This window comes from Chroicocephalus ridibundus, unplaced genomic scaffold (assembly GCF_963924245.1).
Source record: "Chroicocephalus ridibundus unplaced genomic scaffold, bChrRid1.1 SCAFFOLD_92, whole genome shotgun sequence".
Lineage (NCBI taxonomy): Eukaryota > Metazoa > Chordata > Aves > Charadriiformes > Laridae > Chroicocephalus > Chroicocephalus ridibundus.
In genome coordinates this window covers 483,842-623,464 of record NW_026961708.1, presented here as the reverse complement: position 1 = coordinate 623,464, position 139,623 = coordinate 483,842, and the positions used below count along the sequence as shown (strand labels likewise).

Here is a 139,623-nt window from a genome sequence, read left to right as displayed (position 1 = left end):
TATTTTGAGCTGATTCTGTGAGCGACATTTTATCTAAACTACCTCAAGCAAGAAGCTACAGCGGGGCGTACTGAAGATGTCGAAACCGACCTCCGTGAAGATAAAAAGAGCTGCTCAGCTTGCTTGAATTTGCGAGCCTTTGGTGGAGCTGCGACTCCCCGGCGGCCCAGCACTGCTTTTGCCTTCCTACCTCAATAAATATTTATTGAATCTATTTCGGACTCGATTTATTTTAAATTCAACTTTAATACCTCTTTTAGACAGAGTAATTGTTGATAATGATTGATTATTATTAGTCCTTTTTCTCTTCTATGTGTGTGTTTCCTTCTGAATTGTTTCTGAGGATCGATGATCTTCAGTTCCCCTTTCCCATGCAGCTGTTTCCTTCTGGTAGGATCAGCTCCCTTTTCCCGTGCATGTGTTTCCTTCTGGTAGGATCGATTATCATCAGCTCCCTTCTCCTGTGCATCTGTTTCCTTCTGTTAATCACTTGTGGAGTCTTTTGGGGAAGTTCTCTTTTGTTTCTCTCGGACGTTTTTCTTCATGATGTTTTTCTCCACAGTTGCTGTTAGTTGTTATCTTTGAGGTTTCTCATGTTTCCTAATTTACTAAAGGTTAGTTATCCTTATAAGTCAAAGATTTATAGCCGTGTTATTATGGCGAAAGCCAACAACACCTTCACCATTTTTCACACCGGCTTAACATGATTCGGTCACCGCCAGTTAAGCATACTCGCCACAAGGATTCAGTTTCAGTGTCACCGGGGTTTCTGCTATATCTGTTTTGCAAATTTGTCCCTTGCAGCGGACCCCAGGGACTGGTTCGCGTGGTATGCCGTGGATTAGCACCCCGAGATCCCGCAGTTCCTTCTGTTTTAACAATGGGTCTGGCTTCATATTCAGGAGGATTTGTGGGGAAAAAAGGAACATCGTCTTCTGACTCGCTATCATCGGGATCACCCCAAATGTTTGCGTCCCAATCTTCAGGGGATACTATCAGTTTCCTAATCTGTACGATGTCAGGGGGGTGGGGAGCCTGCATAAGCATCATTTCGACCTTTTCTCCCAATTTCCGCCTTTTCTCCTTCTCTTCCTGCAATCGTTTTTGCAGCTGTTCATTTTTAAAAGATATCAGTAACTCAGCTGCCTTCCTGCTCTCTATTTCCTTCTCTAATTCCTGCTCTCTCCTATTCCTATTCTCCCTGTCTTGGTACTCGGCTTCTAAACAAGTGCCTAACATTTTACAGACGACTCCCTTATCTTTTCCATCCTTTGTAGGGCCCCTAATGGCTTTCAAGTACTCTTCAACGACTTCCCAATTGGACCAATTATCACCAGCCCATTCCTCTGAGAATTTGGGGCTCGGGTTCACTCCATGCCTCCCTAAATAATCAGTGATAACTCCTGACATCCTGCCGACTAGGCCAGGTGTCACGGGCGGAGCCCAGTGAATAACTTCACTTGTAAGAGAGTAGTGAAATGTTTATTAACATAAAACAGTGATTTAACAAAGTTAGCAGTGAATGCGACAGTGTTTTACGAGGTTCGATGCCAGGGCACACTTGATTATTTACTGCATAGAGGCCGGGGTCAGACAAGCTCTCAGGGAGACCCTCCCGTTGAGTCCCGAGGTTCAGAAAGGAGCCCCTGGCTTTCTAAACTCCTTCTCAGAGAGGAGTCTGGCTGCGGCTGGATCCAATCCTAGTCCCAGACTTGGTCAACGGTTTATGTCTAAAGGATTCTATATGCGCAATCAATCCTTAGATCCCTTAGCTAAGATTTCAAAGTTTAGCATGCTATTAGTCACTTACCGAGAATCTGTTGCGGCAAGGAATCTCTCAGCCTCGAGGAGAAGAACCTTAAGTGAGCGTCCCCACCCCAGAGGAGATCCTGTCGTGCAGGCGCTGCCGTGCAGGAGAGCTCAAAGGGCTCTTGGGCTGTCCACTGTTTATGGAGTAGGAGAATTGACCTACAGTCATATTCTCATGGGAACAAGATACCCAGGTTCCCACTCCAGACAGGGTTTTGGTTATGTTGCCAGCCATCTCCCACAGTTCAAGTGCGACTCATCACAACTCCCGCTGATGGCCATGGCTTGAGCAGGAGCCGGGGGGGGGGGGGGTGTAAGAAAGGCAGGTATTGCTTTTGCAGAGGAGAAAAGCCGTTTCCATCGGAGGTGACATGATAAGGGAATGACTAACACCAAGAGGCTCCAGCAAAGGCTTGTAGAACATCTCTTATCACACAGACAGAAGGACAAACTGATTCCTACTGGATTAGTGTCTAGAAGGGGAGTCAAACATTTAACCAGGGCTAATGACATTGAGCAATCTTTTACCAAAAAGGAAAGAAATAAACTAGTCAGATAATCCCTTTGGGTGTAGCATAAAGAGAAGTAAACAGAGGCAGGACATGCGGGAAGAATTTTAGGTGCCTCAGACAGACTGTGAACCCTGGAGTACCCAACCAATGGGAAACATTTGGCCGGGATTAGGGAATAAAAAGGTGTGTTTCAAGAACTGGAAGTGTGCCTACTTGATAGGTCACCCGCTCTTGCAAGAACGTGAATAAAAATGTGCTTCACAGAGGATTCTGCCTGAGCCTATTTCATTCAGACCGGAACTTGTTTCTCACAATTTGGGGGCTCGTCCGGGAGCAGAAGTCATCTTCTTGGGAGTCCCTGTCGCCGAAGGACGGGAAGACGCCTCCTGTTGATTTCAAGGGTCTCGTGGATCGTCGGCAGGGATTCCGTGAGGAATCGACTAAGGTCTCGAGACCCAGTTGTACGGCAGACTCTGTGAAGCACAGGGGGAGAAGGGGTAGGTGCAGTAGGCACAGAGAGTACGACCAGGCAACTCCGTGCACGGACCAAGGTAAGGAAAATTGGACTGTTAAAGTATTGCCTTGGTGGTCGGGACGTTCTAAGAGACTTGTGTGTGAGTGACTGAGACGTACTGTGGTACGAAGCGAGTGTGGAGTCCAGATCCGCGGTTCTGTAGTCCCGCGAGGGGTGCAGCTGGAGAAGGACGAAGCGAAAGGAAGGGGTGTAAGGAAAGTCTCTGTTCAGAATGGGAAATAAGGATTCTAGGCCTAGGGATGAAAAAGGGGATAATAAGAAAGACCCTGGGAACATTCCCCCAGACAGTCCTTTAGGGGAGAATGTTGAGGTTTTGGAATGATTCTTCTTGTACAAGGGATAAAGATAAAAAGAAAATGATTTGTTTTGTTTGGACCGCATCCCGGAGGGGCCGGGGGGGCCGTGGACATTCTGGGAAGGGTCTCAGGGGTGTCCTAGGAGTCCTGTGTCTGTCTTAGAGGATCCCAGAGGTGTCCCAGGGGGGACATGTTTGCATTTGCATTTGAATTTGTTTGGACCAAAGAACCCATAAGACCTCCTAGTGTATTTTGGCCCAAATTTGGATCTGATGAAGACTGGGTCTGTCAGACTTTAAACATGTATGCGAATAATAAGGAATAATAAGGAAGTAGAAGAAGGTGAATATGCTTCTTGCTGGGTCAAGATGAATAGATTCAGGAACGCCCAAATCCATTTTATATGTTCCCAGCCCAGACTGTCGGTGATGTTTCAATCGACAAAGAAATTGAATCCCCGAAGTGGGACCCCTTAGACTGTTACTTGGGGGCGAGGAAGAGGGCTGAATAACGGGACGAGGACTGCCCCAGCCACTCCTACCAGCAGCTCGGGGTTCACCGGTAGGGTGTTATCATTGTGGGATTTACAGAATCCCCTAATTTGTTTGGCAAGTGTTAGAACAAGTGCTTGAACAATTCAGCCCTCCATTGGGAGTAGCCCTGCTTCAGTGTGTGGATGATTACTGGTATGTGGGGAGGAAGAAGGCAGGGTAAAAGCAGCCACGAGTTACTGAACTTTTTGGGACAGCAAGGTTTGAGGGTCTCCAAAAAAATAATAAAAAAGAAAAATTGCAATATGTGGAAACAGAAGTGAAGTACTTAAGACATCTAGTCAGGGAAGGGAGTTGAAAAATAAATCCTGAGAGGATCAAAGGAATAGTAGACTTACCTCCGCCAAAGACCAAGAGGGAACTGAGAAAATTTTTGGGGCCGACTGGGTACTGTGGACTGTGGATAGAGGGGTGTGTTCAAAAGACTAAAGGACTATATTCCAAACTGTTAGCTGAAGAACCAAATGTATTGGTTTGGACAGAAGAGGAGGAAGATTTAGTGGAAGATTTAAAACAGAGACTAATTAGAGCTCCAGTTTTAGCCTTATCTTCTTTGGAGAAATCTTTTCAACTATTTGTAACTGTAGACAAAGGGGCTGCGTTAGGAACTCAAGAGTGGGGGGGGATAAGCGGCAGCCAGTGGCCTATTTATCTAAACTCTTAGATCCCATTTCCCGAGGGCGGCCAGGGGAATGCTAGAAGGTAGCACCCCTCACCAAGTAAAAACCATTTTAGCCCAAACCATGGCAAAATGGCTAACCAATTCAAGAATACTGAAGTATGAAGGAATTTTAGTTGAAAAGGATGATTTGGTTTTAACTACCAGCCCTTGCCTTAACCCAGCGAGCTTTTTGTGGAAAAGTAGAGGCAAAGGAGGAAGAACTTACACACGAATGCTTAGATGTAATTGAGTACCAGACTAAGATTTGACCTGACTTAAGGGAAGAACCCCTATCTGGGGGTCTTCATTTGTTCGTAGACGGTTCTTCAAGAGTGATAGAAGGAAAGAAGTGTAATGGATATGCGGTGGTGGACGGAGTGAGCCAACAAGTAAAAGCATCTGAAAAATTACCTAGTGCATGGTCTGCTCAAACGTGTGAGATGTATACCTTAAACCAGGCACTTAAATTAATTGGAGAAAGGGGAAGGAACAATATATACAGACTCTCATTATGCCTTTGGGGTAGTGCATACCTTTGGTAAAATTTGGGAAGAACGAGGACTAATAAATAGCAAAGGGAAAGAACTTTTACATGAAGAACTTATAAAGCTAATATATTAATACCAAGTGAAACAGCAGTTGTACATGTTCAAGGTCACCAGAGAGGCAATTCAGTTACGGCAAGGAGAAACAGATTAGCGGACAAGGTGGCAAAAGAGGTGGCCTTGGGGCAGGAGAAGCAATGACAGAAGCAGGGACAGTGGAGACGTGGTAAATGGATTCTGCCTGATGGAAGGGAAATGGTCGACCAACAATGAGAGAAATAGTGACGGTGCTACAACAGGGAAGCCATTGGGGAACGCAAGCAATGTGCGAATAGTTTTGTGGAAGTACAGATGCTTTGGCATATAGACAATGGCCAAAGAAATTTGCGAGGGATGTATTATTTGTAAGAAAGCAAACAAGAAAGCCTTGAGAAAGCAGTCTTCAGGAGGAGGAGAGCCCGGCTTGAGACCGTTCCAAAGTATACAGGTAGTCTTCACTGAACTGCCACCAACAGGCAGGCGAAAAGATCTTTTAGTCCTGGTGGAGCACCTTACTGGATGGGTGGAAGCCTACCCCTTGGTGTCAGCTACTGCAGCAGGGGTATTTAAGATAATACTAGAACAAATTCTTCCCAGATACGGGTTAGTGGAGAATATAAACTCAGATCAGGGCAGTCATTTTACTTCTAAAATCCTTCAAGGAATTATGGAAAGTCTAGGGATAGCGTGGGAATTTCATACCCCCTGGCATCCCCCATCATCAGGAAAAGTTGAGGACAAACCAGACCATTAAGAGACCATTGTCGAAACTGATTTTAGAAACCAAATTACCATGGACTAAATGTTTACCAATAGCATTGTTGAGGATCCAGACTTCTCCTAGAAAAGATACAGGTCTCTCGCCCTATGAGATGCTTTTTGGACTACCTTATATGGGTAACAGAGAAGACTTGCCTGCTTCTGAAACTAAAGATATGTTTCTTAAGAACTGTATACTGGGGTTGTCATCTTCTTTCTCTCTCCTCAGAAATAAAGGACTTCTTGCCCAAACGCCACCATTGGAATTTGCAGTCCATGCCTTTCGACCGGGAGATTGGGTCTTGATCCAATCCTGGAAGGAAACCAAGCTCCAACCAGAATGGGAAGGCCCGTTCCAAGTGTTACTGACCACTGGGACTGCAGTGAGGACGGCCGACAGGGGTTGGACTCACTACACTCGGCTAAAAGGACCAGTTGAACCCCCGCCAACAGATCTGGTAGAACAGTGGACTGTACATTCTACTGACAGCCCGCTGCGAGTAACCCTAAAGAGACAATAAGCCGTAGGTTGGGGCAGGATTATCCAGTCGGGAGATATAAAGCTGTGCATGCCATGAATTTTAAGAAGCATTTTGCGATGATGCTGGTCATAGGGGCAGCGTTGTGTTTCCCACTAGGAAGCTGGAGTGTACACCCAGATCACCTACGGAGTATACATCCAGATACCCCACAGACCATATGCTTTGATGCCTGACAAGTACTGGAGTGTGGGGATCTAGAGGCCCAAAGAGAGTGGAGTGGCGAAAACAAGTACCCGTGCCCAGAAATTTGGAGGGTCGCAGAGAGATATCCTGAGCCTGCACTTTGTGAACAATGGAGTGGAGTGTGGTGGACCACCCAAATTGGAGGGTGGACCGTGGATGACGGGTGGATCAAGTGACCTAATATATGGAATAGGAGCAGATGTGTCTGGAAGGGATCCAAGGGGAAGATTTAGAATAGACGTACTGGAAAATAGCAGTTAAGCAGAAGGGACAACTATGACTACTAAACTCCCAGTAATACAACAGTGGGAACCACCGAATGATCCAGCTTTGGTAACGGTTTCTGAGATTAAAGGTCTTAGACAAACATTTGAGATTGAAAGAGGGTACGGTGAGACGAATGCTTGGGTAAAATATACTGTTAATAGGGTGTAATATACTGTTAGTAGTTTGAACCAAAGCAATTGCTCTGCTTGTGCCACAGGAAGGCCCCCAGCACAGATCGTCCCTTTTCCCTGAGGGTGGACGAAAGATTCCATAGGGATGTGGTGTATGATAGCATTTTACCAAGAAAAGACCGCCTGGGGAAATGAGACTTGTCATTCACTTTCCTTACTGTTTCCTGCCTTGGAGTCTAGAGACGTTAAATTTTCCACAGCAGTTGGGAACCGTCCAGCGTGCCTCTCACGGCAGGGCGTGAATGCTGCCAAACCTGGGGGGGATTTACCCTGTGCACTGAAACTCTGAATGTGACCAAGGATGTAAGAGGAAACGGCTCAGCGTTACGAGTGCCTCGGGCGGATCTCTGGTGGTATTGTGGAGGGAGGACTTTGCGATCTGTGTTGCCGGCTAACTGGAAAGGTACATGTGGAATGGTACAATTGGCAATACCATTCACCCTGGCATTTGAAAAAGGAACAGGATCCCTGAGCTCAGGCAATAGAGTGAAAAGAAGTTGAGGTGTATCCCTTGATGAACGGATCTAGAGAGAGATCCCATTGGAGTCCCTAGAGGGGTCCCAGATGAACACAAAGCAAGGAATCAGATAGGAGCAGGATTCAAATCTGTCCTTTTCTGGTGGGTAACTATAAACAAAAATGTTGATTGGATAAATTATATTTCACTATAACCAACAGAAGTTTATTAATTATACCAGAGATACATTAAAAGGGAATAGCGGAACAATTGGATGCAACCAGCCGAATGGCATGGGAAAATAGGATCGCCCTGGACATGGTCTTAGCGGGGAAGGGAGGGGTGTGTCTAATGTTAGGGAATCGGCGCTGTACCTTCATCCCCAACAATCCAGCTCCAGATGGTACTATAACTAAAGCCCTTCCAGGGCTCACCAGTCTAGCTGATGAGTGAGCTGAGAACTCTGGAATAGACACCTCACGGACAGGTTGGCTGGATTCCTGGTTTGGGAAATGGAAAGGTGTGGCGGTATCAATATTGACTTCTCTTATAATGGTAGCAGGAGTTTTAGCGGCTGTAGGATGCTGTATCATTCTCTGTGTGCGAGGATTACTTCAGTGATTGATTGAAACTGTCCTAACAAAACGAATGGAAGCAGACCCTCCCCCATAGCCGGGAAAAATGCTTCATCTAGAAGAAGAAGAAAATAAAAACTGTTGAGAAGAAGAATGTAACATCATGCTGTCGGCCCTAGAGGCCTCATGCGGAACCATGCCCTAGAAACGCAAAAAGCAGTAAGATTATGAAAAAGGGAAGGGAGAAATTGTAAGAAAAGCAGGTCTTGTTTTTGCAGTGGAAAAAAGCTGTTTCCATCGGAGGTGACACGATAAGGGAACGACTAGACAAAGAGGCTCCAGCAAAGGCTTGTGGAACATCTCTTATCGCACGGACAGAAGGACAAACTGATTCCGACCAGATTAGTGACTAGAAGTGTGGTCAAACATTTACCCAGGGCTAGTGACATTGGGCAATTTTACCAAAAAGGAAAGAAATAAACTAGTCAGATAATCCCTCTAGGTGTAACATAAGGAGAAGTAAAGAGAGGGCAGGACATCCGGGAAGGATCTGAGGCGCTCCGGAGAGGCTGTGAAGCCTGGAGTACCCAACCAATGGGAAATGGGAGGGAAAATTCGGCCAGGGATTAGGAAATAAGAAGGTGTGTTTCAAGAACCAAAACTGTGCCTGCTTGTTAGGTCGCCCGTTCTTGCGGGAATGTTCAAATACAACGTGCTTCGTATCGTTCACGGCCTGAGCCGTTGGTGTTGGATAAGGAGCATTTCTCACACGGACACGTACCGGGGGGTTATGAGGGGGCCCGGGCACGTACCGGGGGGTTATGAGGGGGCCCAGGCACGTACCGGGGGGCCGGTGGGGCGGGGCCGGGGCCGTCGTGGGCCCGCACTCCCCGGGTGCCACCGCCGCCATGCTGCCGCACGCGGGGATGAAGGCAGGGGCCAGGCGGGCCACGTGACGGGGGCGCGTGTGCGGGGCTGCCTTTGAGCTTGCAAAGTCATTTCAAGCCAGTGCCTGAGGACTCGTAGGAGTGGAGAAAACCAGTTTCCTGCACTGTGTTGTGTGAACTCAGAAATCGGGTAATGAAAAATGGGGAAAACGCTCAGCTCTCCTAACCTGGGGATGGGCACCGCTTGCTGCTTGGCATCTCAAGACTTGCAGCACCTCAAGACTTGCAGAAAAGGGACTCAAAAAAAACCCCACAGCCCCTTCCCTTCCAACTTCTGCCTGCTGCCAGGGAGACACAGCTCACCATTCCCTGCTCCTTGATCAGCTTATTTGCCTTCTCGCTGAGGTCTAGTGCCCATAAATGAACCGGGAGCTCTGGATCAGACTGGCAGGAGCAGATCGGGTAACAGGAGATGAGGCAAAAGACACGCATCTATTGAAGGGGGGAAAATGCGCTGCAGAACGTCTTCTTACCTTCTTGTAGACCAGGTCAATGCGACACCCGACATTGATGTCCACAAAGTCCACTTCAGTTGTCTGGTTCGGGAGCTCTGCGCATTTGGTCATCGTGTCTGGAAACGCTCCCTCCGGCTGCCAGAGGGGGACAGGCTGCATGAATTCAAGCAGCAGCTTTTCTCCTCAGAAGCGAGTTATCATTTCTTTGGTTCTCAAGATGATAGCACCCACCCGCACCCCAAAAATTACCTTCGGCGTGATGCCGTTTGAGGAGAGCCCACTGGGAGGACTGGCCCTGAAGCAGGTTTGTGCACGCAGCCGTCTCTCCACAGGTGACGTCTGCCCCAAAGCGCTCGCATCGCCTTTGGAAAGGGAGGTTACCGCCCTGAAAGAGACAGCAGAGAGATGGTTTGTCAGGAGATTTGCTCTGTTCCAGATGTGGCAATGGCAAATTTGGACAAAAGGAGAGAATTATCCACCTACCGTGGTCAGCGGAGCCAAGTATAGCTTGCCTTGGATTTCCAGCTGGAAAACAAGAAGGATGGAGGAGCACGTTAGGAGAGCTGAAGCAGCAGTGGTTAAACAGAAGGATATTCCAGGTAGCAATTGTAGCACTTGCCTTGGCTAAATGTCAGTGGGAAACCCAGGAAATCACTGGTTTTTCTTCGAGAGCCCCAACTATTCCAAGAGAATGTATCACTTGGAGAAAAGAACCAGAAACTGGAACCGCTCCGTTTGTTTTCAGTGCTCACCTTGGAGAAAACTCAAAGCAGTTACAGATCTAGAGGGATGCAAGACTGGCTAAAGGATGAACGCGGAGAGGGGCCAGAACTGCTCCAAGCACCCGTCGCTCCCCAGGTGATGTTGGGTGCCCCACGAAACGCTCCCAGGAAGCCGACTGCTGTAACGTGCCGCAGAAGGGCGGTGACGTACCCACTTGAGGGGACATTTTAGCACTACCGCTTCGGGGAAGCTGACGCTTTACTTGTCCCACTCAGCTCATCCTGCTTCACCCTCTCCCAGGCAGCCAATGGAGCTGGTTTTGCTGGCGCAGCCCCCTGCTACACGCTCCCTGCTGGGAGCCTGCCCTGGTGCGTCTCTCCAGTGTGCTTCCCTAGACTTCCAAATCAATGCAGCCCTGGAGGGATCACCGGGGTCCCAAATCCCCCACCCCAGAGCAGCGCAGAGCAGGGCCCCCGCACCCTACCTGCGTTACCCACAGGCACAGCCTGCTCTGCTCGTAGCGCTTGGGCTTCGTACACGGCCTGCTCTTGTTCTGCCCCCAGGCCCGCTTCTGATCCATGGGCTCCTTCTCTGCTGCTCCACCATCCTCTCGGCTTTCCCCGTCCTGACCGAGGTCCTCTGACTTCACTCGTTTGACGGGGGGCTCGCTCTGGCAGCTGCCGACCTCCTCCTCCTCCTCGACCTTCTCTTCCTCCTCCTCCTCCTCCTCCTCCTCGCCCCCGCCGCTGGGCTCGCCCCGGGCCCGCAGGTAGGCATGGAACTGTTCCTTGGAGGTGAGGAACCTACAGAAACATCACACCCCTGTCACCCCAGCCATGGGGGGAGCGGTGTGACAGGGCCATGGGGGACAGGGGGCTGCTGGGGGGACAGCGGGGCCGGGCATGTACTGGGGGGGCAGTGCAGAGGCTTGGCATGTACCGGGAGGGGGTTATGGGGGGGCCGTACACGTAGTGGGGGGGTTATGGAGGGCCCTGGCCCCTACCAGGGGGGTTATGGAAGGGCCATACCTGTACCCGGGGGGTTATGGGGAGGTCTGCGCATGTACTGTGGGGGTTGGGGGGGGGCCTGGCACGTACCGAGGGGGGTTAGGAGGGGGCCCGGGCACGTACCGGGGGGCCGGGGCCGGGGCCGTCGTGGGCCCGCACTCAGCGGGGGCCGCCGCCGCCATGCTGCCGCACGCGGGGATGAGGGCAGGGGCCGGGCGGGCCACGTGACGGGGGCGCGTGCGCGGGGCGGGTATAAAAGGCCCGGCGGCGGCCAGGCTGCCTCAGAGCGGCGGCGGGGCCGGGGTTTGTGTGTGCCCGGGCCGGGGGCGGCGGCCGGGCGGGCTGTGTGAGGGGTCGCAGCGCCGCTGAGGTCAGTGTCCGTCCGGCTGTGGGAGGCTCTGAGCGCTCTGCGGGGGAGCAGGGCCTGTGGGCTGGGGGCGGCCCTCAGGAAGGGCCTGGCCGTGGGGGCAGGACCCCCGGGGGAGGGGCTGTCCGTGTGGGGAGGGGCGGCCGGTGTGTGGGCCTTGCACCGGGGAGAGGTGTCGTCCCGTGTCGTGGCTCCTGAGGGCCTGTGTTTTGGGGCACCTCCTGGGTGCTGACCTGTGAGGCGTTGGGGATGAGCAGCAGCTGCTGTGCCGGGGGAGCAGGGCTCATCCTGGCTCGAGGGACAGAACAACCCCCCTAGAGGCCCCCATCTGGTGACCTCTGAGGGGTTCTGTGCTTTGGGGCTTTGGCTCTTCTGCCTCCTGCTGGCTGTCAGCTGGAGAAGGTGGAGCTCTCTGCAGAGATGCAGGGCGCTTGGTGTGGGCTTTTTTAATGTGGGGTTTTTTGAAGCAGTAAATGCAAGGCCTGGTTGCTCAGGGCTCAGCCGTCTCCCATTGCACAGAGGTGTAAATCTGCTTGAAGCTGTCCCGTGGGCAGAATTCTGTTGGTGCTGCTCCGGCAACAGGGTTTTCCACATTACCCTTTGGAAGCGTTTTCAAGCTCAGCCCAGCAGAGGTGTGAGAGGGCTTTGTGTTTCGGCTGCGGGTGGCCCATGGGAGGAACTGGTTTTTGCTCCTCCTTTGGTGCAGGCCGTTGTGCCTTCTTCCTGCTGTGGGCAGGCTGCAGGATGGATGGAGGAGCCATGGGACAAAGTCACCTTCCCTCTGGGGGCTGGGGTCGTTCTCTGGCATGGGCTGTAGCCAACACAAAGCTCACTGCAGATGTTTGGTGCTGCCACACGTTCCTGGTGGGTGTATGAAGGAGGGTGTGCTGCTAATGCAGCGAGCAAGGGCTGGTGCTCATGAGAGTGGCCGGAGTGCAAAGTCTGTCCTTGTGTTTGGTGTGTGGGTGGGAGTTCAGACTGAAAGACAGAGTGATGTGACAAGTGTGGGGTGCTTGGTGTGAGATGGCACTCGCTGACCTCTCTTTCTTCCCCTATGGCTGCCACATCTTCCCCATGCGTTTGGGACTCTGGTTGCAGCCTCTCCAGCTCCATAGTCATGGAATCGGGTCATACGGAGGTTGGAAGCGTGTCCAGGGGAGCGAGGAGCTGTGAATCCTGTGTTGCGGCTGCCTGAGCTGGAAGGCTTTCATGGGCGAGTACAGTGCTTGGATCGCCAGAGCTGTCGCTTCAACATCCTTCAGCAGCACTAAAGCAGCTTTGAAGAAAACCACTAGCCAAGAACTCGCTGGGAAAGGCCAAGTCAGGAGAAAAGGAAAGGCTGATTGCAGGAGAGTGTGATGTGTATACAGGGAGAAGTAAGTCAGAAAAAGTTGAGCTGCTTGAACGTCCAAGTTAAACAAGGGACAGGTATGAATGAAAATCCCCTTTCAGCGGGGCTGTGGCACCTGGTGGGGGCCCATTCCCGCTGACCCCCCCCGTGCTCCCTCCCCTCCCACACAGGCACGGAGCGGGGCTGGAGAAAGAGCTTTTAATGGAAGAACACAAGAGAAAATGTCCTAACAAAGCCCCTCTAAGCCCCCCTCCCCTAAACACATCCCCCCCATCTCTCAAAATGCATTACCCCACCTCCAAATGCACCACCCTTCCCCAAACACACCACCCCCCCAGATACAATCCCCTCCCTTAAATCTGCCCCCACCCCCCTCCCCTAAATACAACCCTCACCGACCCCTCAAATGCACCCCCCTCTGCCCCCCATCATCTCTGTCTCCTCACTGGGGGGGTCTCTTTGCCCCTGCCACCCCCGGGCAGCCTGCCAGAGCCCTGCGCTTGCTGGGTGGCGGCGACGAGGGGCTCGGCCCCCGCTTTGTCCCCCGCTTCTCCGCCACGGTGGGCTGGGCCGGCGGTAGCTCCATCCCCACATCCCCGCACAGTTCCTGGGACTCTGTCCCATAGAGGGATTCTTCTAGGATGCGGATGGCCTCCAGGGTCTCCTCCACGCTGTAGTACTCGAAAGGCACCTTCTGGGGCACTGCAAGGTGGCCGTCCTTGTCCCCAAGGGCTTGGCTGTGGGGGACAGCAGAGGTGCTGCTGGGGACATCTTTCTCCCAGGAGATGTCACTCTCGCAGGGGTTGTCGCTGCTCCAGAAGGTGTCACTCTTTAGGGAGATGATGTTGTGGTCTGAGCTGTTGTCTTCTGAGGAGACGTCGCTTTTTGGGGAGAAATTGTGCTCTGGGGAGGTGTCACTCTTGGAGGAGGTGTTGCGCTCTGCGGAGATGTTGCGCCCCGAGGAGATGTCACTCTTTGGAGAGATGTTGCGCCCTGAGGAGATTTCACTCTCAAAGGAGATGTTGCTCTTAGGGGAGATGTCACGCTCTGGGGAGATGTAGAACGCTGAGAAGATGTTGCTTTTTGGGGAGATGTCATGCTCTGAGGAGGTGTCGCTTTCTGAGGAGATGTTGCTCTTTGTGTTGATGGTGGTGTTTGAGGAGATGTTGCTGCCCAGGGCTGTCTGCGTGGGGGAGGCCCTGCTGGAGCTGTTGGTCACTGAAGAGCATTCCTTGGTGTTTTCAGAGGCAGGGATGGATGTTGGCAGCTGGGTGGGTGCTGGGGCCACCGCTCTCCCCTCTCTGCCGGCGCCACCGCGTTCCCCAGGGGTGGGGACAGCAGTGTCAGGGTCCTGGCCGACCTGCACTGTGTCTAGGGAGGAACGAAAGAACCTGAGGGCATCTTGCAGGAGCATCTCCTCGGTCACTTCAATGTTGGCATCCAGGTCGATAGGAGCTTCTTTGTGTGGGGCTGCAATGGGTCAGGAGGAGACGTAGGTGCCTGTGGGGATGTGGCTGGCAGGGGGTGTCAGTGCAGGTATGGCCGTGCCGGAGCTGTTGGTGCCTGCAGGCTGTCCTTTGAGGTGCTGGCATCCGTGGATGGAGGTGAGCAGCAGCATGGGGGCTGCGAGCAGCACTGTGCCCTGGTGGCCGTAGGCTGGGAGCTGCGTCATGTGGGGCAGTGGGTGTTGTCCCTGGGGGGTGGCAGGGGCTGCCCAGGCCGGGAGGGTCCCGCAGCCCCCGGGGCCCCACAGGGCAGTGCCTGGCAGAGCAGCGGCACCATGGCCAAGGGTGGCAGTGGCCGGCGCAGGCACGTTGTTGACCATGCACTTGATGTGGAAGAAGCGTGGGTCAACGCCGTAGCCACCGCATGGGGCCCTGTACAGCCCTTTGTGGGTGGGAGGGAGCTGTGCTGGGCCGGGGGCACCCTCCAGGGCACCCTCTGAGCCACCCCCCATGGCCATCAGGGTGCTGATGGTGTCGGGGTGGCAGAGGGGACAGGGGTGCCATACCTGGTGGCGGGGCCTGTGAGGCAGCCCCCACTGGGGGTGCCCAGGCCATGGGGAAGAGCAGCTGCTGCCTGGTCGATGGGAACAGGGTGGCTGCGCCTGGAAGAGAGACAGGAGCCATGGTCACCTCCTGTGCTCTTGGCCCCGACAGTGTCCGCGGGCGGTGGGTCGGGGTCTGTCCGTGCCTTGGGTGTAGAAGGTTTGCGGAAGCACAAATGCCTGATGGCTCTGGGGCGCCGGGGGGGCGTGGGGGCCGTGCAGTGGGAGCCACGAAGGTGGCAGCGCCATGGTGGGTCCCCTCAGTCTCTCGGCTGCTAAGGACTCTTTGGCGTCTCCAGGATGGAATGTTGGGGCTCCCTGTGCTCCGCCCCCTCCCAACGGCCCCCCCAACAGCCCCCCCAGCTCCTGCTGGGGAGGGAAGGGGCTCGGGGGGGCTGAGGGCCTGCAGCCCCTATGGGCAGCTACCGGGGGCTGTGGGTGCAAGTGCCTTTGGCTGGAGCCTTGGTGCGTTCCCAGAGGTGGGGTGTCCTTGGGGTGAGTGGGGCTCGGTGGGACGGTCCCACGGCTGGGGGGCTGCACTGGAGGTGCCAGGCTGTGCTGGGGGGGTGGCAGGGCAGGGGTGGAGGGGTCGCACCGTACCCAAGGGAGAGGTTTGATGGTCCAGCCATGATGGTGCAGCGGGTGTCTGTGACCCATCGCCCAGCCAGGATGCCGGCACTGAGGCCATGAGTCTCTGAATCTCTAGGGGATGAGGAGACACCTCTGTGTCAGGAGCCCTTCTCCTTCTGGCAGATTTCATCTTCCCAGACAGCATGTGGGAAGCCCCTGGTGCTGTGAGGAGCAGGGCTGGGCAGTTCCTGCAGTTTGTGGGAGATGGGAACTTCTTTAGCCAGGCCGGCCTGGCTAAACAGGGAGCTAGTGTTGCAACTTCGGGAAAAAAAGAGGATCTATGGCCTCTGGAAGGAAGGGCAGGCCACTCAAGACGACTACAAAGAGGTAGTGAAGCTATGTAGGGAAAAAATCAGGAGGGCTAAAGCCCAGCTGGAGCTAAACCTGGCTTCTGTTGTCAAGGACAACAAAAAAAGCTTCTATAAATATATTAGCAATAGGAAGAGGACTAAGGATTATCTCTGTCCTCTAGTAGATGGGGCCGCCAACATAGTGACCAAGGATGAGGAAAAGGCTGAGGTACTTAATGAAGTCTTTGCCTCAGTCTTCAGCAGTAGGACCAGTTGTTCCCTGAGCACCCAGACCCCTGAACTAGAAGACAGGGATGGGGAGCAGACTGAAGCCCCTCTAATCCAAAGGGAAATGGTGAGGGACCTGCTTCAGCACCTGGAGGTGAACAAATCTATGGGGCCGGATGGGATCCACCCAAGGGTATTGAAAGAGCTGGCGGAGGTGCTCGCCGGGCCACTTGGTATCATTTATGAGCAGTCCTGGACAACCAGAGAGGTCCCAGCTGACTGGAGGTTAGCAAATGTGACACCCATCCACAAGAAGGGCCGGAAGGAGGATCCGGGGAACTACAGGCCAGTCAGTCTGACCTCGGTGCCTGGGAAGGTCATGGAACAGATCCTCCTCAGTGCCATTACACGGCACATGCAGGAGAACAGGGTGATCAGGCCCAGTCAGCATGGGTTTCTGAAGGGCAGGTCATGCCTATCAAACCTAATATCCTTCTATGATAAGGTGACCCACTTAGTGGATGAGGGAAAAGCTGTGGATGTTATCTACCTGGATTTTTGCAAAGCTTTTGACACCGTTTCCCACAGCATTCTCCTGGAGAAACTGGCTGCTCATGGCCTGGACAGGTGTACTCTGCGCTGGGTAAAAAACTGGCTGGATGGCCGTGCCCAGAGAGTGGTGGTAAATGGAGTTAAATCCAGTTGGTGTCCAATCACAAGTGGTGTCCCCCAGGGTTCGGTGCTGGGGCCGGTTCTCTTTAATATCTTTATCAATGATCTGGATGAAGGGATTGAATGCACCCTCAGTAAGTTCGCAGATGACACTAAACTGGGCGGGCGTGTTGATCTGCTTGAGGGTAGGTTAGCTCTGCAGAGGGATCTGGACAGGCTGGACCGATGGGCTGTGACCAATGGTATGAGGTTCAACAAGGCCAAGTGCCGGGTCCTGCACTTGGGTCACACCAACCCCATGCAGTGCTACAGGATTGGGGCAGAATGGCTTGAAAGCAGCTCGGCAGAAAAGGACTTGGGAGTGTTGGTTGACAGCCGGCTGAATATGAGCCAGCAGTGTGCCCAGGTGGCCAAGAAGGCCAACAGCATCCTAGCCTGTATCAGGAATAGTGTGGTGAGCCGGACTAGGGAAGTGATCATCCCCCTGTACTCGGCACTGGTGAGGCCCCACCTCGAGTACTGCGTTCAGTTTTGGGCCCCTCGCTACAGGAGGGACATTGAGGTGTTGGAGCGTGTCCAGAGAAGGGCTACAAAGCTGGTGAGGGGCCTGGAGGACAAACCTTATGAAGAACGACTGAGGGAGCTGGGGTTGTTTAGCCTGGAGAAGAGGAGGCTGAGGGGAGACCTTATCACCCTCTACAACTACCTGAAAGGAGGTTGTAGAGAGATGGGGGCTGACCTCTTCTCCCTGCTGACAAGTGATAGGACGAGGGGAAACGGGTTCAAGTTATGTCAGGGGAGGTTTAGATTAGATATTAGGAGACATTTTTTCACTGAAAGGGTTATTAAACATTGGAATAGGCTGCCCAGGGAGGTGGTGGATTCACCATCTCTGGAGGTGTTTAAAAAAAGGGTAGATGGGGCACTGAGGGACATGGTTTAGAAGTGGCTCTTGTCAGGGTAGGCTAAAGGTTGGACTCGATGATCTTAAAGGTCCCTTCCAACCTCAACAATTCTATGATTCTATGATTCTTGTCAGCAGCGCTCGGGGGGCCATCGAGGAAAGATGCCCTGCGAGACATGGTGGTTGTGAGCGGAGAAGGACTCGTGGGAGACGGGAAGGTCTTGGCTGCAGCCATCATAGAATCATAGGGTTGGAAGGGACCTCTGGAGATCATCTAGTCCAACCCCCCTGCCAGAGCAGGGTCACCTAGAGCAGGTTACACAGGAACACGTCCAGGTGGGTTTTGAATGTCTCCAGAGATGGAGACTCCACCACCTCTCTGGGCAGCCTGTTCCAGTGCTCTGCCACCCTCAGGGTAAAGAAGTTCCTCCTCATGTTTAGGTGGAACTTCCTATGTTCCAGTTTGTGCCCATTGATGGTTGAGTTTCAAATTGTCAGAAAAAGGGTGGGCAGAGTTGCTCCCCGGGATTTTGGGAGCTGAATGCCCCATTAGGAAGGTTGCTGGTGATCCCAAACTGGGAGGTGCTGTTGAGTGTGTTGAGGGCCAAGAGGCCTTGCAGAAGGCTCTAGATGGCTTGGAGCGTTGGGCAATCCTGAGCGGCGTGAAATTGAACCAGTCCAAGTGCCGCGTTCTGCAGGTGGGATGGAGGGAGTAACGGCGGCACCAGTGGGAATGGGGAGGGGGCGTCTGGGGAGCAGCCCTGCAGAAAGGGGTGTGGGGGTGGTGAGCAGCTCAGGAGGAGCCAGCAGTGTCCCCTGGCAGCAAGAGGGCAAGCGCATCGTGGGGGGCATCAAACACAGCAGAAGCAGGCGGCCAAGGGAGGGGATTGTCCCGCTGTGTTCAGCGCTGGCGCGGCTTCACCTGGAGCACTGTGTGCGGTGCTGGGCAGCCCTGCAGTTAACTCGAGGTCAGCTCTGCAGTTTGGGTTCTGGTCTTTCTCTTCCCTTTTCCTCCTTGTCTGGCGCAGAGCAGCTCCCCACAGCCCCCGAGAGCTGTGGGCGGTGGCGGTGCAGCTGCTGCAGGGGACGGGAGTTTTGGGTGCAGGAGGGTGCTCGGGGCGGGGGGGTTGGGAGGCCGGACACGGAGCAGCAGCGGTGCCGGGAGCTGCGCCGGGCCCTGCCGATTCCAAGGGGACTGCGCCCGCCCGGGGCCCGCAGCGGCTCCCCCCGACACCGGGGGTGCCCCGGCGGGGACCGGGGACGTCCCCCCGCACCTTCTGCGCGCCGGACCCTCAGAGGGGCGGCCGCTGCCCGAAGGCGCCCTTGGCTGCGTTGGCCCCGGGCTGTGGAGCTGGGAGGGGGAACGGGCAATAAAGAGCTGGGGTTTCCAGGCACTTTTGGCCCCTGCCGTCATTTCTTTATTTCTTTCCTTATTTTCCCCCGGGCTGGTGTCGGGGCAGCCCAAGGTGCAGGCAGAGAAGGGGAGGAGGGTCCCTGCCTGGCCGGCAGCTCCCCCCTGGCCGTTGTGGGGGTGATTTGGGGTGATTGGGCAGCGCAGGAAGGCAAAGCCGGGCTGCAGAGCCGCGGACGGGGGTGATTGTGCCGAGGCTTTGGGGGCTTTGCCCCGAGGCTTGTCCCCGCGGGAGGGGACGCTGGCCGGGGTCCAGCCGAAGGCCTGGCAGCCCTTGTGGTCGTGTGTGTCCGTCCCCTCCCACTCCCCAAGGTCTGTCTTTGTCCCGGGGACTCCGTGCTGCTTTCTGCGTGGCGCCGTGTCTGTGGGTCTGGCGGGGACCCGTCTGTCCTGGCTGCCCCTGGGAAAGGGGACAGGGGAGTCCCCCCCCCCGCCACCGCCACCCCACTGGCGGTGACTCGGTCCTGGGGGGGGGCCTCGGTGCCCTTTGGGGTCCCATGTGGGGCTGTGGCACCTGGTGGGGGCTGATTCCCGCTGTCCCCCACGCTCCATCCCCTCCCAGACAGGCACGGAGCAGGGCTGGAGAAACAACTTTTAATGGAAAAACACGAGAGAAAAGGCCCTATCGAAGCTATTCTAACCCCCCCTCCCTCAAACGCGCCCCTCTCTGCTAAACACATCCCTCCCCCCAACTACACTGCCCACCGCAACCTTTAATGGAAAAACACAGGAGAAAAGGTCCTATCGAAGCGACTCTAACCCCCCCTCCCTCAAATGCATCCCCCTCCCCTAAACTCACCCCCCCATCTCTCAAAATACACTACCCCCCCTTTAAATATACCTGCCTCCCCTAAACACACCCACCTCCCCAAACACACTGCCCGCTACAACTTTTAATGGAAAAACAGGAGAGAAAAGGCCCTATCGAAGCTACTCTAACCCCCCCTCCCCTAAACATGTCCCTTTCCCCACCCCCCCCCAAACACACCACCCCCCTAGCTACAGTCCCCTCCCTTAAATCTGCCCCCCCCCTCCTCCCCTAAATACAACCCTCCCCCCACCCCCCAAATGCACCCCCCCTGCGCCCCCTTCATCTGCGTCTCCTCGCTGTGGGGCGTCTCTTCCCCCCCGCCACCCCCGGCCTGTCCACCAGAGCCCTGTGCTTCCTGGGTGGCAGCGATGGGGAGTTCGTCCCCCGCTTCATCCCCTGCTTTGTCCCCCGCTTCGTCCCCTGCTTCTCCGCCATGGCAGGCTGGGCTGGCGGCAGCTCCCTCCCCGTGTCCCCGCACGACTCCTGGGACTTCGTCCTGGAGAAGATATCTTCCAGGACGACGACGGCCTTCTGGGTCACCTCCACGCCAAAGTAGTTGACAGGCACCTCCTGGGGCACAGCAAGGTGGCCAGCTGTGTCCCCGAGGGCTTGGCTGTTGGGGACAGCAGAGGAGCTGCTGGGGACGTCGCTCTCTGTCCCGTAGAGGAATCCTTCTAGGATGCGGGCACCCTCCAGGAGCTCCTCCATGCTGTAACTGAGCATTAGCAGCTCCTCGGGCAGCGAGAGGGAGTCGACGTCGCAGAGGGGGGCGGCTTTGCCGGTGCCACCGGGATCACAGTCCAAGAGGCTCGGGGCCTCCTTGAGGGGCACCTTGTGGGGCACAGCAAGGTGGCCGGCCGCGTCCCCGAGGGCTTGGCTGTGGGGGACGTCGCTCTCCCAGGAGTTGTCGCTTCTCGAGGAGGTGTCACTTTTTAGGGAGATGGTGTCATACTCTGAGATGTCCTGCTCTGAGTAGGTGATGTTCTTTGGGGAGAAGGTGAGCTCTGGGGAGATGTCGCTCTCGAAGGAGATGTCGCTGGGAGAGATGTTGCTCTTTGGGGAGCTGATTGTGCTCCAGGAGATGTTGCTGCCCAGGGGTGTCTGCGCGGGGGAGGCCCTGCTGGAGCTGTTGATCTCTGAGGACCATTCCTTGGTGTTCTCGAAGGCAGGGATGGATGTTGGCAGCTGGGTGGGTGCTGGGGCCACGTCTCTCCCCTCTCTGATGATGCCACCGGGGTCCCCAGGTGTGGTAATGGTGGTGTTGGGGTCCTGGGAGACCTCCACCGTGTCCAAGGAGGAAAAAAAGAGCCAGAGGGGCTCTTGGAGGAGCATGTCCTTGGTGACTTCAAAGTTGGCATCCAGGTCAGCAGGAGCTTCGTTGTGGGGGGCAGCAGCAGGGCTGGGGGGGAAGTAGGTGCCCGTGGGGACACAGCTGGCAGGGGGTGCTCCCGCGGAGGTGGCCTTGAGGTGCTGGCGTCCGGGGATGGAGTTGAACAGCAGCGGGGGGACTGTGGGCACCGCTGTGCCCTGGTTGCCATAGGCTGGGTGCTGCGTCAGTTGGGGTGGTGGGTGTTGTCCCTGGGGGGTGGCAGGGGCTGCCCAGGCCGGGAGGGTCCCGCAGCCCCCGGGGCCCCACAGGGCAGCGCCCGACGGAGGAGCAGCGTCATGGCCGAGGGTGGCGTTGGCTGGTGCAGGCCCGTTGGTGACCGTCCACTCGATGCACCCGAAGCGTGGGTTGAAGCAGCAGCAGCCGCATGGGGCCCTGTGCAGCCCTGTGTGGGTAGAATGGAGCCGTGCTGGGCCGGGGACACCGTCCAGGGCACCCTCCGAGCCACCCCCCATGGCCATCAGGGTGCTGATGGTGTCGGGGTGGCAGAGGGGACAGGGGTGCCATACCTGGTGGTGGGGCCTGTGGGGCTGCCCCCACTGGGGGTGCCCAGGCTGTGGGGAAGAGCAGCTGCTGCCCGGGCGGTGGGAACAGGGTGGCTGCGCCTGGAAGAGAGACAGGAGCCATGGTCACCTCCTGCGCTGTTGGCCCCGAGAGTGTCCGCGGGCTGTGGGTCGGGGTCGTTCCTTGCCTTGGGGGTAGAAGGTTTGTGGGAGCACAAAAGCCTGAAGGCTCTGGGGCGCCGGGGAGGCGCGGGGGCCACACAGTGGGAGCCACCGAGGTGGCAGCGCCATGGTGGGTCCCCTCAGTCTCTCGGCTGCTAAGGACTCTTTGGCGTTTCCAGGATGGAATGTTGGGGCTCCCTGTGCTCCGCCCCCTCCCAACGGCCCCCCCAATAGCCCCCCCAGCTCCTGCTGGGGAGGGAAGGGGCTCGGGGTGGCTGGGTGTCTCCGGCCCCTACCAAGGGCTCTGTGTGCAAGTGCTTTTTGCTTTCAACAGTATTTTTCAGGGGGCAAAAGGACCAAGGTGGTTCAGCCGAGCTTTGTGGGGACGAAGCTGCACCCGCAGCCTCCTTGTGCCACACGGCAAATGCCTCTGTGACTGTCGCCTGTGCTGCGCTGCCTGGAGTGACGCAGAGACAGGAACAAGGACCTGGAGAGTGCGAGGGAAGGTCACGCAGCATCCCTCGGTGGCACGCTCCCCTGCCCAGCCCTCCCTCAAATCCTGCTCTCGGGTCTTTTAGTCTCCTCATTGGGAAACAAGGAGCTTTGGGTCCCCCTCGGAGGGGGCTGCACTTCCCCTGAGTGCGTGACACCGGGAGGAGACGGCACCCACCGCTGCATGCTCCCAGAAAAGGCCGGGATTCTGCACAACATCCGATGACGAGATGCTGGGTCTCTTTGTGCTCTGCAGGACCCCAGGCACTGGGTTAGTTCATCCCCTCCTGGCACTGGGGAGGATTTGGCACTACCAAGGACACCCCGGTAGGAACAGAGGCCTCTCGCTCCCGCTACGTGAACAGCGTGTGGCGTGGGGGAGCCGGGACAACTGCCGTGAGCTGGAGGCCAGAGATCCCTCCTGGCCTGTATCCTGTTCATTAAACAGATCGCTCTCTGGTAGCGAGGCACCTCTGGCTGCAAGATCGTGTGAGACCATCTGCTGTGTAACTTGTGGCAGGGACCGATGCTGGGGGTGTGAAGGCAACTTCTAAAAAACATAAAACTTTCATTTCATTTCAGAGCGCAGCTGAACAACCCCGTTCCTCGACATGCATCGTCCTAACGCCTCCTCCTGACCCGACGCCACGGGAAAGGGCCTCCTCAGCCGTATCTGTAGGAATTTGCCATGTGTTTAGGCAGGAAGGTGAAGTTGGTAGCTACGGCTCCCAGAAGCAGCTCACTAGAAGAAAGAAAAGAACAAAAACGTCGTTTCAGTCGGGACGGACAAATGACAAGACTCTCCTTGAAGAGTTAAGTTAAGCGCACTCTTTATTACAAACTTGGCTTTCTTATATATCTAATCTTTTGTTCACGCTCCGTTCACGCGTTCTTTCTACGCATTCAATTGGTTAGGTGACATAGCACACGCGCTCGTAGCTACAATACGATTGGTTATTGAAATCCTGTTCACATTGCTCAAAATCTGGCTTTCTCACAGCCTAACTCTCGTTGTTCTCTCAAGCAATCTTCTTCTTTCTCCTTTTTGTTACGTTGTCCTTATACGACGCAACTCGCGGCCTTCTTATGGGTACACTGCAATCTCTGTCTCTTCTGTCAAGGGGTCTATGGACCCGCTGTATCCCCGAACAACTCCCCCTTTTTGTATTTGTGCTACAAATGCCGCCCCCATCACCTGCTGCAGGGCCCTTTGCAGTAGGGAGATGAGACATGGCACCATCATTAGCACAACTACAACTATCAACAATATTATTAATCCTGCTTTGACTATTGAAACCAGCCATCCCGAGAGTCCCCAGTTTTGCAAAAGGTCATCAAAAGAGAAGAACCCATCCTCTTCCTTTAACTTTTTCTTTCGTTCGTTCCATCAACTCTTGTATGCGTGCATGAATAGATCGAGAGTGGTCTGATAAATTCATGCAGCACATCCCATCAAAATCTTGGCAGCCATGACTTTGAGCCAGCAACAAAAAATCTATTGCAGCTCGATTCTGCAGTGTGGCATGTCTAACTGAGTCTACATCTAACAGTAAAGTACTCAAAACTAGAGAAGTAGCATTAGATTGCTCAGCCAGCCAACATCCAAGCTTGTTAAGCGCAGCGAGCACTTTAGCTGACACCACCGCGGGGGCTAAAAAGGATGCTGCGATTATTTCTCCAGGGTTCCAAAATTGTACATTGTCATTGCAGCTATTTCTGAATGCGTGAGCACTTTGTTTTGGTGCCTGTGGTGCTGCACAATCATAGATATATTTGGTGTTAGTAGGGTTAATCTTCCTAAACTACAGGGGCCCCCTTTAATATGAGAGGGGGTACCAGGCCATGTTCTATCTCCGCAGATGAGAAAGATTTCTGCTGGCAAGCGAAGAGGGTGATGAGTAGATTTAGAGACATTGGTTGATGTGGAGTTGCACCAAACAGATTCATTTCTATAAACGATCAGGCTAGAATTAACACATTGAATGTTAGACTGATTTTTGCCACTATAATTAAAATATAAACAGTAATCCATTTCGACAGAACCCAGTAATTCTAGTTCTTGTGGTTCGAGGTTACTGTGTTGCAGACAGGGTACCCAAGCATCCCAGTTATCAACTACCTCACCCCCTTTCATCAAGTGCTTCTGAAACTCCGTCACAGGCCAGGCGTCTAAGGGCTGTCCCACCAGACGCGTTGAGAATGGATTCTCTGGTGATGAGGTTGACAAACAAAGCGTGTCCTGGCCCGTTAAGTTAGCCAGGGTGACCCATACATTATTCTTTGGTTGAGGTGGAACCCAAACCCTTGAGGAGAGTGCAGTAAATATGTTAAGGCAGATGGTGAGCAAGATAGCCGGAGTCATCCTGCCAGTTCGCTTTGTTCCCCCGTCCCGGTTATCTTCAAATACGGGTGGACGTATCTTGCGGGCACCCACCGTGGTCCATGACCTGTGGAAACACAAGCATAACCCCTTCCCCACGTGATTAAGTCATGCGGGCCCAACCACGGTCCTGTCCTGAGGTCCCGCATCAGCGCTTTTGCTCCAGGACCCACCCGTTCCTGGGTCACCAGAGAACCAAAGTGCCGAAGGAGGGGTGGCATCGCAGCAGGAGTATCATCAGCAAGCTGCAAAAAATTCAAGACATATACAGCTTTAGCTAATCGTGCTTCAGGGGTTTCCCCTAGCATTCCCCCGTTTTGTTTGTGTAAAAGGCGTTTCAGGGTACCGTGCGCACGCTCAACAATACTCTGACCCGTGGGTGAGTGGGGGATGCCTGTGACATGTGTCACGCCCCAGAGTTGTAAAAACAAGCTACTTTTTGCAATACATAAGCAGGACCATTATCAGTTTTGATCTGTGGTGGGACACCTAAAACAGAAAATGCACGCTGCCAACGGCATAGGGCGTCCCAAGCTGATTCTCCAGCGTGAGCAGTGGCAACGAGGGCAGAAGAAAAGGTATCAATTGATACATGGATATCCCTCAAACGGCCAAATTCAGTAATATGTGTGACATCAGTTTGCCAAAGCTGTAAAGCACGTAATCCTCGTGGATTGGTGCCATAAAATATAGGTACATGTTGATCTTGACAATCGGGGCAGGCTGCAATAATATTGCGAGCTTCAGCGTTACTAAGATTGAAGTGACGTTTTAAAGCACGATATCCCTGATGATAAAAACTAGGCGATGCTATGGCTGGCTGTTTAACATTGGGCACAGGTCCCAGGGCCACTGCAGACAGTAAAGCATCAGCTTGTGCATTGCCTTCTACAATAAATCCTGGCAACTGGGTATGACTTTTAATATGCATCATGTAATATTCTTGCTGTCGCTTTTGTATTGCTATCCGTAAGAGTTTCAATACGCCAAACAGCAATTCATTGGTTACATTACCTAAAACAGCCTTATCTAAACGTTAGTACCAGTCCAGCCACATCAGCCGAATCTGTCACAATGTTGACAGGCCTGGGGAAGTTCTGAAACACCGTGGTCATCGCCCGTAATTCTACGACTTGGGGCGAACCTTCTTGATGTTCGATCTTATGTTGCCATTGTGTTCCTTGTCTCCAGACAATGGCAGCTTTTCCAGTTTTTCCTGATCCATCTGTGAACACCGTGGGGCCCTCCACTGGGTTTCTGCGAGTGAGATTTTTCTGTGCAAAGGCCATTTGGGTGCCCAATTTGATCAGCGGGTGTGAAGGTAAATGGGAGCTCACCTGCCCTGTATAATTGGTCATGGCTGCTCGTAGGGCAGTGCTGTTAGCTAAGCACCGTTCAAAATAATCCCTCTGGACAGGGACTACAAGCTGTTCGGGGTCTCTTCCCATCAGTTCTGAACATCGAGTTCTAGTTATTTCTAATAACTTGTGCTATTAGCTCAAATAGACCAGGGGCTGTTTTCTTCATCTTGTTGGGAAAAACATCTATTTTAAAACACGTAAGGGATCATCCCATTGTTCACACCATTGAGCAATCACAGCAAATGGCACTAATTGATCTACTAACACAAAGGCCTGCACCGAAACCGCTAAGTCAAGTCTCCGTACGCGTTTACTACTAAGAGCTTGTTCTATTTCAGCTACCACTTTTTTTGCTTCCTCAGTTAACATTCGTGGGGCTAAAATATTAGTGTCACCTTTTAATAGCTCAAAGAGGGGTTGTAATTTGGAAGATGGAATACCAACATAGGGCCGAATCCAATTAATCATTCCTGCTAATTTTTTGTACATCATTCAATGTTTTTACTTCTATTTGTAGTTGGATAGGTTGTGGCATGACTGTCTGAGCTCATACTGTCATTCCCAGGTATAACCACGGTTGTTGCCTTTGTACCTTTTCTGGGGCGATTATTAAGCCATATTCACACAATGATTCCTGTTTTTTCTGTTCCATTTTTTCTAACTGTTGCGGTGTTGCAGCCGCTAGCAGAATATCATCCATGTAATGGTGACAGTAATCAGATGGGAACAGGGCACGCATTGGACTCAACGCTTTTGCTACAAACCATTGACAAATTGTAGGCGAGTTTTTCATACCTTGTGGCAACACTTTCCACTGATATCTTTTGGTAGGCTCCATGTTATTCACAGATGGAATTCTTGGGAGTGGCATCACTAAGTTCAAGAACACAATGCATTTGTGGGCATTGATCAGATACCGTCTGCACCCAATAGACTTGTGGCTTTCCTGTAGAACCAAAACCACCATCACCACGTGTAACGTTGTCCCTTTGTGGAACACAACTTTGAAATGGGACTAACTGAGCAAGTCGAGTTCCTTTCTCAATAGTCACAGGTGGTGTAGCTGTCGATACCATGGCACATATTTGTCCTGTGTAATCAGCATCAATCACTCCAACATGTACCATGAGGCCTTGTAAGGTGCTACTAGATCTTCCTATTAGTAAGGCACTTAAGCCTTTGCCAATTGGCCCCCAAGCGTCCAGGGGCATCTTGTGTACGATGGGGGTGGCTCCCCAGAGTCCACCACTTCAGTCCCTTCCTCACCCGTTATAGGACTGCCCTCCTCATCGTCTGACTCAGGTGGCAAGGATGGAAAACCCAGACTCGAGATGGGGTTAGTAGAAATAGGAGGAGAAGGCCATGCCTCCGTTTCCCCCAAGGCTGGAGCAAGAGGTGCAGAGGGACGCACCAGTCCTCCAGGGTGGATAACACCCAGCCCTCTTTGAGTCTCTTTTACAGCTGCTATTTGGTCACGAGGCAACACGTACTCATATTGTTTATCTTTTGTGTTCATCAGGAGCAGTCCCTTATTTTCTTTAACAGCCATTTTCTTTCAGTCGGGACGGACAAACGACAAGACTCTCCTTGAAGAGTTAAGTTAAGCTCAGTCTTTATTACAAACTTGGCTTTCTTATATATATAATCTTTTGTTCACGCTCCGTTCACGCGTTCTTTCTACGCATTCAATTGGTTAGGTGACATAGCACACGCGCTCGTAGCTACAATACGATTGGTTATTGAAATCCTGTTCACATTGCTCAAAATCTGGCTTTCTCACAGCCTAACTCTCGTTGTTCTCTCAAGCAATCTTCTTCTTTCTCCTTTTTGTTACATTGTCCTTATATGATGCAACTGGCGGCCTTCTTATGGGTACACTGCAATCTCTATCTCTTCTGTCAAGGGGTCTACGGACCCGCCATATCCCCCAACATTGGTCAATTTTTGGTCACCTGTCCTGATGGGGAATCCAAAGGGAAACCTCTTCCTGTATCTCCCCACCCTTCCCCACTAGATAAGGCCACACTCAGCAGGAAAAAGCGGTGGGGTCGCGGAAGAAGGGGGTCGGGGGATGTCTCCCAAGGTGGGTGCAGCTCTGAAACGGCCCGGGCAGCTGGGAGGAGGTGAGGGTTTTCCGTTGCATTGTTTGTTTTTCGTTGTTGTTCCTTCACTTATTAAACCATCTCTGTCTTGCCTGCTCGGAGTGTTTGTTCTGAGCTGATGGCTTTCACTTTCGCCTCTGACTCACTTCCTTTCCCGGAAGAGGGGGGAGGTGCAGGCCCAGGGCACAGGACAAAGGCGGGCAGGAGCCAGGCTGCAGCAAAGCTCTTGCAGCCCAGGGCAGGCGACGAAGACGACGGTGAGTCCCTTCCCCTGATGCCTCCTCCCCACCCCGTGCAAGCAGCCCTGGACGCTGGGGCTGTGGAATGGCTCCTGCTGACCCCAGCAAGTGACAGGGACCCCAACAAGGGACAGGGACCCCAGCAAGTGAGGGGGACGCCAGCGGGGGGGAGGAGGACGAGGTCCAAGGATCTGCTCAGGCTCTGGGATGGAGCAAGGGGAATGGGTGTCTGGGAGCAGGCGTTTATCCCCCCATGGCTTTGCATGCAAGTTAGGACTCGCCCAGGCTCGCACCCTGTGCCCTAAGCTCTCCTCTCCTCCCCGCTGTGCCCGTGACAGGAGGGGCAGCCTCTTGTCCCCCAGTGTCAATCCCCTTGATGTTGCTGGAAGAGGGCAGGGCTTGTGAGGTCCTCAGAGAGGAGCCAAAGCCCAGGAGTGGGCAGTGTCCGTGGAGCTCGCCATTGCCGGAGCGAGTCCCAGGGCATCCGGGAGGTTGTAGTGGGGCAGGTTCTGGGCCTGTGCATGGGCTGAGCCCTTTTGCTGCCTCCATGTCCATGGGGTTGACTGGAGCCTGGGAGGGGCTGGTGATGGCGTTGGCTGGTGGTGGTTTAACCCCAGGTGGCAACTAAGCCCCACGCAGCCCCTCGCTCACTCGCAAACTCGTGGGATGGGGGAGAGAGTCAGCAGTGAGACAACTCCTAGGTTAAGATGAAAATAGGCAAAGCAAAAGCTGTGTGTGCCAGGAGAGCAGAACAGTCGGGTGGAGGTCAGGTGTCCCAGCTGTGTCCCCTCCCAACTTCTTGTTCACCCTGTGCTGGTCTTGGCTGGGATGGAGTTGATTTTCTTCCTTGTAGTCTGCATGTGGCTGTGCTTTGGACTGTGCTGAAAGCAGCGTTGATAACACGGGGGTGTTTTCTCTATTGCTGAGCGGCGCTTACACAGAGTAAGGGCCTTTTCTGCTGCTCACACCACCCCACCAGTGAGTGGTCTGGGGGTGGGCAAGAGGTTGGGTGAGGACATGGCCAGGACCTTCAAAAATCATCTAGTCCGAACCCCCCGCCGTGAGCAGGGACATCTTGCACTCGATCAGGTTGTTCAAAGCCCCTTCCAACCGGACCTTGAGCACTTCCAACGGTGGGTCATGCGCAAGTTCCATGGGGAATCCACAGCTCCTCCGGGAAACCTCTTCCCATATCTCCCCACCCTTCCCCACTAGATAAGGCCACACTCAGCAGGAAAAAGCGGTGGAGTCGAGGAAGAAGGGGGTCGGGGGATGTCTCCCAAGGTGGGTGCAGCTCTGAAATGGCCCGGGCAGGTGGGAGGAGGTGAGGGTTTGCTGTGGCGTTGTTTGTTTTTCGTTGTTGTTCCTTCACTTATTAAACCATCTCTGTCTTGCCTGCTCGGAGTGTTGGTTCTGAGCTGATGGCTTTCACTTTCGCCTCTGACTCATTTCCTTTCCAGGAATAGGAGGGGAGGTGCAGGCCCAGGGCACAGGACAAAGGCGGGCAGGAGCCAGGCTGCAGCAAAGCTCTTGCAGCCCAGGGCAGGCGACAAGACGACGGTGAGTCCCTTCCCCTGATGCCTCCTCCCCACCCCGTGCAAGCAGCCCTGGACGCTGGGGCTGTGGAATGGCTCCTGCTGACCCCAGCAAGTGACAGGGACCCCAACAAGGGACAGGGACGCCAGGGCATCAGTGATGAACGTGTGGGGGGAGGAAAGGAGAGATGGGTGCCTTGCATGGGCCAGCAGCACGCACGTCCCTGTGGGAGGCACAGTGGAGGGTGAGAGGGGCTTTGATGGGGTTCGGCATAAGAAATTAATGAAAAAATTCTTGGGGTGCTCCCCTCAGCTTCAGCCTCGCCACCTGACCTCTCCTTTCCTTGGGGCTGGTGTGACTCTCCAGTTGATCCTCTTGTCTCGAGCCCTGCCTGAGGCCATCGCTATGTCCCACCCCCATTTTTGCACATTTCTCCACTCAGCAAACTTCAAAGCGGTGCTTAGGACATAGTGCAGAGCAGTCCCACCATCCCGCCAGGCTTTCCGAAATGCAGCTGTTTCTGTTGGGAGGGAAATGGGAAGGGGCTGTGCACCTCGTCTAAGGGCCATCGTTGTCTTCACAGCAGCGCTTGCAATGGGGAAAAAGAGGAGGCAGGTGGAAGGTCCCCACCGTGTTAACCGTCCCATCTTGCAGTCTCCTCTCCAGGCTGTGTTTGCTGTCAGCGATGGCATCTGAAATCCACGTGCCGGAGCCCGTGTGCCTCATTGAGAACACGCAGACGAAGGGGCTGGTGGTCCAGCAGGAGGCCCTGCAGGTGCTGTCAGGGATCACCCAGCCCGTGGTGGTGGTGGCCATCACAGGGCTGTACCGCACTGGCAAGTCCTACCTCATGAACAGGCTGGCTTGTCAGAGGAAAGGTGAGAGAGGTCCCAGCCCCGGATGCCCAACGTACCTGTATTGAACGCTGTTGAGACCCTTGCGACCTCCCCACAGGTTTCTCCTTGGGCAGTGGTGTGCAGTCCCACACCAGGGGTATCTGGATGTGGTGTGTACCTCACCCGTGCAAGCCTGGACACACTCTGGTGCTGCTGGACACGGAAGGGCTGGGTGATGTGGAGAAGGTGTGGAAGAAGCGGCCGCTGCCTTTGCACATTCCCAGCACTTTGTCACCAGCCATGGTGACCAGAGGCCAGGGGGGTTCCCACCACCTGTGGTGGCTTCAGCCAGCGTGCTGGGAAGAGCCAGAGGCCATGGGGAAGGAGGCTGGGGCAGGCAAGGTGCCAAACTCCTCTGCTTTTCTGGGAAAGAGCAGCAGAACAGGACAGAGGAGCTCAGGGAGCACTTTGCTAGAGGTGTGTGGGACCCTGAGAGTTAAGAGCTGAGGATAAGCCCAGCTCGAGAAGGAGGTGGTGATGGCACGGGGGTGGGTCACTCCAAGACCTGGTCTTGCCGTGGCCTGTCGGTAAGGAGCATTGAGGGTCTGGGCATGTGGGGCTTTGCCCCCAAGACTTAGGGGGTCCTGTTGGTAACAGCCAAGGGTACTTCCTCCAGGGTGACATGAAGAACGACATGTGGATCTTTGTGCTGACCGTGCTGCTCTCCAGCACCCTGATCTACAACAGCAAAGGCACCATTGACCAGCAAGCCGTGGACCAGCTGCAGTATCCTTGGTGGGACAGCAGCAGGAGGGATGCCCTCCTCTCCCTGAGTGGTGGGCAAGGGCTTGACAAATCCTAGTTCCTCAAACAGCCAAAGGACCTTCTGGTGGTGCCCAGTGATATGCTTTGAGTCCTTAGGAGTGCCACGTGGTGGACCTCCAGGCTGAGGGGTTTTCTCCCTCTTCCTTCCGGCGGTTCCTGGCTGTTCTCTGTCCCCGCAGAGTCTCCTCTCTTGCCCGTGAAGTGCTGAGCGGTTGCAGGGTGGCGATGCCCCTGCATTCAGAGCTGAGGTCCCTGTTTCCTTAGCCAGCTCCCTAGCTATGTGATGAAGCTGACTGAGCAGGTCAAGTTGAAAGCAGCACCCGAGCAGAGCGAAGATGAACTGGAGGATTCAGAAAACGTTGCCCCCATCTTCCCGACTTTTGTGTGGACGGTCCGGGACTTCACACTGCAGCTGGAGGTGGATGGGAAGGAAATCTCTGAGGATGAATACTTGGAGAATGCTCTCAAGTTAAAGGCTGGTAAGGGAATGGTGCTGTGCTGCTGGAGACGTCCAACCCCAGCAGCATTTCAGTGTAAGTCAACAACAGCCCAAGCCCTGGTGAACTTGCTCCGTGTGCTCCTACCCCACAGGTAGCAGCCCAGAGACCCAACGCTACAACCAGCCCCGGGAATGCATCTGCCGGTTCTTTCGGGATCGCAAGTGCTTTGTTTTTTACCAGCCGGCCCACAGGAGGGACCTGGTTCGCTTGGAGGAGCTTCAGGACGATGAGATCGATTGTGAATTCCGGGAGCAGGTGGAGAAATTCTGCAGCCACATCTGGGAAAAGTCTCCGCCTAAGACCATCCCTTGCGGCCGCACCATAACAGGGACCCGTGAGTGCTGCTGTGCAGAGGGTTGGATGGCCAGCATCCCTTGGCTCTGCCTCTGGGGAAGGATCAAATGCCCAGCCAAATGGTGGAGGTGGGGAAAGGGAGAGGTTTTCTGCTGGCTGCTGTCCCTGCCTGTGGATCTGGAGCCGCTGGATGCTGTAGACGGGGTGGGAAAGAGGAAAGGAAGTTCAGGAAGGCTGTGGCAGGCAGGCAGCAGGGATATGGCAGGAGCCAGCGGCGAGCGGGAGCCGGTGTTTTGTTCAGGCTGCAGATCTCTCATCCTTGGTCCTCCTTGGCAGTGCTGGGGAAACTGGCAGAGAGCTACGTGGAGACCATCCGGAGCGGGGCAGTGCCGTGCCTGGAGAGCGCGGTGCTCGCCCTGGCAAAGACTGTAAATGCAGCGGCAGTGAAAGAGGCTGTGACGTTGTACCAGGACCTGATGGAGCGGCGAGTGAAGCTGCCGACGGAGACGGTTCAGGAGCTGCTGGATCTGCACACCCAGTGCGAGCGGGAGACGCTGGAGCTGTTCCAGAAACAGGCGTTCGAGGAGGAGATCTGCTCTTTCCTGGCAGATCTTACAGTAGGTGGTCCCCAGCCCAGCCAGGATTCCCCCAGGGACGCCACCATCCCCTTAGCTTTGGGGAAACAGCATGGTCCTGGGGGGAGGGGGTCTCCTGCCTCCTGCCAGAGGACACTGCTGTGCCCTGTGCAGAGCAGACTCGGTCCCAAGGCCCGCTCTCACGTTCTGCAGGCTGTCAGTTGTCCTGCTGCACCACCTCTTCTCCCTAGGTTCAAAAGCCGTGCTGCAAAGGGGACGAGGCTCAGCCCTGCCCGCTCTCTTGCCCCAGCCCAGATGTGTCTCTGCCCTGGCTGGAAGCCTGTAGCCTTCCACGCTTCCCCTCTCCTGCCGACTAATTCTTGCCCCTGTCTTTTGTGAAGCCCGTGGTCCCTGGCGTGCTCTCTGCTCCTGGGCACCTTGGTCCAGAGATGTTCCTGAGCGCAGAATGGCCTCCCCCTGTGTCTCCTCCCGGCCGATTACCCCACGGACTGGCGATCCCAGTTTCCATGTCAACAGGGCTTGATTTTTGCCCGGCGTGAGAGCGGTGGCCGCAGCTCAGCCTGGGCTGATTCCTTCCCTCTGCCCCTTTCCGGACAGTGCCAGGTGGAGGCAATCAAGGACAAGTTCTGCAGGGACAACGAGCAGGCGTCCCGTGAGAAGTGCGAGGCCGCGCTCAGGGACCTCTTCCAGGACTTGGACAGAAAAATCACCGATGGTGTCTACAATGTGCCGGGGGGTCACCAGCTGTTCGAAGGAGACCAGCAGGCGCTGTTGGAGAAATATGGGGAACTGCCTGGCAAGGGGGTGATGGTAGGAACAAGAGCAGCTCCCCTGCCGGGAAGAGGCTCCACGTCCCATCCCCTTCCCCCACGTAACCATTTCCCCCCAGCTGCTGTTTCTGCCCTTGATTCCTCTTCTACCTGTGCTCCTACAGGCTGATGCCGTCCTGCAGGAGTTCCTCCAACGCAGAGAGGCTCTGGACAAGAACATCCTCAACATAGACCTCGCCCTGGAAAAGAAGGACAAGGAGCTGAAAGGTAACTTGTGGGCAGGAGAAATGTCACTGCCTGTAGACGGCCAAGCTTGGTGGGGGGCACACAACAGTACTCCTTGGGGGTTTGGTGGGCTCAGCTCCTGCCTTTGCAACACCTCTCTTTCTCCGTCCCCAGATGTGCAACAGCAGTATGAGAAGGCTCAGCAGGAGTGGGATGCCCGGTGGAAGCAGGAGGCTGAAGACAAGCAGAAGTTGCAGGACAAGTTGCACAGCACTGAAGAAGAGGTGGCTCGTCTGAGAAAGAAGCTGGAGGATCAGCCTAAGAAGCGGCGGGAGGAGCACCCAAAGACCAGCAAACGTAAATCGAAGGTACGAAGTGGGAGGGTGCAGGTGCCACGACGTGGCTAGCAGGCAGGAATGGCGAAGGGGTCCCAGCTGGGTCCCTCCCATTGATTCTTGGCTCTGTGCCGCTCCCACAGCACGCACCGTGCCCTTGCTGACAATCTGACTCTTTTCACAGGAAGAGAGCGGCTGTTCCAATGGTGGCTTCGGTGGGAGTGGTGGCCCCTTTGGACGGGGTCCGGGACCCTTTGGTGGTAACGGAGGCCCCTTTGGATGGGGTTCGGGGCACTCTGGAGGCTCTGGACAGGAGCAGGGATATGGCAATAATAACTGCAACTGGTGGAAATTCTTCAAGCGACTATTGAGGTGTTTTTCTTATGTGTTTACGCTGATTATGGCATTCCGCTGGAGGTAACCATGAAGATTTTCTTTAAAACCCCTCTAGTAACAAGGGAAGAGAGGTGTGTAGTGTCCCCACGTAGAAATCTGTTAGAATTTTTAAAGCTTTTCCTGCAATATGCTTGCCACGGAGTGCAGAAGTGACCGCCCTGTCTGCTTGTACCGCTCTATCTGCTATGTTCATGTATGTCTCCTCCGGGAGAAGATGTTCTCCTCTTCCTTCCCAGAGCACCTGGTCTCTCACTCCATCTGAAGGCACAGGGAACATCTAAAGCCGGGGTGGCCCGGGGCACAGAAAGTCCAACAGACAGGTCTGGGAGCATTTTGCCCGTCTCAGAACACGTCACGGAGGAACGTAGCACACCTCGTGTAGAGACCTCCTCACCAGGGCTACGGGAAACATGACCAGCGAGGTTTATGCCCGCTGGCTGATATCCTAGGGTCGCACTTTCTGCAGCTGCGGGAAGTAGCACGGAGGTTGTGAGTAAACCAGGAATCCACGTGGTGAGCGCGACCTGGTTTGCTTGGCGTCAGTCCCAGGCAGAGTGACCCAGAAGGAGTGAGCCCGCGATCCAGGGAGCGGCAGGTGAAAGGCATCCTCTGCAATGGAGCTTTTCCCACCCAAGGCTCTTCTCACTTTGAAGCCGTGAGGAAGTTCTGCCTGCCGTGATGTCCTGCTCTCTACTCGCTCACCCCCTCTTCCCTCTCTTCACACCAGGAGATCCCCAAGTGCCCCTTCCCTGTTTGCACAGGCAGCTTTTGCTTCACCTATTAAACTGTCTTTATCTCGACCGATGCATTGTCTCACTTTTACCCTTCCCGTCCTCTCCTCCATCCACTATTGGCGTGGGGCTCAGCTGCCTCCCGGGGTCAGCCCATGTCACTCATGGGCAAAGGGGTTTCCCCCTTTGCTACAGGGAATTACATTTTCAGCCGCACCTGGAGAAGAAGCAGGGACACTAACATGAAGGTGTAGAGGTTTTTGAGTTCTTTATGGACAGAGGGGCTGCTCCAAAGGCAGTTACCCCAGTGACGCTCGCCCCTCAAATGCCTTCCCTGCTGTGTGGGCACTCCATCCCTGCAGGGGAGGTCCTCAGGTGAGAGAGGAAGGTCTGCAGGTGACAGAGGGAGGTCTGCGGAGCACTGACCCTGCTTGGCCAGCAAGGTCCTGGGGAACCTCCCGGGGACAAAGCCCGGGCTCTGCTCCTCCACCTGCTGTTGTGCCGGGGCTGTTTTCCCTGCCGAGCCCTCACACCGTGAGACTGTCTCCCTTCATTGCCACACTCTAGTCAAATTATTGACATCATTTGTTTCATCTTTTGCCAAATTTTGGTGCGGAACCATGGTCCCATACACCACACGCGTAAACATCAATGGTTTGCCGTTTGTTCCCATGCTCTTGGGCCCGTACTCTATGTTCTAAGGGACAGAGGACGGTTCCACGGTGGCTTAATCCCAGCGCAATGACTGGGCGTATGGTGGGTACCGAAGCATTGCGTATTGTCACAACAAAAGCTGTGGCTTTACTGCTGGTGAGGTCATAAGTGAGCGTAAGCAAACGCCACCGAGACTGGAAATCCTTTTTCAGGGATTGCATTATCCTTTTGATCTCGGTGGGCAAGGTGCCCTCATCGCCTTCCCTTATAAGTGCCTCTGTGGTAGATTGCACCCAGAACTGGGAAATGGTTTTCTTATCAGGAAACCCATACCCAGAGAAAGATTTGTGATATGATAAAAAGAAAAAAAATAAACCATAAATTGGATACTAGGTGCCCTTCCCTCAATCTCTGGGACCTGGCCAGTCATTTTGTTGCAGAAGTTTATCAGGTTGGTCTCCTTCTGGAATCCATGGTGGCTACGCCTGGTGATTTTCTTGTTGTTCACGTGCCTGGAAATGGTTTCCAGGATTAGCTGCTCCTTCTTGTTCCTAGGGATCAAGATGAGGCTGGCTGGCCTGTAGATCCAAGTCTGGCTATGTCATTGGTGCCTTCTTGGAAGAGCAGCAGGGAATAACAGTCCAAGGGCTGGAATAGCTTCAGCAGCCTCTCAGCAATGCACCTGTTGATCAAAGGCAGCAGAAGGAGTTTTTTAGAAGCTTCCAGAGGTTTCTAGCGGCTTGTTGAGGGTCAAGGAATCCTGTGTCTCTCCTTATCTGGCACCCACACCTTCCTCAGAGGGTACCCTGGAGCCCCCTGACGATCTTAGACAAAGCCCCCATTTCAAAACATTTCCAGGACACCGTTGGGCGAAGCCCTGAGGAACTTGGTAGGAATTCAGTGCTCCTCCTCATGTGAGTGGAAGGTTGGTCTAGAGACTTCCCAAGGTCCCTTCTGACCTGAATGCTTTGGTGTTTCTGCCACCACTGACAGCAGTTAGTGCGATTCTTGTAGACGTGAATTCCTCCTCTGCACGTGGCTTAGCACCAAGTGTGGCAAACGCAGCACCAGCCCCTCCCACGGTGTGATGTTGGCTCTTGGGCCTGCAGCATTTTGAGTTCCAAGTTTATTTGTGAAGGGCTACTTGTTCAGATCGCGCCCTCTTCACAGCCCGCAACACCTGTGCGTGACATCAAGGTGACAAGGGAGAGTGACACAGGCAAAAAGCCATGGCAGGAGGATGACGACATTCTCACAACCGTGACATCCTTTGCACATCCAAGAGAAGCCAACAGGATTGGAAGAGTCTTAAAGATCTCAGGGGTGCAGTTGTAAGGTCAGCTGTCTCGCTAAGGGAGGCTCAGCGAGCTGGATTTGTCCAGTCAGAAGAAAAGGTGACTTTGAGGAGACCACAGAAGAGCCTTCCCACCCCTTTCAGGAGGTAACTGGAGGAGTCGGGCTCTTCACCACGGTACGTGATGGGAGGATGACGGCCAATGACCAACAAGAATGTTTCCCAGAGAGCTGGTGCCATCTCCATCTTTGGAGGTTTTCAGGCCAAAAATGAATAAAATCCTGCGCAAGCTGGTGCAACCTGATGGCTGACCCTGCTGTGAGCAGGCGATTGGGCTAGAGACCTCCTGAGGTCCCTTCCAGTGTTGCCATCCACTACAGGCATTTTCCCTGAGGATGGTCGGGAAAGCACTCATGTTCCCGTGGCCATGGAAATAATGCAGACCTAAGTATGGTCAGATCAACAGCAGTTTTGTGTCCACGCCAGTCAGTCTTTCTCAGGTGAAGGGCTGCTTGGCAGATGCCCCCACACAGCCATGACCTTATCCTTGGCTTCATCTTTTATCTCCTTCTTCCCTCTTTTGTCCCTCCCAAGTTCTTCCCTTGGATCATCCTCATGCCCTCCCATACAAACAGCCCACCCCTCTTAAAGCTTCCCTTGTTGGCTCTGGTTTTGCTTCTTTTGTCCCTTCAGTTGGTGTTTTTGGGATGGTCACCATGGTAATGCCTTCCTTGGCTTGCAATTTCGTTTAACTAGTGTCTCCTCTTTTAATGTATGATCTGTCCTGTCCTTTAAATTCCTTATGCTTTGTCCTTGTGCCAGACACCCCAAGTCACGTGGGACATCTGCACGCTCACACTAACAGCAGGCACAATGGAGCTTCAGTCCAAGTGCACCTTGAGAATCTCAGGGATTACGCCAACAGAAACCTCAAGAAGATTTCATGGAGATGGGATCTTCTCCTTCTGATCTTCTACGTTAGGGGACAAAACAACCCTGTAGATCAAAGCAGGCTTGGACCTGAACTGAATGAGGAGCAACCTGGAGGAGAAGGGCCTGGGCATTACGAGCGATGCCATACAGGACCGTGGTGCTAACCATGAATATGGCCACGTGCACATTGGGCTGTGCCGGGAGGAGCGTGGCCACCCAGGCAAGGGGAGTTATCACCCCCAGGACTTAGCACGGGTGTGGCCACATCTGGAATAGTGTGTCCTCATGTGGGGCTCTCTCTTCTGGAGGAGCGGGGAGGAACTGGAGTGGGCCCATAGGAGGGCTACCAAGATGGGGTTAGGGACCATGTGCGGAAAGGCTGAGAGGTGGGGACCGCATTGGCCTGGTGAAGTGGCAGCTCAGAGAAGAATAATAGTAGCTTCAGAAAGCTTGACTGTTACTGTCAGAGATGATCGCGTGGTTTTTGGTAGAGGGAAAGAGCACGAGACAGGAAAGCCATGAGAAACTGCCGTTTTGGATGTGCAGATGGACGTGAGGAGACAGAAACGTCGCTCGAAGGAAGGTGGTGCTTTGGCGCAACAGGTCACTCAGAGGGAGTCTGCGTTAACCCATGATTTTGCATTTGAAGGAGCAGCCAGTGAGGATGGAGAGATGTCAGTAAAGGCAGGGACGTGCCAGGGTGAGAACAAGGTGGGGAAGTGTGTTGGGTGTCTACAGTCTGCAGGGAAAGAGGCGCAGGCACGGGACGGTGTAGGACAGCCTGTGGTGGAGATGGCCAAGGGTGCCGTCAAGGCCAAAAAGCCCTGACAGAACTGAGCTCTTTGTCCCCTTGGCTATGGCTGATGTCTCTGCCACCAGGGCCTACGAGGAGACACATTGTTCCCATGGCACAGAGGCCACGTTGCCTTCTTGCGCCCCCCGGCGAGGCTGGGAGGTGTCGTACTGTTGTCCTTCACTTGGCACCACACCCCCCCGCATCCCATGAAAGCCCTGAGCCATGTGTGATGGACGGGGTCTCTCTCCTGAGGGTGAGGGGCTGGGGTCAGGGCTTGGCATTTGGCTTCATAAAGCACACCAAGGCTTCACGCAGCGTCGGAGCCACCGGCACTTTGCCTGCCTGTCATCGCCACCTCCGAACTTCTGCTGTAACGAGTCCAAGGGGAGGCCGTCTTGGTAATGGCCCTCGGTGGGGCTTGTTAATGCTCCAAGACACTTCAGCATTTCTTTCTGACTCCTTGAGCAGTTTGTGCAACCTCCCCTCGGCGCTGCGGGTCCACGGGCTCAGCACCGAACCCACCGTGGGGCTCATTACAAGGCAGAGAGCCCTCGTGTGCCTTGTCTCTTCCCGTAACTTTCTTCAAGTCCTCAAGACTCCTGCAGCTAATTGGAGAGCTTTCAGGCTGGTAGTTACAGAGGAAGACTTCAACGAGGACATAATGAGAAGGGAGTTTTGCATTTTAAAGGCATTTGTTTTTATTTTCCAGTTTACGAAGCAGCGATAGCAGCAGTCTCAAATAGGTATTGATCCAGAGGGTCACCTAAGCAGGTATGGGCAGGTAGGAAAAGCAGTCCCTTGAGGCCACACACTCAAGGGGCATCCTTGCTCCTCACCTCCCCGACCCCACCGTTCCTCTGATCGGCCCCCTGGGCCTTGCGGCACTTGTCCTTACATCAGACTTCTCCACTGAAGTCTGCAGCTGGACGTTACAGCTCCTTGGCACCAATTCCCACCTGCTTTCCTCAGGGAACTGCCTGCACGCAGGCACAGGAGGACTTCTCCTCATTGCCTAAAGAACAAAAGCTACACATGATGCAACTCAATAAGCTTTAAAACTCTCTCCTCTACTACATGCCAAGTGCAAGCTGCATCTAACGAGGGTCACCTTCCACAAGGCATATCCATACGAGAACCGGTTTAGAGAGAGCGCTAGGAAAATACAGATAGAAACATACTTAAGGAGTTGCCTCAAGAGTTCATCAGACTTCTCAGAGAGGCAGGAAGTTCCTAACTCCCTGAAGGCCAACGCAGCAACCAGATAGTTTGGAGGAGTCTGACTGATGGAAGAGCAAGGGGAGGGGGAAATCTGGAGATCCACGGGAAGGGTAGGGACAACCTCTTCAGCCTGCTCTTGACTTCAGCTTTGGAAGAAAAGTCCAACCTCCAGACACTTGCACTGAGGAAATCTCCCTTTATTACAGAGATGTGACACAGGAGTCATAGAATCACAGAACGTGTTGGGTTGGAAGGGACCTTTAAAGGCCATCTAGTCCAACTCCCCTGCAGTGAGCAGGGGCATAGAATCATAGAATCATAGAATCATTCAGGTTGGAGAAGGCCCTTGCGATCATCGAGTCCAACCATCAACCCCACTCTACAAAGTTGTCCCCTAGACCATAACCCCTAACACCACATCTAAACGACTCTTAAACACATTCAGGGATGGTGACTCCACCACCTCCCTGGGCAGCCTATTCCAGGGTCTGAGCACTCTTTCTGTGAAAACTTTTTTCCTAATGTCCAGTCTAAACCTACCCTGCTGCAGCTTAAAGTCATTCCCCCTTGTTCTATCGCTAATTACCTGTGAGAAGAGACCAGCACCAACCTCTCTACAATGGCCTTTCAAGTAGTTGTAGAGAGCGATGAGGTCTCCCCTCAGCCTCCTCTTCCTCAAACTAAACAAACACTCCCAGCTCCTTCAATCGCTCCTCATAAGATTTATTCTCCAGGTCCTTCACCAGCTTCGTTGCCCTCCTCTGCACTCGCTCCAGCACCTCGATATGTCTCTCGTATTGAGGTGCCCAAAACCGGACACAATACTCCAGGTGTGGCCTCACCAGTACTGAGTACAGGGGGACAATCACCTCCCTCCTTCTGCTGGTCACACTAGTTCTAATACAAGCCAGGATGCCATTGTCTTTCTTGGCCACCTGGGCACACTGCTGGCTCATGTTCAGCCCCTTGTCAATGTGAACCCCCAGGTCCTTTTCTGCCAGGCAGCTCTCCAGCCACACTGCCCCAAGCCATTAGCGATGCAAGGGGTTGTTGTGGCCCAAGTGCAGGACCCGGCACTTGGCCTTGTTGAAGCACATTCCATTAGTGTTGGCCCATCAGTCCAATCTGTCCAAGCCTCTCTGTAGAGCCTCCCTATCCTCATGCAGATCAACACTCCCGCTTAGCTTCGTGTCATCTGCAAACTTCCTGATGATACACTCTATGTCCTTATCAAGATCGTCAATAAAGACGTTAAACAGAAATGGTCCCAACACCAAGCCCTGAGGGACACCACTTGTGACCGGCCGCCAGCTGGATTTAACTCCATTGACCATGTCTTTAACTAGATCAGGTTGCTCAGAGCCTCATCCAGCCTGGCCTTGAACGTCTCCAGGGATGGGGCCTCCACCCCCTCTCTGGGCAACCTGGGCCAGTGTTTCACCACCCTCATTGTAAAGAACTTCATCCTAATGTCTCATCTAAACCTGCCCTGCCCTAGTTTAAACCATTGCCCCTCGTCCTATCGCTACATGCCCTTGCCAGCAGCCCCTCCCCGGCTTTCCTGTAGGCCCCCTTCAGGTACTGGAAGGCCGCTATAAGGTCTCCCCAGAGCCTTCTCTTCTCCAGGCTGAACAACCCCAACTCTCTCAGCCTGTCCTCATAGCATAGGTGCTCCAGCCCTTTGATCATCTTCGTGGCCCTCCTCTGGACCCGCTCCAACAGCTCCGTGTCCAGCTGTACCACCACGCCAGAGACATCTACAGGACCCCTGGGTCAGACAGACTGGCTTCATGTCTCTGGAGAAGTGGGGTGGATGCAGACATTCCTGGCAAAACACGATGATCACAAACCAAATGGCCAATACAGAGGAGGTTCCTGAGATGAACTGGAAAGCGCTTGTGAAGAGACATGGGCAGCTTATTCCTGCTTCTGAATCAGGTTCTTCAGTGTGTCTTTGAGCTCTTGGTTCCTCATGCTGTAGATGAGGGGGTTCAATGCCGGGGGCAGCAGTGAGTACAGAACAGCCATCAACAGATCCAGTGACCGGGACGAGGTGGAGGGGGGCTTCAGGGAGGCAAACATACCAGTGCTGACATACAGGGAGATCACGGCCAGGTGAGGGAGGCACGTGGAAAAGGCTTTGTCCTGTCGCTGCTCAGAGGGGAACCCCAGCACGGCCCTGAAGATCTGCACGTAGGACAGCACAATGAAAATTAAACACCCAAACCCAAGAGGGACACTAACCACAAGAAGCCAGGCTTCCCTGAGAGAGGAGTTGGAGCAGGAGAGCTTGAGGATCTGGGGAATCTCACAGAAGGACCGGCCCACAGCATTGCCTTGGCAGAGCGGTAGTGAAAATGTGTTGGCAGTTTGCAGCAGAGAGTGGAGGAAACCACTGCCCCAGGCAGCTGCTGCCATGTGGACACAAGCTCTGCTGCCCAGGAGGGTCCTGTAGTGCAGGGGTTTGCAGATGGCAACGTAGCGGTCATAGGCCATGACGGTGAGAAGAAAATATTCCCCTCCAGCCAAGAAGAGAAAGCAAAAGGCCTGTGCAACACATCCATAGTAGGAAATATCCCTGACGTCCCAGAGGGATTTGGCCATGGATTTGGGGACAGCGGTGGAGATGGAGCCCAGATCAAGGAGGGCGAGGTTGAGGAGGAAGAAGTACATGGGGGTGTGGAGGTGGTGGTCACAGGCTACAGCGCCGATGATGAGGCCGTTGCCCAGGAGGGCAGCCAGGTAGATGGCCAGGAAGAGCCAGAAGTGCAAGAGCTGCAGCTCCCGTGTGTCTGCGAACGGCAGGAGGAGGAACTCAGTGATGGAGCTGTTGTTGGACATGTCTCAGGGAATGGGGCACTGTCCATGGAGGAAAAGACAGTGATAAATAAGGGGAGACTTAGACAAAGGTGCTATGGGGCAGATTTACATCCTGGAGGGCAGCTCACAGCTTGGAAGGACACCTCCAGCCCAGCGTCCTGATGATGGTATCTCGTTAAGGGATGACATGAACATTGCTGGGCAGCTGCTCTCAGCCCCCGTGCTCTTCAAGGGACAGTGGGCAAGATGCTGGCGAGCTGCACCACGGCTCTGTGGAGCTCTGGCTGCAGAGGAGGTGGTTCATGCTTTGGACCCCACAGCCCTGAGGGCAGAGGCTCTGCTGGGTGGGAGAGAGGCAAAGGCGTTTGCTCGGAGGAAGGGGTCTGCATTGGAGGGCTTTTCTGAATTCTCCCTCCCACAACATTTCTGGGTTTTGTTCCCCTGTCCCATGCCTTTGCCCTGTCGGTGCTCACAGCCCCCATCCCAACCTCTCTGCACTCCTCTTTGCTCTGCAGAAACCTGCCTGTTGGCAGGGCACGGGCTGGGACATGTTCATGCTCACAGGTGGAAAAGGGCAGGTCAGCACAACGCTGAGGGGTCCAGCAAAGGTGATGCTGGTGCTGTCCATAGGCAGAAGAGAGGATGAAGGCCCTTTAGGAGGCTCCTAGCAGATCTACTGGTCACTCAAAGTTACAGTCCAGGAATCTCAGTGACTTGTTCAAACTTGAGAGCTCCTTTTCCATAGTGTTCTCTCTCCCCACCACGCAACAGTAGGAAACAAAAACCCCAGACCCTGCAAAGCTTTACAGTAATTGGTTGGAATTTGGGGGGGTTTACAATGTGGCCAGCCCTATCGATACTGGGGGAAGATACAGCCGTCCCCAGGCTCACACATTCCCAGACCCTGGCAGATCCCGGACTTGGGCTGTCTGCAAACTCCTGCGCTCCAAGATCTGTTGTGCACATCACGTCAGGGGGACGTTTCCCCACCCCTGAATGCACCCTGCACAGTGTGGTGCCTTCACACGTTGACTGTGGGGCCACATGTGGGGCAGCGGGGCTGTGCTGGTGCAGGGATGAGGACGTGTACAGGAGCCACACTGCCAGGACATCCCAAAATCCCTAAACACCAGCCAGGCACGGCTGTTCCCCCAGTCACTGCGGTGGCTCTGGGATTCCAAGAGGCACCATGGGTTGGAAGCGTAGGGTGGGCACCACGACCCCCAGCTCTGCCAGCAGACCTTCTGAAGCCCCAGCAGCTCCCAAATGTCGGAAGGGGACTCACTGCCCCTCCCAGGGTTGGGAGTCTCTTGGGGCCAGCAGCCGCTGGCACTACCTGCCAGGAGCCACAAGACACAGTGGCCAGCGTGGATTCCTGCACCGCACCTCACAGTGCCTCCCCTCCTATGTGACCGTCGTCTCTCAGGAGCACCGCTGGGTGTGAAGGGGAGCTGCTGGAGCTCTTCTCTGCTGACCCCCATGGCCCCCAGCTCTGCCCTGGTGCCAGCTCACAACCACTCCCACAGTCCTTCTGCAAGTCTGTGTCTCTGCCTGGACCTGGCCGCCGTGGTGTGCCTGCGTGGCCCCGAGATCCCAGACGGGCTCTGCTTGGAGACCACGTTGTGACCCTGGTCCTTGGTCCGAGTGGGGCTGATGATCTGGCCAGGGATCATGACAGAATGGACAGGACAAGAGACGGCAAGGACAAGAAGCAGGAAGGGAAATTGCAAATGAGATTAAGGGAAGAAAAGAAGTATACATACATATTTTCTATATTTGTATATATAATCAGGATAGTGGGTAAGTACAAGTTGGGTTTGGAAAGCGTGTCTGGAGACCAGCTAGACCTCCTCTTAATGCTAACCCATAAGCTCTCAGTTGGCTCCTCACCCATCACGAGGCAGACGTCCAGGCCCTCCAGCTGCTCTCTCACATAAAGGGCAACTGCCCCTCCTCGACTTTCCAGCCTGTCCTGAAAGAGCCTGTGTCCTTCCGTTGCAACCCTCCAGTCCAGGGAGTAACCACACCATGTCTCCATGACACCAGGAAGGTCATAGCCCTGCAACTACCCACAGCTCTCTAACTCACCGTGTGCATTAGTGTATGGGCACTTTAGCACCTTGGGTTCCTGAACAGGGGTTGGGGAATTTCTCCATCATGGTGCCTTGAAGGCACTTCTTGCTGACAGACGAAGATTTCAAAGAGCACGTCACAAAAAATTATTTTATATTCTCACGGGTATATTTTATTCCTTTTCAGTTTCGATAAGAGATGGTAGCAGCATTCTCCGGTTGATGTTGCTCCAGTGAGCCTCCTAAGGAGTTTGAGACCGGCAGGAGAAGCAGTCCCTTGAGGTCTGAGACCATAGGGACAACCTTGTCCTTCCCTGCCCAGCCCTGCGCTTTCTCTCATGAACCTCCACCCGCCTTCCTTAGAGAACTGACTGCACGCAGGCAAAGAAGGGTTTTTCCTATTTTTCAGTAGCAAAGTCCAGGATTCCATCTTAGAAATGAGACCTGTAGTTGTGACACCGGGCCTGAGCTTCTCTCATGGGCACAGCAGCTCCTGGGGCAGAAGAGAGGGGGCGTTTTCCACCCCACCAGCCCCAAGCCTGGAGAGCACCAATGGCGTGAGGAAGTGGAGGCCAATCACTCTCTTTTTCACACCTTTGGTCCCTAGGATAACAACCTCCCCCTTGAATGCCTTATGCACCCCACTCCCCAGAGCAGCACAAACATCCTGCTCCTGGGGCACCATTTCCAGAAGGCCTCTGGGTCAGACAGACCAGGCTCTTGCCTCTGGAGAAGTGTGGTGATTCCTAAAACTTGTTTACAAAGATAGTGTTCAAGCGCAGAAGAAAAGGACCAAATCACCAAGCCTGGCCTGAGAGAAACTCAGAATTGCCTGTAAAGAGAGAAGGGCAGCTTATTCCTGCTGCAACAGCAGACAGTGGATGAGTCTCTTTAGTGCCTCCTTGAGCTCCTGGTTCCTCATGCTGTAGATGAGGGGGTTCGCTGTGGGAGGCACCACTGCATACAGAACAGCCACCACCAGATCTAGGGAAGGGGACGAGATGGAGGGAGGCTTCAGGTAGGCAAACATGGCAGAGATGGCAAACAGGGAGACCACGGCCAGGTGAGGGAGGCAGGTGGAAAAGGCTTTGTGCCGCCCCTGCTCAGAGGGGATCCTCAGCACAGCCCTGAAGATCTGCACATAGGACAGGACAAGGAACAGAAAACACCCGCAAGCTACACAAAGACTGACCACAGTAAACCCAGCTTTCCTGACATAGGAGTCCAAGCAGGAGAGCTTGAGGAGCTGGGGGATTTCACAGAAGAACTGGCCCACAGCATTGCCTTGGCAGAGGGGTAGTGAAAATGTGTTTCCAGTGTGAATCACCGCGTTGAGGAAACCACCACCCCAGGCAGCTGCTGCCATTTTGATGCAAGCTCGGCTGTCCATGAGGGTCCCGTAGTGCAGGGGTTTGCAGATGGCAACGTAGCGGTCATAGGCCATGACGGTGAGAAGATAGTATTCTGAAGAAACAAAGAAGAGAAACCAGAAGACCTGGGCAGCGCATCTACAGTAGGAAATAACCCTGGTGTCCCAGAGGGAGTTGGCCATGGATTTGGGGACAGTGGTGGAGATGGAGCCCAGATCAAGGAGGGAGAGGTTGAGGAGGAAGAAGTACATGGGGGTGTGGAGGTGGTGGTCACAGGCTACAGCGCCGATGATGAGGCCGTTGCCCAGGAGGGCAGCCAGGTAGATGGCCAGGAAGAGCCCAAAGTGCAAGAGCTGCAGCTCCCGTGTGTCTGCAAATGCCAGGAGAACGAACTCGATGGTGCAGCTGACGTTGGACATTTGGTCCTTCCAGGGATGGGTGACTGTCCGAGGAGGAAAAGACAAGCTCAGAGACTTGTTTGAACAAAGCCCGTTGCATTTGACAACAAAACTCCCCACAGTGCCTTCTGAGTTCTCTGGGGGACCTTCCATCAGGTCTCCAGCTTAAACTCCAGTTTGTGCTGAAGAGGTGCGCCGTGAGGATCAGGGTCCTCTGCCCATGGGTTCAGAGGCGTTGCTCCGGCTCTGCAGCAGGGTTAACACAGAGCTGGCAAAAGCCATTTGGTTGCTGTTCCAAGGGCAGGACGCCCTGAGCTGGGTGAGGAGTACTTAGTCTTGTTACCCAGCGGGTGTATTCCCAGTGACCATCATGAGAGGTGAAATAAGGACCATGCCCAGCTGCTTCCTGGAGGCAAGAGGACAGGATTCATATCCTCCTACTCTTCCTCCTTTCCAAGATTTCAGTCATGTCACTGTCAGCTCTCTCTCAAGGCAAGGAAAGGGAGCAGGCAGAGGTGACGTGGCCCATTGCAGAGGGCTTTATCCCTGTCCTTATGTCAATGCACCACATGCACCGTTTCTCCAAGCACTCAATGAATAACGCAGTCCAAGACATGCTTGCGTGTAAATGCAAGCTCCGACGCATGCGTTTTTTGAGCGGTGAAGGTTCAGCAGTTTCACTGCCTGTTCTGCAGGAAATGAGGGGGAGCAGGTGAGTTTAGACTCTCCAAGTACAGACTCATTTACTTTTCAGCTGCCTGCCTCTTGTCTTCATTGCAACGGCAGAAATTCTCGGCTTTCCCTCATCTCTCAGGGTAAACACTGCCAAGCCACTCGAGGCCAAAAGAGCTCCCTGTAACCTCGTGCAGACTCCCGAGAGGGAGCGTGCTCCTTGGTCTTGCCCGCAGCTGCCCTGTGCTTCCACCTCTCCCAGCTAGAGGACGACTGCACTCAGAGGTCACTCTGCAAAGGACTCAGGACTCTGCTAAGAACAGGAGAGTCCAGTTTCAGAGGGCAAATCTCCAAAGTGCTGTCTCTTTCTCAGCCGGGCTAGGGAGAGTGGCAGGGAGGATGTGAAAAGGCGCCTGACTCAGATGTGGAAACCAGGGACTGTCGCCTACCAGAAGGAGCTTCCAGGAGAGCCGTGCTCTTCTGGAGCACTGTCTGCAGCCTGCCAGGACATGCTGGGGGACAGTCAGGTGTCCTAAAGGTGGAGTCTCCTTAAAAGAGAGCGGGCTTATTCCCCAGGCACACTCACTGCACTGCCACAGCTCCAGGAATGGACATCTCATTGCCATAAAGGCAGCTCCACGGAAGGACCCTCAGAGCCTGAACTGCAGGGGAACCCCCCGCACCCTGCCCTTTATCCCCAGGGGTCTTGAAAAGAGGGACAAGAGCAACAGTGAGAGATGGAGAAACAAGGATCATCACCACGTTCCTCCTACCAAAGGCGGCTTGGAGAGACAGAGAGAGGCAGGCAGCCTGTCAGGAAGGCCTTCCCCTTACCTAGGTGTGTGCACCACCTTCCAGTGGCGACATTGCCGGCCAGTTGCTCTCAGCCCCTTTGTCATGCAGCAGGAAAAGGGCATGTTGTGGCAGAGATGCAACTCTCTTCTGCTGGAGATCTGGCTGCAGAGATGACACATGCCTTAGACCCCATGGCCTTGAGGGTAGAGGACTCTGTTGGGTGGGAGAGGAGACAACGGGGCATGCTTAGAGGCAGGCGTCTGCACTGGAGACGCTGGAAGGGAATTGTCTGGATCCCGTCTCCTACTACAGAAGAGCAGAGCTCTTTCTCTGTATCTGTGCTCACAGACCCCATCCCACCCTCTGCGTGCTCACCTCTGCCCTCCAGAAACCTCCCAGGGCTTGACGCTTTTCCAGAGAACCTCTGTGTTTGCAGCTGCTGAGGAGCACTTCAGAAGAGCCCTGAAGGGAATGATGGCAACTGCCAAGGAGATGGTGGTGCTGCCTGTAGGCTGGGGGAGCAGTGGCAGGTGAGGAGACTTCCTGAGGGCCCTCAAACCCCTCTTGATCATTCAGAGTAACATTTTAGGGGTCTCACTCCCAAATCTAAACCCCCAAAACTCTTTCCATCTCCCTGTTGACAATGGGGGAAAACTGAAAAAAAAAAAGCAAACAAAAGAAACCCAATCAAAGCAATTCAGAGGCAGGAAAGATCTTTCTGGTACCTGGTGACTAAACTTTCCCCTGGAAAATTCCCCATCTCAAAATGTCCCTGTGGTGAGCTAGAGCTGTGACCATCTCTGAGCAACCTGCTCTAGTGGGAGGTGTCCCTGCCCATGGCAGGGGGGTTGGAACTAGATCATCTTTAAGGTCCCTTCCCACCCTAACGATTCTATGAGTCTATGATTTTATGATCCTTATCCCACATAATACTCTCCAGATGGAGTAAAGACCCAGCCCCGTCAGGAGTTGCTGCTTCCACCCAGAACTTCTCCCTGCAGTGCCATGGGCAGTTCCCCCTTCTCAATCACCCCTGAGAAGCAGTGAGAGCCATCCTGACAGATCCCATGGCTGTCAGATGTGGCAGCTTTGGAAGACCTCTCTGGGAACATCAGCTGCACCGACCTGCAGCCAGAGACTTACTGTGTCCAGGACTGGGAAGATTTCCCCCTCTGTGAGCCCGCCCTCTGTCCTCCCACTCCAGGCTGCCTTTAATTTCTCTCCTGGTTGCCCATCACGTCTTGTCACTGCCCTGAGCCCTGCTGCGCTTTGCAGAGGAGCTGCTCCTGGCCTGAGCTCTCTTTCTACAGGGGCCAAGCATCCGTTGCCATGAACTTGCTCGGTCCCAGGAGCTTGTGCCAGCCCAGGAGCACAAGTGCAGCTGAAGGTGTGACTTTCTTTGCCCCACAGTCTCCCCCGAGATGCTCCCTGGTCTCCAGCGCTGACAAAGCAGCAGGGCCCCTCCTGGGGAACCTTCTTGGAAGGAGGCTGAAGTAAACACCTGCATCATCTCTGTCATCTGTGGGGAGAGCGGTGCAGTCCAGCCATGTGATGTGTCCTTTCAGAGCTTGGTTAACTAAGAGAGGTGACAAGCGCTCCCTCTGAAAACCCCTATTCCTCCCCAAATACTAGGCAGTGAGAGGAGGGCTTTGTTTCCCCACGGAGGGCCGTGATGCGAATGAGCCGATGCAGAGGTCTAACTTTGCTTACAGGTCTGCAGGCTCTCAGGTTCATCTCCCTCCAGTTCACGCCACAGACCTACAGGAGGTGGGATTCCCTGTCCCTTGGTTTGGGTGTGCAAAAGATAGGTGTCACGCCTTGTCGAAGCTCTCACCAGAGTCAATGGACATGGATGGAGATCAGTGACAAGTGGTGTCCCTCAGGGGTCCATATTGTGAGCAGTACTGTTTAATACCTTCATCAACGACATAGACAGTGGGATCGAGTGCACTCTCAGCAAGTTTGCGGATGACACCAAGTGTAGTGGTGCAGCTGACACACCTGGGGGACAGGATGCCATCCAGAGGGGCCTGGACAAGCTCAGGAAGTGGGGCCATGTGCAATTCAACAAGTGCAAGTTCAATAAGGCCAAGTGCAGGGTCCTGCACCTGGTTTGGGGCAACCCCCGGTACCAGTACAGGTTGGGGATGAGGGATTGAGAGCAGCCCTGCGGAGAAGGGCTTGAATGTACTCGTGGATGAAAAGATGGGCATGACCTGACAATGTGTGGCCAACTGCATCCAAAAAAAAGCAGATCCTCCTGGAATCTCTGCTAAGGCACATGGAAGATAAGGAGGTGATTAGTGACAGCCAACATGGCTTCACCAAAGGCAAATCGTGCCTGACAAATTTGTTTGCCTCCTACGATGTTGCCACAGCATTGGTAGATAAGGGGAGAGCAACCCATGTCATCTACCTGGACCTATGCAAAGTGTTTGACACTGTCCCGCATGACATCCTGGTCTCTAAATTGGAAAGGCATGGATTTGATGGATGGATCGCTTGGCGGATAAGGAACTAGCTAGATGGCCGCACTCAAAGGGTTGCGGTCAACGGCTCATTGTCCACGTGGAAACCAGTGAGGAGTGGTGTTCCTCAGGGGTCAGTACTGGGACCAGTGCTGTTCAACATCTTTGTCGGCAACATGGACTGTGGGATTGAGTGCACCCTCAGCAAGTTTGCTGACAACACCAAGCTGTGTGGCACGGTCGATTTGCTGGAGGGAAGGGATGCCATCCAGAGGGACCTCGACAGGCTTGAGAGTTGGGCCTGGGCGAACCTCATGAAGTTCAACCAGGCCAAGTGCAAGGTCCTGCACCTGGGTCATGGCAATCCCAGGCACAAATACAGATTGTGTGGAGAATGGCTTGAGAACAGAGACGCGTTCACAGAGACGCGGGAGCTGCAGCTCTTGCACTTCTGGCTCTTCCTGGCCATTTACCTGGCTGCCCTCCTGGGCAACATCCTCATCACCACAGCTGTAGCCTGCGACCACCGCCTCCACACCCCCATGTACTTCTTCCTCCTCAACCTCTCTGTTCATGATATCGGCTCTATCTCCACCACAGTCCCTCAATCCATGGTCAACTCCCTCTGGGACACCAAGGCAATCTCCTACTCAGGATGTGCTGCCCAGGTCTTTTTTCGATTCTTCTTTTATGGTGCAGAGTATTCCCTTCTCACCGTCATGGCCTATGACCGCTACGTTGCCATCTGCAGACCCCTGCGCTACGGGACCCTCCTGGGCAGCAGAGCTTGTGTCCACATGGCAGCAGCTGCCTGGGGCAGTGGTTTGCTCCACGCTCTGCTGCACACGGCCAGTACATTTTCCCTACCCCTCTGCCAAGGCAATGCCATAAACCAGTTCTTCTGCGAAATATCCCAGATCCTCAAGCTCTCCTGTTCAGATGACTACCTGAGGGAATCTGGGCTTCTTGTGTTTAGTCTTGCCTTTGCTTTTGGATGTTTTGTTTTCATTGTGCTGTCCTACGTGCAGATCTTCAGGGCCGTGCTGAGGATCCCCTCTGAGCAGGGACGGCACAAAGCCTTTTCCATGTGCCTCCCTCACCTGGCCGTCGTCTCCCTGTTCATTAGCAGTTGTATGATTGCCTACCTGAAGCCCCCCTCCGTCTCTTCCCCAGCTCTGGACCTGGTGGTGGCAGTTCTCTACTCGGTGGTGCCTGCAGCAGTGAACCCCCTCATCTACAGCATGAGGAACCAGGAGCTGAAGGATGCCCTGAGCAAACTGATTCAATGGGTTCACCTTCAGCAGCAGTAAGCTGCCCGTCTCTCCTCACAGGGCGTTCCGAATTTGGGCCAGGACAGGCTTGTACTTTATTTGGTTTGGCATCTATGATGATCGGACTCATACAGAATGTTTGAATTCAGTCCATATCTCCAGAGCCATGATCCCGCTTTGCCCTTTAAGCCCGAGGCTTTAGGTAAATGTGTCGTCGCAGTAGCAGACCTGTCTGCCCGTGGCGCAGCTCCGTAATAAAGGGTGTCTCCCCAGTGCAGCGCCTGGAGGTTGGCTTCTTCTTCTGGCTGAAGTCAGGAATAGGTTCCAGGAACTTCCCTCTCCATGGGCTGCTGCAGCGCTTGCTTCTCCATGGGCTCATGGGAAGGGTCAGAGGGAATGAGGGATGGACTCAGCTGCGTCACGTGGGTGCCCAGTGCCCTGGGGATGGGGAACGGGCTCTGAATTGCCTGCTCAGGGCTGTTCCACTTGCAGCAGAGCTGAACGGTAGCTGCCCGGCTTTCTGGAAGGGAACCCGGAGCCCCCAGGAGAGCAGAGGGCATGTACAGGAGCCATGTTCCTGAGGTGGGCCTGACAGAACAAGAGACTGTCCAAGTGATGTTATCCAAAGGTGAAGCACTGTATTTAAGTATCCACAAGCAGACAAGGTCTCTGCCAACACCAGGAGAGGCAGTGGGGAGCCAGAAAGACCAAGACAAGCACACTGCTGGGCGATTAACGTCTTCCTTAGTAAAAGAACATGGGTGGGTCAACATGCTCCCTGGCCAACATCCGGAGTCAGAGGGAATGCTTTGTGCTCCTTCCACAGCTGCAGACCTCTGCGAAGTGCTCCCGTCTACCCAGAGCTGCTTCCCAGCCTGACCAGCGTGGAGTTACGCCATGGCCCAGGGCACCACAACCCCCTTTTGCTGCAGAGTGGCACCACCAGCTCCAGGCCCTGCAGGGAACACGGGGAGGAGAGCAGGAGCAGCAGGAGGTGTGAGGATCAGAGGAGGGATGGGGAGAGGTCAGACAGGAGCGGATCCAGGCTGAGAATTTCCTCACAGAGAAGAATGCTGGTGCTCAGCTAATCCAAGGCAGTGCCAAGGGTTTGGTTACCCTAAAGCATGCTCGTGGTGCAGCATCAGCAGTGCACGCTGTCCTGGTACACTAGCAGGCTTGGGGAGTAGCTGAAGGATGGGTGTCCCCCGCTCACCATCATCCCTCCTGAAGGGTGGCACCAAAAGGGAGGCTGTGACCCTGTGTCAGGGCTTGCACTGAAGGAAGAATACACCCAGAAGCCACTTCATTTCACTGCTGTCCTTCAGTCCCTGCTGGACCACTCCATGACCTGGAGACAGCCTCTCTTGCCCAGTCTGCCAGTCCCTATCCCAAAAGTCACCTCCAAACAAGGCTACTCAGCCAGGGCTGAGCTGGAAGACAGGAGTCCAGCTGTGAGCACAGAGTGGACAAGGCCTCTCCCGGGTCATCTGCAGGGCTAGAAGCCTTTGTGTTCCCCACAGGAAAAGGCAGCATGTGGAGGAGAACCTGGGAAACTGCAGACCATCCCTATATGCCCATGGACTCTCAAGAAAAGTCCCTCAATGCAAAAAGACAGCCTGGCTTGATGCCCGCATGAACAGACAGGAAAACCTTCTACAGGAGCTTCATTCAAGACCCATGTCCCCATACCAGCCATTTCCAGCCCTCACCTTTCACCACGGCCGTGGGCAGCGCTGATCACATTTCAACGTGACCATCTCCATCCTCCTGCTGGGCTCAGTGGCTGTATCAGTAGGACAGGCTGTCCTGCCCTGCCCTGTCCATGCCCAGACCCCTGCAAACCACAGAGCAGGTGCGACTGGAAACCAGCAGCTGGAACACAGCTGAGACTGGGCAGTGCCAGCCCCACCACTCCCCACCAGAGCAGCTCTCCACGGTCACTAAAGGACTCAACGCTGCTTGTGGAGCCAGGTGTCCCTTGGAGGCTTCAGCCACTGGCACTACCTGCTGGGAACTGCGCACCCAGTGCCACGTGTCGGTGCCCTGCACTGCAGCTCGTGGTGCCTCCTCTCTCAGGAGAACCACTGGCTGTGTTACTCCCTGACCAGTTGTGCAGAGGAGCTGCTGGAGGTCTTCTCTCTTGAGCCCCATGGCCCCTGGGATGGGGGGTGGAAAGGATAAAAGACAATGAGGACAAGACAAAGAGAGGCAGAAAGGAGCTTTTCTAAAGAGTTTTAGGGGTGGAGGGGAAGGGGGAAATCGCCATGACAGTGGATCAGCGCTAGATCAGGAGAAAGCACTGCCCAATCTGACCTAACCGTAAAGTTCTCCCTGCTCAGGGCAGACCATGATGCTCGAGACCTCCAGAGGTCACTTCCACGCCATACCCCTGTAGGGGGAGAGAATGGACGGTGGGTGCGAGGGTAGTGAACACTGGTGCGTGTTGAGGATTTGCTGACATTTGTAATCCCTGGTCAACCCTGTCCTCAGGATTACACAGTGACTGAGTTCATCCTCAAAAGGAGGATGGGCACGAGGCACCAGGAGTCCAACTAGCACAGGGGTACCACAGAAAATTTCTCAGAAATACTGCCGGGCATTCCAGAATCACAGAGTAAGGAGTGTTGGAAGAGGCCTGCGTAGACAGCCTAGTCCAATCTCTTGTTAAGCGAGCTTGGCCACCTGGGGCAGGTTGTCCAGGACTGGGATTGAATATCTCCACGGAGGGAGACACCACAATCTCTCTGGGCAACCAGTTCCTGTGATCAGCCACCCACAGTCAAGAAGTGTTTTCTTACGTTCAGATGAAATGTCATGTCTTTCAGTTTGTGCCCATGGCCTCTTGTCTTGTTGCTGGGTATCCCTGAGAGCCTGACTCCCTCTTCTCCATGTCCTCCCATCAGATATTGATGGACTTTGACAAGAACCCTCTTGGAGCCAGCTCTTCTCTAGGCTGAACAGTCCCAGCTCGCTCAGCCTCGATTCACGTGAAGGGTGCTCCGGTCCATTAACCATCTTTGTGGCTCTTCATCGGACACACTCCTCTAAGCCCATGACCCTCCTGTTCTGGGGAGTCCAGCACTGGACACGGCACTGCAGAAGTGGTGTTACCAGCGCTGAGGAAAGAGGAAGGCTCACCATCCTCATCCTGCTGGGAATGCTATTCCTAATGCACCCCAGGAAGCTGTTGATCTTCTGTGCCACAAGGCCACACTGGGGAGAATGACCTCCCTTGACCTGCTGGCCACACTCTTCCCTGTGCAGCCCACAATTCCATTGGCCTTCTTGGCGACAAGGGCACATTGCTGGCTCATGGATAATTTACCGTCTACCAAGACCCCCAGATCCTTTTCTTCAGCTGCTTTCCAGCAGGTCCACCCCTAACCTATACTGGTGCCTGACACTCTTCCCATAGAAGCTGAAAGGAGCCTAGACAGAACGATGGAATGGCCAATGGAAAATCCCGTACCACAGATGTCATGCTCAGGGTAGAAATGGGGTTAGCCGGGGGGTGGGTACCCACTATCGCTGCTCGGAAAGGTACCGAATTGCACCAGCAGCTGCATGGCCCTGGCTGCCGGCTGGGGTTAAACCACACCACCTCTGCTGTTTTTGTGGTAATGAGCCCTCAGGTGCCAAATTCCCGAACCGCAGATCTCTAAAGACTGAGCCAGCCTTGAGAGAAGTCCAAGTCAGAAGCAAACCTCCAGCTTTCTGAGGGTGTTTAGCAGGCCCTGCTGAAGTCCCTCACTGGAGGGACCACGGAGGGAACGAGCTGTCAAGGGTCCTGTCCCCGGGGGCTGGAGAAGCAGGAACTTGGAGACACTTGGTACAGGAGGAAATGTAAATGTGGAGATCACTGATGTGATCTGATGTGCCCTGATGTGCTTCCCCAAGCAGGATGGCTTACCCACCTGCCCTAGAGATGGGGCTCTTCTGACTTTTTTCGGAAGAAATAAACCGTCTATCTTCTTCTGCAAATTACTCCTAATGTAACTCCTTATTGGCACAGCCTATTTCCTGCCATTTTTCCTGGGATATTTTTGTTGTTTGCTTTAATCCTGTCTTGTTTTTATTCCATTTTTTTTCTACTTGTGATAATGATTTCCAAACCCAAACGTCATTAGTCGTACCACTTCTACATCGGTCCCTACCAGTCTTGTATGACCCAGAAACTTTGAGAAGCCATAATCTTTGTGCATTTCAGTAAAATAAATTACCCTGCACTGACTTGTCTGTCCAAAATGCTTCCTCTGAGGCCTTCTACGGAGCTGCAGGGGCAGTGCCTGTCTCCAGAGGAGGACAGGAAAAGAGTCCCAAGCACAGCCCCGTGGCCAAGGAGGATGCCCCTTGCTCTTTCCAAATTTGCTCTTTCCTCCTCCACGCTCTCCGTCTGAGCCCTTCTGTTAGTTTAAGGCTTGAGCGCTCTTTTAGCTTGCCAACAGTCCTGCTGCACGGCAGCAACAGGCGCTGGGTCCTTCTGTGACAGAGCTGGACTCCAGAAGAGAATTTCCATCATGAAATGGGATTTCCTTTGCTCAGCGCCTGAAGGCTTCCGCCTTCTGCCAGAGTTGCTCTCCAGAACATGCTCTAGAAAGTGCCCCGGCGAGGAAAACACCAGGGAAGAGCCAAAGTGTGTGCGTGTGTGTGAAGGGTGTAGGCACAGAGCAGTGTCCTCGCACACCCACACCTCCGGGGAGAGGGGTGAAGGAGCGGCAGAGCAGGGTCTGGTCTGTGCCTTTGTTGGCTGGCCACAGCGGGGAAGGTGCCCCATGGTGGTGGTCACAGCCCAGCCCCTTGCAGCCACCGTTGGCAGCGTGGGGCTCCCCCCGGCTCAGAGAGGCAGTTTGTGCCCCCGAGAAGGGCCACCAAATGCCTGGCTCAGAAGTCCGTCTTTGCCTCGTAAAGAGGAGACTTAAGCACGGACACGGTGTGCACGGGGGGAGATGAACCCAAGTGAGCGCAAACGCAAAGGCGGGGTGGGGGTCGCCGTCCTCCCCCCTCCAGACGCCGGGGTCCTCTCCAGCTGCTGGGGAAGGGGAGGGCCCAGACACCTGGGCTCCCTCCACCAAGCTTGACCATACTCCTCTGCCCCCCCAGTTGAAAGCAGCTGTTAATTACTTGGGGGGGGATGTGTGTGTCAATAGGAGTGCCCCCCCCAATACCTCCTGGGGGTCCTGCTGTGTAGGGGAGGTGGGGGGTGTGTGTCCTGGGGGGACCCAGGTGGGGGGGGCTAATCCCCACCATGGGGCTGGAGGGACATTGGTGAGGTGTAAGGGGACATATGGGTCTCAGAGGCCCTTTGGGGGGGCTATGGGGGGACTGAGGAGGCATTGAGGGGGGTCTAAGGGAACCCAGCAGGGGCTGAGGTGACATTTGGGGGGACTGAAGGAGCATGTGGGGGCTGAAGGGGACATTGTGGGGGGCTGAGGGGACCCAGAATGAGTTTAATGGGACACGGTGGGGGCTGAGGGCACATTAGTGGGGGGCTCTGGAGGGCTGAGGGGACACTGGGGTGCTGAGGGGGACCCAGGGGGGTTGAGAGGACGTGGGGGGACACTGTGGGGGCTGTGGGTGCCCGGGGATGTGATGGTACCCAGGGGGGCATGAGGAGGAGGGGACCCAGGCGTCCAGAGGGGACCCAGGCATCCGGGGAGTGACTCCTCCCCTCCCCCCAAGGGAAACTGAGGCACACACAAGCCCTGGGGGTGGGGTGGGGGTGTGTGTCCTGGAGGGACCCAGGCGTCCGGGCACCCCCTCCATCCACACTCCCCCCTCCCTGGGTGGGGGCACCCGGACGCCTGGGTCCCCTGAAGGGGTGGGGGAGGGGTGGGAGGCAGCGCAGGGCAGCAGAGCGAGCACAGCAAGAGGGGGGGCGTCCCCACATTTGGAGGGGGGCATAGATGGGGGGGCCTATGGGGAGAGTCCCATTGATTTGGGGATTGCAATTGGGGGGTGAGGGACAAATTTGGGGGATCCCAAAATTTAGGGGGGGGGCACAATTGGGGGCAGCCGTACATGAGGGGGGTGTCCCATAGATCGAAGGGTGGCCCTACTTGGGGGGTACCCCAGCGTTTTGGGTGGGTGAAGGGTCCTGTGGGGGCTGGGGGCATGTTTTATGAACGTAACCCAGCGATTTATCAAAGTCAGCGGTGAATGTGGCAGTGCTTTACGAGATGGGCCACGGAGGTGATCCGAGGGCGGGAGCCCCTCTCCTAGGAAGACAGGCTGAGAGAGCTGGGGGTGTTCGGCCTGGAGAAGAGAAGGCCCTGGGGAGACCTTCGAGCCCCTTCCAGTCCCTAAAGGGGCTCCAGGAGAGCTGGGGGGGGCTGTTTTCGAGGGCACGGAGCCATAGGACGAGGGACGATGGCTTTAAACTAGAGCGGGGCAGGTCTGGATTAGCCGTGAGGAGGAAGTTCTTCACGCTGAGTGTCCTGTAGAGCAGGTAGTCTTTATTAGCAGCGCTGGGGTCCCACTGGGGATTCTCCACCGTAAGTGCTCCCACAACGATCTTATTCTGAGCGGTTTAGATTTACAAAACTGTTACCTAGTCATTCGTTTTCCCTAAAGCATTAACATAAGCACGCCCACTCCCAGAACCAATTGCACAAGCATGAGGCAAGTTATTCCGCGGTCTTTGCTTCCACCTAGTATCCATTTTCAGGAATTGCAGTCACTCTGGTGGCCATATACTTCATCTGGTGGTCGTATCTTCCTCTTTGTCAGTTGCCCTCCCGATGAACTTTCCTCTTTAGCAATCCTCGATGCATGCCTGCTACTGATTTGTTTACATAGGTGACTTATTACTACCCGTTTGGCAGCACTTGCCTAAACCATCACCTAAACCCATCACCTTGACAGGCTGCAGGATCGAGCCTTGGTTCCTGACTCTAGGGCACGCGTTTTTCCAATGTCCTCGCTCTTTGCAGATCGCGCCCTGATCTTCTGCTAAACGAGTTCCCTCCCAATTCCTCTGTAGCCTCCTCTACTTCCCCGGGCACCGTTCATTCTTCCCGCAGCAGCTCCGGTCTACGCGGCAATTAATCTCCCTTCTCTTTGATTCTCCCTCTCCTTTTCTCTGTTATTCTAGATGGTCCAAGCTACTTACAGCAGTGTTCCCAAGTCCCTCGAATCTGCTCCTTCTAAATTTTGGTGTTTCATTCGTATATCTGGGGCAGATTGTCCCATAAAAATAGAGGCCAATCGCACAGCCTCCTCCGACTTCTTGGGGTCCAAGTTCGTGTACTTCCTAGCAGTATTCTTTAATTGTTCCATAAATGCAGGTGGTGATTCATTTGGTTCTTGTTTAACCTCAAATAATGGCTTTTGGCATAGCATGTCTCATTTCAAATAACAAGCATCTCTGATACGTGGTTAAGAGTCCCCGGGGTCCCGGTTGATTTGGGTCCCAGCCCGGGTCCGTAGTAGGAAAATTCTGATCCACTGTTCCCTGCCAGTCTCCATTAGCGTGTGCTCCAGGAGCAGCGGGAAGTCGCAGCCTCTGCCAGTCGGCTCTGCCAGTGCCAGAGCTCAAGGGGGGGCACCAGGCTCTGATGTGCACCTTCCTCCAGAAAGAGCAGAAACTCCTACCCGGAGCTCAGAGCGGGACACTGCAGACAGAGGCAATGCAGGCTTCCCGGGATGGCGGGGAACCCCATCCAAAGCCATAGCTGCCTCAGGATTTGGGGACAGGACCAGAGGACCACAGCTATGCTGGGCTGGAGGTGTCAGGAGAAGGGAGAAAGCAGACAACAGCAGCCCAGAGCTGTGTCACAGAGGGGTAGAGAGTTGGGCCATCCGTACCTCATGCTCAGTTTTCCCTACGAGCTCTCTTGCACGGCTACAGGAGGGGAGGGGAGGGCAGCCATCCTTACTCTTGAGGTCTTGCATGAAGGCCACTGGCTTCATCATGTTGCCGCTGGTGGCAAAATCCTGGATCGTGTCGTTCTGAATAATGCACAACATGCAAAAGCCTCCTTGGTGACCGGGAGCAGGAGAGGAGAAGCTAGGATGTTGGGAACAAACCCAGTGTCGTCCTCCAACCAGGACGCCCAGGAGAGATGGAGGCAGTACAGGGGCCAGGGGATCTCTGGTCCCACACAGCTCAGCCACGCTCAGTTTTCCCTACGAGCTCTGTGCTACCGTAGAGCTCTGGGGCATCCCGGGTACCCAGGGACCAGCACACGCCACTCACCGCCGTCGCAGTCCCAGCCACTGCAACCTCCCCAGAGGAGACAGCATCCACGGGGATGGAAACCGTGTCACCAGCACTCGCTGGAGGAGCCCACAGCTTGGCCCTGAGGGGCACATCCCACCGGAGCGCTACAGACGCCGCTGCAAGTCCCGCATGCTCCCCTTGATCACAGCTTGGAGCAGTGCCCACCAGACCCCTTTCAAAGCCACCCATCAACAGCACCACCTGCCTGTACGCAGCCTTCTGCCCTGCCCTCAGGCAGTCCCCACAGACAGGGGCTCTTTGGGACCCCCAGCTCAGCCCCCAGCAAGCCAGCAAACCCCCATGGCCCCATGTTAGTCCTGCCTACACCCAGCAGAGTCAAAGCCTCCCCACACACAAGGACGCAGAGCTCAGGAACACTGCTACAGCCCGGAAAAGCGAGCCGTATGCAGGAACGACCTCTCCATGGAGAAAGGGGCAGGAGGGAACAAGGAAGGCGCATCCTGACACCCACACAGCCCTCGGCAGGGCCCCCTGCAGAGGTGCTGAGTGCGGCACTGGCAGCAGGACAGGCGGGTGCTCCTCGTCCCTCCTCACCACCGGCATGGCCCCCCGGCCCTGCCGCCCACCGAGCCAGCCCTCCCCACTCACGGCTGCCGCTGTGCTCCTTGGAGAGCAGGGAGTCGGGGAGCGGTGGCGTGGGGGTCAGGCACGGCACCGTGGAGCTGAGGGAGCTGGTGTTTCCTCTGCTCTAGGCTGCGCTGTGGTCTCAGGGCCCCATATGTTGGATCTGTGCCGCGATTGAGAGACGGGACGCTGCTTGATGCAAGCAAGATGTCGGTTTATTAGACGCGTCGGAAAGCTTTTTATACAGCTACTTAACAGTTACATAAATTACACAAATTCTATCATTTCTAATTGGCTTAGCTCTAAATGTTTCATTACAATAATCCCTCCTACTTGCGGTTTCGCTACATGCTAGAAGCTACAGTTTTGGAATGTGCTAAAAGCTACAGTGATAACTTGTTGCCTACTCCCTACTTCTTCAAGGTTATTTATCTCAGACCTGCAAGGCCAGTTGTTCCCTGGCTCCTCAGAGTTATTTGTCTCAGGTCTGCAAGGTCGGCATGCCCTCGAATTTCTTGCATACTTGTACTTTTCTGCTAGCCGCCCCCGACAGATCTGCTCTGGTGTCTCCTGTCAGTGAGGACAGAGGGATGCTCTCCGAGCACACTGTGCTCTTCACACAAGTTTTCATGGCTCGCACATGCCTACACTCCGTGAGCGATGTTTACTTGCATAGGACAATTTGTCTTGTCACTCCAAACTAAGCCCTGGAAACCCTCCCTCAGCTTTTGGCTGCAATAGAAAAGGCTGGAAACACTGGAAAAAGGTGCTCAGTCCTCAGCACTAGAAGCTGCATGGGATCAAAATCCCAAAGAAGCCAAGAGTTTGTCTCCAGCACAAAGACACTTGACAGCACTTTGTCTTCACAGGCTGAGGTGTCCTGGACAGACACAACCATCTGAAAGCCTTGGAAACAAAACTCTTCATTACAGGTTTGATACATGGTCCCCTGAAAGGCAGGACATAGGTGGAAACCAGGGAAACAGCTGCTCTCAGAGAGAAATACAGATCAATGCTGCCATGCGGCACTTTACATCCTCAGGACAATTCCTGTCGATAGCTAGGAAGTGGAGAGAATGAAGAATTAGCGTTGTTCCAGCAGGAACACCAGGACCTTGAGGAAGCTGGGGTTGCCTCTCACCCCACCCAAAATGACTGTCCAGAGCTCCTCCGCACTGCAGCTCCCCACTGCATACGGGACGTGGCTTTTGACTGCTGGTCATAGGAGTTATTTCAGTTGACAACTTCATAGCTAGGAAGGTTCACCACCTCCAGGGTAGACAACAGCAGGAACAGAATTCTCCTGTGAGCTAACGTCTGCACTTCTCAAAGCCTTCCAAATATTTCATCGAAAAGAAAAAATTACTTGCTTAGAAACAAATGGACAATTTTCCAAATGCTGGGTGATTCAAGGGTATGGCAAGGAAAGAAAAAAAGAAACAAACAAACAAAAAGGTAAAAATAAAGAAAAAGCATCAGTTTCATGATGGTGTGAAGAAACAGGAAGATGCAAGGCTCTCATAAAAGTCACTTCTACAGAGCTGTGGAAAACCTTCAAGAAAATTCTTTCAGTTAGAGGTGCAATCTCCACTATCCACTCTACATCCTCTTCTTTCCAGGTGCCAATATCCTGACAGCCCTGCGGGACATGCCCAGCTCCAGATCAGCCCGGTGACGCAACAGCACAGATTCCATCCCCCAGGCTCCCACGGCCTCTAGGATGTCATTGTGCGTTTCCACGACGACCCTGTGGTCTCTCCAAGGCCAGCTGGCAGCTGGCACCACACCCTGTCTTGCCGGGTTTCTGCCTGCCATCGAGGTACGGCAGCAGCTGCCGCTCCTCCTGGTGCTCCTACCCTGCGGGTAACCCCCCAGCCGGCTCTGCCCGCCAGTATCCCCCCCATCACCCCTCTTGGCTTCCCCCAACAGAGAGGTTGCCTCTGCGGCTGCTGATGGCATCGCAAGTGCCCAGCGTGAGCTTCACCGCCCCCGCCACGCCGTCACCGGTCACTGCCAGCGTGCTGCCGGGGCACTCCGAGCCTGCCCAGGCCCAGCCCAGCACCCACCAGCTGGCGCGGGCCAGCGTCTGGCAGGGGGTGCGCGGGCCCCTGGGTGTCCTAGGGCAGCTGGGGCACATCCCCCACGGGGTGCCACTTCCCCCTGTGGCTGCTCCCTGTCCTCGTGCCTGCAGCTGGGGACAGCAGGTGGTGACAGGGATGCTGGTGCCCCACCAGCCCATGGGGTTGGGGCCATGGGCCGTGGCCCACCAGGAGCCCCTGTCCACCATGGCTCAGCATTGGGGGCAGGGCCTTCCTGTGGCCCACACCCTGAGCAGCAGCATCGAGAAGCCGCTGGAGGCCTCTGAGAATGATGTGGTGGTCATCAAGGGCAGTGGCCCCGACACCAGAACAAAGCCCAAAGGTGAGTTTTGGGGGGTGGCAGAGCCCGTGGGCGGGCATCCCATGCCCAGGAAATCTTGCATCGCCATGGGGTCTGGCTGGTTTTGATCGCTCTGTCAGCAGGGGTGACCATCCTGGACACCCCGCAGAAGCCCCTGGTCCTGCCCGAGCTGGGGCCACACAGCTTTGCCGAGGCCTTTCCCGAGCTGGCAGGGGACAACCTGCACTTTCAGGATGAGCACAAGCACTTTCAGGAGTTCAACGTGGACATCACCGACATGCTCGCCTGGCTCGACACCCTGGAGGGCGAGGACACCGTCCCCGATGCCCTCGACATCTCCACCGGTCTCACCAGCACTGCCTTCCCCAACCAGCCCTGCCAATTCTCCGAGTACGGGGCAGAGGGTGACTGCCCTGAGGAGCAAGTGGTGGTGGCGATGCTGGGAGAGGCCTACCCCTTCTTAGGGGTGGCAACGTCCCCCTTGATGGACCCCAAGGGGACACAGGGCGGGGTGGGAGCGGTCCTCCCCGCCTGGCTGCCGCTTTGTCCTGTAGAGACTTGTGGGGACAGTCCCATGGAGAGTCCCGTGAAGGATCGTCCAGAGGGTCCTCCAGAGAGTCCTCTGCTGAACTCCGTAGCAGCCCCCCAGCACCATCCGCCCCGCAAGGCCCAGCTGGTGGAGGAGGCACTGCACAGGCAGCCCCGCGTGCTTTTGAGCCGCTTGCCGCTGCCGCCGGGCATCGTCCCCCACTGGGTAGTGCCCAGATCAGGGAAGGCGGGCAGAAAGCAGGCGAAGCGCCCCGTGCCAGAGGGCACCCCAAGAATGGAAGAGACCTCCTCACGGGACAATATCCCACCCAAGAAGAGAAAGAAGATGGTGGTGTGCCAGGTGCTCAAACACTCAAAAACCCTGGCCGAGGGAAAGCTGATGGGGGACGGTGCTGCAGCTGGTAGCAGCAGGCAGCACGTGGGCAGCAGCAAGAGGAAGGCATGCCACGGCAACAACGTGCCCACCAGGCGATCCCGAACCCTGGGGGATAAGCGAAGTGCCCCACACCCCCCCGACCACTATTGATGGGTTGATAGGGAAGGTGGGGAGCACAAATCCCTGTGGCATGCGACCCGCACCCAGCCACTCCAGCCCCAGCCCTCTACCACGTCTCGCTTTCCTTCTTAAGTCATTAAAGGTTTGGTGTTTGTTTCACATTGCTTCTACCTGCGGCCATTCGTGCAGCGGGAGGTGGGGGGGTTAACGCAGCCCCTGCCCCACACGTAGAGCTGCCCCTCCACCTCTTCACCCCAGGATATGAGGAACCCCCCCAAGATTCCAGAGGGAAAACCAGCAATGTGCTTCAGGACAGAGACAGAGGAAGAGAAAAAGAGGAGCAGGGAGCGGGACAGAGGGAGAGCAAGGGGAAACACAAAAGGGACAGGAAGAACGGCAGAGAAAGAGAGGGGCTTGGAAACTAGAGCAGGGGCAGGGAGCAGGATACAAGAACAGCCCGAAGAGAGGCACAGGCAAGCAAAAAAGCGAGACCAGTGAGGCAAAGGCTGTGGGGGCACAGGCACGGGGAGGGGCCCGCACGCAGCAGAGGGGTGACACGGCCCCCAGGCCCCAGGACTCAACGCAGTTCCCACTCTTGGTGCCGCCAGGAGAATGTTACAGTTCAGACGCTTCTGTCTCTGCCTCTCTCAGCTCTTACGATGGTCAAGCTTCCCAGACACACAGCCTCACACGCCCGCACACACACTGCACGGCCGTGCCGCACCTTTGGTTCCACATACAGACCCTGCGGTGCGTGGTGGCCAGCTGGCCTGCTGAGGACTGCTCGCAGGGACCCTTCCTCACCCGCAGGGGCCGGCGGCCTCTTGTCTCCGGCTGGGGGCAGCTTCCAGATGGATGCCCTTTCTGTCCTTCTCCAGCCGCTTTACCTTTTCCTGATCCTTCAACTGCAGCCTCAGCTGCAGGCAGCCAACGACATCCCTGGGGGACGTCATCAGTGTTTTCCCATGCGATGAAAACAAAGAGATTTCTGGACGTGCATGAATAGCAAGCGGAGAGCTATTGACCTTCCAAACCAGCAGAACTCGATTTGCATTTTTTCAGTGCTCCCTCTCAGACCGTGCATTTAATCTCCCTCATCTTTCATGAATTTCCACATCTCCTAACTAAACCGACCATGTCTGAAGTCACCATTCCAGCAGCGCTGGGGGTGTGCAAGGAGGCCAGGAGGCCCCCCCAGTGCCTCAGGACAACATGTCTCCTCACAGGCCTTGGTGGCAGAGGTGTCATTGCTGTGCCCAAGGGGACAAAGACTTGGGTTCTCTTGGTGACTTCCAGCCTTGCCAGCGCCCTTTGCCATCTCCACCACAGTGTGTCCTACGCTCTCCCACAGCTGCTTCTTTTTCCCTGCCGGCTGGAGACACCCATGTCGCTTCCCCACCTTGCTCTCACCCTGGCAGTTCCAGACACTCACCGACGTCTGTCCACCCTCACACTTTGTTCCATGACACACAAAGACATGGACTCATCTCAGACTCCTTCTGCATGACTTCTCGTACCACAGCCCTACCCTTGGAGTGATATTTCTGCTTCCTCATGGCCACTCTCCACCTTCCAAGCTGCACTGTGTGGCAGTGTTTCCCTCTCCTGCAGTTCCCAACCTCCAAGGAAAGCTCCACCAGCTTTCAAGCCTGCAAGAGACAACAACCTTCAAGCAGCCATCCCAGCCCATCAGCCTTCTGGTGGCCTTTCACCAGACCAGACAGAAGCAGGCTCACCATGATGTCCCAAGGCTGCCAGCCTTTCAGCTTCTTGTATAGACATGACCAAGCTGCGTGCCTGCTGCTGTCCCTTCACGTACTAATGTAGAAGAGACATGAGACCCAAAATATAAGTCCCCTTGCTGGAGTGAGCCTGGGTCCTTCGGCAGAGGGCATCTCCCAGTCAATGTGCCACCCAGGGGCCTTCTGCCGGCCTGTCAGAGACACTGGCAGATGTGAGCTTAAAAGCACAGAGCCCAGCCATGAGCCAAGGGCTGACTTGTCAGCTCTCTCAGAAAGAAGGGACCTCACGGTCCCTTTCCCAGCCACATTCCTGCTGTAGCCTGTCCCCTCCAGAGGCAGAAGTGACCTCACAGCCCCTTCACCGCCATTGCCTTCCTCCTGGATGAGTTCCTGAGACACAATTGACCCCATGACCCCGTACCCACCCATCACCCTCCTTGTGGCCCAGTCCCTGAGCAGATAAAAGGGAGCTTCTCTCATCAAATTTATCTCACAGATTTCCTGCCAACGGTTTGAGGGGAGAAACGTTCCTCAGAGGAGCTGCTGTATTTATACTGGTGCATTTTGTATCTCACCTTCTGCCTGTTTCTTCTTCTTCCTCCGTCTGTTCTGTCTTCAAAGAGCTCTCCAAGGAAAAGATTCCTCGAATCCTAGGACGGCGCAGGTTGGAAGAGACCCCTGAACTGCGTTGTCCTGGGTCTGGCTGGGAGGGAGTTAACTTTCCCCATAGCAGCCCCCAGACTGCTGCGCTTCCTACTCGTGCCTAGAAGGGTGTTGGTCCTGCACCAATGTTTTGGCTATTGCTGAGCAGTGCTCGCGCCACGTGAAGGCTGTCTCTCCCACCCCCTCTGAAGGTAGTACACTCGGGGTGGGCAAGTGGTTGGGCTGGGCCCTGAATTGACCAAAGGGATATTCCGTGCCATATGACATCATGCTCAGCAAGAAAAGCTGAGAGAAAGGAGGGGGAAGGAGATGATATTCGTTATTAACACAATTGTCTTCCAAAGAGATTGCTATATGTTGCCTCCCAGGAGGTAGCTGATATTGTCTCCTGACGGGAAGTAGAGGAAACAATCTCATCTGGTTTTCCTTTCCTTCTGCATGTGGCCTTTGCTTTTCACTTGCTTCTTTTTTTTTTTTTGTCCTCACACACACAGACTGCCCCCCTCTGTCAAGCTACTTTTATCTTTACCCATGAGTATTTTCACCTTCTTTTCTCCCTTTGTCATGCTGAGGAGGAGCGGGGAGAACCTCCCATGGCTTGGTGTGCACCTGATGGCCAGCCATGTGTAACCCACCACAGTCATCTTGCCCAACTCTCCTGCTACCAAGAATGCTAACTAGGTGAGATTCTGCAAGGGCTCCCCACAACTTGGCATCACCCACAAAGGAGGGGAAAGTGCATTTTCTCCCATCATCCAGAGGGATAATAAAAATGTTCCCTACTTCTTGTCAAGGGCTGGTCTTTGAAGGATGCCACTAGCAATTGGCCGCCAGGAGGACTTTGTAGCACAGATGACATCTCTCCCTCAGCAATCAGCCAGCTTCCCACCCACCACACCGTCCACTTCTTCAGCCCGGCTGGCAACAAGCTGGCTCTAAGGAGACTACAGAAGACCACGTCAAAGGCCTTGCTAAAGTCCGGGTACACAACATCCCCTTCTTTTCCCTCCCACTTGTCTTCTGCGACCCCTTTCTTGTCCTTCAAATGCCTGCAGATGGCTGCAGGAGGGCTTGTCGTATCACCTTCCCTGGTGAGGCTGACCAGTCTGTAATCGTCCCCATCCTCCTTCCTGCCTTTTTGAAAACTGTCTGCCTTCTCCAAGGCCCCAGGAACCTCTCTGACAGCTCTGGCCTTTCCAAGGTGTTGGAGAGAGGTGTCACAAGGACACTGGCCAGCCTTCTCCATCTCCCTGACACCAACAGCCTTCTCACTATGACACGCTGCCAGAGGAGTGCCCAGGACACAATTCTAACCTGTCCAGGCCCTTGGGGCCACTTCAAAAGAGAACCATAAGGGATTTCTTCCAACAAGCCCACAACTCCAACGGCATCTCTCTGCAGCTGACAGCTTTCCTAAGCTGTTTTTGTCAGTTCCTCCCGACCCCCAATCCTTTCTTCTCCTCAGGCTGGAGATGAGAGGATTGAGCAGGGGTGAGGTGCGTGTTGAAAGAGGGCTTTGTTAAACTCTCTCCGGAGGGCTGTTCTGGGCATCCCACTGACGGTGAGGAGGGTGCCGCAGAAAGGAGTGGCTCCAGGGAGATGAGAGGAGCCGGTGGAGAAGGCCTTCTGCCTGCCCCTGCTGGGCAGGAGAGCTGCCCCCAAGTGCCGCTCTGATGCACTCACAGGATACCAGCATGAACAGGAAGGGCAAGAATGGGTCTAAAAAGCAGGTTATGAAAACAAAGTCCATGAGTGTCATGGTTTCACGTCAGGAGAGTTTCAGCATTGGTGCAAACCCACCGAATCATAGAATCATAAACAGGCTTGGGTTTTAAGGGACCTTTAAAGATCATCTTGTCCAACCCCCCTTGCAGTGAGCAGGGACATCTCCAATGAGACAGGTTGCTCAGAGCCCTGTCCAAGCTGACCTTGAATGTCTCCAGAGACTGGGTACATACAACCTCTCCAGGAGACCTGTTTCAGTGTTTCAGCCGCACAAGAAGAAGTGGTCCAGTCTGTGGGGAACACAACATGTATCTGGGACAAGAAGGAAATGATTGCTGTAGATGACAGAATCCCCCTAGCCAAGGTGCAGCCTTCTTCTGGAGACAACCCTTCCAGTTCCCAAGCCTTGCAGAGAGCAGGGGGTGGCATACAGCCCAGTACTCCTCGTAGGATGTGGCCACCAGCAGGAAACACTGCGTACATGCCAAAGGTGCAGGAAAGAGCACTACCATTGCTGTGAGCAGAGATTGTGCTGTCCGCAGTCGGGGGACAGTCAGGGTGCTGGAGCTGGAGCAGGTTTCCAAGTTTTCCAGCAGCATCAACATGACGAGGAGGGTGTTCCCAACCCCAGTCACGGGGTAGGTCATGAGAAAGAGAGGAGGAAGAGACTTTTTCTGAAGGTTGAGGACACCTATTACTTAGGGTACTTGCTTCCCTGTTAGGTGCTTAAAAAAACCTGTGATCGACATTCAGAGAGGTGAAACATGGAGGGGGGTGTGTCTCCGGCTACATTCCTACTCCCTAGACGCTCTCTGTGCTTTGTGAGAGGTGAGAAATGCCATCTTCTAGAGGGCGATGCCACTCACGCCTGCAGAACCCTTTCTGACTGCACAGGTGAGATGCCCCACAGAGGCGCTTCTGTCACACCGTGTAATAAAAGGGACAGGCCATGAAGAGAGGGGAGGGTGAGGTAGCACACAGGCTGCTCCTGGAGACACAGCCAGCACTGTCAGGGCTCTGGCAGGGCTGTTCAGAGACACGAGTCCTTCCCTGGCACGGGCAGAGGCCCTGCAGCAGACTCCATGGCCTCCTCTTGCCACTCCCGGAGGCTGGCAGCACCTCAGCCCCGCGCTGTGTCTCCCTGCTCGGCACCTCTCTGAGGTGCCCCACGGCGTGAGGAATGGACACAGGGACCTGGGGTCAAGGAAGCCCACCCCAGGGCTGCATTCAGGGGGTTTCCCAGGGGACGTTACTCTCTGAGTGAAGTCACCTCCAGCCACTGTCTGTCCCACAGGCCTTCATGGAGGCCCCAGCAACAGCTGATGGTGTTTGTGCTCACTCAGGTTAATCTCACCACATGCACATCATGCTCATGCCTGTGGTTGTTATTAGCCAGCTGTGTGCCCAGGTCAAGAACAGAGAGGTTGAGGAGGAAGAAGTACATGGGGGTGTGGAGGCAGTGGTCACGGGTGATGGCGGTGATGATGAGGCCGTTGCCCAGGGGGCCGTTGCCATCTTCCTAAGTCACCGTTACGCATCATGGAGCCCTTCTTTCCTGGAAAGTGCTAAATATCTGGCTGCCAATGGGAAGCAGGGGATGAATTCCTTATTTTCCTTTGCTTGCACGCACAGCATTTGCTTTACCTGTCAAACTGTCTTTATCTCAACCCATGCGTTGTCTCACTTTTACCTTTCTGATCCTCTCCCTCATTGTACTGTGGGGGAGTGAGTGGGCGACTGTGTGGTGCTTAGCTGCTGACTGGGGTTAAACCACACCATTTACTCAACTCTGCTCCTGGCTATTTGCTGTGTGAGTGGGCTCACTGTTGTTTGTGTGGTTTTGGTATGACTGTATGTACATGCTTTGCTGGTCAATTCAAAGTGGGCTTGGAAGGAGGAGGAGGAGGACACGGGGCAATGGAGAGACGCAGGGCTGGGAATGTATGGACCACTCATGCAACCTTCCCATCAGATCAGCCACAGAGTGGGGAAAGGATGGGGCCAGTTGTGTTGCTCATGGTCGTGTAAGTGCTGCTCTTGGTGGGTTGGCTGTAAAGGTGCTGGTGCCTTTTGGAGTTGGTTTGTGTCGGGTTGGCTGTGTCCATCTTCTTTCCTTGCAGGTACCTGGATTTAGTGCTTTCCCTTTGGGTGCCTCCACTTTGGGCAATTGCTCACCTTGTGAGGCTCCAGTCACTGACCACCCAAGGCGCACACAGTCCGTGCCTATCTCACAGGCTCTCCAGGCAGCTCCAGATCCTTCTCCTGGAGTATGTCCTCTGCCCTGTCACACGCTGTGACAGTGCACTATGACAGTATCTCAGTGACCATTCACCATCTCCACCGTCAAGAGACAACAACAGATGAGTCCTAAGTCCAACCCTTATTCTCTAACAGCTTCCACTGTGACAAAGAGCTTTTTACTCGGGCCCTTTGGGGGTGAAATATTGGGGCCTGTTGTTGACATCAGCTTTGGGAGAACAGCCAAAACTTGAGGAACTGCACAGGGAAGATGTCACTGTATTAGAGAGAGGCTACAAAAGAGTCAGCTTTCAAATTGCGCTAGAAAAACATTTATACAGGTTTCAGGTGACAGAGGGAGATGGGCTCATGTCTCAGGAGAATGAGCTAAATACAAACAATTATTTAGGAATGTAATAACCATAAACAACACTACAGGAAATGCTAGCAAATAAAAAAAAAAAACACAAAAAAAAAGAAGAAAAAACAATAAACAGAGTACAGGCCTGCATTGGGATACTGTAGATGTCATTTGTGGACAGTGATGGAAAATTTATCAACATTGACAAACATCCAAGAAATGACTTTCCTAATGGACTCCTTGAGCTCCTGGTTCCTCATGCTGTAGATGAGGGGGTTCACTGCTGGAGGTACCACTGAGTACAGCACTGCCATCACCAGATCCAGCGATGGGGAGGAGATGGAGGGGGGCTTCAGGTGAGAAAATACGCCAGTACTGATAAAGAGGGAGACCACGGCCAGGTGAGGGAGGCACGTGGAAAAGGCTTTGTGCCGTCCCTGCTCAGAGGGGATCCTCAGCACGACCCTGAAGATCTGCACGTAGGACAGGACAATAAAAACAAAACATCCAAAAACTAACAAAGCACTTAATATAAGAAGCCCAAGTTCCCTGAGGTAGGCATCTGAGCAGGAGAGCTTGAGGATCTGGGGGATTTCACAGAAGAACTGGCCCACAGCATTGCCCTGGCAGAGGGGTAGGGAAAATGTATTGGCCGTGTGCAGGAGAGCATAGAGAAGCCCACTGCCCCAGGCAGCTGTTGCCATGTGGACACAAGCTCTGCTGCCCAGGAGGGTCCCGTAGTGCAGGGGTTTGCAGATGGCAACGTAGCGGTCATAGGACATGACAGTGAGAAGATAAACCTCTGTTGCAGCACAGAAAAATAAGAAAAAGACCTGTGCAGCACATTCTGCATAGGAGATGGCCCTGGTGTCCCAGAAGGAATTGGCCATGGCTTTGGGGACAGTGGTGGAGATGGAGCCCAGGTCAAGGAGGGCGAGGTTGAGGAGGAAGAAGTACATGGGGGTGTGGAGGTGGTGGTCACAGGCTATAGCGCTGATGATGAGGCCGTTGGCCAGGAGGGCAGCCACGTAGATGCCCAGGAAGAGCCCGAAGTGCAAGAGCTGCAGCTCCCGTGTGTCTGCCAATGGCAGGAGGAGGAACTGGGTGATGGAGCTGCTGTTGGACATTTGTTCACTCTGGGCATGGGGGACTGTTGAAAGAGGGAAAGACCTTGGCAAGTTAAGGCAGACTTCTTTGACCCCACCTCATTCTGTTTCCGAAAAGATCTCCCCAAAGGGACTTCTCTTCCTTTGGTATAATTTAATTCGGCTCCTTTTTGTGAGATCAGCTTTGTGCTACTGAGGGCACTTTCCTTGCAGGGGCAGAAATCCTTCTCTTTCCCATTGCCTTTCGCCTGAACACTGCTGAGCCCCGAGGGACAAAAGTGCTCTCTGTGCCCTAGTGCAGAGTCAGGAGAGCTGCTCTGCACACCAGTGACCTGCTGGGCACCACCCAGGTCTCCTGTGCTTACACCTCTCTCCATTGGACAATGGTCCCCCTGACAATGTCCTTGAAGAAGAAAATGGACTATTGTTACTGTTTGGGGAAGGGTCCAGTTTCAAAGTCGGTTTCTCCCATCTGCTTTCTCTTTCCCTGTGCAGCGGAGCAGAGAGGGATGCAGCCGGGTGGAGTGGCTCTCTGCTGCCTGGAGCTGCCCCTGCCAGGAGCTGCTTCTCTGTGCCCAGGTCTCCTCCCTGTCCCTGCTCCCAGAGCCCATCCCACGCGCTGGGGGCTCAGCTCTGCCCTGCAGACCCCTCCTGGTAGCTGGGCACTGCCCAGGGGCACCTCCCTCTTTGTGGCTCCTAAGGAGGAGAGGAGAGAAAGCCCGATGCTGGAAGCAAAGGTGCTGCTGGTGCTGTGTGTAGGGAGAGGGGTGGGCGAAGGCACTTTGTGCGGTTTCTGGCAGATCTGCTGATCCTTTAGTGTAAGAGTTTAGTGATTTATTAAAACTAGACAGCTGCTTTCCCTTTTCCCTTCAGAGAATGCTGTAGCACAGACAATGGAAAGGTCTTCATCTTTAAGGTAGACCTGCCCTGGGCTTCCTCTATAAATGCTGCCTCTGCCAGTGTTTTGGGGGTGATCTGGAGCGGTCGGCAGCCCTGACCCATGCAGCACCCTCTTGAATGCAGTAGGACCCTTCCCTGACAGCAGTTGCTCCTTCCACCCGCAGCTTTTCCCTTCAGAATCTTCATGGAGAGGTCCCTGCGCTGGACGAGAGCTGGCCCTGGCAGGAGATATGTCCCTGCCCCAGCACGCAGCCCCTGGGTGCAGGGACCCAGCTCGGAAGGACAGCCCTGGGCACCCCTGGCTGCACAGCCGGCTTTACACCCTGCAGACGTCCCTGGAAGAAAGGCAGCCGTCATGCCCTCTCCCTCTGACAGTGCAGCAGAGAATCCCTGCTCAGGAGCACGTCCTCCTCCTCTATGCTATGGAAACCGTGAGAGTTACTCTGATAGATCCTAAGAGGGAGGAACCAGCTCTAGGAGGTCCCTCCAGGAACTGCATCTTTACTTCCCTGCAGCTTGAGACTTACCGTGTCAAGGGCTGGGAAGAATCCACCGCCAGCGAACTCTCAGCACCCTCCCGCTGCTGACTGCCTTTAACCTCGCTCTGCCTCACTCCCCTTTGGTGCCCGCAGGCAGCGCCCGCAGCCCTGCTCCTGGGCAGAGCTGTCTCTCTGCAGCGCTGCCCACTTGCCGCGAGCTCCCTCCATGCCAGGAGCCCAGCCCAGCTCAGGCACAGAGGACCAGCCCAAGGCAGCCCTTTCTCTGCCCCCTCGGGGCTCCCTCCAGGTGTCCCTGGGGCTCCAGGGAACCTGCTGGGAAACAGGATGAAGCAATCACTAAGCTGGGGAGAGGCTCTTCCTTCCTGCACTGTCATTTCATGTATCAGGAAAACAGTGAGTCTCAAGAATCATATTTTCTCATCCCATCGTTTGTCAGGACACCCAGACAGGGATAGGGAGTAATTGCCTTTGTCCCTCCTGCTGAGGGAAGGAATTCAGCTGAGTCAATCAAGGCATCTCAAGGCATCTCATCCCGGCTCTGTAGCCCTGGGGCCAGAAGGGGACTCAGCTCCCTCCCATGCCTGCTACAAACCCACAGGAGGTGGGATTCTTCTTGCCTCAGTTCAGGTGTGCACAAGATGAGCACCTGCAAGTGAGCTGTTTGTGTCCACTCCCTTGCTCATTAATGGAGAGTGAGGGAGTTGTTCAGGTGGGAACACCTGGTGACATTTGAGGTGACACCAGAGTTTGCCCAGGATGTGTGCAGGTGACTGCAAGCTCTAATGCAGCAATGCTGAGACACAAGGCAGCATCTGGGGGCAACATCATGGAGCCTGGTGAGGAATTTCTTTGGTAGATGGAAATGAAAGTAGATGTTACATTTTGGACAGATAAAACCTTCAATATTCCTTACATCCACAGCACCTACAGAGGTGGTCATCTGACCAAATGCAGCTAAGTCCCTCTCTTTCTCTTCTCCACCAGCTGTATTTCCTAGATCTCTGCTGACTGTAGTGGCAGGTGTCTCATGGACATTCCCCCGTTGCTCAACCTAATTCAGGACAGCTCCTCAGTGGCCATATACGGCTTGTTGTGCCACCTGAGATGCCAGCGCCCCCCAGAACAACTGCAGGTTGCTGGCAGGGACAGCAGAGCACCTACGGGAAAGCCGTTCCTGATCAGAGCAGGTGCATGACAGAGACCCCAGAGAGCATTGCAGACAGATTTGGTTCCTTTGGGCAAGCCTATGTGGCAGCCCAGGCAGGTTTGGTTTCTGTCCATCAGCAACCGAAACCCACCACTGCAGTGAGGCCCAGTCTGACCCATCTCCACCCAGTTGATGCAGAGCAGGTCATGAACAAGAAGCCCACCACACTGAGGGCTCAACTCATTTGGCTGCTCCCGGACTCTGCTGGGTCTTCTTCCAACAATCCTTTGCTGAGCCCCTCGGTGATATAACCAAGGAAGAGGCGACTGATTGTCACAGTGCTCCTCGATCACAGCATCTCCACAACCAAGGACGGTTTAGAAGTGGCTCTTGTCAGGGTAGGCTAAAGGTTGGACTCGATGATCTTGAAGGTCCCTTCCAACCTCAACAATTCTATGATTCTATGATTTTCAGCAGCACCTTGTCCTCCTGGAGATCAACTTCCCCTCCAGCACAGCCCTTTGGGAGCAGCAAAGCCTTTTCCTGGCAGGGCTATGGAGCCCAGACCGGCTTTTCTGGCCTCTGGGTGAACAGGATTTTCACTTTTGGTGCTTTCGCATTGCTGCCCTTCGTCCACTCCAGCATGTCTCTGGTCTCAAGCAAAGTATTGCACATACTGGGGCTTGGGGACTTGGTACTTAGTGACAAGGCTGAGCGTGGCCCCAGTGCTCCAGCCGAAGTGATGCAGTGCACCAAAAGTGCACCAACACCCTCAGCCTGGGGCACAGAACGGAGGAGCTGGAGTCCCATGTACTACCACAGAGTTTTGATACTGGTGGAAGAAATGGCGAGGAGTGCTGGGAAAGCTCCGGCTGCTAGTTGTAAGAGACGGACTGTAAATTCCCTGACAAGGGGCAGAAGGCCCTCCAAGCCTTCAATGGAAGGCCTCCAACACTCGCAAGGAAATAAATAATGCAGGCCTGGCCTTCAAAGAACTGATAAGGCTCACAGTTCTGGCACCGGAAAGTGTGGGAGAACCGTCTTGCGAAGACAAGGTAGCTCTGCCACTCGTGTGGTGAGCTTGCTAGTTCTCAGTTCTCAAGGCCATTGTGTCTGAGACGTGACCTTTGCTTCATTATCCATGAAATACATATGAAAGCGCACACCCTGCATATGCTAATGAAGATTATAGAGATCATGCTAAACATGTATGACTATAGTTCTCTCCCCACCCAAATGATGCTACACATCAGCCGGGAGGGGGAGACGTCTGAGATGGAACTGCCCCATAACGAGTGGGGTGGGCCATGCTAATTCGGCAAACATAAAAGGGGAGGGAGACGAGTATGATGGGGGTGGATTTACAGGAGGTTGCTCCTACAAGACCTCCCCTGAGTTTTGGCTGGCTCAATGCTGAAACTGGGATTGGTGAACTCTTCATCTTTTCCTGCTGTCTTTTCTTATGGAGCTCCTCTATGGGATGTGCAAGAGGTTGGGTGAGTCCTTTGTGGGTGAGGATCAGAGGAGAGGCCTCTTAGTGTGGGAGACAAAGCACCCGCAATCAGGATAAGGAAGCGGAGAAAGGCTTATTCAAGAAACCCAAAGAATTGCCAGGTCTTATTGGGGATTTTAATGACCGTGGCACGCACTGGAAGGGGAGCACAGCAAGACACACACTGTCCAGCAGGTGTCTAACCCTAACGCCACCCTGCCCGAACCGTAACCTAACCCTGCTCTGAACATAACCCTGACCTTATCTTAATCCTAACCCTAATCACTGCCTGACCCTAGCTCTACCCCAACCCCAGGTCATAACCCTCAACTCTAACTGTAACCCGCACCCCAACCTTACCCTAACCCTAACCCTAACCAAACCCCAACCTCAACCTATTTGAAATCTAACCCTAAACCACATGAACTCTAGCTCTAATTTAAGCCTGAACATGAACCTTAACTAACCCTGACCTAACACTTATCTTAACCCAACAGCACGTGTGTAATGAAATCTGTATCATCCTATCAGGCAATGATTACCATAGTAAGTTTGTCACAAAAGAAACAAACTTGAGCATAGTGGGAGCACAACTGGGATGGACAGACAAGCTGGTATCACCTTGTCAGTGCTGTCTCAAGGCCTGAGCAGTCGCCTTTCGCTTCCTCATGATCTGGAGGCTGGAGGCACCACTGTGGGTCACCCAAGTCAGACCCTTGGGTCAGATGAACTGTTTTTCAGTTCTCTCATATACTGTGTTCCTTGTTTCTCCATTGACCCTGACAAGAGCTGAGTTACCTAGATATCCAGGCTGCAGATGGCATATTCCTCATGCAATGACCACTTGACCCCACCTCAAACTGAGATTCTTAAACATCTCTCAGCTGAGTCCCTTCTCCATAAGAAGCCACCTGCTGTTGTGGTGCTGCTTGATTGTAGCTGACACCCTTCAGGTGTGCCCAGCAAGAAGCCCTTCTGCTCTGGGAAGGGGGGCAATGTGAAGGGAAGGCTGAGCTCCCCAGGCAGCAAGAGCACTGCTCTGCTTCTGTGAGGGCTTGCAGGGTTGGGATCAGAGCGAATGGGCCCTCGGCTGCATTTGTAAGCTGTCAGAAATCCAAGCGACAGAGCAGCAGGTTTGGGAACGCTGAATGATTCGGGACTTATTCAAAAGTTATAGATGCCTGACCTGTGCGGGAAAACTGGGTGTCATGGGGATATCACACGCTTTTAATCACTTTCTTCTCCGTATGATTGAAACCTGCATAAAGCAGTTTTCTTGCTTGCACAGAAATGTCTTTTAGCACCCTGAAAACTGGTAATTTAAGCATAACCTGCTGCTTCTCTGTCTTGTTTAAATGTGCCATGGATGCATCAGTGTCACTGGATTCTTTGGCAGAGAGAAGCCTGTGTTACTTCTGATGGGATTCACCCTTCGCTAGGCAAAAACTGATGATTCAGATCTAAGATAGTCTCCCAGATCTTTGTGTGTGGATGCAGCGTCAGGGGATGAGCTCTCCCATGTGAGGGGAGCTGGGATTAATCTCTCTCACTAAGGTCTAAGCATCAAGTCATACCTTGCCTTGCTTTGGTTTGTTTGCCTCTCCTTGCCTAGCCTTGCCTTGCTTTGTCTTCCCCTTTTTCATCCTTCCCCCCTTTTAACCCTATTCCTTCTTAATGTTCTTACATTAAATGCACCTCTGATGAGATCTGGACAAGGAACGTAAGTAAGGCTGTCCTTAAAGGCACTAGTATTTGTCTCTTTTCTTCCTTTTCTCTCATCTTTCAATAGGTACTCTATTTAATAAAATCACCTCTAAAAGAGAAAGTCAAGTTTCTTTTACCCATATGACAATAAAACCCCCAGTTATTCAGGCTCAAGGACTCTGTTCTCTCTCTTTACAAACCTCCCCTCCGCAAGCGACCCACGTTAGATTTCCAAACATTCATGCCTATCTTGGTCGAGCTCTCCTAATCCTGCAATGGCGTGTATGCTGATGTTTGTAGTCTTTCTCTAGGCTTGAAGTGTCTGTGATGGTGGACAGGCCACCAGCATCCTCTGAGAGCCTGTTGTTTGAATTGCTCTGTGCAGGAAAAATGCCCCAAAGAAAAGGCCTGGAGAATCACACCGGTGGATCTGGATTCATTCTTCTGGGATTTTCTGACCACTCCAGCCTGCAGGGCTTGTGCTTCACAGCATTCCTGGTCATCTACCTCATGGTCCTCACAGAGAACAGCCTGATTGCACTCATCACAGTGGTGGACTCAAGCCTCCACAGCCCCATGTATTTCTTCCCGAGGAACTTGTCCTTCCTGGAGATCTGCTACACATCAGTCACTCTGCCAAAAATGCTGGTGGTTTTCCTGCTGGAGGATGGCAGGACCTCCTTCCTTGGCTGTGCTGCCCAGCTGTATTTCCTGGTGTTGCTGGGCAGCATCAAGTGCCTTCTTCTGGCTGTCATGGCCTATGACCGCTACATAGCCATCTGTGACCCTCTGCACTACCCCCTCATCATGAGGAGGGGTCTCTGCATCAGACCGGTGGTGGGGTCATGGGTGGCTGTCGTACCAGTGCAAGTAGGACAGACCTACCAGGTGTTCACTTTGCCCCCCTGTGCATCCCATGACCTTCATCGCTTTTTTTGTGATGTCCCCCCTCTGCTGGAGCTGGCCTGTGCAGACTCATTCTGGAACCAAGTGACACTGTACACCATCATCCTGGTATTTGCAATCTTTCCCTTCTCCTTAATAGTTATTTCTTACATTAAAATTATCAGGGCAATTCTGAAAATACCTTCAGTTCTGGGCAGACACAAAGCCTTTTCCACCTGTTCCTCACACCTCGTGGTGGTGACACTCTTCTATGGCTCGGCCACAGTCGTCTACTTAAAGCAACGGTCAAGGGATTCCGTAGACACCGACAAATACCTTGCCCTGTTTTACACAATTTTTACGCCAGTGTTTAACCCTGTCATCTATAGCCTGAGGAATAAGGAAGTGAGAATTGCCTTGAAGAGACTCCTACGGACAAAGTGGTACGACAGAGTACGTAAAATCCTCTCAAATAGTCCCAAAGAAGTCCCACTGGGGTACATGGTTGCCTGAAGAAAGGCATCTCATATCTGCTGAAACAAAACCATGTGTCCGGCCTGGCTTTCATCCTCCTCAAGAAGGGGAAAGGTGTCCTGAGGCATTCCTCCTATGTCGCGTCCCACCTTGATATCTTTGTACTCTAAAGCATCTTCAGCGCCTCTGAGTAATTTAATTCAAACAGCTACTTCAAGCTGTGTCTGACCAAATAATGTTAAAGGGAAATAGTCAAAGCATGGTCAGTAGCCACTGATGCCCAGAAAGTGAGACAAGTGGTGAAGAGACGACCAGCCTCACGTTTGAGAAATCGCTTGCAAGACCCCATGGGCTATCTTCTACAGCATCCCTGCATGGAATCACCTTAAAAGTGTTCAAAGATATGAAGGGCTTCAAAGCATCTCCCCCTGCTATGATGTCTTGCTCTGAGTTGTGTAATTCTTGACTAACCTGACATAAAAATAAAAGATAAAAAGGTCACCAGGAGGACAGTCCAGCACCGGAACGGGGTCCCAGAGAATGGTGGAGTTTCTGTTTGTTGTGGTTTAACACCAGCCAGCAACTAAGCACTACACAGTCACTCACTCACTTCCCGCCAGTGGGATGGGAGAGAGAATCAGAAGGGTAAAAGTGAGCAAACTCCGGGGCTGAGATCAAGCAATTTAATTGGTAAAGCAAAAGCCGCACACTTAAGCGAAGCAAAACAAGGAATTAATTCAGTACTTCCCATCGGCAGGCAGGTGTTCGGCCACTTCCAGGAAGGCAGGGCTCCATACCACGTAATGGTTACTTGGGAAGACAAAACGCCGTAACTCCAAACATCCCTCCCTTCCTTCTTCTTCCCCCAGATTTATATGGTTGAGCATGATGCTACGTGGTACGGGATATCCCTTTGATCGGGGTCCACTGTCCCAGCTGTGTCCCCTCCCAACTTCTCATGCACTCCCAGCCTACTTGCTGGTGGGGTGGTGTGAGGAGCAGAAAAGGCTATGGTGCTGTGTAAGCCCTGCTCAGCAATAATGGAAACATCCCTGTCTTATCAACGCTGTTTCCAGCACAAATCCAAAACACAGCCCCATACCAGCTACTGTGAAGAAAATCAACTCTACCCCAGCAAAAATAAGCATTTATGTGCTGAATCTGCTTTGCCACTCTGAAACTGTCTCTGAAAAACTAGCCCAGTGGGGGTTTTTAGCCCAAATGCATACGCAGCACTGAAGTGTGTTTCCGTATTGTCCTGGTTTAGGCCGAGTTGGCCAATGACGGACGACAGATGCTCTCCCCCAGCTCTCACTCTGAGGAGAGGAAGGAAAGAAAGAGATTTATGAGTTTAGAAGGAACTAATCTACTTTAATGAAATACTCGTAATAAAATAAAAAGGAAATAATGAAATAGATACAATATATAGAAAACTGTATCAAGCTCCCAGGATGATGTCACTGTCAGGCACTGGGGAGGGCCCAGACTGGACTCAATGACGGACAGGAACAGGATTCCAGGTCTGGAGCCAAGAACGCACAGATCGGGGTCAAAGGCAGATTAACACCGAGCATTCCGCCACCTGAGGAACCTGAATGTACACAAGTCCACATGGTGGACAGACAATTCCCTGTCCTCTCTCTGCCTAGCTGAACAAGGTAACTTAGAGGAGAGGGGGCTGTAGGAACATGTTTCTGCCCAGCGAAGCAGGCGTGTCTCCCCACTAACTCCCCCACCTTCCCAGGTACCCTTAAAGATAAGTATGAGGCTCTGCAAGGGGAACTCAATCATGACGAGGAAGATAATTCAGTGTCCACAGAGGTGTCACCAAAGTTAAATCAGACTACACCTCCCATCAAAACATCTTCAGTTAAGGAAAAAAGACCGGTCATTGTTGTAGGTGACTCCCTACAAGGAAGGGAACGGAAGGCCCAATATGCAGAACTGACCCACTTCTCAGGGAAGTCTGCTGCCTCCCTGGGGCCCAGGTTAAAGATATAAAAAGAAAACTTCCCTCCCTGGTAAGACCCTCAGATTATTACCTACTACTAATTTTTCAGACAGGCAGAGATGATCTGTTAACAAGAAACACAAGTGCGATCAAGAGAGACTTCTGGGCCTTGGGATGACTGGTTAAAGGGTCAGGACTGCAAGTCATGTTCTCCTCGGTCCTCCCAGTCACAGGGAAGGATGAGGAAAGCAACAGGAAGAGCTGGAAGATCAATACTTGGCTCTGAGCCTGGTGCCAGCGGCAGGACTTTGTTTTTTTTGATCACGGGATGGTTTACACGACACCAGGCCTGCTCGAGACAGATGGGGTACGCCTGTCTCAAAAGGGGAAAAGGATCCTTGCACAGGAGTTGGCAGGGCTCATCAAATGGGCTTTAAACTAGATTTGAAGGGGAAAGGGGATGAATCCAGCACCAGAGAGGCAAGGGTCTTTGATGGCTTAGAAACTATGGCTGCGCCGGGGAATGGTCAGGTAGAAGTCAAGCCTTCTTCCAGCAAAAAGGTGGCAGGACCAGTAGCCCAGCTGAAGTGCTTCTTGTCCTGGGTTGAGCAACACAGGACTAAGTTATCTTCTAATGTCTGGGAAAACGTCACTCTTAGAAGATTCTAGTGTCTGAATTCGTGAAAATATTTGCTTTATAGTCAGCTAGGCTACGTGGGATTCAAGGCCTCGGTGTTTTCAAGCCTTGGCAGGTGCAGGTACGAGGAGGAGCGAGGCCTGGGCATTTGACCCAGGCTGGCCAACAGGATTATTTCATACCATGAACGTCACATTCGATACAAATGAGAAAGTTTGCTGCGTCGTTTCTCTCTCCCTTGATGGCTGTGGTCTAGAGAAAGTCCTTGCCCTGGTGCCGGACCCCTGAGCCCTTCCCTCCCTCCTGAAGCCGTTGCTTTTGCAGTGTCCGACATTTACTCTCCCCTGCTGGGAGTGCACAGCTTCCTACTGATAGAATTGGCTGAGTATAATTCTTGTACATCTTATATTAGTATTGGGATGAATACCGGTGCTTTAACATTATTGTTAATTATTTAGTCTTATCCTATCAAATCTATTTATATTTCAACCCTCATGTTTCCTTGCTTTCCCTGATTCCCCTTTCTGTGTGGGGAGGGGTCACTGGGTGATAGAATAGTTGTCTAAATGACAAGAAATTGTTCTGGGTTTTCTGAAAACATAACACGTCTACACTAATGCACGCAGCATGGGCAACAAACAGGAGGAGCTGGAAGCCATTGTGCAGCAGGAAAACTATGATGTAGTCGCCATCACAGAAACGTGGTGGGATGAGTCGCACAACCAGAGTGCTGCATTAGATGGCTACAGACTCTTCAGAAGGGACAGGCAAGGAAGGAGAGGAGGTGGGGTGGCTTTGTATGTGAGGGAGTGTTAGGAATGTCTGGAGCTTAATGATGGTGACAATAGGGTTGAGTGTTTATGGGAGAGAATCAGGGGGAGGGCCAATAAGACAGATATCATGGTGGGAGTCTGTTATACACTGCCCAACCAGGATGCAGAGGTGGATGAAATACCGTACAAGCAGCTGGGAGAAATCTCATGATCGCTGGCCCTTGCCCTGGTGGGAGACTTCAACCTACCCGATATCAGCTGGGAGCACAATACGGCTGAGAGGGAACAGCCTAGGAAGTCCCTGGAGTGTGTTGCGGAGAGCTTCCTGACACAGCTGGTGAGGGAGCTGACAAGGGAAAGAGCCCTGCTGGACCTGTTGTTTGTAAATGGAGAAAGACTTGTGGGGGATGTGACAGCTGGAGGCCATCTTGGGCACAGTGACCATGAAATTATTTTCAATTCTCAGAGGAGCAAGGAGGGTGGTCAGCAGAACTGCCACCATGGACTTCCAGAGGGCAGACTTTGGTCTTTCCAGGAGGCTGCTTGACAGAGCCACTAGGCAGGCAGTCCTGAAGGGCAAAGGAGTCCAGGAAGGCTGGACATTTTTCAAGACAAAAGTCTTAAAAGTGCAGGAGCAGGCTGTCCCCATGTGATGTAAAATGAGACATCAGGGAAAAAAGACAGCCTGGCTGAACAGAGAGATACGGTTACAACTCAGGGAAAAAAGGAGAGTTTATGGTCTTTGGAAGAAGGCCACTCAGGAAGGCTACAAGGATGTTGTAAGGCTATGTAGGGAGAAAATTAGACAGGCTAAAGCCCAACTAGAACTTAAGCTGAATTTGGATGTTAAGAACAATAAGAAAAGTTCCTATAAACACACTAGTAACAAAAGGAGGACTCGGGAGAATCTCCATCCTTTATCCGATGAAGGCAGTAACATAGTGACAAAGGATGAGGAAAAGGCTGAGGTACTTAGTGCCTTCTTTGACTCCTTCTTTAGTAGTAGAGTGGGTTGTTCCCTGAGTACCCAGACCCCTGAGCTTGTAGATAACGGCAGGGAGCAGAATGAAGCCGCCATAATCCAAAGGGAGATGGTGAGGGACCTGCTCCAACAGCTAGACATACACAAGTCTATGGGGCTAGGTGACCTCCACGCGAGGGTACTGAAGGAGCTGGCAGAAGTACTCACCGAGCCACTTTCCATCATTTACCAGCAGTCCTGGTGAACCGGGGAGGTCCCAGTTGACTGGAGGTTAGAAAATGTGATGCCCATCCACAAGAAAGGACGGAAGGAAGATTTGGGGAAGTACAGGCCTGTCGGTCTGACCTCAGTGCCTGGGAAGGTCATGGAGCAGATCATGCTGAGTGCCATTATGTGGCACATGAAGGACAACCAGGTGATCAGGCCCAGTCAGCATGGGTTCATGAAAGGCAGGTCCTGCCTGACAAACCTGATCTCCTTCTATGTCAGGGTGACCCGCTTGGTGGATGCAGGAAAGGCTGTGGATGTTGTTTCCCTGGAGGCTAGTAAAGCCTTTGACACTGTTTCCCACAGCATTCTCCTGGAGAAACTGGCTGCCCATGGCTTGGACAGGTGTACGCTTTGCTGGGTAAAAACCAGGGCGATGGCCAGGCCCAACGAGTGGTGGTGAATGGAATTCAATCCAGTTGGCAGCTGGTCACAAGTGGTGTTCCCCAGGGCTCGGTATCGGGCCAGTTCTCCTTAATGTCTTTATCAATGATTTGGACGAGGGGATTGAGTGCACCCTCAGTAAGTGTGCAGACGACACCAAGTTGGGTGGGATTGTCGACCTGCTTGAGGGTAGGATGGCTCCAGAGGCAGATCTGGGCACGCTGTACCGATGGGCCGAGGCCAATGGTACGAGGTTCCTCAAGGCCAAGTGCCAGGTCCCGCACCTGGGTCACAACAACCCCATGCAGCGATACAGGCTGGGGGAAGAGTGTCTGGAGAGCTGCCTGGCAAAAAAGGACCTGGGGGTGTCAGTTGACAGCTGGCTGGATGTGAGCCAGCAGCATGCCCAGCGTGGCTGAGAAGGACAATAGCATCCTGGCCTGTATCAGGAATAACGTGGCCGGCAGGACTCGAGAGGCTGAGGGCCCTGGGCTCAGTGGTGCAGAGACTGAGGACAGTACAGGAGTAGCCTGAGTGTGCTTGAGGGCTGCTGGTGGAGCCGGTGGAGCTTTCCTTTGTAGTGGAAAACAGCATGAGAAAGAAATAATGCCCCAATATACAGCTGGGGAGGTGCAGACTGGACACCAGGAGAAAGAAATGTCACTCCAAGGGCAGTGCTGTGGTGCAACACGCCACCCAGAAAGAGTCTGGATCAGCCCAAGGCTTTGTGTTTCAGGGAAGAGCCAGGGAGGATGGAGAGATCTCAGCAAAGGAAGGTGGCAGCAAGGTGGGGCAGCCGGGTGGATGACTGCATCCTGCAGGGAAAGAGGCAGAGGTGATGGGACACCATAGGACAGCCTGTGGTGGAGATGACACAGGGATGCAGCAAAGCTGAAAGGCCCCTAACAGAGTCAACCTCTTCATGTCTTGGGCTATGGCTGTTGTCTCTGCCACTGATGCCCACGAGGAGTCAAGTTATCCTTCCAGCACTGGGGTCTCATTGCCTCCTCGTCCATACTTCAGAGCCTGGGAGGTGTCATACCATAGTGCTGTCCTTGGCATTGCACATCTCCACACCACACTGTGCCAGGAAGAGCCCTGAGGAAGGAGTGAGGGACAGGATCTCCCTTCCTGGGGGCTGGGGGTCAGGCCTTGGCCCTTTGGGCGATGGGGTCAGGCCTTGGCCCTTTGCACTAATGAAACACATCCAGGGTTACTCAGCATCAGAGCCACCTTCACCTTGCTTTTCTTGACCTGTCATCACTGCCTCCAGTTTCTGCTCTAACCGGACCCTGGGGACAACATCTCAGTGGTGTCCCTCAGTGGGACCCATTAACACTCCAAGAAACTTTGGAGTTTGAACCTGACTTTGACTTCTTGAGAGGTTTTTTCAGCTTCCTCTCAGTGTCTGAGGTTCATGGACTCAGCATCAATCCCACCAGAGGGGTCATTAAAACTCCTTGGGCTGGTGCTCTGCGTCTGAGCTGGGCTGGGCTCCTGGGATGGAGGGAGCTCATGGCAAGCGGGCAGCGCCTCAGAGAGACAGCTCTGCCCAGGAGCAGCTCCTCTGCCAAGCGCAGCAGGGCTGAGGGCGGTGCCTGGGTGTCTCAGGGAGATGAGCGAGGCAGAGAGAGAGCTTAAAGGTGTCAGGATTGGGAGGACGACTGAGAGCTCACTGGAGGAGAAATCCTTGCAGCCCTTGGCACGGTAAGCCTCTGGGTGCAGGGCACTGCAGGTGGAGTTCCTGGAGGCATCTCCTAAAGCTGGCACAGCCACAGCTTATGGGATCTGTAAGGAGGCGGAGGGGGAGGAAGGGTCTTGTTATGAAATGTGAATAGCCGTGAAGCCAGGGTGTGCAGGCAGGGGTGCCCAGGGCTGTCCTTGAGCAGGGTCCCTGCACCCCGTGGGTCTGTGTGCCGGGGCAGGGACTCTGCCGGCTGCCAGGGTCAGCTCTCAGCCTGCCCCGGGAGACCCCCACGGGCATGTGGGGAGAAGCTTTGGAGAAAGAGCAACCGCTGGCAGGGGAGGGTCCTGCTGTTGAGAGGGTGCTGCGTGGGTGAGGGCTGCTCACAGCTGCAGATCACTGCAGGACGTTCCCTGGAGATTTTTCAAGAAGCACAGCACGGCAGGGGCTACCTGCAAGGGAAGGATCCTGTTCTTCCAGTCTTGTACTCCGGGTTGTCTGGGTGGGCGATGGGACAGAGAAATTCATCTCTCGGTTGAGGAGGGGGCACTGAAATTCCAAATCTGTTTCTCTTAGAAGTGAATAATCCAGGGAGGATTGGAAATCAACAACTGAATCTCTGCCCCTGCAACGATACTGCCCTCGGCAGCACAAACCTGATCTCACAAAAAGATATGAATGAAATTATTCTGAGGAAAGAGAAGTCATTTGGGGGAAAACTTTGGGAAATGGAATAGGATGGGCCCAAAGAAGTCTGCCTTAACTTGCCAAGGTCTTCTCCTCTTTCAACAGTCCCTCATGCCCAGAGTGAACAAATGTCCAATGGCAGCTCCATCACCCAGTTCCTCCTCCTGCCATTGGCAGACACACGGGAGCTGCAGCTCTTGCACTTCGGGCTCTTCCTGGGCACCTACCTGGCTGCCCTCCTGGCCAACGGCCTCATCATCACCACCATCGCCTGTGACCACCATCTCCACACCCCCATGTACTTCTTCCTCCTCAACCTCACCCTCCTTGACCTGGGCTCCATCTCCACCACTGTCCCCAAAGCCATGGCCAATTCTCTCTGGGACATCAGTGATATTTCCTACTTGGGATGTGTTGCACAGGTCTTTTTCTTTGTTTTCTGTGCTGCAACAGAGGTTTATCTTCTCACTGTCATGGCCTATGACCGCTACGTTGCCATCTGCAAACCCCTGCACTACGGGACCCTCCTGGGCAGCAGAGCTTGTGTCCACATGGCAGCAGCTGCCTGGGGCACTGGGTTTCTCAATGCTCTCCTGCACACGGCCAATACATTTTCCCTACCCCTCTGCCAGGGCAATGCTGTGGGCCAGTTCTTCTGTGAAATCCCCCAGATCCTCAAGCTCTCCTGCTCAGATGCCTACCTCAGGGAAGCTGGGCTTCTCATATTAAGTTGCTTTTCAGCTTTTGTGTGTTTTGTGTTCATCGTGCTGTCCTATGTGCAGATCTTCAGGGCTGTGCTGAGGATTCCCTCTGAGCAGGGACGGCACAAAGCCTTTTCCATGTGCCTCCCTCACCTGGCCGTGGTCTCCCTGTTTGTCAGCACAGGCATTTTTGCTTACCTGAAGCCCCGCTCCGTCTCTTTCCCATCCCTGGATCTGGTGATCACAGTGCTGTACTCAGTGGTGCCTCCAGCAGTGAACCCCCTCATCTACAGCATGAGGAACCAGGAAGTCAAGGATGGAGTTTTGAAACTATTTTAATGGTGTCCACTTCAGATTAATAAGGTGGCCATTATACCACTACGGCTCCAACTGTACATCAGGAAAAAGCAGGACTAACTATTCTTCATGTTTGTCTTTCTTATTTCGTTGTGTTTTTTTAATGTTTTGTTGTTGTTGTTTTGTTTGTTTGTTTGCTTTATACCTGTGATTTTCTTCTTGGTCTCCTACATGTTTTTCTCTTGACCCAAATACCTAAGGTATGTACGGATCTGGGCTCCCTGGTTAGATAAACCCAATAAAGAAGCCAGCAGAAAATTATTAGTTTCTGCTTCCATCTCTTCACTTCTCCTCCGGAGCTGGCCGAGCAGCCCCAGCATGCAGGAGGGGTTCAGGAGGAAAATGCCCATCTGCTCCATGGAGGATCTGCCCTGGGGGCCCTTGGGGCTGCCCCGGCTGCCTCGCTGGGCACTCTGCCTCTGCTGTCTGCGAGTCGGGGCTGCTGCTTCCCTGGAGCCATGGCCAAGGACAGCAGCAGGATGTGGCCTTTCCAGTGCTGGTTTCTCCTCACACCCCCACTGTCCTGCTGTGCCCTTGCCTTTGTGTTCCCCCTAAGGTCTCATGCACCTTGTGACCGTCCTGATGTCTCTACAGCGGCATCCCTGTGGCTGCAGGCAGCAACAGGCCATGTGAACCACTGTGTCAGAGGGGGCCTTCCTACTGGCACCACTGTCACTAACGGGACTCCTCAAGGCAGCGGTAGAGGTTGGATGGCTCTTCCAAAGCTGGTATCAGGAACGCACCCAAGGAACTGTTCCATGAAAAGCCCTCTTGGTGTTCTGGGGCTCTCCACAGACTCAGGGGGACAGGGTCAGAGTTGCAGGGGAATCTGTTAGGGACCAAGGGCTGGGCCTAGAATTATAGAATCATGTAATCATAGAATCTTCATGGTTGGAAAGGACCTTTGAGATCATCCAGTCCACCATACACACACCAAAAAAAAACCAACCCGCAAACAAACAACCTACAATCTCTGCCCTTCAGAGCATGCCCTGAAGTGCCAAATGTAGACATTCCTTAAATACCTCTAGGGATGGGGACTCAACCACCTCCCTGGGCAGGCTGTTCCAGTGCCTGACCACTCTTTCAGTAAAGTCATTCTTCCTGATATCTAATCTAAACCTCCCCTGCCGCAGCTTCAGACCATTTCCTCTGGTCCTGTCATTATTCACCCGGGAGAAGAGGCCAACACCCACCTCTCTACACCCTCCTTTCAGGTAGTTGTAGAGGGCAATGAGGTCTCCCCTCAGCCTCCTCTTCTCCAAGCTAAACATGCCCAGCTCCCTCAGCCTCTCCTCATATGCCCTGGTCTCCAGACCCCTCACCAGCCTGGTCGCTCTCCTCTGGACACGCTCCAGCACCTCAATGTCCCTCTTGTACAGAGGGGCCCAGAACTGAACACAGCACTCGAGGTGAGGCCTCACCAGTGTACAGAGGCACCATCACTTCCCTGCTCCTGCTGGCCACGCTGTTCCTGATACAAGCCAGAATGCTGTTGGCCTTCTTGGCCACCTGGGCACACTGCTGGCTCATGTTAAGCTGGCTCCACCAGCACCCCCAGGTCCTTTTCTGCCGAGCAGCTTTCCAGCCACTCTGCCCCAAGCCTGTAGTGTTGCTTGGGATTGTTGTGACCAAAATGCAGGACCTGGCACTTGGCCTTATTAAACCTCGTACAGTTGGCCTTGGCCCATGGATCCAGCCTGTCCAGGTCCCTCTGTAGAGCCTTCCTACCCTCCAGCAGATCAACACTGCCACCTAGCTTGGTGTCATCTGCAAACTTACTGAGGGTGCACTCAATCCCCTCATTCAGATCTTTGATAAAGATATTGGTGGCACATGTCCAAGAAGAGTGCAAATGGCTTTTGATTGTCCTTCCTGGTACTGTCCCACTTGTGGTGCAGCTGATGGCCAATGCTATCCTAGAGAGGAACTTGGAGTTGCCAGCAGAGCTCAGGGGATCTCCCAGAAAAGTATGTGAGTCTGGGTGAGCAACGAGTGGCACCTCATAAAATGACTGACCATCCAAGGTGGAGTGTCCTTGAAGGAAAGGTGAACCTGAAGAGCCCATGGGCTAACGAGGCCCCTGCAATGCCAGGAGGCAGCAGGCCAAAGGGACATAAGACTAAACAATGGTTCAGTCCACTGTCCTGGAAACCCTGCGGGATTGATCTAGTGCAGCCCTTCCCTGCCCTTTGTGAAACTGAAGACACCCCTTGGTCCTGCCAAGCCCTGTCCTTGGCTACTGAGCAATGAGGGAAGATGGAAGGGGGCTTAGCAGCAGTGATCCCTTTCTGGCAAGTTCTGCTCCTCACCCCGACCAGCATGGCCAGTGCAGGGTCACCCCATGGCCTCAGGGCACCACAGCCCCCTCCCTCTGCAGAGCAGAAACAGCAGCTCAGGGCCCTGCAGGGAGCACGCAGTGGGAACCAGGAATGTCCAGCCAGGCCAGCCTGGACACGCTCACCTGGGGAAAGGCTCTCTGGGGAGAAGGGGTGTCCCTGGAGAAGAGCAAGGGAGCATTTCTGTGCTTGCAGGGAGGAATCCTTGAGAAGGAGAAACCTCTTCCTGCAGGCCCCCACTCTGGGCAGGCTGCTCTGTGCCTGGACCAGGACTCCTGTGCTGGCCTGGGGAGAGGGGCTGGCACTGAGGGGACACAGACCATCTGTGGCCCAGGCACTGGGGGAGGCCACCAAAACAGGCGGGCTGAGGGGGACAGAGCCCTGAGGGCTGCCAGGGCACTTTGCCGGGGGGATGTCTCCCCACCCTCGAGCACACCTGTCCCATGCGGTTCCAGCATGGTGGGCCCATCGAACCATTACTGGGGCAACAGGGCCAGCCTCCCCATTGCTCTCCAGTTTCCCCGTCACTTACTCCTCGCTCAGTCACATCCCTCTAAACTACGCAGGTGCTGCTTTGAGCTTCAGGCAGTTGGAAGAATGCCCTGGTCTTTCAGCAGGCTAATAATCTCTTCAGCAAAATCCTTCCATGTGTTTATATCTATCCTGTCCCACCCATCTCTCCCCCATACTTCGAGTGAGGTTATCCCTTTTGGATGATGACCCTCACTGGAGGAGGTTCACCAGGTTGAAGAAGAAGCCCATGTCCCTCACCGTCCCCACACAGGGCTTATGTGCTAGGCCCCAATCCTCAAAACCAAGAAATTCCAACTGAACTCAAGAAAACATGTTTCGGCATCAAGGGCGCATGACCCTGGCACAGGCTGCCCTGAGAGGCTGTGGAGTGTCCATTCGTGGAGATACTTAAAAAAACCAGCCTGGACATCTTCTTACGTGACCTGCTCTGGCTGACTCCCTTTAGGGCAGGGGGATTGATCTAGATGATCTCCAAAGATCCCTTTCAATCTACATGATTCTGTGAGGACATGGCAGTCCAGCAAAAGGCTTTATGATTAGAGTAGATGCTTGTGAGGTCCCTTCTGCCTGAGAACCCCAGTCCAGCAGCAGGCCAAGGTCTGGCATGTTGATTGTGAGGTCACTGCTGCTATAACAGCGGGCATCTGCTTTGGATGCTCATTTTGGGGTCACCCCTGTCTCTGCAGGTGGCAGGCCAACCCCAGGCTCAAGGCTGGGTTCGGTGCCTACGAGGTCCTTTCTCCATGAGTACCTGACAGGCCAGCAGCAGGCACATGGTGTGGATGTTGGTTATGAGGTCAGTGCTGCCAGAATCTCTGATAGACCAGAAACAGGCAGATCTCTCTGATACTGCTTTGGAGGTCACTGCTGTCTGAGTGCCCGATAGGCCAGCACCAGCCTCATGGATGAGCTCGGTGCTTGGGAGGTCACTTCTGCCTGAGTCCTTGATAGCCCCGCAGCAGGCGTATGGCCTGAATGCCAGTTGTGAGGGTGCTGCTGCCTGAGGACCTCGGAGACCATGAGCAAGGTCAGAGGTGTTTGAAGCCCTGTGTTCCAGAGCACCCCTTAGGCCAGCAGAGGGGTGATGACCGGCCTTGGTTCTTGTGAGGTCCCAAGTACGGGACATGCCAGCAGCGTGAGTATGAATGCAACACACAGTATGGAACACGCCAGCACCTATGGAACATGCCAGCAGCTAGAGGTTGCTTGTGGGATCACTGCGGCCTGGGCACATGATTGTCCATCAGCAGGCTCACAACTGGGGTCTGTGTGTGTGAAGTCATTTCCTTCTGCATACCTTTTTGGGGCAGGATGAGGCCTGTGGCTGTGTTAGGTGCCTCGGAGGTCTCTTCTTCCTGGAAACTTTCTGGACTCTTCTGTAGGTGGTGGGACGTCCACACTAATGGTCCCAAGGCTTCTGCCAGCTTTTACTTTCTCAGCAGTGAAATGTCTCAGCATTTCTCTTCCCTGGCTTGAGGTTTCTGGGCTCACTGGTAAGGCATCCGACAGAGCCAAGGTGCCTGGTCATGAATAGTGAAATATTTATTAATAGAAAACAGTGATTTAACAAAGTTAGCAGTGAATGCGACAGTGTTTTACGAGATTCGATGACAAGGTACACCTGATTATTTACTGCATAGAGGCCGGGGTCAGACAAGCTCTCAGGGAGACCCTCCCGTTGAGTCATGAGGCTCAACTTGCTTTCTAAACTCCTTCTCAGAGAGGAGTCTGGGTGCGGCTGGATCCAATCCTAGTCCCAGCTTTGGTTAATGGTTTATGTCTCAAGGATTATATATGCGCAATTAATCCTTTACATCACTTAGCTAAGATTTCAAAGTTTAGCACTCTATTAGTCACTTGCCGAGAATCTGTTGCGGCAAGGAATCTCTCAGCCTCGAGGAGACAAACCTCAAGTGAGCATCCCCACTCAAGAGGAGATCCTGTCATGCAGCCGCTGCCGTGCAGGAGAGCTCCAAGGGCTCTTGCTCTGCCCACTGTTTATAGAGTAAGAGAATTGACCTATCGTCATATTTGCATGGGAGCAAAATATCTAGGCCCCCACTCCAGACAGTGTTTTGACTGTTACCAGCCATCCCCCAAAGTCCAGGTGCAACTCATCACAACTCCCACTGATGGTTATGGCTTGAGCAGGAGCCAGAGGGGCTGGGAAGGGGGAGAGCAGAGCACCACAAGATGTGGCATGCAGGGGTGTGGTTTAGTGGTGGACCTGGCAGTGTTAGGTTTACAGTTGGACTCAATGATGTTAAAGATCCTTTCCAACATAATTGATTCTATGCGTCTGTGGTTCTTTTGAGCCTCAGGACTCTGTTTCATCCTCGCCCCTTCTTTGGGAGGCCAGGAGGTGTCACAGAATTTTCCTACACCTGTCATTGCTCCCCCTCACATCCCTCTGTCCCAGGAAGAGCCCTGGGCCACAAGTGAGGGACAGGATCTGCCTTGCCAGGGCCTGGGGCTGAGGGCTTGGCCTTTCTGCTGCATCAAACAAACCAAGGGTTTCTTCAGCTTTCCAGCCACCTGCACTCTGCCTTTGCCCACCTGCAATCACAGCCTCCAGCTATCTGCTCTAACGAGTCCCTGGGGAGGCTTTGTCAGGAATGGCCCTCAGTGGGGCTCATTAACGCTTCCAGGTACTTTGAGCTTGGCTTCTGATTTCTTGAGCACTCTGTTCAACCTTCTCTCCTTATCTGAGGTCTATGGACTCAGCAGCAAATACACCATGGGGCTCATTAAAAGACAGAAAGCCTTAACAAGGTATTTCTCCTTTTGTAATTTTCTTCAAGTCTTCAAGACTTGTACAGCTAATTAGAGAGGTTTCATAGAGTAATTAAGTAGGAGGATTTCAAAGATGCATCTTTTATGTTGAAGGATATATTTTATTACTTTTCACTTTAAAGAAGAGGTGATAGAAGCATTCTCTGATTGATACTGATGCAGAGTGTTTGCTCAGGAAGTCTGGGCAGAAAGGAAAAGCAGTCCCTTGACGTCCATCGCTGGATGGACAGCCTTGCTCCTCACCTCCCCAACCTCCCCATTTCTGACATTGCCCACCTGGGACTTACATCACTGCTCCTTGCACCAGACTTCTCCACTGATCTCTGCAGCTGGAGGTTACAGCTCCATTGCACCATCTCCCACCTGAGCTCCTTAGAGACATGGCTGCACTCAGGCACAGGAGAGTTTTTCCCATTCTTCAGAGAAGTAAAGCACAATCGGTTTTCATAAATAATAAATCGTATTCTGTAATCACACGCTAAGTACAAGCTACCACTAATGAGGTTGCTTTTCTACAAGGGATAATCTTAGGAGAAATATTTTAGGTAGTTAGATAAAAAAAGATAGATATAAACATAATTAAAGATCTGGATAAGGAGACAATTAGACTGTTGAAAGATAGTCAAGCTGTTCAGTCTCTGAAGGTGAAAGCAGCAGCATAGGTGAGAGGTATCTGAATGAACAAAGAGTAAATGGAGAAGAAAACTGAAGAATTATGGAAAGGGCCTTTGCCTAGACAGTCTGGATCTGAAAAGGTGACTTTAGAAATGGTCACTGTATCAGGACAAGTATATGAACAATCAGAGAAACTGACTGCACTGTGTAACAGGGAGAATAGTTGTAACGGCGTCACAGGGAAGATCAATATTTCTTCGGAATGTCCTTTCTGAGAGGTCATGGGATTGGCAGAGGTCTCTTGTGAGAGAGGACAAGCAAGTGGTGCACCCGTCTTTGGAAGAATCCAAAAGTGCAACCCAGGGAACCCCAGGCTGCACAGGCTCACATCGGTGAGGAGAGGGCCATCAGTTCGAGTCCTTTTGGGTGATATTTCTGGGCACCAACAACAGAATGTGTCCAAAACCCATCAGCATGGACTTACCAAGGATAAATCATGCCTCGCCAACCTGATTGACTTCACGATGAAGTAACTGCTTTTGTGCATGAGGGCAACTCTCGCCACGTTTGTCAATAGCAATAAATTGGGAGGATCGTTTGTTTACCAGTTAATTTACCAATTTTCAACACAGGCAAAACAGGCCCAACTTGGGAAAATTCATTAAATTTATTTCCAATTGATTGTAACAGAATAGGACAGTGAGAAAGAAAACACAACTAAAAACACCTTCCCCCCTCCCTCCCTTCTTCCCAGGCTCAACTTCATTCCTAACTCTTCTACCTTTGCCCCGAGTGGCACAGGGGGGTTGTGGAATGGGAGTTGCAGTCAGTTCATAACACTTCGTTTCTGAGCTTCCCCAAATGTGGCTCCTTCCCACTGACTGCAGTTCTCCACAAACTGCTCCCGCGTGGATCCTTTCCATGGGGTACAGTCCTTCAGGCATGGACTGCTGCAGTGTGGGTCCCCCACAGGCCACAGGTCCTGCTGCAAAACCTGCTCCAGCATGGGCTCCTCTCCTTGGGCAGCAGGTCCTGCCAGGAGCCTGCTCCACCGGGGTCCTCCATGGGCTGCAGGTCTAACTCTCCTAAAGGAAAAAGGCCAGCCCAGCACGGCTTCTCTTCTGGACCAGACCACAAGAAGTCCCGGAGGACGGCTGTTTCCTACGCCCATGGGACTTGAGAAAACTCAGTGTTGATAATACTCCAGTGTTTTGGGTATTGCTGAACAGAGCTTGCACGGTGTCAAGGCCTTCTCTAGTTCTCACTCTGCTCCCTCCAGTGAGTAGGTGGGAGGTGAGAAAGAAGTTGAAAGGGGACCCAGCCAGGACCGCCGATCCAAACTGACCAGAGGCATATTCCATACCATATGACCTCATGCTCAGCAATAAAGGCTTGAGACAGAGGAAGAAGACGGTGAAGTTTTTGTTGTTCAAGGAGTCTGCTGCTTGGAGACTGGCTGGCCATCAGTTTACTTGTGGGAGGTGGTGAGTGATGGCCTGTGTTTCACTTGTTGAGGTTTTCTTAATCTCTTCTCTTCACTTATTAAACTCTTATTGTGTCAACCCCAAACTTTTCAGACTTCATTTCTTCCTTGTCCCACTTGGGAAGGGGGAAGAAGAGGATAGAGGACTCAAGGGATAAGGGGGAGTGGTGTCAGATCCCTCCTCGGAGAGGTAAGCGAAACCTCTCACGGCCCCCCTCACCATCCCAACTGCCCTTACGTAATAGGTATGGGGCTCTGGAAATTGAGGACCAGGCGATTGAGGATGGAGGAGCTGATCCATCCAGTGAAATGCACAGTGCTCGTCACTCACCCCCACGCCTCAGGACGTCCTCAACAAAGAAAGAAAGAAGGGTTATTGTAGTAGGTGACTCCCTTCTGAGAGGAACAGAGGGTCCTATCTGTAGACCGGACCCATCCCACAGGGAAGTCAGCTGCCTCCCTGGGGCCAGAATTAAGGACATACGGAGGAAACTCCCTTCCCTGGTCCAGTCATCAGATTACTATCCGCTACTGATATTTCAGGTAGGCAGTGACGAAGTAGGTACCAGAAGTCTGAGGGCAATGAAGAATGACTTTAGGGCCCTGGGACGGCTGGTTAAGGGATCGGGAGCACAAATAGTGTTCTCCTCTATCCCATCATTTGCAGGGGTAGACGAGGGGATAAATAGGAGGAGCCAGCAAATTAACTCCTGGCTCCGCGACTGGTGCGTCCGGCAGGACTTTGGCTTTTTTGAACATGGGCTGATCTACAGGAAACCAGGCATGCTGGCATCAGGCGGGGGAAGCCTAACCCGAAGGGGAAGAAAGAGACTGGGACAAGAATTAGCAGGGCTTATCCACAAGGCTTTAAACTAGGTTTGATGGGGGATGGGGACGAAACCAGGATCACAAAAGTGGTGCCTGGGAGCAACATAGCAGTGCTCATGGGTATAAGTGATAGCAAGGTCTTGCAGCCTGCCTCAGCGAGGGTGGGGGATAGTGAATTGTGTGGCAGCATAGACGCAAGGAGTAGTGATAATTTGGTAACTACAGTAGTGTCCGAGAATGACCAGGTGCAAATCAGGGCCTGTCCCCCCAAGAAAGTGGCAGGACAATTAACCCAACTGAAGTGCATCTACACTAATGCACGCAGCATGGGGAATAAGCAGGACGAGCTGGAGGCCATCCAGCAGGGAAACTATGATGTAGTCGCCATCACAGAAACGTGGTGGGATGACTCACATAGCTATAGTGCTGCCATGGATGCCTATAGGCTCTTCAGGAAGGATAGGCAAGCAAGGAGAGGCGGGGGTGTGGCCCTGTATGTTAAGGAGTGTTACGAATGCTTTGAACTTAATGATGGTGATAATGGGGTTGAGTGTTTATGGGTAAGAATCAGGGGCAGGGCTAACAAGGCGGATATCGTAGTAGGAGTCTGTTATAGACCGCCCAATCAGGATGAGGAGGCAGATGAAATATTCTATAAACGGCTGGGAGAATTCTCAAGATCGCGAGCTCTTGTCCTCGTGGGGGACTTCAATTTGCCGGACATCTGCTGGGAATACAATACAGCAGGGAGGGAACAGTCTAGAAGGTTCCTGGAATGTGCTGGGGATAACTTCCTGACACAGCTAGTGAGAGAGCCAACTAGGGAAGGTGCCCTGCTGGATCTGTTGTTTGTGAACAGGGAAGGTCTTGTGGGGGATGTGACGGTTGGAGGCTGTCTTGGCAACAGTGACCATGAAATGATAGAGTTTTCAATTCTGCGAGAAGCAAGGAGAGGGGTCAGCAGAACTGCTACCTTGGACTTCCGGAGGGCGGACTTTGGGCTTTTCAGGAGCCTGGTTGACAAAGTCCCCTGGGAGGCAGTCCTCCGGGGCAAAGGAGCCCAGGAAGCCTGGGTGATTTTCAAGAAGGAAGTCTTAAAGGCACAGGAGCAGGCTGTCCCCATGTGCCAGAAGACAAGCCGTCGGGGAAAAAGGCCGGCCTGGCTAAACAGGGAGCTAGTGTTACAACTTCGGGAAAAAAAGAGGATCTATGGCCTCTGGAAGGAAGGGCAGGCCACTCAAGACGACTACAAAGAGGTAGTGAAGCTATGTAGGGAAAAAATCAGGAGGGCTAAAGCCCAGCTGGAGCTAAACCTGGCTTCTGTTGTCAAGGACAACAAAAAAAGCTTCTATAAATATATTAGCAATAGGAAGAGGACTAAGGATTATCTCTGTCCTCTAGTAGATGGGGCCGGCAACATAGTGACCAAGGATGAGGAAAAGGCTGAGGTACTTAATGAAGTCTTTGCCTCAGTCTTCAGCAGTAGGACCAGTTGTTCCCTGAGCACCCAGACCCCTGAACTAGAAGACAGGGATGGGGAGCAGAATGAAGCCCCTCTAATCCAAAGGGAAATGGTGGGGGACCTGCTTCAGCACCTGGAGGTGAACAAATCTATGGGGCCGGATGGGATCCACCCAAGGGTATTGAAAGAGCTGGCGGAGGTGCTCGCCGGGCCACTTGGTATCATTTATGAGCAGTCCTGGACAACCAGAGAGGTCCCAGCTGACTGGAGGTTAGCAAATGTGACACCCATCCACAAGAAGGGCCGGAAGGAGGATCCGGGGAACTACAGGCCAGTCAGTCTGACCTCGGTGCCTGGGAAGGTCATGGAACAGATCCTCCTCAGTGCCATTACACGGCACATGCAGGAGAACAGGGTGATCAGGCCCAGTCAGCATGGGTTTGTGAAGGGCAGGTCATGCCTATCAAACCTAATATCCTTCTATGATAAGGTGACCCACTTAGTGGATGAGGGAAAAGCTGTGGATGTTATCTACTTGGATTTTTGCAAAGCTTTTGACACTGTTTCCCACAGCATTCTCCTGGAGAAACTGGCTGCTCATGGCCTGGACAGGTGTACTCTGCGCTGGGTAAAAAACTGGCTGGATGGCCGTGCCCAGAGAGTGGTGGTAAATGGAGTTAAATCCAGTTGGTGTCCAGTCACAAGTGGTGTCCCCCAGGGTTCGGTGCTGGGGCCGGTTCTCTTTAATATCTTTATCAATGATCTGGATGAAGGGATTGAATGCACCCTCAGTAAGTTCGCAGATGACACTAAACTGGGCGGGCGTGTTGATCTGCTTGAGGGTAGGTTAGCTCTGCAGAGGGATCTGGACAGGCTGGACCGATAGGCTGAGACCAATGGTATGAGGTTCAACAAGGCCAAGTGCCGGGTCCTGCACTTGGGTCACAACAACCCCATGCAGTGCTACAGGATTGGGGCAGAATGGCTTGAAAGCAGCTCGACAGAAAAGGACTTGGGAGTGTTGGTTGACAGCCGGCTGAATATGAGCCAGCAGTGTGCCCAGGTGGCCAAGAAGGCCAACAGCATCCTAGCCTGTATCAGGAATAGTGTGGTGAGCCGGACTAGGGAAGTGATCATCCCCCTGTACTCGGCACTGGTGAGGCCCCACCTCGAGTACTGCGTTCAGTTTTGGGCCCCTCGCTACAGGAGGGACATTGAGGTGTTGGAGCGTGTCCAGAGAAGGGCTACAAAGCTGGTGAGGGGTCTGGAGGACAAACCTTATGAGGAACGACTGAGGGAGCTGGGGTTGTTTAGCCTGGAGAAGAGGAGGCTGAGGGGAGACCTTATCAGCCTCTACAACTACCTGAAAGGAGGTTGTAGAGAGATGGGGGCTGACCTCTTCTTCCTGGTGACAAGTGATAGGACGAGGGGAAACGGGTTCAAGTTACGTCAGGGGAGGTTTAGATTAGATATTAGGAGACATTTTTACACTGAAAGGGTTATTAAACATTGGAATAGGCTGCCCAGGGAGGTGGTGGATTCACCATCTCTGGAGGTGTTTAAAAAAAGGGTAGATGGGGCACTGAGGGACATGGTTTAGAAGTGGCTCTTGTCAGGGTAGGCTAAAGGTTGGACTCGATGATCTTAAAGGTCCCTTCCAACCTCAAAAAAAAAAAAAAAAAAAAAAAAAAAAGAAAGTGTGAGTGACTGTGTGGCTGCTGGGCTATTGGCTATTGGCCAGAGTCAACCCACCACAGCAAGGAAGTTTCTGATAGCTGGGAGCAAGTTCAGCGGTTGGCCACCAAGATGCTTAGGGGCTGAAGGGGAAGGGCCTTGTTTAGCCTGGAGAAGGGAAGGTCTCGGGGACCTCATACCAGCCGGTCTGTCCCCACAGGGAGGTTTTCAGGGCCAAGAAAGGAGTTGAAAATAAGAGTGTTGAACTAGCCTAGCCTTTAAATCATTTCACACGGGATGGTTCTGCTTCCCACTTTCAATCATTGGCACCCAGAAACCTCAAGTGCTTTTCTTCCTCTCCTCCCAAAACCTGACCAAGTGATATGGAGAAAGCAAGCAGAAAGGCCCTAGGCCTCTGTGAATTAGCTGGGGTCTGGCACTCAGAGGGCCGTTCAGTGAATGTCAGTTATTTCATGGTACACCAGGTAAAGAATCAAGCTGGGAAGTCAGCCTGCAAGACCAAACCAACAAGGTCCATGGACAGGCAAGGCTGTGTCTGGAGACCTTTACACCTACAGCATAGATCAAGCTGGGGCTGAACCTCAGGCCTGGGCTTAAAGGGACTCCTGGGCTGATGGACAGAGGTGGGGGTGGAGGCCCCATGTGAAGCTGGTCAGGGCCATGAAGGCCTGTGGATGTTTTCAGGGCCCTGTCACTGTTTCCATGGGAGCCCACCTGCCAGTGCCCTCAGTAGGCCTCCTTCCCTACTGTCCAGGGTCTGTGCTCTGCTGCTCTCCTTCCCTGTTTCCCTGAAGATCTAGGAGACCACAATTTTATGGTCACTACAGCCAAGGCTGAGACTGGTCTTCACATCTCTGACCAGCTCTTCCTCTTTTGGGAGTACCAGCTCCACTTGTGCCTCAGACTGTGTGGCCCATTTGGCAGCTGTGCTAAGAACCATCAGCATGGACTTACCATGGGTAAATCAAAGAAAAAGGAAGCCTACAGAAGGTGGAAGCAAGGACAGGTAGCCTGGGAGGAATACAGAGAAAGTGTCTAAGCAGCCATGGATCACGTTAGGAAAGCTAAAGCCCAGATAAAGTCAAATCTGGCCAGAGGCATCAAGGGCAACAAGAAAGCTGATTTTCAAAAAGGGAAAAAAGGAAGATCCAGCCAACTACAGGCCAGTCAGTCTCACCTCTGTGCCTGGCAAATCACGGAGCAGATCATCTTGGAAACTATGCTAAGGCACCTGCAAAATAAGGAGGTGATTGGTTACAGCCAACATGGCTTCACCAAGAACAAATTGTGTCTGGCAAATTTGATGGCCTTCAATGACCGGGATATAGCATTGGTGGATAAGGGAAGAGCAACTAACATCATCTGCCTGGACTTGTGCAAAACATTTGACATTGTCCCGCATGACATCCTGGTCTCTAAATTGGAAAAACATGGGTTTGACCAATGAACCACTTGTTGGACAAAAATCTGGCTAGATGGTTGCACTCAAAGGGTTGCAGTCAATGGCTCGATGTCCAAGTGGTGAGCAGTGACCAGTGGTGTTCCTCAGGGGTTAGTACTGGAACCAGTGCTATTTAACATCTTTGTTGGCGACATGAACATTGGGATTGAGTGCACCCTCAGCAAGGTCGCCGATGACACCAAGCTGTGTGGAGCAGTTGACAAGCCGGAGGGAAGGGATGCCATCCAGGGGGACCTTGACAGGCTTGAGAGGTGGACCTGTGTAAATCTCATCAGGTTCAACCAGGCCAAGTGCAAGGTCCTGCACACGGGTCGGGACAATCCCAAGCACAAATACAGGTTGTGTGGAGAATGGCTTGAGAGCAGCCCTGAGGAGAAAGACTTGGGGGTGCTGGTGGATGAGAAGCTCAACATGAGCCAGTGATGTGCACTCGCAGCCCTGAGAGCCATCCGCATCCTGGGCTGCATCAAAAGCGTGCCCAGCAGGGGGAGGGGGGGGATTCTGCCCCTCTGCTGTGCTCTGGTGAGACCCCACCTGAAGTACTGCGTCCAGCTCTGGAGTCCTCAACATAGGAAGGACATGGACCTGTTGGAACTGGGGTTGTTCAGCCTGGAGAAGAGAAGGCTATGTGGAGACCTTATAGCAGCCTTCCAGTATCTGAAGTGGGCCTACACGAAAGCTGGAGAGGGACTTTTTACAAGGGCATGAATTGATAGGACGAGGGGTAATGGTTTCAAACTGGAAGAGGGTAGATTTAGATCAGATATCAGGAAGAAACTTCACTCTGAGGGTGGTGAGACCCTGGCCCAGTTGCCCAGAGAAGCTGTGGCTGCCCCATCCCTGGAAGGGTTCAAGGCCAGGCTGGACGGGGCTTGGAGCAGCCTGGGCTGGTGGGAGGTGTCCCTGCCCAGGGCAGGGGCGTGTGAACTAGATGATCTTTAAGGTCCCTTCCAACTAAAACCATTCTATGATTTTATGAAATCATGCCTTGCCAATCTAATTGCCTTCATGATGAAATAACTGCACTTTTGTGTGAGGGGAACTCTCACCATGTTCTTAATTTACCGGTTGCTGTCATGTGCAAAACAGACCCAACTTGGGGAAATTAATTAAAAGTGACAGTGAGAAATAACACACAATTAAAACCACGTTCCCCCCTCCCTCCCTTCTTCCCAGGCTCAACTTCATTCCTAACTCTTCTGCCTTTGCCCCAAGTGGCACAGGGGTTTGTGGAATGGGAGCTGCAGTCAGTTCATAACACTTCGTTTCTGAGCTTCCCCAAATGTGGCTCCTTCCCACTGACTGCAGTTCTCCACAAACTGCTCCCGCATGGATCCTTTCCATGGGGTACAGTCCTTCAGGCACGGACTGCTCCAGTGTGGGTCCCCCACAAGCCGCACGTCCTACCAGAAAACCTGGAGAGGCATGCTGGAGTGGATGTCAGGTGGACACAAAGTGATGAATGGGGTTCCCATAACTAGAGTAGAAGCTGCAGTCCCTGAGGCCAGAGAGAAACAGGCCTTGGCTGCGCAGCCCTGGCAGGAGAGGGGTTTGCTGTCCCAGGTTTCTCTGAAGCTCTGTGGGACCTGTGACAGAGGTGGAGCTCATCTCCAAGAAGGCCAAGGTGCTGCTGAGAAAGTCCCTGGGGGAGGACAGCTTGTGATCTAGCCACACAGTGGACATCGTCCTGGGCGCTGACTGGCTAGATAGTGGCTCTGCAGAGAAGGACCCTGGGGTCCTGGAGGACAAGCAGCTGAGCATGAGCCAGCAATGCACCCCCGTGGCAAAGGCCAACAGCCTCCTGGGCTGTTTAGGAAAAGCATTGCTGGCAGATGGAGGGAGGTGACCCTTCCCCTCTACTCGGCTCTGGTGAGGCCACACCTGGAGCGCCCACGCCCTGCACAACTTAGCTCTACACTGATGTTTTCCTCTCCCAGGCTTTTACCAGCCCATCCCAGCTGTTCCTCGGCTCTCCCCAGACCCCTTGCCCCCTCCTCTGCCCAGCCAAGCACAGCTGCCCGCTCTGGGCTGGTCCCATGGCAGTGCCCACCACAGCTGCTGCAGAGCTCTTGGCGCTCATCCCCAGCCCCAGCTCCTCTGAAGGGCACAGCAGCTCCTGTGGGGCAGACAAGGAGCTCAGCCTCCCCATCAGCCCCAGGCCAGTGCTGGCCCCAAGGGAACAATTTAAACAGGCTAGTCACTCTCTGCCCCTCCTGCTATCCTATTTAGGTGAACCCACAACCCTGACTGAATTTGCCCCCTCCTCTGCTCCCATCAGCCCCACTCCCCAGGACAGCACGACACTCCTGGCCCTGGGGGTCCTCGGGCAGCTCCCACACCTCTCCCTTTCCCATGCCTACTGGGTCCCCACTGACTTTCAGGGGACTGCAGAGTTCTTGTTTGTGCATACCTCAATTTAGTGTTTTGCTTGTGGGCGACTTCACCTCTGTGGGCGTTTCACCTCCTGTGTCTTCATTCACCCACAGCTCAGGGCACGTGGCGAGTCCCCATCCTCTCCTCACACATCCAAATTCATTTCCATAGAATCTGCTGTATGCTGCAGGTCCTGACACATATGAAGCAGTCTGAGGAGTTAATCAGGAGTTCATGCGCCATCTCCACTACCAGTGGACACAAGAAGAGAGCCTTTAACACCAGAACATTTGGTCCAACGGAACCCAATAGTACAGTGAGCTTAACCCCAAACACAGGGAGAACACAGGGAGAAGAGACTCTTTGAAAGACCCGTTCCTTGGACGTTTTATTGGCAGCACCTTTGGAGGAAGCACCTAGCCTCCAGGCACTGCACCTGGGAGATGCCTTTTTACTGAAGAGCTGCTATTAGACAGGTCACCTTTGACACAGTGTTGTGCAAGGGTCAGAAACAACTGGATCAAACCTCAAGACAAGTAGTACAAACCCGGAAAATTATATATAAGCAGGATTATTGCAAGAGAAAAAAGCAAGCTTATTGCCTAACATGAAGTCTAGGAAACTTGCGGAGAAGGGAGACAGGTTATTATTGGAAAAAAAACTTCCATTGAGCCAGTTTCCTTAGGGCATCCTTGAGCTCCTGGTTCCTCATGCTGTAGATGACGGGGTTCACTGCTGGAGGCACCACTGAGTACAGCACTGCCACCACCAGATTTAGAACTGTGGAGGAGATGGAGGGGGGCTTCAGGTAAGCAAAAATGCCTGTGCTGACAAACAGGGAGACCACGGCCAGGTGAGGGAGGCACGTGGAAAAGGCTTTGTGCCGTCCCTGCTCAGAGGGGATCCTCAGCACGGTCCTGAAGATCTGCACATAGGACAGCACAATGAAAACAAAACATCCAAAGCCTAAACAGGCACCAACCACAAGAAGCCCAGCTTCCCCGAAGTAGTAGTCTGAACAGGAGAGCTTGAGGATTTGGGGGATTTCACAGAAGAACTGGCCCACAGCATTGCCCTGGCAGAGGGGTAGGGAAAATGTATTGGCCGTGTGCAGGAGAGCATTGAGAAACCCAGTGCCCCAGGCAGCTGCTGCCATGTGGACACAAGCTCTGCTGCCCAGGAGGGTCCCGTAGTGCAGGGGTTTGCAGATGGCAACGTAGCGGTCATAGGCCATGACAGTGAGAAGATAAACCTCTGTTGCAGCACAGAAAACAAAGAAAAAGACCTGTGCAACACATCCTGCATAGGAGATGGCCCTGGTGTCCCAGAAGGAATTGGCCATGGCTTTGGGGACAGTGGTGGAGATGGAGCCCAGGTCAAGGAGGGCGAGGTTGAGGAGGAAGAAGTACATGGGGGTGTGGAGGTGGTGGTCACAGGCGATGGTGGTGATGATGAGGCCGTTGGCCAGGAGGGCAGCCAGGTAGGTGCCCAGGAAGAGCCCGAAGTGCAAGAGCTGCAGCTCTCGTGTGTCTGCCAATGGCAGGAGGAGGAACTGGGTGATGGAGCTGCCATTGGACATTTGTTCACTCTGGGCATGAGGGACTGTTGAAAGAGGAGAAGACCGTGGCAAGTTAAGGCAGACTTCTTTGGGCCCATCCTATTCCATTTCCCAAAATTTTCCCCCAAATGACTTCTCTTTCCTCAGAATAATTTCATTCATATCTTTTTGTGAGATCAGCTTTGTGCTGCCGAGGGCAGTATCGTTGCAGGGGCAGAGATTCAGTTGTTGATTTCCAATCCTCCCTGGATTATTCACTTCTAAGAGAAACAGATTTGGAATTTCAGTGCCCCCTCCTCAACTGAGAGATGAATTTCTCTGTCCCATCGCCCACCCAGACAACCCGGAGTAGAAGATTGGAAGAACAGGATCCTTCCCTTGCAGGTAGCCCCTGCCGTGCTGTGCTTCTTGAAAAATCTCCAGGGAACGTCCTGCAGTGATCTGCAGCTGTGAGCAGCCCTCACCCACGCAGCACCCTCTCAACAGCAGGACCCTCCCCTGCCAGCGGTTGCTCTTTCTCCAAAGCTTCTCCCCACATGCCCGTGGGGGTCTCCCGGGGCAGGCTGAGAGCTGACCCTGGCAGCCGGCAGAGTCCCTGCCCTGGCACACAGACCCACGGGGTGCAGGGACCCTGCTCAAGGACAGCCCTGGGCACCCCTGCCTGCACACCCTGGCTTCACGGCTATTCACATTTCATAACAAGACCCTTCCTCCCCCTCCGCCTCCTTACAGATCCCATAAGCTGTGGCTGTGCCAGCTTTAGGAGATGCCTCCAGGAACTCCACCTGCAGTGCCCTGCACCCAGAGGCTTACCGTGCCAAGGGCTGCAAGGATTTCTCCTCCAGTGAGCTCTCAGTCGTCCTCCCAATCCTGACACCTTTAAGCTCTCTCTCTGCCTCACTCATCTCCCTGAGACACCCAGGCACTGCCCCCAGCCCTGCTGCGCTTGGCAGAGGAGCTGCTCCTGGGCAGAGCTGTCTCTCTGAGGCGCTGCCCGCTTGCCATGAGCTCCCTCCATCCCAGGAGCCCAGCCCAGCTCAGACGCAGAGCACCAGCCCAAGGAGTTTTAATGACCCCTCTGGTGGGATTGATGCTGAGTCCATGAACCTCAGACACTGAGAGGAAGCTGAAAAAACCTCTCAAGAAGTCAAAGTCAGGTTCAAACTCCAAAGTTTCTTGGAGTGTTAATGGGTCCCACTGAGGGACACCACTGAGATGTTGTCCCCAGGGTCCGGTTAGAGCAGAAACTGGAGGCAGTGATGACAGGTCAAGAAAAGCAAGGTGAAGGTGGCTCTGATGCTGAGTAACCCTGGATGTGTTTCATTAGTGCAAAGGGCAAAGGCCTGACCCCATCACCCAAAGGGCCAAGGCCTGACCCCCAGCCCCCAGGAAGGGAGATCCTGTCCCTCACTCCTTCCTCAGGGCTCTTCCTGGCACAGTGTGGTGTGGAGATGTGCAATGCCAAGGCCAGCACTATGGTATGACACCTCCCAGGCTCTGAAGTATGGACGAGGAGGCAATGAGACCCCAGTGCTGGAAGGATAACTTGACTCCTCGTAGGCATCAGTGGCAGAGACAACAGCCATAGCCCAAGACATGAAGAGGTTGACTCTGTTAGGGGCCTTTCAGCTTTGCTGCATCCCTGTGTCATCTCCACCACAGGCTGTCCTATGGTGTCCCATCACCTCTGCCTCTTTCCCTGCAGGCTGCAGTCATCCACCCGGCTGCCCCACCTTGCTGCCACCTTCCTTTGCTGAGATCTCTCCATCCTCCCTGGCTCTTCCCTCAAACAAAAAGCCTTGGGCTGATCCAGACTCTTTCTGGGTGGCGTGTTGCACCACAGCACTGCCCTTGGAGTGACATTTCTTTCTCCTGGTGTCCAGTCTGCACCTCCCCAGCTGTATATTGGGGCATTATTTCTTTCTCATGCTGTTTTCCACTACAAAGGAAAGCTCCACCGGCTCCACCAGCAGCCCTCAAGCACACTCAGGCTACTCCTGTACTGTCCTCAGTCTCTGCACCACGGAGCCCCAGGGCCCTCAGCCTCTCGAGTCCTGCCGGCCACGTTATTCCTGATACAGGCCAGGATGCTATTGTCCTTCTCAGCCACGCTGGGCATGCTGCTGGCTCACATCCAGCCAGCTGTCAACTGACACCCCCAGGTCCTTTTTTGCCAGGCAGCTCTCCAGACACTCTTCCCCCAGCCTGTATCGCTGCATGGGGTTGTTGTGACCCAGGTGTGGGACCTGGCACTTGGCCTTGAGGAACCTCGTACCATTGGCCTCGGCCCATCGGTACAGCCTGCCCAGATCTGCCTCTGGAGCCATCCTACCCTCAAGCAGGTCGACAATCCCACCCAACCTGGTGTCGTCTGCACACTTACTGAGGGTGCACTCAATCCCCTCGTCCAAATCATTGATAAAGACATTAAAGAGAACTGGCCCGATACCGAGCCCTGGGGAACACCACTTGTGACCAGCTGCCAACTGGATTGAATTCCATTCACCACCACTCGTTGGGCCTGGCCATCGCCCTGGTTTTTACCCAGCAAAGTGTACACCTGTCCAAGCCATGGGCAGCCAGTTTCTCCAGGAGAATGCTGTGGGAAACAGTGTCAAAGGCTTTACTAGCCTCCAGGGAAACAACATCCACAGCCTTTCCTTCATCCACCAAGCGGGTCACCCTGACATAGAAGGAGATCAGGTTTGTCAGGCAGGACCTGCCTTTCATGAACCCATGCTGACTGGGCCTGATCACCTGGTTGTCCTTCATGTGCCACATAATGGCACTCAGCATGATCTGTTCCATGACCTTCCCAGGCACTGAGGTCAGACCGACAGGCCTGTACTTCCCCAAATCTTCCTTCCGTCCTTTCTTGTGGATGGGCATCACATTTTCTAACCTCCAGTCAACTGGGACCTCCACGCTTCACCAGGACTGCTGGTAAATGATGGAAAGTGGCTCGGTGAGTACTTCTGCCAGCTCCTTCAGTACCCTCGTGTGGAGGCCACCTAGCCCCATAGACCTGTGTATGTCTAGCTGTTGGAGCAGGTCCCTCACCATCTCCCTTTGGATTATGGGGGCTTCATTCTGCTCCCTGCCCTTATCTACAAGCTCAGGGGTCTGGGTACTCAGGGAACAACCCACTCTACTACTAAAGGAGGAGTCAAAGAAGGCACTAAATACCTCAGCCTTTTCCTCATCCTTTGTCGCTACGTTACTGCCTTCATCGGATAAAGGATGGAGATTCTCCCGAGTCCTCCTTTTGTTACTAGTGTGTTTATAGGAACTTTTCTTATTGTTCTTAACATCCAAATTCAGCTTAAGTTCTAGTTGGGCTTTGGCCCTGCTAATTTTCTCCCTACATAGCCTTACAACATCCTTGTAGCCTTCCTGAGTGGCCTTCTACCAAAGACCATAAACTCTCCTTTTTTCCCTGAGTTGTAACCGTATCTCTCTGTTCAGCCAGGCTGTCTTTTTTCACTAATGTCTTGGAATCACGGAATCACGGAATTTTCAGAGTCGGAAGGGACCTCTAGAGATCATCTAGTCCAGCCAACTAATCCTGCCAAAGCAGGATTGCCTGGAGCATGTTACTCAGGACTGCATCCAAGCAAGTCTTGAAAATCTACAGAGAAGGGGACTCCAGAACCTCCCTGGGCAGCCTGTTCCAGTGCACTGTCACTCTCACCGTAAAGAATTCTCATATTTGATCGGAACTTCCTACGTTCCAGCCTGTGCCTGTTACCCCTCGTCCTGTTACTGGGAACCACTGAAAAGTGTCTGGCTCCGTCCTCCTTAAACCCACCCTCTACACACTTGTGAACATTAATAAGGTCTCCCCTCAGCCTTCTCTTCTCCAGGCTAAAGAGTCCCAGCTCTCTCAGCCTTTTCTCCTAAGGGAGATGCTCCAATCCCTCAGTCATCTTTGTTGCCCTACACTGGACTCTCTCCAGTAGTTCCCTGTCTCTCTCGAACTGGGGAGCCCAGAACTGGACACAGTATTCCAGTTGTGGCCTCACCAGTGCAGAGCAGAGGGGGAGAATGACCTCCCTTGACCTGCTGGCCACACTCTTCCCTGTGCAGCCCACAATTCCACTGGCCTTCTTGGCGACAAGGGCACATTGCTGGCTCATGGATAATTTACTGTCTACCAAGACCCCCAGATCCTTTTCTTCAGAGCTGCTTTCCAGCAGGTCCACCCCTAACCTATACTGGTGCCTGACATTCTTCCTCCCCAGGTGCAGGACCCTACACTTGTCCTTGTTGAACCTCATGAGGTTCTTCTCTGCCCAGTTCTCCCTGGGGCAGAGAAGAAACTAACCCTCTTGAAATTATTCATATAATTAACAAGATCCTCGTATTGTGTTATATCCAAATTCCCTGCGTTTAATTCAGAGAAACTGTACATGTTGTATTTCTCAGACTGGCCATCGGAGTACTGCATTCAATCACAGGAACTAGACACCACCACCTAATTTGTACAAGAACTAAAGAAAAGCCCAGATGACTTGAACTTTTGCTGGTTGTTGATCCCAATTGGGTTTAGACACTTTAACTGTTCTAGCTTTCAGGAGATGCAGATTTGCTGCAAGAAGATTATTCACATCATTGATTTTCATTACCTTAAATTTCATAACAAATTATCATCATTTTTGCAGGACATACTGAAAGGATGAAAAAGACAAGTTGATGACAGAAGTCACTGACCTCCAGACACAGCTGAAAGCCTCTGAGTTGGAAAAACAGCAATTAAAGGTGAGTTGCATGAATCATCCTAGGCAAGATAATGAGAACAATTATGGTTAGCTAGAGCAAGCTTTTCAACATCTAAACTAATACTTAATGACAAAGTAAATTTCTAAACATTATGTTCATGAAGTCTATTTTGTTGTTAGTGAATATGCTGTTCATGGCTAAATTTTTTAATTTTTGTGTCTCTCGAGAACATGCTTATTCTCTCATCATTCAGCCTCTTAAGAAAAATGCAAAAAAAGCTGTTGTTGGTGTGTATTTCCTAAGTTCTGGATAAAGGTGGTACTCCTTCATTCTTTTTATTATGAAGAAACAAAAAAGCTGGGAACTAGAAAACTTTGCTTTCTTTTCTTCAAAACTTTTTTGAAGAAACTGAGGATCTGAAATATAATTACAGTGAAAAAGTGAAAAAAAAATACTGTCTTAGAAGAGAGATTAAAGCAGTTTTCTGAAAGGTTTAGTGTTCAAGTGGACAGTCCAGGCAACATTTCTGTTGATTGGGCTAGTGTTTAGTATCGTCAGTATTGATACAAAAATAAATTCTGGGGCAGTTACATAATACTGATTTATTTTTCTGTTTTTATCTCAGAACGATACAAGTCTACTAAAGTTGTAAGAGTTCAGCACATACCTAAAAGAGCAGAACTGGATTAGTCAACACATTATGGTCAGTATTTATATACGCCAGCCAAAATAAAATTGAGTTTTACCTCTCTCAACTGCTTTGCAATGTTATATTTTAGTTCAGAACAGTAATTAAGGTAATACACGGGTGTCAGGTGAAGTCGAAACCTTGGACTTATCCTAAGAGTTGAGAAACTCTTAAAATGTGCTAAGTATGCAAAGTTCCAGATCAATAAGAACGTGTAATTTGTTCTTGCTATCTCGTGCTATCATACTTCTTAATTATGGGCTTGGGGCCAGTGTGCTGGATGTCTGTTCTTACATCCCTAGTTATTTTTACCTCAATTTGAGAAAATCCAAGGACAAAGAAATGAAAATAAAGTTATAGCATTTCAGCCAAACTAATGGTATTTTTGGAGATAAACGATTTTTCATTTTGTATAATTTTATATAGCTGGGTGTATACTTTTATAGCACAGATGAAATAAAGCTAACTCCTATGATCATGCATTCTCACCTTTATTATTTATGTGTCATCTTACTTAACATGCCCTTGATGAAGTGTCCTAATTGAAATGAAGTCTGAAAATGGGTATTACTAAGCCGAGTCACGTCTCTCTCTAATTACGAAGGATCTCCAAAACAGAACTAGTATACTTTCGATTATTTACTCTTTTTGTCCCAAAATAGTGGAAGTACCTGTAGGATATGGCTTAATTAGGTTTTCAAGTAATAGGATAATGCTGCAGCTTACCACTTAACACAGTGAAAAGTTTTCCCCCAAAAGAAACCGTTACAACTTTTAAAAAAAGCATCAAATCTCAGGATCAATTCCGGTCCCACCTGAAATATGTCCTTTATTGTCAAGAAACAACTAGATCCTAAATCTGAATCCTACCTGCAACAGTGTCATAATAATCATATTTATAGAAGTGCAACCTATGGGACTTTTAAAGTTGATTGCATTAATTAGATAAGCTATTAGGACCAGCCAGTGTTAGACAACATTCTACACTTAATTATAACAGTTCCCAGAAATTAGTTCAAAAGTTAAGGAATTTTCAGAACTGAAAACAAACACGCTGGAAGCTAGAGCTCTGCTCTGGATGGCAGATCTCTCGTTATATAACGAATTTTACAACCCTTTGAGCTCTGCTGCCCAGCCAGTTCTTCACCCAGCACACCATGAACCCACTCATCCTGCAGCTGGACAACTTGTCCAGAAGGATGCTGTGAGGAACAGTACCAAAAGCCTTACTAAAATCCAGAAAAACTACATCCACCGCCTTCCCTTCATCCATGAGGTGGGTGACCTTATCATAGAAGGATATCAAATTACTTAGGCAGCACTTTCTCTTTGTGAACCCATGTTGACTGTGCCTGATGATTGCATTATTCTTTAAATGCCTTTCACTAGTATCCAGTATAATCTTCTCCATAATTTTTCCAGGGACTGAGGTTAGGCTCACAGGTACGTAGTTCTCTGGGTCTTCTCTCATGCCCTTTTTGCAGACCGAAATAACAGCGGCTAGCTTCCAGTCAGCGGGGACCTCCCCGGACTCCCCGGACTGTTGGTAGATGATTGAGAGGGGTCCTGCCATGAGATCCACTAACTCCTTCAGTGCTCTTGGGATGAATCCCATCAGGCCCCATGGACTTGTGAACATTAATCTGATACAGCTGATCCCTGACAATTTCAGCATCCACAAATGGAAAGTCACTGTTCCCACAACTCCTGTCCCTCCGACTCACGGGACTGGGCAGCCCGAGGTCTATCAAGTGCTATTAAAGACTGAGGCAAAAAATGTATTGAATGCCTCTGCTTTTTCTTCATCCCTGTTAGACCATCTTCAACAAGTATCAGTCCAATATTTCCTTTAGACCTCCTCTTGCTATTAACATACTTAAGAAAGACCTCCTTGTTATCTGAAACAACAGTGGCCACTTTCAACTCTAATTGAGCTTTGGCTTTTCATGTCTTCTCCCTGCATATACGAACCACAGCTTGGTAATCTTCCCACGAGACCTGACCTTGCTTACAGAGACCAAGTTTCTTTTTCTTCTTGAGCTCCATGAGTTCTCTGTTCAGCCGAGCTGGTCTTCTGCCCCGATTGCTTGACTTAACGGCACAGTGGAATTGCCTGTTCCTGTGCTTCTAAAAGGTAGCTGTCAAAGACTGACCAACACTCACGGACTCCTAAGCCCTCAGAAGCAGATTTCCAGCTCCCTGAATAGCTTAAAGTTTGCTCTCCTGAAGTCCAGTCTTATTACGCTGAAAATTTTAAATTCAACCATTTCACGATCACTGTGGACAAGGCAACCACTTACCACCACATCCCCCATGAGTCCTTCTCCATTCACAACTAGCAAGTCTAGGAGGGCATCTTTCCTAGTTGGCTCACTGAGTACCTGTGACAAGGTATCTCCTACAAACTTGAAGAATTTCCAAGACTTGATTGTCACAGCAGTATGATATTCCCAGTTGATATCTGGAAAGTTGAAATCTCCCGTAAGGACAAGGGCTACTGATCCAGAAATTTCTCCTCATTGCCAACAGAATAACTCATCAGTGCTTACATCCTGGCTGGGTGATCAGTAGTAGACACCCATTACAACATCTCTTTTGTTTTCCATTCCTCAAATCCTTATCCAGAGGCTGTCAACTACATCATCACTGACTGTAAGGGCTGTACGACCAAACCTCTCCCTTACGTCCACTGCCACACCTCCACCTCGCCTGCCCTTTCCAGCCTTCCTGAACAGCCTGTAGCCCTCTGTCGCAGCACCCCAGTTGTGGAACTCATTCCACCAAGTCTCACTAAAACAAATATCATAGCTCTGGGAGCCGACAAATACTTCCAGTTCACCCTGCTTGTTTCTCATACTGCGTGCGTTGGTGTACAAGCATTTCAGATACGCTCCTGAGCCCTCTGTGCTCCCAGGAACAGCATAAATGTTCCCACTAGCACTGCCACCCTCCCACGATCCCTGACAGCCCTCGGCTTACCTACTGCAATCCTGTTGGTATCCCCATCCAGCACTGATTCTGGTTTAAAGCTCTCTCAAAGTAAAGTTAAGAGTGACATCAAAAACATTGGAGAAGGATCACTGACATATACTGTGTTAGATTAGAGGCATTCTTCCAACTGGATAACTTACATAGCCAAAAGGAAGGGAAGAAATCTTCACTAAACTTTGCAATCTTCCAGTGAATACAGGAATCGTTTAAACCTTTTTTTCAGGTTGTTTGTTGGGTTTTCAATCCAGCCTGGCCCATAGACAGGATGGCCCCAGAGCTTCCAGGGGGATAAAATCAGCAGTTTACTGAGGTAATCATACCCTGTAGAGCATGGAAATCAACTGTGTAAAATCTAGTGCTTATGGGCCAGAAGTCAGAAACGAGTCGGACTGCACCAGAAGTGGCACTGCCCCACCTGCAGTGGACACACTGGACCAGAAATGATGGTTTCAAGATGGAAAACACAACACAATCCACCAAAACGGAAAAAAAACCCAACAGACAAAACATTGTACACAAAACAAAGACCCCTGTCTAAGCCCTAAAATGGTAAACAAGCTGAAAAAGAGGACTCTCCACAAAAAAAGACCATGCAGAACATGAGATAACGTAAAAATAACATAACCCCTGGAAGCCAGGGCCAACACACCCTGACCCTGTACATAACAGTAAAACCTGGGTTAAACACTCCTGGGGAGAAAGGCTGAGGCTCTCGGAGACTTTGAACTGGCCAGCCATGGCCACCGGGCTTCAGCTCATCACTTCTGTGTCAGATGACCCTGTCCTCCCTGTGAGACCCCTCAGAGCAGCTGTCCCCAGCTCCAGGGGGGCGGATACGGCCTCGGCATTATGGCGAGGTGCTTCCTGGGAGCAAGATCTCTCATGGGGGCACTGGGAAACCCTCCTCAGGCCTGGATGCCCGAGAAACATCTCTGCACTGCTCCATATCTCACTGAAACCAGGGACAGAGGAAGGCTGCTGTGGTGGCCTCCAAGAGAACCAGCTCACCCTCTTCCCTCTGGGCCTCCATCCCGCTCCCTGTCCCCTTTTGCTCTTCCCCCACCTCAGCCCTGGAGGCCGTCGCTGTTCTGTCCTTCTCCGCCTCCTCGTCCTGACCCTGTCCCCTGCCCTCCATCTCTTTCCCGCTCTCCCCCTGCTCCTCACCGGGATTTCTCCTCCCTCCACTCCCTGCCCAGCTCCCCCCTGCTCTCCCCGTAGTCTCTCTGTCCCTTCCCACCCCTCTCCGCCGCTCTCTCCCTCTCTGCCCTCCTCCCGGCTCCACCGGGGCTCCGGGGCCTGGCCCTGGGCCGGGGCAGCCCCGGGGAGGCGGCCCTGGTTCCTGCGGGGGTCAGAGGGCGGGAAAGGGCGCCCCAGGGCACGCTGGGAGCTGTAGTCCCGGCACCAGGCTCCTGGCGGCCATCTTGTGTCGGGGGCTGCAGCCTCTGCTCCCGCCGCGGCCCGGTCGTGTAATTGCTGTGATTTTCGCTCTCTAGAGATCACACATACTCTTGTTTTTCTGACCACCAGTCTTAAATAACACACACAAAACCTACACTAAGCCCATCATGAATCAGCTAAAAATTCTGAGTCGTAAATTGTAGCCCGATCCTTTAGCACCATCAGTGCTGCTCACCTTTCCTTTCTGAAGGGGGAGATTACTGGCCTTAATGGTTTATGTCCCTTCAGCACTGACCTTTCAGCCGACGTCTGCTGAAATTTAGAGACAGGCTTGGTATGGCTGGGTAACTATAGAATGAAATAATTACCTCGGCGTCGTTCTTCCTTCTTAGAGACCTGATTTATAGAAGGTTCCTGCATCAGCTGAAAAGGCAATGGATGTTTTGGAATCTTCTTCAGAGAATCAAATGGCCTAAAGACAATCATAAATGAGCTGAAAAAGGCTAACGTGAAGGCTGTGTATTAAGTGTATTTTTATTAACGCAGCTCTCTACCCATTAGAGTACAAACCACCTCATGATGCCTGCAATATCAATTCACAGTGTCAAGGGAAAGTGGTTGGAACAGCATTCATGCATACATTTACATCTCATAATCCCATCCTGAACAACCACCTAAACTGAAACTAATACAGTCCAGTAACTGAGTCATGAACATTAGAGGGAATGGATGACTTTTCCACAGTGAAAGTAAGCTCTCCAGTGAGGGCATCTCTACTTTTCTCCAAGCATCCTTAGCCTTTATTTTACCTACAGCAAATTCTCTAATGACAAACTTGCTTACAGACAGTTGCAGCTCTGCAGGGGTAAACCAGCCTGATGCACTAAAGTGCAGTTCGTCACACCTTGTCTCTGCCACTCCTTCATCCTCACAGCCTTCCCCTGCTCCAGCGTGGGGTCCCTTACTGTCTGCAGGGCTGCTTCTCTCACGTTTTCTCAATCTTCTCTCCAGCTGCTGTGGCCTAACAGTTTTTTCCCCTTCTTAAATATAATGTCACAGCAGCACTACCACTGTTGCTGATGGGCTCAGCCTTGGCCAGCAGTGGGTCCGTCCTGGAGCTCTATCAGACATGGGGGAAGCTTAAGCAGCTTCTCACAGAAGCCACTCCTGTAGCCCCCACACTACCAAAACCTTGCCACGCAAACCAAATACAGAATTCATTCTTCCTGACCATACCTACCTCATTTAGGCACAGCTGTACAGCTACAAAGAGCCCTTGTTTGCATAGCTCTTGGCAGTGTTAGCACTTTCCTACTCCGGCTGCTCGTGCCCACTGGCAGTCGTTACCCACGCTTTCCTGAGCTTTCCCTCCCCTGTGTGCCCCAGTCAGTTGTTGGGCTTACGCAACTGTGGGAGCCTTTTCACATCGTTTGTCTGTTCACAGCTCTTGCCAGTGCTCCCCACCTTGATCCCAGTGAGCAGTTTCATTCTGCACTTAGTTGAAGTCATCCCTGTTGAAATCACTTTATTCGAGTGCCAAAGTCCAAGTGGTCAGGCATGCGGTATTTTCCTTTGCAGTTAGTCTTCAGGCCATCCGCTGATACACGAGTTACAAGCAAGCTGATTGGCTCCTAGTGAGACGAGAAGACTTCGAGTCATTTCAATGCCTTCATACTTCTTCCCCAGCTTGGGTGTCACCACCGCTGAGCCAGCCTCGTACTGTTTGTGCCCATGGAGTCGCTGGCACCTGCTTTTCATGTACACGTCTGCCACCCTTCCCACTGGCAGAGCCATGGCGTACAGTACAGGTGATTAGTCCATCCAGTTCAGTGGTTGTGGGTTTTGTTCTTTTTTTTCCCCAAGGAACCACCAGTCACATGACCTTCTAGTCCTCTCTCTTGAATTCTGCCTTGTATCTGCCTCCCTTCTCTTTGGCTTCATCTGTACCCTTAGTACTCTTTGAGGGATGGCATCCTTCTATTTTAAGGTCGCTTCTCCTTTTCCTTTCTGTGCTTCCTTTTCTGCTTTACTCCTAAGTTCCCAGGTTTTGGTCTATCAGTGCTCCGAAGTGTTCATCTCCAAGTCACTGATGTCACTCAGTGTTGTACCCGCGACCCCATGTCCCGGGGATAACAGTATGCTTGACTGTTTTCCAGGACTGAAACTTAATTTCCCCCCTATTTTTGTTCAGGGCAGCCTGGGACTTGAATGAGAAGGGAGGTGTTAATTAGGGACACAAGTGTAGACTGTTCTTTCTGCTTGAGCTGTGGCAGTGGACATCATGGAAGCAAGAAAAAGCAAGGAAACCCGTGTAACGAGGAAATGTGAGCAGTTAACAGCTAACAGTGTACTAACAGGAAGCAGCACGTTTCTCCATCCAAAGACAGAAGTACAGTAAGAAACACACTGGGCACAAGGATTTTGGTTAAAAAACAGTCAAAGAACAAGGCCTGTCTTTGTGTTATCAAAGACCACAGTTCCCATGGAAAGAAGCTGGGTACTATCTAAGCCCCGCCATTTGGTTTTTTCCATTTTACATCAAGGAAGCGGCAGAATGGGAGATTCTTTGAAAAGGTCAGAATTTCCGTACTACATTCTGAAGCGATGGAGACAAAGGAAGATATTCAAGCCGGACAGGTCCCAAAGCACCATGTCGCTGATCTCACAAGCTGGAGGAGCGGCTGGCAACCATGGAACCTATAGTGGCTGGCAACTGCCCTCGTCGGTTCAACAAGCCCGGAGCAGGTACCACCTCCTTCGTTTGAGTGTATTTCACTGCCAGTTGGAGTTTTGTTTGAAAAAAGAAGCAGAGCTAAGGTTCTGAAGGTGTACTTTTTGAAAGAAAACTACTGGATAAGAATACAATTTGCCTCAATGTTGATAGCTTTAACATTCTAATGTATGTTCTGTTGGTATTAAGCGAGTGGAGGTTGGAAGCAAGAGGTGAGGCACAAGAGCTGAAAATGGCTGCAACTGGGAATGACCACTATTTCCATTTTTATCCCCCCGACGCAAAGCTAAGTGCTGTAGATTTTAGAGTGGTTTGTATCCTTGATGTACTTGATATATCCGTATTGAAAGGGAGGTTTATTATATAAAGTTAGAAGTTGGTATGTCATGCTGCCTGGTTATGGCAGCATCTGTAGGTCAAATATCTGATTTTTGGAAGCAGTGAGAAGAGCTAACAGTCATCTAAACTATGCAAAATTTCTCCCATGAACTGGGCTCAGATATTAAGGAACACACAAGTTAAAAACCGTGCATAAAGATCACTCATGACTTTCTTATTCAACTGACATTATATTGATTCTGAATAAATAGACCATGTTTGTAATTTCTGCTTACAGCGACTACCTGACTTTCTGTAAAATCAGTTATCTAAAACAGAGCCCTTCAAAATGGGTTTATTCTTCAAAGAAATATTTATATTCCACCTGGTGAAGATCCAGGGGTGAGTGTAGGGCTTTTTGTTATTGCCTCCATCTCAGCACTAGGGATTTAGGTGTTAATGCCTGGGCGATGGGCTTTGGCTCCAGACCCCACCATGTCTCAGAGGATGGCCCAGTCATACTGAGTATGGTCCAAAAGCAGCGTGTTTTTCAGATGCTGCTCCTCAACCCGTCTGATAATGTCTGGAACTGGGTGAAACTTGCCTTCAACTATTCAAATATTTTCAAGTGTGACTTTGTTTTCCTCTAAAACATTACTCCAAAACTCATTAAGAAATAACCGGCAAACTGGCATTTACAGCTCTCAGCTGGGATGTCTTTCATATCCAGGATATAAACCCCAGTTTATATTTGTTGCTGTACTGTTATACCTGGACTACTGAATCATCTCCCCCATTAATTAAAACCGAAAAGTTTTAAAAGAGGCAATTCTCATTTAAGGCAACCACTAGGGCATGGGAATCTAGTGTGACTAACCCACAAGGTCATTTTCCTCAGGGGAGTTCCAGGTGCAGATTCTGTCACTGTGAAGAAACCTCTTGGCTGTGTTCACAGCAGTACACCATGTATTAATCATAGGATCATAGAATGGTTTGGACTGGAAGGGACCTTAAAGATCATCCAGTTCCAACCCCGCTGCCCTGGGCAGGGACACCTCCCACCAGCCCAGGCTGCTCCAAGCCCCGTCCAACCTGGCTTTGAACACCTCCAGGGATGGGGCAGCCACAGATTCTCTGGGCAACCTGGGCCGGTGTCTCACTGCCCTCAGAGTAAGGAATTTCTTCCAAATATCTAATCTAAATTTCCCCTCTTTCAGTTTAAAATCATTACCCCTCGTCCTATTGCTACACTCCCTCATAAAGAATCCCTCCCCATCTCTCCTGGAGCCCCTTCAGGTACTGGAAGGCTGCTATAAGGTCTCCCCAGAGCCTTCTCTTCTCCAGGCTGAACACCCCCAACTCTCTCAGCCTGTCCTCACAGCAGAGGTGCTCCAGCCCCCTTATCATTTTGGTGGCCCTCCGCTGGACCCGTTCCAACAGGTCCTTGTCCTTCCTGTACTGAGGACTCCAAAGTTGGACGCCGTACTCCAGATGGGGCCTCAGCAGAGTGGAGTAGAGGGGAAGAATTACCTCCTTCAACCCGCTGGACACTTTTCTTTTGATGCCGCCCAGGATGCAGTTGGCTTTCTGGGCTGCGAGCTCACATTGCTGGCTCATATTGAGCTTATTGTCCACCAGCATCCCCAAGTCCTTCTCCTCAGGGCTGCTCTTCAGCCATTCTCCACCCAGTCTGGATTTGTGCTTGGGATGGCTGTGACCCAGCTGCAGGACCTTGCACTTGGCCTGGTTGAACTTCAATGAGGTTTGCACGGGCCCACCTCTCCAGCCTGTCCAGCTCCCTCTAGATGGCGTCCCTTCCCTCCAGCATGTTAACCGTGCCACACAGCTTGGTGTCATCGACCAATTGGCTGAGGGTGCACTCAGTCCCCCTGTCCATGTCACCATTTAGTCTGTTTTTATTGTTGTACTTGCAATATCTGAAAACTGTTTTCTCCTGCAGTAAAAGTATAGCAACATCTCCTGTTTCTGGGAGAGACAACCTTTAGGCTGCGTGAGGATCAGTTGTGCCTTCCATCATAACAATCCTTGTTATATTAATGGACTTTTTTTGCCACCTAGTAACAGTGAGTAAAAATATTTTCTCAACAAGTTGTTCGTGAGAGTAAGTAAATACAGGAAAATGTCCTTCTGATGCTTACTGCCCACGCTTACCTCGTATGCATCAAGGTCAAGAAATGTAGCATGGCAAATCCACCAGGTATGATCTGCTATCCCAGCAAGTTGAAGGCAAAGAAAGGAACTGTACTGGCATTTGAATAGGGTTGCCATATGAATTTTTTTTAGCGTTCATGTTACAGATCATCTTTACTATCAGTGACATGAAAGATAAAGTCACAAATGGCAATTTAGGTTGCTAAGATCCGCAGAGCAAAAGCGGTGCTTTACCTGGGTATTTGCTAGATTACATCTCTCCAGTAGTCAAAAGTGGTGAGCAGGCAGGTAACCATTTCAGAGAAATGAAAAGTAGCGTGTGTGGAGCGGGGAGGAGGTTGGTAGGGCTCTATCAACAGGTATTGTTGATAGAGCACAACATGTTAGGTGGATGAGACCCCCCCTTGTGTAGGAAACATCAGATTACAGTGCTGTGTGTGCAGGTGTATTTCCAGTTCATCGTTTTGAATACAGTTTTCAGGCTAGAACATTGGATGCAAGCTATTAAGTAGAGTAACAGCGTACAAGGCAGTACGATATCTGAAAATCAGAGTATTTATGGAAAAACCCACCATGTTACAAATTGGGTTTTTTTCCTCAGTCCTTTCTAAGAGGAGCTCTTGTTTACCAAGAGTCCGACCTGGGACAGGGTAAGAGTCCAGGGCAGGGAACCAAGACACATGTCAGAAATCGGGCGGAAGCCAGAGTGAGAGCAAGTCAGCATGACTTGTCATAGACGCATGAACAAGTGGACTAAACCAGAGCTGTTCCTGGGCCTTATCTCCAGAGCTGTAGACAGATGTTGTAAGAGAAGCCCAGAAAGACCACTAGTCAGAAGCAAACACCTTGCGTTCCTGAAATTCCCCCAGGATAAGGTAGCCTGTCGTATCTGGGCATGTTGAGCCGAACTAATCACAGAGGACCAAGGCAAGAGCTTGAGTGCCCTTCCTGTGAGTGTCCGTACTGCTTGTAGTGCAGTTCCCACCCCCAGAGCATCGGCGCCTGGTACTTTGTGCTGTCGTACACACCAAGCACCACGCTTTTGGGTCTGGTGTGAGTCAGAGACTATGTCCAAGAGGCACTGTGGACAAGGGCGTGCTGTAGAAGAGCAACGTCCAATGAGAAAATGGACCCAAGCCTTTTTCTTTATACTGCAGTATGTATAAATTCAAAGTCCGCATGCTCCACAATACTATTGTAAATATTAGAAGTGCATTTATTCATTTTAATAGTTAGAAATCTTGTTCAGCTAATCTAAGTTTGATTTGGCTTACACTGCCAGGAACTAATAACACCCTATTTTGGACACTGAAAAAAGGCTCTATCAAGTTAAAGTGCTTTCTCTGGCATGTGATACAACAAATCTGTTCTGCCGGCGTGTTGTTAAAATGGGTTTACTATGATACACATGCTCCTCGTAGGCAAGCAAGAGATGCACAAGAGTAACAGCAACTGGAATAAAAGACAATGCCCATGCTTCATCTAATTTCTTTAAAAACATACCCAACTCTGATATTTTTAATATAATGCACAGAATCCTGATTGTATCTATAGCTGCAAATTGGTCAGCTCGAACAATACAAATAGACTCACCATTTTTCATCATTTTTATTTTCAGTCCATTGTGTTTCCTGGCTCTCAGAAAATGCCACCCCCATACTGAAATAGTTTTGTTGCAAATATTATGGGTAGGTATAAATTCCTAAGGAAAATTTTTTTCTGATGTTCTTTGAACTTCAGTGTAAATTACTTTAATGAACTTCATATTCTTTCTCAAAATCTACATTTTGTACTTAGTAAAGAGAGTTGTGATGCAGAAAATTGATAGAAAAAAAATATCTACAAGCTAAAAAAAGGTAATCCTGTGCTTAGCATTGCTAACTTCTTCAAAATTGATGCCATGAGGAGTGACAGAGGCCTGCCTATTATTCAGCATGTTTAAAATAGTTTCGCAGGTGGGGTCTTATACTCGCCTACTTCCTTCAGCCCAGCTATTACTAATCACGTTTCCCTGTGTTGTAAATATCTTAAAAGGGCTTGGAAAAAAGAAGGTTTCTGCCCCAGATTAATCTATCCACCACATGGAAGAGACAGACAGCTTTTTTCAAATAGTGTAGCATGATCAAAACGATCCTCTTTCCAAAAGGCTTTATTCAGCAGTGCCTCATCTGTCCATTCAAAGGAGCGAGTACCCATCATTTTTCCTCCTCTCTGTAGCTGGAGGATGCTCTTTTGTCAGCCTTCACAGAAGATTTTTCCTAAAAGGCGCAATCTGTCTATTTAATGATTGCTTCAACATGATAATGATTTAAAAACTATACCTGCTGGTCTGAACTTGGACATGATATTCCTGTTCCCTTCTAATAAAATAAATATACTGTTCTTATCTGCAGAGGCCCCATTGCAACAGGGTGTACAAGAACGGATGATGCATCCAGCCCATCATCAAGAATCACTCAGAAATCAAAAGAATATTTTATTACCAATTCACCCTCCCCTGATTATAAACCTCAATGACAAAGAGGATGAAGAGGACGACGAAGACAGGACAACAGAAAAAGTTTTTATAAATACATCAACAAAAAGAGAGCCAGGCAGAATCTCCATCCCTTACTGGATGTGGGGGGGGAAGTTGCAGCCAAGGATGAGGAGAAGGCTGAGATACTTAATGCCTTCTTTGCCTCTGTCTTCAATAGTCAGACCAGCTATCCCCAGGGTGCTCAGCCTCCTGAGCTGGAGGATAAGGATGGAGAGCAGAACAACCCACCCATAATCCAGGAGGAAGTAGTCAGTGATCTGCTTCTGCACCTAGATGCACATAAGTCTATGGGGCCAGATGGGATTCACCCAAGAGTACTCAGGGAGCTGGCGGGAGAGCTCACCAAGCCTCTCTCCATCATTTATCAACAGTCTTGGTCAACAGGGGAGGTGCCAGATGACTGGCGGGTGGCTAATGTGACGCTCATCTACAAGAAGGGTCGGAAGGAGGATCCGGGGAACTACAGGCCTGTCAGCCTGACCTCGGTACCGGGAAAGATCATGGAGAGGATCATCTTGAGTGAGGTCTCACGGCAAGTGCAGGGCAGCCAAGGGATCGGGGCCAGCCAGCAGGGGTTTAGGAAAGGGAGGTCCTGCTTAACCAACCTGATCTCTTTCTATGACCATGTGACCTGCCTTCTGGCTGCGGGGAAGGTGGTGGACGTTGTCTGTCTGGACTTTGGCAAGGCCTTTGACACCGTCCCCCACAACATTCTTCTGGAGAAGCTGGTGAATCATGGCATAGACAAGTGTACTCTTCGCTGGGTTCAAAACTGGCTGGATGGCCGTGCCCAGAGAGTTGTGATTAATGGGGTGAAATCCTCTTGGCGGCCGGTCACCAGTGGTGTCCCTCAGGGCTCAGTTTTGGGGCCGGTTTTGTTTAATATCTTTATCAAAGATCTGAATGAGGGGATTGAGTGCACCCTCAGTAAGTTTGCAGATGACACCAAACTAGGTGGCAGTGTTGATCTGCTGGAGGGTAGGAAGGCTCTACAGAGGGACCTGGACAGGCTGGATCCATGGGCCAAGGCCAACTGTACGAGGTTTAATAAGGCCAAGTGCCAGGTCCTGCATTTCGGTCACAACAACCCCAAGCAACACTACAGGCTTGGGGCAGAGTGGCTGGAAAGCTGCTCGGCAGAAAAGGACCTGGGGGTGCTGGTGGACGGCCAGCTTAACATGAGCCAGCAGTGTGCCCAGGTGGCCAAGAAGGCCAACAGCATTCTGGCTTGTATCAGGAACAGCGTGGCCAGCAGGAGTAGGGAAGTGATGGTGCCTCTGTACTCGGCACTGGTGAGGCCTCACCTCGAGTGCTGTGTTCAGTTCTGGGCCCCTCTGTACAAGAGGGACATTGAGGTGCTGGAGCGTGTCCAGAGGAGAGCGACCAGGCTGGTGAGGGGTCTGGAGACCAGGGCATATGAGGAGAGGCTGAGGGAGCTGGGCATGTTTAGTTTGGAGAAGAGGAGGCTGAGGGGAGACCTCATTGCCCTCTACAACTATCTGAAAGGAGGGTGTAGGGAGGTGGGTGCTGGCCTCTTCTCCCAGGTGAATAACGACAGGACCAGAGGAAATGGTCTGAAGCTGCGGCAGGGGAGGTTTAGATTAGATATCAGGAAGAATGACTTTACTGCAAGAGTGGTCAGGCACTGGAACAGCCTGCCCAGGGAGGTGGTTGAGTCCCCATCCCTCGAGGTATTTAAGAAATGTCTGGATTTGGCAATTCAGGGCATGCTCTAGTGGCAGAGATTGTAGGTTGTTTTTTTGGGGTTTTTTTTGGTGTGTGTATGGTTGGACTGGATGATCTCAAAGGTCCTTTCCAACCATGAAGATTGTATGATTCTATGATTTTATGATCTCCAGTTTGCTGAAGTGTTGCCTGAGCTCCTCCTCTGCCAGCTGAGCCCAGCAGATCCTCTCGCCCCAAGGGAAGCTCTTCTCTGCTGGGGCCTTTTGCCCAGGTCTGCGGGGCCTGGCATGTCTGGAGGCTGACCTGGCTGGGACCCTCCTGCCCGAGGGGGACTGGCAGAACCGAGAGCAGCCTCAAGCGCTGCCATAGGCCAGTGAAGGCCAGGAGGGTTCTAAAACGGTGCCAAACAAGTCCTGAACCTTGAGCGTCTCTCGAGCTTAACGATGAGAATTCTTCCCAGCAGCTCGTGCGGGGCTCTGTTTTGCAGCTGTGCTGAAAAGAGCCCAGAGAGCCCCGGGGTGCGCTAGTTCTTGCAGTGCTTGCGCGGCACCGAGGGCTTTTCTGCTCCTCAGACTGCAAGCCAGCGAGCGTGCTGGTGGTGCCCAAGAGGCTGGGAGGGGACAAAGAGGGGACATCTGATGCCAACCGCCCAAAGGCATATCCCACACCCTACCACAGCGTGCTCAGCAATGAAACTGTGTGTGTGGGGTGAATGTTGGCGGGGGCTGCCCTTGCTCAGGGCCTGGCTGGGCATCGCTGGCTCGCTGATCAGCAAGTGCTTTCTTTTGCATCCCTTGTATTGCTTGGGCTCTCTTTTCCACTCGCCTTGTTTCTAACCCACCAGTTTTGTCCCTTTCCCCCTTCCGATGCTCCCCCTGCACCCCACTGCGCAGGAGCGAGGGAGCGGCTGTGTGGCGCTGAGCTGCCGGCCAGGCTTCAGCCACACCAGCCTGTGAGCAAAATCGTTCCCTCCCAGGGGGAGAGGGCTCCCCCTTCCTCCTCCATCATGCTGCGGGCATCCCCTCTATCCCACTGGGATGCACGAGAGCCTCAGCACTCTGGCTCCTCTTGGAGCCGCTTCCAAAGCTTTTTGGGTGAGCTGAGGCATTTACAGTGCCCAGCGTGGAAGGGAATCCCTCGCATTGCCATGAGCTGGTGGGGGCTGAGGAAACTGCCCCACAAGCAGCGTGCCAGGAGGACGGCTGGCCGCAGGGGACAGCAAGCCGCAGGGGACGGTGGCTGCGTAAGGACTTTTAGCCCTTGCTGGCCACCGAGCCCTGCCTACGTCTTGCCCTGGCTCTGACCGCATGGCGCAGCTCCTAGGAGAGAGCCGAGCCTCAGCAGGACGTGGTCCTGGGCAACCTGCTCTAGGCGAGCCTGCCAGAGCAGATGTTGGAGCAGGCCACCTCCGCACATCCCCCAGTTTCTTGTCGTTTAGACAAGGAGTCCATCATCCGATGTCCCCACCCCAGCTGGGAAAGGGAATGGGGAAAAAAACACGGAAACAGGAGGGCTGAAAGAGAAACAAATTTAATAGAAAAAGTAATTCAGACAGGCTGAGAGAGTTGGCGTTGTTCAGCCTGGAGAAGAGAATCCCAGAGGAGACCTTATAGCAGTCTTCCAGTCCATAAAGGGGGCCTACAGGAAGGTTGGGGAGGCTGTCTTCATCAGGGAGTGTAATGATAGGACAAGGGGTAACGGATTCCCTGGGGTAACCTCTGAAAACGGGGTAGCCTCAAGTGGGAGATGTCCCTGCCTAGGGCAGGGGGTTTTAACTAGTTGATCTTCAGGGTTGCTTCCAACCCAAACCTTTCTATGATTCTATAAATCCCACCCACAGGACCCAAAAAACCTTCAATATCCCTCATAGGGAATCCCAAAGGACCCATGGGAACCCCCCCAAGTTGTATTGAGCTCTACATGTCTTCCTATGTGGTCCTGTCTGCTAGAATTGTGTCTTTTATGGAGACTGCCAATGGCCTTGCATTTCTTCTTATTGTATGGGATTGAAAATGCAACTACTCAATGGGAAGACGATTAGGATTTTGTTGCAGTTCCTGCATTTCCAAGACAACTTCCAATACTGCTGTATTCCTGGCGTTTTTACTGGCATTGGTGGAAAGAGGCGGTTTGCACTTTTAGGTTCCATTCAGCTTTCTGGCTGGCTTTGCAAATCTGGCTTGTGCTCTGAGGAGATGTGGGCCTTGACCCTGGTAGTGTTGCTGCGTCAAACCGCTAGCTCTTGAGAGAGCTTCTGTTAAACACAAGTGTTTCTCAGGTACCAAGCTTCCAACACGAGGCTGGCAAGCATTTTTCTTTTCTAGCTAGGGTAGATGGTCATGGCAATAAAGTGTTACAATGAGCAGTAGACGCTGCTACTTGTTTCGAAAGTTTGCTTTCTCTGTCTGTTTTCCTGTTTCCCAAATGTCTCTTTTCCCTGCTTTGCTTTCTTTTAAAAGCTTGGAGTCTTTTATAGATGGTGCCTAGTGCTGTGTCCATCTTTTATTTCCTCTCCTGTGTGGAAGTCCACGGAGTCCAGGGACCCCATGGCTCCGCCCCACGGCAACATGGACCACGGGGACCCAGACCTCGGCCCCACAGAGGGGCTGTGGAGGGGCTCACGGCCCGTCCTGGTCCCCCCCCACACCTGTGATGTCATTATGGGGCACGTTCCAGAGCCACCGGACAGGCAGGGGTTCCACTCTGATGTTGGAGGGAGGGCAAGGACAAAGTGCTGTAAGCACCCCAGAGAGAAGCATCTCCCAGTGCCTCAGGCGTCGAGGTGGGCGATAGCTTGGCTCACACCACATACTCCTCCTCACCCAGGGAGAGGAAGGTGAGCGCTGTGGCTTGCACCGCCTTCCACGGGCTTTGCCCAGAAGGGAAGCTGGGTGATGGGATCATCAGCGTGGACGGCATTGAATTCATTGCTCACAAGATGATCCTCTCTAGCTGCAGTCCGTACTTCAGGTGAGTGCTTGAAGGAGGAGGGGATGGGGCCAAACAGTATTTCCTGCTCTGTGCCACACTGTGCCTTCGCGTATCTCCAGCGCTTCCCTCGGCACTCCAACTCTCCTCCAGCAGTTCCCCCTAGTCCTGGTACCTCCCTGGACACCAAAATTCATCCACAAGCTCAGATGGAACAGCAGCGCTGGAAGTGGTGTCTGGCGAAGCCCCAGATACGGTGCAGGGCTGGGAGCGTGGCCAGCCTGGCTGCTCTGCTGCCAGGCGGGAGGCTTTCCTTCCCCACACACCGTTATTCTCTGCTCTTCTTGTTGAAGCAAGGTGCCCGCTCGCCCTGTGGCTCCTTCTTAAAACAAGCGGCTAGTAAAACATTCCTTCATAAAACTCCACGGCCTCCCAGCATGGCTACTGCTAGTGCCCAAGTTGGTGCCCGGGGAAGGAGGCACAGGGGATGATGGGGTCAGGGTGTCACACAGCAAGGCCGCTGTGTGTGTGAGGCACTTCCTCACAAATGATGAGGCTCCTTATGGAATACGCCTACACCGGGACAGTGCCGGTCACGGATGACAACATTGAAAGTTTGCTAATCGCGGCAGACCAGTTCAATGTCCTGGACATCGTCAGACTGTGCTGCGAGTTCTTAAAATCCCAGCTGTGCTTGGAAAATTGCATCGGCATGTGGAGATTCACTGGCTACTACTACTGTCCTGACCTGCGAGAAGCAGCCCACAAGTTCATCCTGCATCACTTTGAGGAGGTGACCAAGGTGTCCACAGAGTTTCTGGCACTCTCCTTCAATGAGCTGGAACGCCTGCTGGAGAAGGATGAGCTCCCTGTGAAAGAAGAGGCTGTGTTCGAGGCCGTTCTGAAATGGGTTGCCCATGACCTGCAGAGCAGGAGGCAGCACGTGGTAGTCTTGCTGGGCAAGGAAGGGTGGAAGTGTGGACAGAAGGGATTTTTTTTCTCTAAATAAACTCAGCGTTACTGACAGTTAAGACTTTGCTTAAAACTTTTGAACTCATACGTGCGCACTGGTGTGAATTTGTAGTCCATGTTCCCTGTACTTACACGTCCCTCATGCAAATCTGCAAGTGCCATTTCTATCAGTTTCATAGGAACTAGATTTTCATCAGTGTCCCGGAAGGTCCTATTGACCAGCTCTTTGAAGAGCTGGAAGTTTGCTTTCGTGAGATTCAGGGTCCTGACTTTACTCTTCCCCCTGACGCCCACACCCCTCAGGACTGTGAACTCCACCAGCGCCCGACTACCGCAGCCCAGGCTGCCTCACATCATCCCATGGATGTCACCCATTAGCTCATTTGCGTTGGTGCCCTTCAGGTCCAGTATGGCCGCTCCTCTGGTGGGGCTGTCTGTGACCTGGCTTAAGAAGTTATCTTCAAGGCACTCGGCTCTGGGAGTCTCCTGGATTGCCTCCAGCTTGCCGTGCTGCTTTTCCAGCAGCCGTCGGGGTGGCGGAAGTCCCCCGGCAGGACGAGAACCTGTGAGCGCGATGCCTGCTGCTGTAGCTGGAGCAAGAAGGCTTCGTCAATAGGCTCCCCTTGATCGGGCAGCCTGGAGTAGACACCAACCCCAAGGCTCCCTTTGTTGCCTGGCTCTCTAATTCTTACCCGTAAGCTTTCAACCTGCTCTTGGCTATTCTTCAGAGACAGCTCTTCACACTCTACCTGTTTCTTGACCCAGAGGGCAGCCCCTCTGCCCCCTCTTCCTCCCCTGTTGCTGGCCATGGACAGTCACACTCCAGTCATGGGATTCGTCCCACCAGGTTTCAGGAATGGCAACTAGGTGTCAGCTTTCCAGCAGCACGGTGGCTGCCAGCTCCTCCCGTTTGTTGCCCGTGCTGCATGCATTGGTGTCGAGGCACTTTAGCTGGTCTGTCAGCCATGTCACCTTCTTAGAGGAACACACCTTAATTGCTTTGAGCTATTCACTGGTGTTCCCCTCTTTTCTCCTCCCCTCTTGACTCCTCCCCCTTTGGCTCCCCCCCATTACCTCAGGAGCCATTCCCTCATCTCTGGAAGACTTCAAGCGTCCTCCAGTGTTGCCAGCACGTGTCAGAGCAACAGGCTGAGGGCCCGCACTAGCACCCCAACCCTCTGCCTTGGGCTGTTGTCCCACTGCCTGTCACAGGCAAGCCTGATATTGCCCCCCTCCCCTTTCAAGCCTAGTTTAAGGCTCTGTCAATGAGCTCTGCTCACTCGGGAGCAAAGACCCTCTTCCCCCTTTCAGAAAGGTGAATCCCATCTGACGCCAGCAAACCTTGTGCCGTGCAGGCCACCCCATTCTCGAAAACCCAAAAATTGTGTGGGTGACATCAGCCACGGAGCCATGTACGAATAGTCTGTGTCCATCTATTTATTCCCATGTTGCTGCCCACAAGGGGAAGGAGAGAGGAGAAAATACCCTGTGGTTCAGATTTCCTTACCAACCCTCCCGAGGCCCTGAAGTCTCTTTTGGCGGCCCTTGCACTATGCGTTGTGGCACCTGGGAAGGTGGGCTGGGCAAGGAGGGGGTTCTCCAGCCACCCTGGGCGTGGACTTGCCTCCATTCGCTCCTTTCCTTGAAGCTACTGTCATAGCCTGGCAGGGGGAGGTTGCAGGATCCCCTTGATCTTGTTGGGTTTTTTCTGGTGGCTGTTCCTGTTTCTGTCTCAGGGAGGGCAGAGCATGATTCCACCAGTCCATCTCTTTGTTCGACTCCCTGATGCTCCTTAACCTTCCTACTACCTCCTGTAGCCCTGTCACCAAGCTGAGCAGATCGTCCACCTGGTCACACCTCACGCTGCTGTTCTCACTGCTGCCCTCCGTTACTAGCGAAATTCTCTGGCAAGCCTTGCAGCCCAAGACCCGCATGATTTCACTGGAGCTCTGTCTGGGTTGCCACATCCATTCCGGTGAGTGCAGACGACGTGGCTTTCTGCCAGGTGGATACGGTAGCTCTGCTCCTTCTGAGACTGTGATGACCACCAATGGAGCTCACCTTTTGAGCTAGTAGAGGGATGATGCCCTGCCACGCAGACTGTGCCACACTCTGCTTGCAGCGCTCCTGGTCACTTCTAGTCCCCAGGCTGTTTTCTATCGGTGTGGGGTAGCCGCTGTGGCTCTGTCAATGCCCACACCTTATCAGCGTCTTCCACCAGAGCTGCTGCCTCCTGGTGGGTCTCTCCACCGCCCTGGCTTTTCCCTGCCTCGGGAGACCCCCCTGTGCATCAAGCTCTGCCACTCCGCTGCCGATCAGGCCAGCGCACCTCGGCGACTGACTCCAGTAGCTGGCATTTGGGATTTTAGATTAGAGGAATACAATTTATCACAAGCAGATATGACGCTTCCCCATGTGAACTGCATTCAGGACCTTCAGTGAAAACCTGTTTCTGTGTTGATGATACACGTGCCCCCACACCAGCATGGACAAGACAAATGTTGATTATTTGGAAGCATCATCCTCTATTCACAGAAACCATTTTGCCCTATGGACTTTTATACACTTTGCACTTTTTATGGCTGAGTCATTTTAGTTAATAAAAAATGAACAGTTTTTAAAAAGTGACAAGTCTTTTTCAAGTTTTATCTCTTTTCTGGTAAAGTGTGATTCTCAAGTACTGTGTTAATTAAAAAGTAAGCCAAAATGTTGCAGTTCAGAAAAATCACACAAAGTATATTCTATAAAATTTCTATATCATTGTTTTGGAAATATTAGAATATGTAGTTCTGTTAAATAGCTTACAACCAAGATTTATCAGAATCTCTTGTGACGCAAATGTAAAATTCAGAAAATCTGAAGGGCTATTTTATCATTTTTTTTCCTGTTTCTTAGGTATAAGCTTTGTGACTGCTTTTGGGGTAAGTTGTTCCTATTGTAATACTGCTTGTAGTGCACGTTGCGTAGACAGACTTTCTTTTCCCAAACCTTTATCCGTGCTTTATGGTTTTATGTGTCGATCAGCAATGGAATGTTTTATTCTTCGGAAGCACTTTACATGCCACAAGGAAGCGAATCATTACCACACACCTGTAGTAGTACCACCGTATGTTTTTCTCACCCAGACTGGAATTTCAGGAATGACTAACTGGACTCTAAAGAATGTGTCCATTTCAATTAGTCTGAATGAACGGGGTGTTTTAAAATAGTACCTCAAAACTGTGTTGTAAATTGGTTATTTTGTTAGAGAATTAATAAAATACCAAGCCTAAGCTCTTTGTATCTTACACTAACAGCACCTGACCTGCTCTGAATTTAGCTTAAACCAAATTAAACAAGATCTCAATTGCTGTTATTGCAAATGGACAAACGTCTGATGCCAAAACGCAAGGTGACATCTCTTCTCTGTAAGCTTGTCGTCTTTTTTGTGGATACTGCTGTAACTATACCAGCACAGTTTATCAAGAGTTGTGATAGATTGTCCATCTCAGGAATTTTAAGCTTGGGAGCGTGTGTTTGTCTTACCCTACATGTATAACAGTCCAGGGGAACAGTCCAGAGCCTCATACAGGAAGACAAAATTGGTAGGTGTGACAGCTTCTCCTTATTTTATTATACTGGTATTTTAAAATAGAAATCCCAATTTTATACTACTGGCAAGAGCATACAAATGATAAATGAAGGTAATAGTTTCCCATTTTTCCTGACGCTTGGCTTCATTGGTAATGCTGAACCAACAGCATCATGGAAGCACCAGCCTGAGATTCATTCTTGAGCGTCTTGAAGCACTGACTGCAGGCTGCAAACGGAAACTTGCTGTGAATACAGCATCCTATTTAATTCTTATTTACGGTTAATATCTATCAGATGGCTCCAGAACTCACAACATTTAACAGGGATCTAGGAAAAAAAGCTGTGCTGGCATTTAGCTTTACTTGCTTACCAAGAAGCAGGTTGACCAGGGCTGAGATGAGGACCAGCGTGGCGGTAGGAGGAGAAGCCTTGCAGGAAAGGCTGGAATCTGAAGGAGGCAGAGGGTTTCTGTTTAACACTTGCTTTGTGTAACAGGAAGGCAATTTGGGTTAATCAGTTGCTTTCTTCACCAAGGAGGATGCAGGCGGAGCTCTCTGGAAGAAAGGGCCTTGTTCCTGCCATGCTTCTTCCACTGCTCGTGGAAGAAACAGATGAATCCTCGTTGTTTTCCCTCTGCACGATGAATGATATTTTAAATGTAAAAAGGTTTCCAGTGCTCTTCGGTGTGGCAAGTGCTGCTTGTGTTTCGGCTCTGCCAAAAAAGGTAGAGGCACAAAATCAGATAAAATGGAGCAAAAATGTCGACAGGAGAAGCAGGGTTGAGATGTGACTGGCACCTGTGTGTGTATGTTCTGCACATACAGCAGACCTGAGGACTCGTGGCATGTGCTTGCCCAGCGAGGCTGGTCTTGCTGGCGGACGCCGAGCAGCATTGCTCTGCCTGCGGGCAGAGTCGGAGCTGGGCTGGGTGCTCTCCCTCCTGCCCGCGGGACCCTCCTGCTCCTCCTGGGCTGTACCCAAACAGGACGCTGGGGCCGGGATTTGTAGGAGAGCATCTTGGAGCAGAGGCGAATCCTTGCGGAACCTTACCCAGAAAAGGTTAGCGGGCATTTTAGATGCTTTAAGTTTACATGCTAACCGGAGGGAGCCAACTTAAAGAAAAATAAAAATCTATCTGTCTTGAGGAGGTATTTGTGCGAAGAAAGGTTCCAAGCTCTTTTTGCCCACCACAAGGCACGAAGCAGTGTGTTTCCCACGAGATGGCACTATTGCCTTATGCACATAAAAAGCAGGTTTTAGCCTCCACTGCAGTTTTAAAAGCAGATTGCCAAAGTGAGGGTTGCAACCAAATGCATCAATTTTACAGATCCGAGCAGTTATCAACAGATCTCAAATGGAGAATTAGCTTGCCGATTCATCTGTTAAAGGTCGCTGCCTGATAAGGATGTGAAAAATCCTGACATATGGATGATGAGATGAACATCGCCATCAATCCATTATTGGAGAAACTGGTTTGGATTTGGGTTTTTTTGGGTCAATTTTTTGAAATCAATGTGGCTCTCTAAAGTGAGTGGTATTTATCTGGTCATATTCTGACTGATCTTCTCAACGGGCTTTTGCTATAAAAAAAACACCAACAAATCCCAAACTAAAAATCAAGTTGAAAATTAACTACTTTTAACATTTGTCCATTTTTTATCATTTCTAGTTCTTATCTAGTTCCAAAAAAAATGTCATCTTGCAAAATTGTTGTATTTTGAGTAATTGTTCAGTTGCAATGGCTGGCTGGCAAGTTGCTCCACTATTCCCTTTCTCTATGACTGAAAGAGGTGTTTTCCAAATAAATTCTGCAAAGTCTCTCCATCAGAAACATACTCCCTGCCTTTAGCTGCACGTTCTGTTGATTTTCTAATCAAAGACGGGGTCAATCGCATCGAACCACCAGGGTAGAGCTGGAAGGAGCCCTGCTGTCACAGCAAGTGCTTTGGATAATCACGTTCTCAATCTTACTAATTGCTGTTTTAAAAACCAGTTTCTTTTGTACCACGCTCTGTCTCTTATTGCAGTGTTGTTCCAGAATTTCACTCCTCCGATGCTTGGAAATTCTCTTCTGATTCCCAGCCCAAATTTATTCACTTCCAGGCTACATCTCTTTGTTCTTCTGCCAGTATTATTCTTTACCTTCACAACTCCTTGTTCCCTCCTTTGGTAGTTGCCCTACTGATGAGAGCAATCATCTCTTCTCTTAGTTTTTGTTTCTCTAGGCTAAAACAGCCAAATCTTTCCATCTCCTCTGAAGAGAGAGGCTCTTCATTCCCTTGATTATCCAGTTTGGGTGGCCCTGGGTATATTTCTGTTTCAATCCATCTTTCTCGAGCACAGATGACAAGAAATAGGGCACAATATTCAGGATAAGGCCTGACAAGAGCTTTGTATCATACATTTCTCAATTTCATCGCACAATTGTAGCATCTCCGTGGGAAGTGGCTCAATATCTGTGATCATAGAATCATAGAATCATTTAGGTTGGAAAAGACCCTTGGGATCATCGAGTCCAACCATCATCTCCACTCTACAAAGTTCTCCCTTACACCATATCCCTTAACACCACATCTAAACGAGTCTTAAACACATCCAGGGACGGTGACTCCACCACCTCCCTGGGCAGCCTATTCCAGTGTCTGACCACTCTTTCTGTGAAGAATTTTTTCCTTATGTCCAGCCTAAACCTACCCTGTTGCAGCTTGAAGCCATTCCCTCTTGTTCTATCGCTAATTACCTGTGAGAAGAGACCAGCACCAACCTCTCTACAATGGCCTTTCAAGTAATTGTAGAGAGTGATGAGGTCTCCCCTCAGCCTCCTCTTCCTCAAACTAAACACTCCCAGCTCCTTCAATCGCTCCTCATCACATTTATTCTCCAGGCCCTTCACCAGCTTTGTTGCCGTCCTCTGCACTCGCTCCAGCACCTCGATATGTCTCTCGTATTGAGGTGCCCAGAACTGGACACAATACTCCAGGTGTGGCCTCACCAGTACTGAGTACAGGGGGACAATCACCTCCCTCCTTCTGCTGGTCACACTAGTTCTAATACAAGCCAGGATGCCATTGGCTCTCCTGGCCACCTGGGCACACTGCTGGCTCATGTTCAGCCACTTGTCAATTAGAACCCCCAGGTCCTTTTCTGCCAGGCAGCTCTCCAGCCACACTGCCCCAAGCCTGTAGCGATGCATGGGGTTGTTGTGGCCCAAGTGCAGGACCCGGCACTTGGCCTTGTTGAAGCTCATACTGTTAGCATTGGCCCATCGGTCCAATCTGTCCAAGTCTCTCTGTAGAGCCTCCCTATCCTCATGTAGATCAACACTCCCGCTTAGCTTCGTGTCATCTGCAAACTTGCTGATGATACACTCTATGTCCTTATCAAGGTCATCAATAAAGATGTTGAACAGAAACGGTCCCAACACCGAGCCCTGAGGGACACCACTTGTGACCGGCCGCCAGCTGGATTTAACTCCATTGACCACCACTCTCTGGGACCGCCCATCCAGCCAGTGCTTGATCCAGCAGATCGTATGCTCATCCAGGCCATGAGCCGCCAGTTTTTCCATGAGAATTCTGTGGGGGACAGTGTCAAATGCTTTTCAAAAGTCTAGGTAAACAATGTACACAGCCTTTCTCTCATCCAATAGTCAGGTCATCTTGTCATAGAAGGAGATCAGGTTCGTCAGGCAGGACCTTCCTTTCCTAAACCCATGCTGACTAGGCCTGATCCCCTGCTTGTCCATTATATGAGTTGTAATGGCACTCAAGATGATCTGCTCCATGACCTCCCCTGCTACCGAGGTCAGACTGACAGGCCTATAGTTTCCCGGATCCTCCTTTCTGCCTGTTTTGTAGATGGGCGCTACATTTGCTAACCTCCAGTCCATTGGGACCTCCCCAGTTAGCCACGACTTCAGGTAGATCATGGAAAGTGGCTTGGCGAGCACGGCTGCCAACTCTTTCAGCACTCTTGGATGTAACCCATCCGGTCCCATAGACTTGTGCGCATCCAAGCAGCGTAGCAGGTCGTAGATCACTTCCTCTTTCATTGCGATGACCTCATTCAGCTTCCCCTCCCTGTCTCCTAGCTCACGAGGCTGGGTGCCCAGGGAACAGTTAGTTCCACTGCTAAAGACTGAGGCAAAGTAGGCATTGAGCACCTCAGCCTTTTCCTCATCCTTTGGACTATGTTTCCCTCTGCATCCAGTAAGGGAGGGAGATTTTCCCTAATCCTCCCTTTGCTGTTAATGAATTTATAGAAACATTTTTTGTCATCCTTAACAGCTGTAGCTAGGTTGAGCTCGAGCTGCGCTTTGGCTCTCCTAATTTTCTCCCTGCATAGCTTCGCTATATCCTTATAGTCTTCATGAGAGACCTGCCCCCTCTTCCAGAGGTCATAGACTCTCCTTTTGCTCTTGAGGTCCAGCCAAAGGTCCCTATTTAGCCAGGCCGGTCTCCTTCCCCGCCTACTTGTTTTTCGGCACACAGGGACAGCCTCCTCCTGTGCCTTTAAGACTTCTCTCTTGAAGTATGTCCAGCCTTCCTGGGCTCCTGTATCCTTCAGGGCAGCCTCCCAAGGGACTTTGTCCAGCAGTCTTCTGAACAGGTCAAAATTTGCCCTCCGGAAGTCTAAGGTGGCAGTTTTACTAACCCTTCTCCTTGTTTCCCCAAGAATCAGAAATTCGATCATCTCATGATCACTGTGCCCTAGACAGCCACCAACCTTTACTTCCCCTACAAGTTCTTCCCTGTTCACAAGAAGCAGGTCCAGGAGGGCACCATCCCTGGTTGGATCACTTCACAGCTGTGTGAGGAAGTTATCTTCCACACATTCCAGGAGCCTCCTGGATTGTTCCCTCTCAGCTGTGTTGTATTCCCAGCAGATAGCCGGGAGGTTAAAGTCCCCCACAAGAACAATGGCAAGTGATCACGAGATTTCCCCCAGCTGCTTATAGAAAGCTTCGTCTGCCTCACTGCTTTGGTTGGGAGGTCTATAGCAGACTCCCACAGCGATAGCAGCTTTATCGGCCCTTAACCTAATCCAAACACTCTCCACCCCGTCATCGCTATACTCGATTTCTGTGCTCTCATAGCATTCTCTAATATACAGGGCCACTCCTCCACCTCTCCTTTCCTGTCTGTCCCTCCTGAAGAACTTGTAGCCATCGATTGTGGCACTCCAGTCATGTGAGGCATCCCACCACGTTTCTGTGATAGCCACTATGTCATAGTTTCCCTGGTGCATCATGGCTTCAAGCCCTGTTTGTTGCGCATACTGCGTGCATTGGTATAGATGCACTTCAGATGTGCTAATGACTCCAGCACCTTTTTGTGGGTGTGGGCCCCATTTCCCACCAGACCCCTCTCAGGTGCTTCCATGATTTCTAAGCGTTAACCCCTTCTCTCCAATGAAATGTCAGAGTGAGAGTCCTCACTAGCCCACCATCCTTCAAGCCCTGGCATGCCTCCCTTGGATTCATTCCTGACAGGCCCACTTGTCTCCCCTTCCCCCCTCATATCTAGTTTAAAGCCCTGTCAAGGAGCCTTGCTAACTCCTGCCCCAAAATTCTTTTCCCCTTCTGGGACAGGTGCGTTCCACCTGCCACCAGCAGGTCAGGTGACTCCTATAGCAGCCTGTGATCAAAAAACCCAAAGCCCTGCCCATAACACCAGTCCCAGAGCCACGAGTTCACCTGTTGCCTCTTCCTGTTAATTTCCTCATTCATGATTGCCACTGAAGGGATAGAGGAGAACACAACTGGTGTTCCTGACCCCTTAAGCCATCGCCCCAAGGCTCTAAAATCTCTTTTAATCCATTTTGGGCTCCTCCTACCCACTTCATCACTACCCACCTGCAATACTAAAAGGGTTAGTAGTCAGAGGAGTCTACTAGGGCTGGAAGTTTGCCTAACACATCCCTGACCCGTGCCCCAGGGAGGCAGCAGACTTCCCTGTGAAGTGGGTCTGGATGGCATATTGGCCCCTCCGCCCCCCTCAATAGAGAGTCACCCACTGCAATGACCCGTCTGCTTTTCCTTTTGGAGCCAGCTGTGATGCTGGGTCCATGGCGACTTGGTCTTTCTGACGTTCCTGGCCTGGGTGTCTCATCCTCCTCTCCAACAGCCAGTTCCTCCTGCAGGGCTTCATATCTGTTCTGCAAAGGTAACTGGGAAGGTGGGAGGGGCCGGGAGGGGATTCTCCTGCTTCCCCGAGCAGGGACCTGTTTCCATTCCCCCTCGTCTCTGCCATCCCCTCCTATTGCCTGGTGACGAGAGGGGAGGGGGTCCTCTGACTTGTGTGGGGCCTCACCCTGTTCCCTTTCTCTCAGGGAGCGGGTCCACCAGTCACTCTCCCTCTCGCATTCCCTCATACTCCTCAACCTTTCCACTTCTTCCTTCAGCTCAGCCACCAGAATGAGCAGATCGTTTACCTGTTCACATCTGACACAGGTGTTGTCTCTGCTGCCCTCCATGGCGAGTGCCAGGCTCCGGCACTCTTTGCAGCCAGAGGCCTGGATGCCCACATGTTTGCGCGGGGCCTCTGTCTGGGTGCCCACAGTTTTTTTAACAGCCGCCTTTGACCGGGTAGCAACCACGGCTGGATCTCTAGACACAAGCGAGTCCTTGTGACTCGACGGCCAGTTGGGGGGAGCACTGGTTGCTCGCTCTGGGCAAGGACTAGTCCCTGCCCTCCCGGAGGCTTCCTATAACCTGGTGGCTTGATCGATCAGGGGAGGTGCTGTCTCCGCCCCCAGGCTCCCTCAGCAGCCCGCCCACCAGCTGACAGCCCTCAGCACAGGCCGAGGGCTTTTGCTGGCTTCCAAAAGCCCCCAAAAGAGCTTTGCGTCGGCCCTTTTCGCTGCTGATCCCTTCCCCAGCGCAGTCTTACCTGCCCTGAAGCTGGTCTCCAGGGCAAGAGTAAAGCCAGGCCCGCGAGTTGCAGGCGAGCAAACTTCCAGCTCTTCCAGGAGCTGGTCAACAGGACCTTCTGGGACACCGATGAAAATCTCGATCCTATGAAACTGATAGAAATGGGACTTGCCGATTTGGATGAGGGACGTGTGAGTCCGGGGAACGTGGACTACAAGTTCCTACCCTTGGCAAGGTCTGACTTCACAAGTGATGAGCAAAGTCTTGACTGTCAGAAACACAGAGTTTATTTTAAAAAGAAAAATCCCTTCTGTCCACTCCTCCAGCCCTCCTTGCTCAGCAAGAAGACAATGTGCTGCCTCCTGTTGGGCAGGTCATGAGCAGCCCAGGTGAGAACGGCCTCCAGCGTGGCCTCTTCTCTCACAGGGAGCTCCCCCTTCTCCAGCAGGCATTGCAGGTCATTGAAGGAGAGCTCCAGAAACTCTGCGGACACCCTGCTCACCTCCTCCAAGTGATGCAGGATGAACTCGTGGGCTGCTTCTCGCAGGTCAGCACAGTAGTAGTAGTGGGTGAATCTCCAGATGCCGACGCAGTTTTCCGAGCACAGCTGGGCTTTTAAGAAGTGGCAGCACAGGCTGACGATGCCCAGGACGTTGAACTGGTCTGCCGCCACGAGCAAACTTTCAACGTTGTCCTCCGTGAGGGGCACTGTGCCGGTGTAGGCGTACTCGATGAGGAGCCCCATCGTTTCAGGGGAAGCGCCGTGGATTTGATAGACGTTGCTGTCGGCACTGCTGCAGTTGCTGGAGAACAAAGCCCTGAAAAAACCAAGAGAGTGCTGCTGGGGAAGAAAGCGGCCTTGCTGTGGGAAACCCTGAGCCCATTATCCCCTGTGCCTCCTTCCCCGCGCACCCGTTTGGGCACTAGCAGTAGGCACGCTGGGAGGCCGTGGAGTTTGATGAAGGAAGGCTTTACTGGCCGCTTGTTTTCAAGAGGAGCCACAGGGCGAGTGGGCACCTGGCTTCAAGAAGAACAGCAGAGAGTACCCGTGTGTGGGGAAGGAAAGCCTCCCGCCTGGCAGCAGAGCAGCC

The 139,623-nt window shown here is 52.5% G+C and overlaps 9 protein-coding genes, 1 long non-coding RNA gene and 1 pseudogene across 12 annotated transcripts in view; 6 read left to right on the top strand and 5 right to left on the bottom strand.

Moving 5' to 3' along the window:
- Positions 1–11,346: 11,346 nt before the first annotated feature.
- On the top strand, positions 11,347–23,582 carry LOC134509590 (uncharacterized). Its single transcript, XR_010069356.1, has 3 exons — positions 11,347–11,424; positions 12,520–12,849; positions 22,892–23,582. It is a non-coding gene; the product is annotated as an uncharacterized LOC134509590 (long non-coding RNA).
- Positions 23,583–27,593: 4,011 nt separating this feature from the next.
- On the top strand, positions 27,594–35,504 carry LOC134509593 (guanylate-binding protein 1-like). Of its 3 annotated transcripts, none has more exons than XM_063322159.1 (12): positions 27,594–28,409; positions 29,858–29,951; positions 30,582–30,805; positions 30,882–31,009; positions 31,440–31,549; positions 31,865–32,067; positions 32,180–32,422; positions 32,719–32,999; positions 33,576–33,788; positions 33,913–34,015; positions 34,148–34,341; positions 34,493–35,504. In XM_063322159.1, exons 1-12 carry the CDS (start codon positions 28,271–28,273, stop codon positions 34,727–34,729), a joined length of 2,169 nt encoding a protein of 722 aa, XP_063178229.1. In that variant the 5' UTR covers positions 27,594–28,270; the 3' UTR covers positions 34,730–35,504. The 3 variants fall into 3 exon arrangements, with proteins under 3 accessions (XP_063178229.1, XP_063178230.1, XP_063178228.1); XM_063322160.1 differs by having other exon boundaries at positions 29,852–29,951; positions 30,594–30,805; XM_063322158.1 differs by having other exon boundaries at positions 29,852–29,951.
- Positions 35,505–42,247: 6,743 nt separating this feature from the next.
- Positions 42,248–43,171, bottom strand: LOC134509580 (olfactory receptor 14A16-like). The gene has a single exon (XM_063322138.1). It carries the CDS (start codon positions 43,169–43,171, stop codon positions 42,248–42,250), a length of 924 nt encoding a protein of 307 aa, XP_063178208.1.
- Positions 43,172–46,013: 2,842 nt separating this feature from the next.
- On the bottom strand, positions 46,014–47,011 carry LOC134509614 (olfactory receptor 14C36-like). Its single transcript, XM_063322186.1, has one exon. It carries the CDS (start codon positions 47,009–47,011, stop codon positions 46,076–46,078), a length of 936 nt encoding a protein of 311 aa, XP_063178256.1. The 3' UTR covers positions 46,014–46,075.
- A 4,333-nt stretch (positions 47,012–51,344) lies between these two features.
- Positions 51,345–52,235, top strand: LOC134509610 (olfactory receptor 14C36-like). The gene has a single exon (XM_063322182.1). It carries the CDS (start codon positions 51,468–51,470, stop codon positions 52,233–52,235), a length of 768 nt encoding a protein of 255 aa, XP_063178252.1. The 5' UTR covers positions 51,345–51,467.
- Positions 52,236–71,340: 19,105 nt separating this feature from the next.
- On the bottom strand, positions 71,341–72,300 carry LOC134509579 (olfactory receptor 14A16-like). Its single transcript, XM_063322137.1, has one exon. It carries the CDS (start codon positions 72,298–72,300, stop codon positions 71,341–71,343), a length of 960 nt encoding a protein of 319 aa, XP_063178207.1.
- Positions 72,301–78,412: 6,112 nt separating this feature from the next.
- LOC134509578 (olfactory receptor 10AG1-like) lies at positions 78,413–79,420 on the top strand. Its single transcript, XM_063322136.1, has one exon. It carries the CDS (start codon positions 78,413–78,415, stop codon positions 79,418–79,420), a length of 1,008 nt encoding a protein of 335 aa, XP_063178206.1.
- A 7,835-nt stretch (positions 79,421–87,255) lies between these two features.
- LOC134509577 (olfactory receptor 14A16-like) lies at positions 87,256–88,378 on the top strand (the record flags this gene model as incomplete). The annotated part of the gene is made up of 2 exons (XM_063322135.1): positions 87,256–87,717; positions 88,361–88,378. Coding segments are annotated over 2 exons (480 nt in total), but the record flags the coding sequence as incomplete, so codon positions are not given.
- A 15,656-nt stretch (positions 88,379–104,034) lies between these two features.
- On the bottom strand, positions 104,035–104,949 carry LOC134509576 (olfactory receptor 14J1-like; the record flags this gene model as incomplete). The annotated part of the gene is made up of 1 exon (XM_063322134.1): positions 104,035–104,949. A coding segment is annotated over one exon (915 nt), but the record flags the coding sequence as incomplete, so codon positions are not given.
- Positions 104,950–127,021: 22,072 nt separating this feature from the next.
- Positions 127,022–128,068, top strand: LOC134509602 (kelch-like protein 10; annotated as a pseudogene).
- A 10,750-nt stretch (positions 128,069–138,818) lies between these two features.
- Positions 138,819–139,623, bottom strand: part of LOC134509575 (kelch-like protein 10) — a 1,360-nt gene continuing 555 nt past the window's right edge. Inside the window, exon 3 of the mRNA XM_063322133.1 lies at positions 138,819–139,350. Within this exon, the coding sequence (XP_063178203.1) occupies positions 138,819–139,350 (532 nt within the window). The remainder of the gene's footprint in view (positions 139,351–139,623) is intronic.

Bases quoted from the DNA above. Each gene is read 5' to 3' on its own strand.
- LOC134509614 (XM_063322186.1), bottom strand. From the start codon at position 47,011: ATGTCCAACGTCAGCTGCACCATCGAGTTCGTTCTCCTGGCATTTGCA.
- LOC134509578 (XM_063322136.1), top strand. From the start codon at position 78,413: ATGCCCCAAAGAAAAGGCCTGGAGAATCACACCGGTGGATCTGGATTC.
- LOC134509580 (XM_063322138.1), bottom strand. From the start codon at position 43,171: ATGTCCAACAACAGCTCCATCACTGAGTTCCTCCTCCTGCCGTTCGCA.
- LOC134509610 (XM_063322182.1), top strand. From the start codon at position 51,468: ATGTACTTCTTCCTCCTCAACCTCTCTGTTCATGATATCGGCTCTATC.
- LOC134509579 (XM_063322137.1), bottom strand. From the start codon at position 72,300: ATGTCCAACAGCAGCTCCATCACCCAGTTCCTCCTCCTGCCATTGGCA.
- LOC134509593 (XM_063322158.1), top strand. From the start codon at position 28,271: ATGGCTTTCACTTTCGCCTCTGACTCACTTCCTTTCCCGGAAGAGGGG. The intron at 32,068-32,179 runs GTAAGGGAATGG...CCTACCCCACAG, and splicing joins TGCTCTCAAGTTAAAGGCTG to GTAGCAGCCCAGAGACCCAA. The intron at 34,342-34,492 runs GTACGAAGTGGG...CTCTTTTCACAG, and splicing joins CCAGCAAACGTAAATCGAAG to GAAGAGAGCGGCTGTTCCAA.